This window comes from Callithrix jacchus, chromosome 3 (genome assembly GCF_049354715.1).
Source record: "Callithrix jacchus isolate 240 chromosome 3, calJac240_pri, whole genome shotgun sequence".
NCBI classification, from domain to species: domain Eukaryota; kingdom Metazoa; phylum Chordata; class Mammalia; order Primates; family Cebidae; genus Callithrix; species Callithrix jacchus.
This window is the reverse complement of record NC_133504.1, coordinates 129,302,374-129,403,493: the sequence shown is the minus strand read 5'-3', so window position 1 is coordinate 129,403,493 and position 101,120 is coordinate 129,302,374. Positions and strand designations below refer to the sequence as shown.

The 101,120-nt window shown below is 36.1% G+C and overlaps 1 protein-coding gene and 1 pseudogene across 1 annotated transcript; one reads left to right on the top strand and one right to left on the bottom strand.

Annotated features, from left to right (window-relative positions):
- The first annotated feature begins 23,289 nt into the window (after positions 1–23,289).
- LOC100389392 (major facilitator superfamily domain-containing protein 3 pseudogene) lies at positions 23,290–24,400 on the top strand (annotated as a pseudogene).
- A 4,663-nt stretch (positions 24,401–29,063) lies between these two features.
- Positions 29,064–100,783, bottom strand: LOC100415441 (transmembrane serine protease 11F). The gene is made up of 10 exons (XM_002745787.5): positions 100,724–100,783; positions 72,092–72,243; positions 66,520–66,638; positions 51,009–51,076; positions 48,905–49,068; positions 43,972–44,010; positions 42,632–42,833; positions 39,370–39,629; positions 35,941–36,083; positions 29,064–31,791 (listed from the first exon to the last, which is right to left on the bottom strand). Exons 1-10 carry the CDS (start codon positions 100,732–100,734, stop codon positions 31,633–31,635), a joined length of 1,317 nt encoding a protein of 438 aa, XP_002745833.2. The 5' UTR covers positions 100,735–100,783; the 3' UTR covers positions 29,064–31,632.
- Positions 100,784–101,120: the final 337 nt, after the last annotated feature.

Sequence of the window (101,120 nt, the reverse complement as noted above, 5' to 3'; positions counted from 1 at the left end):
ATAAAATAGAAGAGAACTATAAGGAAAAAAAATAATTAGCCAAACTAGAAGAGATCATTAATATGATGAACAAACAAATCAGTGGTGCTAGCTCAGGACTTTAGACCCAGGAACTCTGTGGTGTGATAAATATTTCATAGGGTTATAAGATTTCAAACCTGTGATTAAGGCCAAATTTATTTGAATAAATTAAAAAGCAATTTTAAGAAAATATCAAGGCAATAATAGTGCCAGTATGCAAATATGGCAAAAGCATAAAAGTGATATGCAAATGAATAACATTTGGGAAAGCCTTGTGCAACCAGGAATGCGTGACAAAGCTCTCTCCTCATCCCAGTGCCAGAGGCCACAGTCAAAAGACAAAATCTGAACAGTTACAGAGTTGAGGCAGGCTAAGATAACACCAACATGAGTTGTTCAAAGAGATTTAATCCATAGGGAAACTGGACAAAAATATGGTTCTGGGAATTAAAGGTGCCAGTTCTTGTCCTGTCTGTTAAAATTACACATGGAAAGGAAAGGGAGGAAATTACCTTTCCTGAGATTGGTACCTGGTAGTAGTAAAGTGGATAGTAGGCCTCGGGTTATAACTGAAGTTAACAGTTGAGTGTTCTCTTGGGCATCACTGAACTAAACTTAGGTTTCCCCTGATATTCTTGGGTCTGGGCAAAGGAGTATGTAGAGGTAATTTCTCCACCCCAGAATCATCAATCTGAGCTCTGTGAAGTATTCAAGTAGCACTAATTCTGAGCTCAGCTGGGATTCTAGAAGGATTTAACATTACTCCGCCCTGTTATTCCTTTGGTGGGTAGTAAAAGAAAAACATTGCAATATGGAAATATCTGAAGTGTCTCTAGAATCACTGAGTTGGAGCTGGAGCACAGGCAAGAGCTGATGAACATATTCATCACCTTTACTAATAGAAAACCATGGAGAATCGTGAGCTCATTGTCGACATTCACTGAGTTTCTTCTGTGTGCCAATGAAACACTTGTAGAGATTCAAAATGATTAAGCCATAGTCTTCTCTCCTAAAAGATGTGTAATCTAGAGACACATAAAGTAACTACTATGATACAAGTCTCAAAATGCTATTAGAGAAGAGTGGATACTAATGGTTTTGCCTCAGAGAAGTTGTTCTTAGAACTAGGTCCTAAAGGCTGAGAAGGAATTGGCAAGGGTTATGTGTGCATCAGGCAGAGAACTCCATAAGCAAAGACAAAAACATGTGAGAACTAAGGACATACTTAAGACAACAGTGTATTAGTAGAGTAGAGATAAACCTAATGCATGCATTTATGCATTAGTTAACTCAGCAGGTATTTTATTCAGGAGTATTATGTACAAAACAGGGGAATGTAAGAACTCTTCAACAGATCTTTCTTTGAGGAACTTATAGTCTGATAAAGGAGGAACACAGTGTACACAAATTGCTGTCAGAGTTGCAGGAAATTTAAAAGAGAATTTCAAAGAAGGACTAATGGTTCCTCTATGGAGGAAATAATGGCTGAAAATAAGGATTTTTTTAAGCTTAAAAGGGGGGAACACATCTCACTATTTTCCTCTCTGAGCCAGGTACAGAAAGCAATTAATAAAAGGGAGTTTCTTTTGCAACAGAATTCTCATCTTTAAAAATTTGTGGTTACCTGTTGAATTATTCTGCTTCTTATACCACAACCATTATTGTGACTGAATTAAAGTCTCATATGTCAAAGTGAGAAGTTGTTTCAGTTTATTTCCTTCCAGACATTCCCTGAAATATGTATTCCTCAATGTTTTTTTATTTTCCTTTTATTTCTTTTAGTACTAACCTAATTTTAGCTAAAACATTGAAGAATTTCCATGGTTATTCTAGACTGGTGGGGAGCTTTCTTCATACAAGAACTTGGTAAACATTTGTCTACTAAATGAAAGAATATATCATATTAACAGCTTAAACCATCTGCAAGGCAAACAACTATTTTTAGCAAAGGGTATTACTATACATGCATTGTTTTTTTCCATGGCAGGAATGGAAATGAGATTAAGCATTTACCTGGAATCAAGAAGCAATTAAATATTTTGTACAAAATTTGTACTTAATAATCTCTAAAGGATAATTCTCTCTTCCTCTTTCTTTCTCGGTTTCTCCCTATCCCTAATCCTTCCAATCAAAGAATTTAGCTTTCGTAAGACTATCCCAGAGAGACTACCAAACAAGTTCACTACAGAGCAGGAAAATCCAGCTTTGAAGAAACCTCTGACCCGCAATCCAAATAAAAACATAAGGGACTTCATGCTTGAGGAATACCTGAGGCAGGGTTATTTTTAAAGGAAAAAGGTTTATTTGGCTCACGGTTCTCCAGGCTATACAAGAGACATGGTGCTGGAATTGGCTGAGCTTCTGATGAGGGCTAAAGGCTGCTTCCACTCAGGAAAGAAGGCAAACTGGGGCCAGAGTGTGCACACAGCACACGACCAGAGAGGCGGAAGATGGGGTGCCAGGTTTAAAAAAAACAAAATTAGCTCTTGTGGGAACTAATAAAGTGAAAACTCACTCATCTTAAGAAGGGCATGGCCAGGTGTAGTGGCTCACACCTGTAATCCCAGCACTGTGGGAGGCTGAGGTGGGCAGATCACGAGGTCAGGAGTTTGAAACTAGCCTGACCAAATATGGTGAAACCCTGTCTCTACTAAAAATACAAAAACTAGCTGGGCATGATGGCAGGCACCTGTAATCCCAGCTACTCAGGAGGCCAAGGCAGGAGAATCACTTGAACCCGGGAGACAGAGGTTGCAGTGATCCGAGCTCACACCACTGCACTCCTGCCTGGGCAAAAGAACAAGAGTGTCTCAAAAAAAAAAGAAAAAGAAGAGAAAAGAAAAGAAGGGCATTAATCTATTCTTGAGGATCTGCCCTAATGACCCAAACACCTCCCATGAGGCCCCACCTCCAACATTGGCGTCAAATTTCAGGATGAGGTTTGGAGGGTCAAATATCCAAACTCTGGCACCCATATTATGTGGGATCATTGCAACGACTGAGTTAATGTGAGTATTTCAAACAGTAGTTGAAACATGGTAAGGACTTAGGAGTTTTGGTTATTTTATTACTATTATTAACCAGGCCATACTAAAAATAACATCTAGTTTTTCAAAAGCAGCTAGGAAAGGATACCGAGGAGTCTGTGAATAGATGGAGTGGGTGAGCCAGTAGATGGTAAATGCGCTCCTCATGAAAGAAACAGAGGTGGTGCCCAGGACTTCAGAATCTGAGTGACGACACTGGACACAACTCCCTGACAGGGGAGCAGCTGAGTAGCCTAACAAATCCTGTCTTATCCCAAGAGTGTTCCAGCAGGGAAGAGATTCTAAGCTTGGGGGAGGGGGAAGCCTGCAGGAGAAACCACAGTTTCAAAAGTAGGCATTATATGGTGAGCACAGTTCGAAGTGTCCACAGGGAAGAATTACTGGACAAAGATAATAAATATGGGAAATTTTAGAACAAGATGGGTGAGCTATCAATTCGAATTTTACTTCATTTCCTAGGTAAAACACAATAACTCTGGAATAAAGTTTTTGTCATGCAAAACCAGGAAGTGGTGGTATTATTATTCATAATCACAATGGCTTAGTAATCATGATGATGATCATTTTAATTGTCTCACCAGATACAACGAGACTGTCATAAAATGGGTAATGTGGACAGAAATACCAAAAGTTGTGTAAAAGATTACATGAGATTTATGCCTTCTTTTAAATTTCACGTTCTGACAAGCTGTGTGTCTTGTTTCCATAATCCCACATTATACAAATAAGAAAGACATAATGTTTTATAACTGGAAAGTTAACTGATATCATAATTAAAATAATTAAAATAACTGATGTTTTAGTAGCTAAGAGTTCCATATCAAGAATGGTACCCTTCAAAGTTCTTCTGTTCAGAAACGCAAATTTACATGGTGACTTTCCATGAGAAATTACTTCTTGAAGAAATTGAGACAAAACCTCACAAGAATCAAAAAGAATGCATAGGTCGTTGACCCGTGCTATTGAAAACAATTTGACTAGCCAGAGCAGTACTTTCCAACCACTTTTGCCAATGTGGATTCAGATTTGGAGCGGGTACATTTTTCTGCTTTCTTACTAATGTCTTCATTTAAGCATCATTCTTCCTTAGTCATCTCTCTTCCTACTGTTACTTGACAACAAATTTTGACCTCCACAAGAAGCAGATTTTGTTTTGAAAGTTGTAATGTGCACAAAGGCATTATTTACAAACCTTTTCTAATGAACAAGTCTTACTGTCACTGTATCTGACCATTCAGAAATAGTTTTTCTTTAAAAAATAAAAGATGAGGCTGGGTGAGGTGGTTTACGCCTGTAATCCCAGTACTTTGGGAGGCTGACGTGGGCAGATACCTGAGGTCAGGAGTTTGAAACCAGCCTGTCCAACATGGTGAAACCCTGTCTCTACTAAAAATATAAAAATTAGCTGGACATGGTTGTACACGCCTATAGTCCCAGCTACTCAGGAGGCTGAGTCAGGAGAATTGCTTGAATCTGGGAGGTGGAGGTTGCAGTGAGCCAAGATCATACCATTGCACTCCAGCCTGGGTGATATAGTGAGACTCCATCTCCAAAAAAAAAAAAAGGAAAAAAAGGTGAAGTTTAAAAAGAAAATCAGCTAAGGTCTTCCTTGAGTCAGAAAGAACTATTTAATGAACTATTTAAGAAGTCATGTAAGTCACTGCTGAAGTCACATAAGTGCTAAAGAGGAGGGATAATAATAGAGTATGACTTTGACACTTCAGTGAATAATAGCTGTGGGAGCTTTTTATATTAAATGAAGACATACTTTTGAGTTTCCAGAGCCTTTTGATTTCTTCTTTCCTGTCTTTACTTTTCTTTCCTTTCCTCCATTTTATTCCTTTTGTTCTCTAACAGCTTTTTGGAGATACAATTCACATATCGTATGGGTCACTGATTTAAAGTGTGCAATTCAATGCTTTTAAGTATATTCATAAATTTGTGCAGTCATCTTATTTTCTAACATTCTGTCATCCATTTTTACTGTTAAAGTAAAACACTGTAAAGAGTGATTGGAGGTTGAGGGACAGTGGTGATGGTTACTTAATTAGGCAGCAGGGATTTATCATTGAAGAAAAGCTATTTGGGCTGAGAGGTGAATCACAAGGAAACAACTTTAAGACCTGGGGAAAGAGCAATGAGGTGGCAGCAAGTTCTAAGAACTGGAACAAGAGTGAACTTGTTGAGTCTCTGGAGGAACTGAGGTCAGGGTGGTTGGATTGTAGTGAGTTCCAGGAAGGGTGAAGAAGATGAGCCAGAGACACAGACAAGGATTACATCATGGGGTCTCTGTAGGCCATGGTGAGGTGTCGTTAAATCTAAGGGTTATAGGAATCCATTGGACAACTTTAAATGTGTGAAAAACATGATATAATTTACTTTCTTTAAAATTGAAACAGTGCCTTGCTCTGTCACCCAGGCTGGAATGCAGTGTTGTAATCTCAGCTCACTGCAGCCTCAACCTCCCATGCCCAAGCCATCCTCTCACCTCAGCCTCTGCAGTAGCTGGGACTACCAGCCTGCACTACCATGCCTGGCTAATTTTTGTAGTTTTTGTAGAAATGGAGTTTTGTCATGTTGCCCATGCTGGTCTGGAACTCCTGAGCTCAAGTGATCCACCTGCCTTAGCCTCCCAAAATGCTGGGATTACAGGCAAGAGCCACTGCACTTGGCTGATATAATTTACATTTTCAAAAGAAAGGCCTTCCATATGCTGAATCAAACTTTTGTACTCTGAAGGTATAGTACTTCTTTTCGCACATGCTATTCTGTTCCTTACATTCACCAACCCCTGAGTTTTGCTCATAACACTTCCTTTACCTAAAATGTCCCCTCTATATCCCTTTTCCTAGCTGCTAGCATTTCCATTTTTGGAAATCTTTAAATGTGCTGCTCTACACATTTTCCCTCCCCGGTTTCTTTCACAGGTACCCTCACCCAGTTAGCAGCTATCTTGAAATTTTCTATCCAGGTTTTTTGTGCTATCTACTTTATTTAACTGGCCATGTTTTATCTTCTGTTCTAGCTCTTTGTACCAATAACCTTGCCCTTCTCCCTACTTTTTGCTGCCCAATCCCATACTCATGCTCTATATCTTGTCATTACCAATAGCTGCAATTTCCTCATAATCTAAATTTTGATGTCCCAACTGTTTAACTACTACCACCCATTTTCCCAGCTCACTTCCTTGGTACCCTGACTCCAGTCCCACTGGGACCTATAATCTGCTGATACTCCTACTTGTTCACTGTCTCCCATCACCCTCAGCTTGGTTTGCTCTCCTTACTTAGCCTATGATCCTTCATTATATTCATTTCATGGCATATACCCTCAGACCTGTAACTTTACCTCACTTGGTCCTAATCATCTAGGAAAACCTAATCTCTGATTAAATGCAACTTTCTGCCTATTTTGTGTTATGCAAATGTGACCAGGGAAAAAATAAAATCATTTTAAATTCAGGACCACTATCCTGAAGTTTGCCCTCAGTGATTCCTGACCATCATACCATTTAGTTACTTTCTTTCTCCTAATGTGAGAAATAGTCAATTATTTTATATCTTCTCTTCTGTAATCATCATACTCAACTGATGACATTGATTTCATTGCATAGAGAAAACAGAAACAACCAGAACAGAACACACACAAGCTCTCACTAACATCTGCTGTGCTGTTCTTACATCTCATTTTGGGTCAATGTTCTCTCCTTTTGCTCTTCTCACTACATTAATGTTTAGCACAGTGCTTGGCTCAAAGTGGGCAATACATTCTGTTTTCTTCAGAGACCATGCAATATCAGTGAAGGGGATATGAGATAGGGAGAGAAAAGACTGGGCTCCAGTCTTCTCCTACCATTGGTCAGAATCACTTTGAATAGGGAAAACAAGAATTGAAGACAATTATATAGATAATTAGTAGGAAAAACTCTCATGTTCTCTTAATATCCAAGATGGTTTTCTTGATATTCCACTGATCCATGCAATCTTGTCTGTACGTAACTTATCACATCTCTAGGTTACTGTTGTCTAGCAAGCAAGAATGAGGCTGAGAGCTGTCTATTTACTAGTCTGCGTCTTTTTCCCCTTGAGCTATATTAAAGTATAATTGACAAATAAAAAATGTATCCTAGGAGTGGTGGTTCATGCCTGTAATCCCAACATTTTAGGAGGCCAAGGCAGGACGATCTCTTGAGTCCAGGGGTTTGAGACCAGCTGGGCAACACAATGAGACCATGACTCTACAAAAACAAAACAAAACAAAACAAAAACCCACTCTACAGGCAAAGTGGTGTGTGCCTGTGGTTCTAGTTACTTGGGAGGCTGAGATGGGTCCCTTGAGCCTAGGAGTTTGAGGCCACAGTGGGCTATGATTACCTCATTGCACTCCAGCCTGGGTGGCAGAACAAGACCCTGACTCATAAAAAACAATACATTTTTAAGGTGTTAAACAGGATAATTGATATATGTATACACTGTGAAAGTGCTACTACAACCAAACTAACATTTCTATCACTTCATATACTTACCATTTTTGTGTGTGTATGGTAAGAATATTTAATATCTACATTCTTAGCAAATTTCAGATATACAATAAAGTATCATTAACTATAGTTAACATGCTGTATATTAGATTTACTGGGTCGTGAGTCAAGTGTTGTGGCTCAAGCCTGTAATCCCAGCACTTTGGGAGGCTGAGGCAGTGGATCACCTAAGGTCAGGAGCTCAAGGCCAGCCTGGCCAACATGGAGAAACTCTGTCTCTACTAAAAATACAAAAATTAGCAGGGTGTGGTTGTGCATGCCTGTAATCCCAGCTACTCAGGAGGCTGGGGTGAGGGAATCACTTGAACTCAGGAGGTGGAGGTTGCAGTGAGCTGAGATCACAGCACTGCACTCCAGCCTGGGCGACAAGAGTAAAAGTCCATCTCAAAAAAATAAAATATGCTTACTGGGTTGCATCTTCATATTTACATTGAACACTATCATGAGTCAGACATATAAGAAAGATGTTTGAAGACAATGCAGTGATATACTATTACATGCATCAATAGGATTTGGGGAAAAGGAATGCATTTTTACACGATATTTCACCTCTTTCAGCCAATCCTGTGTATCTCACATTGTTGAACAGAAAATAAGCAATATTTCTCCCACATTTACCTCTTAAGAGTTTGGTGACAGCAGCCTCACCAGCTCTCTGAATAGAGGTTGCATGTGTGGTAGAAAAAGCCTGGATTGTTTCAGACAGAATTCCTTGCTTAGCATTCACAAGTTATATGGCCTGGCATCACTTACTGAAGCCTGAGTTTATTGATCTGTAAAATAGAGATGATATCTACTGTGGTACTATGAGAAAGAAAAGATTGGAAATACTCATTCAATGTTAGCTTGTATCACACTTGATTAGAGTGGCTGTGACTGATTGACCCAGCTGAACAAAACTAGATGGTTCGGAAAGTGTAAGCAGTTGATAGCTGCTCTGACCAAAGCAGATGAGCCACCACATAGAAGTCGTGCTTATTGTGGAGGTTCAAATCAACACTGTTGTAATGAAGGAATTACATTGTAATGAAGGAATTTCTGTCCAGATAGTTCTCGTCTCCACTTTTATTTTACTCATCCTCAGAAAAGACCTGCCACAGGGTGGCTTCAGTTAAATATATATATATTAGAATTTGCATATGTCTGATAAGCTGTCTTAATTGTTGGAGTTCTTTCTGCCTGTGTCTGATACATTTGCACAGTGTAAGCAGTCTTATGAGGGTGGTGTCAGAAAGATGCAGGGACCCTGAGAAGGTAGAGTGCAGTTCTTTACTTACGGTTGGCCTACCTTATTCCAAACAAGCTTGGGAGAACAAAGGGTGAGGTATAAGGATGAAGTACATGCCACTCTAATTATAACGATGATAATTAACAACTTTTATACATCACTTTACTGTTATAGAGGTCTTTAACATATCCATAACACTTGATCTACCCAACATCTATATAAAGTTCATATGGTAAATATAATTATGCCTATTTTTCAATTGAGGCAGCTGAGGCTAAAAAGATTTGTTCCCAAACATAAAAGTAGTGATTAGTTTTGCCCACCTAAGTTTCCTGTCTTCTACTAATTAACATTTTCCTCTGTACAGTCATTATAGATTCTAACACAGATGTGGCACATGAGAAAAGTAGAAGCTTGAAAACAGAGAGTAAATTTTGCTGAGCAGAAAATACTAAGAGATAATTTTATTATTTTCATCCAAGATCCAAGAACCTGAAAGAGCCCCAAAACTCATAAAAGTAGTGTGTAGCAATGCAATTAGGAACGTCTAGTACTATGGGGAATAGCCATGGAAAAGCTCCCTTTGTAGTGGAGGCACCCAGCAGATCACGAGGGAAAGATGCTGAGTTACATGGTATATGTCTCAAGATAGTGAGACTACCAAGTAACTGGGCTGTGACCCAATAGAACAGAGACCAGGAAATAATTATCCCTCTTGGAGAGACCTAAAACTCTTTGGTGAAAAGAATCATTTGGTTACAAATAGGCCACAATAAATCATTCTATTAGATCTGTTCTCAGGCACCTGAATAGGAATTCAAGGGAAAAAAGGACAGTAAACCCCTAAAAAGTAAGTGGGCCATTTGTTCCATAGGTGCCTCTGGCACAAGGGTTATGATCAAACCCTACATTAATATACTAAACTCTCTTTGCAATGGTGCCTCCACTGGGTCCATTAGCAATGAAAACCTTTTACTGTGTTGTAGTTCTCACGGTATTTATCCTGGGTACTAATTCAGAGACAGAAACAGGTCCACAGAAGTCTTGGGTCTGGCCTAATGACACATTGCTATCAACTAGAGAATTCTTGATTCAAAATCAGGTGCTCTGACCCCACACCAGTGTGTTCTTCCATGTCATCTGCTCAAAACTGCTATTTACTTCCTAATGGGAGCATTTCAGTAATCACGATCATAATTTATTAGTTTACCATCAAATAGTGAACCTGAATTATAAGAATTGTTGTGGATTAACGAATTCAGTCAGCTACTCTCAAAGTAATATTTAATTTTAATAATTATAAAAACAACAAGACTTAAAAATCAAGTCACTCACAGAATTTTTCTGTGCTATATTTTTATGCCTGCTGAAACGTCTATCTATATAGATAGATATACATATATATATGTATCTTCTATAACAAATTTCTAAAATGAGTATTTGTTTTAAGACTAAAACTTTATAATTTGCAAATGCAAATTATAAAGTTTTATATTTTATGTTTTATTTGGTACAAAACAAAATAAACAAAACACCTGTTACATTAATGAAGATGGGCCCCTGCGTTGTTAGGCTGATAACCTACACTAAGGTAAGTGTAGGACTTGGGGTAAAAAAGAAAATAGAGAAGCAAGTGTCAGAGTCTTCAATAAATGGAAAGCATAACTTAAAGACCCATCTAAAATTGCCTCCCTCCACTTCTCTACTTATGAAAAACATAACTTTAAGACTGCACCAAATGCTATATTTGAAGTGCTCATTTTCTGTCTTATTTAGAATTAATTTCTCTTTCCTATTTGTCTGTTTATTTATTTTTAAATTGATAGTAACATTGCATGTTTTTTATTGTTTACAACATGATGCTCTCCCTTGCATATATAGCCAGTAGTGGAATTGATGGATCATATGGTAGTTCTATTTTTTAATTTTTTTTCTTTTTTAGAAATTTTTATACTATTTTCCATAATGGCTGTAGATATTTATGTTCTCACCATGTGTATCAGTTCCCTTTCGGTCAATTCACTTAAAAAAAAAAAAAATCTTTTGACCTATTGGTTTTTTTAGGAATGGCTGAAAAACCAGAGAAAATTAGGAAAGATAAGAAGAAGAAGTGTGATACAATAACAAAGGATAAAGGGTGATACGATAAAAATGTAGAATATCGACTGAATTAAGCAATAGAGAATCATTAGTGATCATGATAGGAAAAGAAACAGAGTAGTGGGGTCATAAAATCGCATGTATGTGGGTTGGAGAAAATACTGGAAGTGAGTGAATGAAAAAAGTGAGTATTAACAATTTTTTCATGAGTTTATGGATGGGAAGAGAGAGACAAGTCATCAAGGTACATGGAGTTGATGGAGAATTTTTGTTTTCTGGTGGATGGGACAGTTTTAAGTACACTTAAAATGGTATAAACTAACCATTTTATTATTGCCTGAAGTTGGAAGAGGGACTGGACTCATGTAATATTTGAATAATCGTGAATTCTAAAATATTAGGTTCACCCAAATGAAATTACCTTTGGCACAGGCCCAACTTTTGCTTACCAGATAGCAAAAGTTGTCATATCCTGACATTTTCACATGGTTCAATATAACAGACTGGAAACTTGGACACAGTGTAGGCTTCCTCTTGACGACATGAATGGATGCAGGTAGGTCTGTTAGCTCAGTATCAGGAAGTTGAAGGAAATGTCATCTAATTCATAAATCACATTATCTCTTTGAAGTAGTAGAAATATGAGATGTCAGGTGATGAGAACTAGAAATTTGAGGAAACTGAATAAACTAGAATAGTCATTATGGAAAACGGATTAAAAGAATGTAGCAGGAATGGTGGGCAGAATTGAGGACTTAGATGAAGAGGTACGTCCTCAACATTTGTATAGTATTCCTCAGTGGTCTGGGCGGAGGTTAGCCTTTTTTTCAGATAGTTATATCTTCCCTATATTTCAGCCAGTATGAACAATAAAAAAGATACAGGGAAAGAGAATTTAGTGGAGTTCAAGATATAGTTAAATTTTTTGTTTAAATCATTAAACTAAGGATCACAAGAAAAGCAAAGGGGTGTGTGTGTGTATGCATGTATGTGTCCACTCATGCATGTGCAGTGAGAGTGGCCACTGATGAAGAGGAAGAATTCAAAGATTAGAAGAGTAAATTATTAAAATAAATAAATAAATAAAAAATATTGATGAATTGTAAGTAACTAAGATTGCTACAAAGGAAGGTTAGGATCCAAAATTGACACCCTATTGTCAAAATTGAAAGAGCTAGAGGAGCAAGATCAAAACAACTCAAAACCCAGCAGAAGACAAGAAATAACTAAGATCAGAGCTGAACTGAAGGAGATTGAGACACGAAAAACCCTTCAAAAAATCAATAAATCCAAGAGCTGGTTTTTTGAAAAGATCAACAAAATAGACAGACCACTAGCCAGATTGATTAAAAAGAAAAGAGAGAACAACCAAATAGATGCAATAAAAAATGATAAAGGGGAAATCACCACAGATTCCACAGAAATTCAAACCATCATCAGAGAATATTACAAACAACTCTATGCACATAAACTAGTAAACCTGGAAGAAATGGATAAATTCCTGGACTCCTGTGTCCTCCCAAGCCTAAACCAGGAGGAAGCTGAAACTATGAATAGACCAATAACAAGGTCAGAAGTCGAGGCAGCAATTAAGAGCCTACCACACAAAAAAAGCCCAGGTCCAGACGGGTTCACAGCCGAATTCTACCAGACACACAAAGAGGAGCTGGTACCATTCCTTCTAAAACTATTCCAAATAATCCAAAAAGAGGGAATCCTTCCCAAATCATTTTATGAGACCAACATCATCCTGATACCAAAACCCGGCAGAGACCCAACAAGAAAAGAAAACTTCAGGCCAATATCCATGATGAACATAGATGCAAATATCTTCAATAAAATATTGGCAAGCCGATTGCAACAGCAAATCAAAAAACTTATTCATCATGATCAAGTAGGATTTATCCCAGGGATGCAAGGCTGGTTCAACATATGCAAGTCTATAAATGTAATTCACCACATAAACAGACCCAAAAACAAAAACCACATGATTATCTCAATTGACGCAGAGAAGGCATTTGACAAAATTCAACAGCCCTTTATGCTAAAAACCCTCAATAAACTTGATATCGATGGAACGTATCTCAAAGTAATAAAAGCTATTTATGACAAACCAACAGCCAATATCATACTGAATGGGCAAAAACTGGAAGCATTCCCTTTGAAATCTGACACTAGACAAGGATGCCCTCTTTCACCACTCCTATTCAATATAGTTCTGGAAGTTCTAGCCAGAGCAATCAGGCAAGAAAAAGAAATAAAGGGTATTCAAATAGGAAAGGTGGAAGCCAAATTGTCTTTATTTGCAGACGACATGATAGTATACCTAGAAGACCCCATTGCCTCAGCCCAAAAACTCCTGAAACTGATAAGCAACTTCAGCAAAGTCTCAGGATATAAAATCAATGTGCAAAACTCACAAGCCTTCCTCTACACCAATAACAGACTTAAAGAAAGCCAAATCAAGAACGAATTGCCACTCACAATTGCTACAAAAAGAATAAAATACCTTGGAATACAACTCACAAGGAACGTAAGGGACCTCTTCAAGGAGAACTACAAACCACTGCTCAACGAAATCAGAGGACACAAACGGAGAAACATTCCATGTTAATGGTTAGGAAGAATTAATATCGTGAAAATGGCTATACTGCCCAAAGTAATTTACAGAATCAACGCTATCCCCATCAAGCTACCATTGACTTTCTACACAGAACTGGAAAAAACCACCGTGAACTTCATATGGAACCAAAAGAGAGCCAACATAGCCAAGTCAGTTCTAAGCAAAAAGAACACAGCGGGGGACATCACACTACCGGATTTCAAACTATACTACAAGGCTACAGTAATCAAAACAGCATGGTACTGGTACCAAAACAGAGATATAGACCAATGAACAAAACAGAGGCACCGGAGGCAACACAACATATCTACAACTATACAATCTTTGATAAACATGACAAAAACAAGCAATGGGGAAAGGATTCCCTGTTTAACAAATGGTGTTGGGAAAACTGGCTGGCCATGTGCAGAAAGCAGAAACTGGACCCCTTCCTGACACCTTACACTAAAATTAACTCCAGATGGATTAAAGACTTAAACATAAGACCTGGCACCATAAAAACCCTAGAAGGAAATCTAGGAAAAACTATCCAGGACATAGGAGTAGGCAAGGACTTCATGAACAAAACACCAAAAGCATTGGCAACAAAAGCCAAAATAGACAAATGGGACCTAATGAAACTCCACAGCTTCTGCATGGCAAAAAAAAAAACAGTCACTAGAGTGAATCGGCAACCAACAGAATGGGAAAAAATTTTTGCAGTTTACCCATCTAACAAAGGGCTGATATCCAGAATTCACAAAGAACTCAAACAGATTTACAGGAAAAAAACAAGCCCATTCAAAAGTGGGCAAAGGATATGAACAGACACTTTACGAAAGAAGACATATATGAGGCCAACAATCATATGAAAAAATGCTCATCATCACTGGTCATCAGAGAGATGCAAATCAAAACCACATTGAGATACCATCTCACGCCAGTTAGAATGGCGATCATTAAAAAATCTGGAGACAACAGATGCTGGAGAGGATGTGGAGAAAAAGGAACACTTTCACACTGTTGGTGGGAGTGTAAATTAGTTCAACCATTGTGGAAGACAGTGTGGCGATTCCTCAAGGCCTTAGAAATAGAAATTCCATTTGACCCAGCAATCCCATTACTGGGTATATATCCAAAGGACTATAAATCGTTCTACTATAAGGACACATGTACACGAATGTTCATTGCAACACTGTTTACAATAGCAAAGACCTGGAATCAACCCAAATGCCCATTGATGATAGACTGGATTGGAAAAATGTGGCACATATACACCATGGAATATTATGCAGCAATCAGAAATGATGAGTTCGTGTCGTTTGTAGGGACATGGATGAATCTGGAGAACATCATCCTCAGCAAACTGACACAAGAACAGAAAATGAAACACCGCGTATTCTCACTCATAGGCGGGTGATGAAAAATGAGAGCACATGGACACAGAGAGGGGATTACTAAACACTGGGGTCTATTGGGGGGAAAAGGGGAGGGCCAGTGGGAGGGGGTGGTGGGAAGGGATAGCCTGGGGAGAAATGCCAAATGTGGGTGAAGGGGAGAAGAAAAGCAAAGCACACTGCCATGTGTGTACCTAAGCAACTGTCTTGCATGTTCTGCTCATGTACCCCAAAACCTAAAATTCATTAAAAAAATTTAAAAAAAAAGAATAGTGATAAATTTCAAAGTTATGATTCAGATAGAGTAATTCCAAATCATTACCAAGTCCAGGGTGTGCACAGAAGAGTATTATTGGAAGAGAAAATTATAGAGGTATGAAGCTCAAGGAAATGAATGACTAGGATGTTGAAGGTCAACCACAAAAGCACTGATGCTACCTAGGGTAAGCGGAAAAGGAAATAGAGAAGCAAATGTCAGAGTCTTCAATAAATGGAAAGCATAACTTTGGGTCCATAGGAAAGTAATGAGGAAAGAAAGAGGGTGGCTAGGAGAATTGCATAAACCTCAACAAAACAAGGCAGTTTTACAAGGGTGTGAAGAGTAATGATTCAAGATGATATGGAGGAGAAAGACTAAGTCTTCAATTCTAGGAACCCTGAAGTATGGGAGAATGAGAAACCTTATTCTAATTATCCAGGAATATAGAGAATAGTCAGTGAAAAAAGAAATTTAGGATATATTTTGTTAGCTAGGGAATGGCATTTCAAGAATGGTCTTTGTGCCAAAAAATTGATCTTAAGGGATCAGTTTTGAATGTGCACACAAGGTAGCCAGAAGTTAGGCATGATAGTGGCCGTTATTACATGCATAAGTAAAATATGAACTTCTATGTGCGTCAGTTTTACCAGGATGCAAAAATTTAAGAATAATATGTTTAAATATCATAAGATTTTCCTGTAAAAATACTTAACATTAGATTAATACAGATAGATTTCTGTTTTGTTAGGCCTTATTTAAAAGTATGTATGAAGAAAAAAAAAATCTAAATGTATATGTGTGTGTATGTGTGTGTGTGTGTGTGTGTGTATGTATATATTCTGATAAAACTTCCATTGAGTTTTTAAACTTGAAATTGTGCTGCTTCAGAGTTATGAATTATTCTTATTCCGTTTTGGAACAATCTGTCTCCCTCCCTCTCTCTCTCTCTCTGGCATATAGTCCTAGTTCTACACTAACAGTGCTAAACTTCCAGAGCTCAAAACACTGTCACAGAAGATGAAGGTAGTCTCTTATTTAAATGACAAATTTGGTTATTAAATTACAATCAACAGACTCTGTTTTCCACATTTATATGTTTTCTTTTTTTTAAATTGCATTTTAGGTTTTGGAGTACATGTGAAGAACATGCAAGATAGTTGCATAGGTACACACATGGCAGTGTGATTTGCTGCCTTCCTCCCTTTCACCTATATCTGGCATTTCTCCCCATGCTATCTCTCCCTAACTCCCTACCTTCTGCTGTCCCTCCCCTATTCCCCCCTGCAGACGCCAGTGTGTAGTGCTCCCCTCCCTGTGTTCATGTATTCTCATTGTTCAACACCCACCTATGAGTGAGAACATGCGGTATTTCATTTTCTGTTCTTGTGTCAGTTTGCTAAGAATGATGGTCTCCAGTTTCATCCATGTCCCTACAAAGGACACAAACTCATCGTTTTTGATTGCTGCATACTATTCCATGGTGCATATGTGCCACATTTTCCCTGTCCAGTCTATCATCGATGGGCATTTGCGTTGGTTCCAGGTCTTTGCTATTGTAAACAGTGTTGCAATGAACATTCACGTGCATGTGTCCTTATAGCAGAATGGTTTATAATCCTTTGGATATATACCCAGTAATGGGATTGCTGGGTCAAATGGAATTTCTATTTCTAGATCCGTAAGGAATCGCCACACTGTCTTCCATAATGGTTGAACTAATTTACACTCCCACCAACAGTGTAAAAGTGTTCCTATTTCTCCACATCCTCTTCAGCATCTGTTGTCTCCAGATTTTCTAATGATCACCATTCTAACTGGTGTGAGATGGTATCTCAATGTGGTTTTGATTTGCATTTCTCTAATGACCAGTGATGATGAGCATTTTTTCATATGTTTGTTGGCTTCATGTATGTCTTCTTTCGTAAAGTGTCTGTTCATATCCTTTGCCCACTTTTGAATGGGCTTGTTCATTTTGTAAATCTGTTTGAGTTCTTTGTAAATCTGTTTGAGTTCTTTGTAAATTCTGGATATCAGCCCTTTGTTAGATGGGTAAACTGCAAAAATTTTTTCCCATTCTGTTGGTTGCTGATTCACTCTAGTGACTATTTCTTTTGCTGTGCAGAAGCTGTGTAGTTTGATTAGGTCCCATTTGTCTATTTTGGCTTTTGTTGCCAATGCTTTTGGTGTTTTGGTCATGAAGTCCTTGCCTACTCCTATGTCCTGAATGGTTTTGCCTAGATATTCTTCTGGAGTTTTTATGGTGTTAGGTCTTATGTTTAAGTCTTTAATCCATCTGGAATTAATTTTAGTGTAAGGTGTCAGGAAGGGGTCCAGTTTCGGCTTTCTGCACATAGCTAGCCAGTTTTCCCAGCAGCATGGTACTGGTACCAAAACAGAGATATAAACACATATATATGTTTTCAATTGGCAAAGTTCTTTTATTCTCACTATCATAAAATAAAAACTTGACTTTAGTAGTCGATGTGGAAAATGACCTAAAATTCACTGATAGATGTTACTGCATGAAAAGAGACTCTAATATATTTCTGTGTAAGGCAAAGGGAAATGCAAAATTACTAGGAGCTTATTGTAGGACCTAATATGAGGAATCTATTCCATAATTACTCATTTGTAGAAAAATATAATGACTAAATACTGTGTATTAAGTGTAATGTAAATAAGGACTAAAGATTAAGTACTATAAATGTACTGATACTTATATACGTCACTATATTTAAATACAGAGTGGCTTACTAGAAAAGTAAAATATTTATGTGTAAAAAAGAGTCTTTCAAGATGGTATTGAAAACTATTTGAGTCAAGTGGAGAAGACCCAAACAACCAGGATCAGGTAAGTTGTTGGCTGGAAATAAGATGGTGCCAAATAAATTTGAAGAACAATTAAATGCTTCAACTAACATATATGAGCCAAGCCTTCTACTAAGTACTGAAATGTATAACAAAGAATAAAATATTCTTTTTCACATTACTCAGATATAACAAAAACTAATAAATAAAGATGTTTGTGTATTCCAAATGGAGAAAACCCTCTGAGAGCAATTTACACTGAGGCATTGATTATCAATGGTAAAAGTAGAGATGGCTTTTCAACAATGTTTCCTCTACCCATCATAATCCATCATATGTTTCCTCTACCCATCTTACCCATCATAATCCTCTGAGCCATAAAACCAAAGAAAACCAAACCAAGCATTTTTTAAAAAGATACAAAGTAGTCATACTGATGTATCTGAATAGAGAATGAGAGTGCAGAGTCTTTAAAAAGACTTAGGATCAAAAGATGATAACTTTAAAAATCTTGAAAGGTAACAGAAATGAAGAAGCTTAAATGGATTTTTGAACTATTAACTAGTTGTAGATCTTTTGCTTTTCCCAGATTTTTATTTCACTCTACTTTTCCTGTCTTTTCTATTTATGTAACTTTCATTTGTTTCTTTACCCTTCTGGTGTGTCCTTTTCTCCTTTAACTCCCTATACTACAGAACTGACATTCACATAACCCTCAGAGAACTGTATGTTTTTCACTCCTATGCCTGCCTGTCCCCCCACCTATCACCACAGTGTCAAGAATAGTGCCTGGCACATAATAGAACTTGAATCAAAGCATGACTATTCATGCTATTAAAGAGATAAGAAAGATTAAATTATTTTATTAGTATGACATCATCAACTTTTCCCCTACATATTAGAGATCATGTTAAGTAAAAATAAAAATAATAAATAATAATAATTGTTTTTATTACTGTCCATTTTAAAAGTAAATCCTAATGTGTTAAGCGTGGAAAGTGTGTTTTTTGGTTATTTGTTTTTAATAACTAAATCTTAACTTGTGGCTTTAAGATGAACCGGTGGAAAGGGGAACATTTTTAATGATTGTACAGAGTTAAAACTGTTAGGAGGAATGTATCTAGAGATCCATACATTTAATTGAATTTTATGTATACAAATATCTTATTCTTAATGGAAAAAAAAGTGCTAACCTGGTTAAGCACCACTAGAAAATATATTGATAATTCCCACATTATCTTGAGTAATTTGTATTAATTTACCTCATATTTGTAGATGAAAAATTAATGTTCAATGAAGTGTAATCGCAAACTTTGGAAGGCCGAGGCAGTAGGAACACTTAAGCCTGGGAGTTCGAGACCAGACTGGGCAAAATAGGGAGACCCCCATCTCTACAAAAAATTTAAAAATTAGCCTGGTGTGGTGGCGCACACGTATCATCCCAATTACTCAAAGGCTGAGATGGTACCATTGCTTGAGTCTGGGGGACAAGGTTTCAGTGAGCCATGATCATGCCACTGCACTCCAGCATGGGCAAGAGAGCAAGACCTTGTCTTAAATAAATAAATAATAAAAGTTTATTTTCTATAAACTTCCTTTCAAATCTAAAATACAAAAAAATATTAAGATCCTTTATTTGGTTTTCACTCTTTATATTTTTATGTATAAGTTATTCTTATATTGTTCTTTAAATTTTTTATTTCAAAAGGCAAATAATTTCTCAGAGTATTAAAACTTGTATGTTTTGAAGTTTTAGTTATATTTGTCAATTGCAGAATGAGGATTAAAACACAATACTTTCTATTCCTTGCTCCATTCTATTCCTCCTAATTTATACCAGTCACCTCAGGCTATTTTTCCTCCCTCTTTCTGTGATCATTTCATCCTTACACTAAACTTTTCAATTAAAATCCAATGTGTTACTTTTCAAATCCTAAGTATAAAATTATTAGCCTGGTTTCCCAAAATAAAGAGTAACATTACTTTATGTTTTCCAACAAAAGTAAAGGGGAAAGAATTACTAGATTCCCAATTGGAATAATTTCCAATTTGCATTGGGGAAACCACAAATATGAAACAAAGCTTTCAAACATGAAATACAACTAAACTTAGCAATTCATCATACACTTTTGAGAATGCAAACTCTTCTACGTCTGTGCTGCTTTGTGATTTCTGGTCAAATGAATAGTATCTTCGGCATTCTTTCTGACTTGTAAACTGACTAAAGTAAGAATACTTAAGGATTTAAAAGAAACTAGTTTAACAAGTTGGGATGAGTAAACTTTAACCAGTATTGAGGTGAAGAATCACTTGGTTAAATCTTCGCTGCAGGAAGTAAGAATTTCCTCGTTCTGGCTAATTTAAATTAAGTGGGAAACAGTATCGAAGTTTCAAACCTAAGCAACACCCTCTCGTACTTGGAGAAGTTTTGTCTTTCAAGAGGTGACGCTCTTAATTCTGAGTCAGTACGAGTCTGGTCTCAGCCGCTGCCATTCATCTCTTTCAGAGGCAAGCCTGAAATGCACCAGAGGTTTTCATGAAACATTCTATGGCCCTTGATATGCTTTTCTTTGGCCAGTTATACTTGTCCTTATCATATATGGCCCAGTAATTCATTTGTGTCTATTCTTAAGGAGAAGTTGGCTTCAAGGTAGAAAAACTAAAATATATTTTGTACCAATTACCTCTTCAAAGGGCTTCACCAGCTGATCATTCCTCTGTGTGCTTACAGTTTATTAGGTTGGTGCACAAGTAATTGTGAAATATATTTTTAATGGTGAAAACAGCAATTACTTTTGCACCAACCTATTAGCTACACCGTCATTGCCTTCTTTGACTTACCTGAGTTTTTTATTGTTCTTGTTCTCAATCTAGGCTTTTTCACCCACATGAAGACTTTAACCCATGTTCCTAAAATGTTTTTTCCCTCCTTTCTATTACAGTTCTCAATTCAAAATCCCCCTCACTATAGGTTCTAACATTTAGTTAGAACCTGTCTACACAGGGTCCATGGACTCTGAAAGCCTACACTCAAAGGTTAATTCCTGCAGGATTATTCCTAATTTCCCCAGCTCCCACACTGTCTGAACAACCCTATACCCACACTTTCCCCTCAGGTAGGCTTCTAGTTTTAGTTTTGCTTATTTTCAGATTTATAGACCCATTTCTACTGTTAGATATGAATGATTTGAGGTGCAAAACTGTGATGTCCTTATATGCACTTACCAGCACCTCAGTAAACACTGTGGCATTCAATCCTTAATGAGTCTTTTTGTCAATGTGACAATTGACATTCTCTTTTATTTTTCAGCCTCTCCTTCATTTTGAAAAAAAGTTTTTGGTAAATTAGAAACATACCTTAATTACAATTAATAAATGAACTATAGAAAAATGTTCCAATGACTAATAAGTACATAATTATAAACCTTTATCAATTTTCTTTACTATGTAACAAATTACCATAAGCTTAACCACTTAAAATGCATCTTAATATCCATTTCTATCCTGTAGATAAGAAGTCTAGGCAAACTCAACTTTGTTCTCTGTTCAGAGTCACAAATGGCAAAAGCAAGCTATGTGTCCAGCTAGGCTTTAATCTGGAGTCTGTGATGAAGAATTGTACTTCCAAGCTCATTCAGGCTGTTGATAGAATTCAGTTTCTTGCAGAAAGTATGAAGGTCCCTTTTTTCTTGGTCACTGTGAATCAGGACTGCTCTCAACTTCTAGAGGAGTCTGGACACCGAATCTCTGACTTTTCTGCTACTAGGAAGAGAAAATTACCTACTTCTAAATGGTTTTCATGTTAATGTATTGGATTAGGCTCACCTGGGTAACATTCCTTTTGATTAACTCAAGGTCAAATGATTAAGAACTGCTATAGTTTGATTGTTCATCTTCCCCCACTCCCAAACTCATATGTTGAAAATCAAATTACAAAAGTGATGTTACTGGGAGGTGGGCTTTGGGAGGTGAATAGATCATGAGGGTGGAGCTCTTTATAAAAGAGGCTCTCTAACTCTGTCCTACCCCATCCATCATGTGAGGATGCAATAAGAGGTATTGACAATCCCATTACTGGGTTTACACCCAGAGGAATAGAAAGCATTCTACCATAAAGACACAGCACACAAACGTTCACTGCAGAACTATTCCCAAGAGCAAAGGCATAGAATCAACCTAAATTCCCATCAATGACAGACTGCATAAAGAAAATGTGGTATATATACACCAAGGAATATTACACAGCCATAAAAAATGAGATCATGTCTTTTGTGGGAACATGGATGAAGCTGGAGGCCATTATCCTTAGCAAACTAATGCAGGAACAGATAATACAAACAGTAGTGTGAAAGTTGAGTTGTTGAGTTGGGGGATTTCAAATAATCTCTTCTGTTCTTAGTAAGGTTAGCACCAAGGTGAGTGGAGAGAGTGTGGGCTAAGAATTAGTGCTGGGGTGAGTGTTGCCCTGTTGGAACAACATGGAAGAAAAGTGTTTTTAAAAGAAAAATAATTATCTGGTGTTATCAACAGTACAACTGAAATGAGGTAGTTCAAATTACTAACGGTGTTAATACGTATGGTTGAATGAATTTTCTCTAACTTTGCTCACTTCATCTAGGCGCAGAAGAAGACCTAGTAGGGCTGAAAGTTTGTTGGTTTGGTAGCCTGAATTTGAGACTTAGGGCTGAGAGTTTATTGGATTGGTAGCCTTCAAACTAAGGACTAGGAAGTTGACCATTATAGTGATAGAAAACCAGTTTATGACATGTAAAATGAAGTTCCACAGGTTTGTATGAAAGTATGGTTTTTAAGAGTTAGATATACTATGAGACTATGGAGATTGAGACATTTAATAAGTCAGAACATCAGAAATATAGAGTGAAACAGAAGTTAAAGTCATTTGAATTTATGAGCTCAAAGAATTAAGGATAGGTGTGACATCCACTTTGATTTTGAAATTGACCACAATGAAAAGATGAGTTGGGTGGAGAGGTCTGTGTTGACTCAGGCGCCTAGTCCCTCAACAAATGTGGGGAGTGAGCAACAGGCTGACCGTAACTAGGAGTGGCAATGTGTGGTATAGCTAGAGGCATGAATTTCAAGGAAATACATTTTTATAGTAGTGTGCAGCAAAAATTGTTGGAAGAATACACAAGTATTTGAAAACTTGTAGTTGGGAGTTGAAAGAATTCTGACTTAATATTAAAGCCAGGGAGAAGAAGAATCACTTGAGATGGCTGAAACAAAGTGATGTTTTAGATAGTGACATCCAGACTTCAGTAAGGTGATGCAGAAGCATTCCGTGAAGAGGACGAAGGTACAGGAGCATTTTAATGAAAAGGAGCAAGGAGGACTCACTGAAACCAGCTGGGAAAGAGGGTGCTAAAGAGATATTAAACCAGTGGAGGAGAGTGTGGTATGGGGTAAAGGGGGAGAAATCACACACATTATTGGCAAGGAGTAAAATAGGGGAAAGGACACGTGGTCACAGGGTGTTTATTGGTGCATGGAGTGGGGAAGAGCAGGATGCCATACTTACGGTTCCTGATCCTGTAATAAAATTTAATTGACAACGGACTAGCCTAATGTTCTGGGTTAGGTACACTTGGCGCTCCTGCCCAGCTTCTCGTGGACGCGGCTCTTTCTGCTCCTGGCTGCCACCCACTGGCTGGCCGCGGCCCTGGCCTGGGCTGCACCAGCCCTGGGCTGCACCAGCCTTGCGGCGGCTCCCAAGGCCGCCCCGCCCCGAGCAGCGTCCCCACACCATGCACCTTCTGCGGGACCTGCTGGCAGTGCCGGGGACTCTGTGGACTGCAGGCTTTGTGCTCACCTACAAGCTGGGTGAGCAGGGTGCCAGCAGCCTGTTTCCTCTTCTCCTGCTGGACCGCGGCGTTTCTGCCCCCGAGCTGGGACTGTGGAATGGTGTGGGTGTCATGGTGTGCTCCATCGCTGGCTCCTTCCTGGATGGGACATTGCTGGCCAAGCACCGGGAGCCGCTGCCTCTGCTGAAGTCAGTGTTGCGGCTCCGCCTTGGGGGCTTGGCCTGCCAGACTGACTTGCTCTTCCGCCTGGATACCCTGGGTGCCAGGTTGGGCCCTGGCACAATCTTGAGAGGGGCAGCCTTGCTGAGCCTTTGTCTGCAGCACTTCTTGGGAGGCCTGGTCCCCACAGCCACCTTCACTGGGATGATGCGCTGCAGCCAGCTGGCCCCCAGGGCCCTGCAGGCCACACATTACAACCTTCTGACCATTCTGCAGCTGCTGGGGAAGCTGCTGCTGGGTGCTCTGGCTGGAGCCCTGGCCGACGGGTTAGGGCCACATACCTGCTTCTCCCTCCTGCTCATCCTCTCTGCCCTGCCCCTTCTGTACCTGGGCCTAGCATCCAGCACCTTGCTCTGAGCTGGGCAGCTGGACAGCTCAATAAAGCCACATGTGCTTGTGACCCCCCCAAAAAAGTCTATGTATTGTAGACATCAAACTGATGATTATATCAAAAACATGGTCATAAAATATATAATTTAAATTGGAGAAATACATAATTTTATAATGCTATTATGTCAATTTGTGAAATATATGCATTTATACATACAAAAGTTAGAAAATAAAAAGTAAAAATAGTTAAATTGGTACAATTGTGTACTCTCCCCCTTCAGTAAGTATGTATCATAATGTCCTTTAATTTTTTTCAAAGGTAGTAAATAATCCGTTTTCTTTACTTCTTAAAAAGTAACCTTTGTTCTGAATTCCAGCTATTTTTTCTTCTATGAATCTTTTCATTAAGTAGCCGTGGTTTAGTATTTGTCTTCCCAATAGCTTCTTTATTCTTAGATTCTGTTTATTTCTTCTCTCCACTTTCAAATTCCCCTTTTTCTCACAGTGAATTCTAGCCTGTTTGTTTAACCTTCACATCCACTTTTCCTAAAGATTATCAATATCAGACAAACATAATGGGTTTAAAAATTATCCCAAGAATTTAGGAGTCACCACATGGATCTAAACAGAAAGATACATTTCTAAGGTTCGGCAGAAGGTACTTGCTTTGAATACAGACAAAGGTAGTTATTAAAACCACTAGGATGGCAATCTTATGTGTTTATAAAGTTTCTCCTGGAAATAATTAAAAGAGGGGCATATGAGCATCTTTTATGGAGAGTACCAAGGTGTGGGAGTCAAAAGAGATGGCAGATCAAGTAGGATAATCTCCATATCTCCAAGGCTACATTTTTTTAACAGTTGGGGACACGGGTTCTGACGATGGAAGAAAATATATAAAAATGTAACTTCACGGAAAACCTATCACAGTGGGTTAGCATACTATTGCTTAATTATGTGACTTAAAGAAACCTTAATAATTCAGGAATATAGACTACTAGGGTTCAGATATTTTATCCCCACCAAAACACATGTTGAAATCTGATCTCCAATGTAGCAATGTTGGGAAATTGGTCCTAGTGGGAGACATTTGGGTCATGGAGGCTGATTCCTCAGGAATGGCTTAGTGGTGTTCTCTCAGTAATAAAGGAGTTCTCACTCTTGAGAAACTAGATTAGTTCTTGCAGGAATGGAATAGTTCCCATAAAAGCAGGTTGTTAGAATGTGAGTTTCCTCCTCCTGTCTGGTCCTTCTTCGTGCTTGTCATCTTCCCCTTTGACTATCTACCAAGTTTTGACTGAGCACAAAAGCCCTCATCAGAAGTGAAGCAGATGCTGAAGTCATGCCCCTTGAATGTTCTAGCATGCAGAACTGTGAGCTAAATAACCTATCTTCTTTGTAAATTACTCACTCTCAAGTATTCTGTTAAAGCAACATAAAATGTACTAGGTCATAAAACATTACTTTGTTAAATGCTGACCCTAAGTAGCATTTTTTTTTGTATTTTCCATTATGAGCTACATAATAGCATTAAAAATGTTCCAAGTAGATTGATTATAGCATTCTTGGACATGCTATACTATTCATTAAATAAAATGAAGTAGGATTATATTTGTTCTTAAAGCTGTCAAGTGAACAAGAATTAACTTGATTCGGCTGGTATTTTTCTTTTTTCAATAAATTAATTTTAACTGCACAAGCTGTATGGTATGTTTCTCATCAGAAAATGCTAAACATGATGTGAAGGAACAGCAGTATTTGCAAAATAACAAAATAACACGATTGATGATAAAAATGCTACCACTATATAAAAGCTTCTTTACAATCTTCACAAATGTGTGGCATTGTCAGTGCTGAAATCAGTTTACCATAATATGCTTTACACTTTTAAAGAAGGTTTTAAACATTCTCTGAGTTTTAGACTTTATTATTGAACACAAAAGCCTCACAAGAACATCATAAAGCAGATAAGTTAATGCTCTGTTTGACAGCTTGAAGACAGTGGAAACAAAGGCATATATTTCTCTTTTTTATTGTGTGACATGATTTCATTTTCCTCATATCTTTTCATTTTGGTGGGGGCGGGAGCAGATGAAATCTCACTGTGCCGCCCAGGCTGGAGTACAATGGTGTGATCTCATTTCCCTGCAAGCTTCACCTCCTGGGTTCAAGTGATCCTCCTGCCTCAGCCTCCCAAGTGTCTGGGACGATAGGCGCACACCACCATGCCCTGCTAATTTTTTTATTTTTATAAAGACAAGGTTTTGCTCTGTTGGTTAGGCTGGTCTCAAACTCCTAGCCTCAAGTGATCTGCCAACCTCAGCCTCCCAAAGTACTAAGATTACTGGCCATTTTCCTCATTTCTTATTAGTCATAGTTAAAATTTTAAAGCAAGGAATAATTGAAACCTGTAAAAGAATGTTAACTGTTAAGCATTTACAAAAGTGGTTTAATAAAAACTTGTTTATTTTTTGCATTTTAGTGGGCTTCTATGGCTTTTTAAAATAAAACAGATATTCTAATGAGGAATTTATAAAGTAAAGAGTAAAACAAGTATTTGGTGTTTAAATAAGGCTTGAAATCTTTTGATGCCTTATTTTAAAATCTGGTGTGGATATTTTATTTCTGTCATATTAAGGCTTTAAATTACTTCATAATTATATGTAGAGAGAGAAAAAGATGGACTAAGGTATGAATCTGGGGGGGCAAACTTCTCATGGAGTATTATGATCTGCCTATTTAACTGACTTAGTAGCTCTGACTACACTCAATTCATCTTGTTTCCTTAGGTATAGTTTAATACAGTTTTAAGTGGGTTGTTGTCTTAATCATAACACTGGTTTGATCCAACAATATACTTTGCAGAATACCATGTAGGTTTAGCTTACTTCACTTTTTTTTTTTTTTTGCATCCAATTGACATGAGATAAGATCTTGGAATTCTCATTATTGAATTACAGAAATTAAGTATAATTTACTTACTTAGGGCTTTGAGAATTCTTGGTCTGACTTAACCTAAATTTCTAGTTTAATATTAAAACTATTGGTGAGATTGGCAGGAATAGGGCTGAGATAATAATGAATGGTGGTAGGAGGAGGGTTTGTTTTATGCTTTAAAATTGCAATTTTATTTTTATGTTATTAGCTGTTGGGAACATCATTAGTGATGTGGAATAAATTAGATATATATCAAAATACAGGTTGAGAAGAGCTATGATAGCCATGAATGTAGGTATAATGAGGCTATTATTTTTTTATATTTCTGGAATGATAGCTCATTTGGGTAAAAATCCTGTTACCAGGGCATTTCTCCTAGAGATAGTAGAGTAACAAGAATTATAGATATTAGTAATGGTAATTTATTTCTCATATAGGATAGTGATAATGTTGTGTTACTTATATTTGCACTGAACAGTATAAATATGGTTATTGTTAATATTAGGTAAATTATTAGATTTCATAACGATGGTGGGCTATAAATTAAAATTGCGATTATTCAACCTACGTGGGCAATTAATGAATAGGCTAGAATTTTTTGTTGCGTTTGATTGTATCCTCCTCAACCTCCTACTAGAAGGAATAGAACTGCAATTGCTAACATTATATTTAGGTCTATTGAGAAAAAGATTTAGAATATAATAGAAATTGGGGTTAGTTTTTATCATGTAGAAAGGATCACAGCTGATGCTGGAAAAAATCCCTTGTGTTACTTCTGGAACTCAGAAGTGAAAGGGGGAATTCCCAGTTTCACTGCTAAAGCTACAATAATTATTGGAAATGTTGTTTGGTTTACATATTTATAAATACTAGGATAAACTAGTTTGGTAGTAGTCATTTAACTTTAGTGACTTATAGGTCTGCAATGTTCCTGGTTACTGAACCTGCATAACTCAGGTTAGAATACTGAAGAAAACACTGGACTGGATATTAGGGCTCCTAGATTCCGTTCCTCCATTGTCTAAAACCCACTGTATAACCTTGCAGAAATTATCTTGGCCTTGATTTCACATCAGTCAAAAGAGGAGGTTGATGTAGATAATCTCTTAGGTCTGTCCCAGCTCTAATAGCTATGATTTTAGCTTTCCAATTTATTTTCCATTTTCATGATTGCATGAAAACAATGCCTTGTGTTCTTCCCTTCTCTGTCAAATAAATACATTAACACAGAAATAAGTTTATTCAGTGGAAAGAGTAGATCAAAATATTTAATTAAAATATTTTTGTGCTTCATATTGTTGTTGAATCACATGGATTTCACTGAGAGATGGTTAACTACTGGCAACAATTTTGGTCTAATATTGTTCTAGCATTACAAACTAACTGTAGTTCTAAAACTCCATCAGGACTGCACAGAGATTATAAGCTGCCTTATTTGTCAGCTTCATGGATTTGACCTGTATTTTAAAATGAGTCAGACAAATTATAAGTTTTTTCTATGAAAAGATATGGATATTACTATAGTATCACCACGAAGGAGGCAAAGCCTGTTTTTTTTTTATGTTTTAAAGTGTTTTTGTTTGTTTGTTTTTGACCATAAATGTATTTTCAAAATTCAAAAAGCATAAAAATGCCAATATTGTAGATTATTTATAATAATCCATAATATATAATTTATTATATTTATAATAATCCAAACTTCTGTATAATCAATGCATTTTCAGCACCATCTGAAATGATATCAGTTTATAATAATATACTTTGCATTTTTGAGCAAGTTTTGAACATTCATTGAATTTTCAACTTTATTAGTAATCTCAAAAGTCTCACAACAATACCATAAAGTAGACAGCTTTATGTCCCATTTGGAAGATGGAAAACATCAGGCAAAAAAAATTACATGATTTCTACAAAATCATTCAATAAGTTAGACACCTAATTAGAAATAAGACATAGAAATTTATTTTTTAAAAATCCACTTTTCCTTTTCTTAGATTTTCTTTTCACCTTTTTTATTTATTTCTCTCATTTGTGCTTAAATATCACTGAGCTCAATTGAATTAAGCACAGAAATATTTAAATTAGTACACACAGTTTCACAGATACTCATACACGAAAAGGTATCACAGTCTTATCAAATATAAATAAAATTACACAAAACACATATCCACTGTTATAGAAATTACATAGAGGAAAGTGATTTTTTGGTAGATAGATTTGCTTTCCCATTTCTTCTAAAGGAATTGTTTAGCTTTAATATGAAATATGCTCATCATCAATCAAGCCCATCTTTAATATGCTGAACATTCTTGAAAACTTTAAATGTTTATGTACTATATGCAAACTGTAGGAGTTTAAGGGAAGGAAATGTAAGAATTTAAGTTTTTTATTCCACTTTCTCCAGTGGTATTTAGTTATTACTAGCCATTGACTCAGAAATTTGATGACATTTTGTTTTTAAAGAAGAAATGTGGATGATAAGCTTTTTGTGTTTATATCTTACTGAGGTATAAATAATAATTGGGAGATATTTTTAGTTGTATTTCTCTCATTTATATATATTACATATAAACACATGTACATGTAAACTAACAAAATGTTCCAACACTAGGGAAATGAATAGTCTAGATTTTTCTCTAATAAATCAGAGCAGCAAATCTAATCTCATATTTAAGGTCTATAGATAAATATGGATGCATCTGTGTAGTCACAACCATGCTGACAGATGATTGTCACCTCCTTACTTGTCTATAAGCAGACATAGTTCAAAATATATTGAGACCTAAAAGTGATTTTGAAAAAATTCTAGTAGTTCACCAAATTTGTTTTACCATGTAATTAAAAGTACTTTGAAATCAATTACATGGCTTTAAAGAAGCAAGGACCAATTTTTTAACAGTATAGTAAGTTTTATTGATTGTAAAACACATTATTAATGATAAATAGTAGCTAATCCATATTGAGACCCTACTGTGTGCAGACACTGTTGCAAGTGTTTTATTTGTTTTAATTCATTTAATTCTCAGAACAACTATATGAGGTAGTGCCACTTTTATTCCCAATGTAGAGGTGAAAGAGTTAATGAAGAGAGATGTTAAGTAACTTGAGCAAGGACACAAGGCTCGTATGAGGCAGAGACAATGTTCCAGCTTGAGCAGACTGGTTCAAAGCCCGTGCTTTCTACCACTACTACCATCATTAGGATTTGAGCTGTATGTAATACTTATTTGAAAAAATTGAGTTCATTTATCTCAAAGCTTGCCAAGGCATTCATTTCCATGTAACAATGATTTATTTAGTGCATAGTATGTCAAGCACTGTCCTAAGTGCTTTTCACAAAGCTTTGCACAAATGAGTTCTGATATTCTGATAGACAGCTGACCTGATACTCTGACGAATGTCTGACTTGTCAGAGAGCTGAAGACTTTCAAAAGTACCAGTTGCCATATACTGATATAAATATTTCTAAGTAAATAATTGGGTGGCTCATTTCATAAAAAATTAGAGTGCTTGTCCTGTTACTAATTATTTGAAACAAGCTCTCCTAGCCTTCATCTGCTTCTGTTATCCTTCTTGTACTCATGGAAAAATGCTCCCAGGTTTTTTTCCCCCACTTTCTGGGCTGACTGCAACTAACATATGGATGGCAAGATGCCGTTAAAGAATAAATCAGAAATGCTTCTTAACAACACAATATACTTCCGGAAGCTAGTGCTTGAGTATATAACACTGTGTTAACAGCAAGTTCAGATACATGTAAATACTTTTAAAATGTCAACTCGAGGTTAATGATAGTCCTCTGTATTATTAGATATAAGCCCAGGTTAGAGTTCAAGTCATACTGCAAATCCCATGCTTCTCCATTCTTGCACACTGAATGTCCACTCATTAGTTCTAGAATGTTGAAGTTCTGCATCTTCAAGGAAGACTGCTTTTTTCACAAGGAAGAATCTCAGGTGCTCCAGGTATTATATGAGGTATAATTTTGGCAGCACTGGCAGCTCTTCATATCCTGTAGAAAATGTTCCTGTCTTCGATTGAGGGAAACGACTTATTTATCTTATTAGGAAGTATCACAAGTAGTTTCCCTTGTGAGTAAGGAATAGGTGCTATCTGTCGTTTCCTGTCTTCTTCCCTCATGGTAGACAGAGTTTGGTCTTAGGTATGTAAAGGCCGCATCAGGATATTAGATTTGTCTGGGTCTGAGGGGTTTCTTGACAGCAACTGAAAGCACTAATCCAAACTACATAAATATAAATAATACAAAATATGCAGGAGTTTCAGCTCCATGTGCCATGTGTATAACTCATGGACAATCCACACTACATACCAGTCTTTGAGGCAATCCAGTCTCGATACTTGGTCACTCTGGTGTAGACCCCAGGTTTTTTGGGAAGAGCACACGATTGTCCCCAACTTACTATACCTACAATGTACCAGATGTCATGATTATCATAAACCAGAGGTCCACCAGAATCACCCTGAAATAAAAACATTTTAAGTTGTTAACTCTACTTTAATTCAATGGGAAGTATTGTAATCTGACGTACACAGAAAAAAACAGAAATTGGTACAGACACAGCCAGATTTCAGACTATTTAATGGGTCTCTCAACTGAATTAAAATTTCTGTTAAACTTTAAAGGACATTTTTTTTGGAAGGCTAACACGCATTCACAGGAAATGGTTGCATTATTTCTGTTTCAGTATCCTTAGTTTTTCTTTTTTTTCCCTAGTTTGACCAGATCCATTTAGCATGGTATGGTAACTATGTACATAAAATGTTAAATGTGAGATTAGCATTTGTAAGCCTAGGTAGAAAATTTCAAGGATCTCTTCCAAATGCTGTCACCTTGATTGTATTTTATGGACCTATTCCTGGTTTCCTTTTTTTTTTTTTTTTTTTGAGATAGAATCTCACTCTGTCACCAAGCTGGAGTGCAGTGGCATGATTTCGGCTCACTGCAACCTCTGCCTCCTGGGTTCAAGTGATTCTCGTGCCTCAGCATCCCAAGTAGCTGGGACTACAGGTGCGCCACCATGCCCAGCTAATTTTTGTATTTTTAGTAGAGATAGGGTTTCACCATATTGGCCAGACTGGTCTTGAACTCCTAATATAAGGCAATCCACCAATCTCAGCCTCCGAAAGTGCTGGGATTACAGGCATGAGCCACCATGTCCGGCTTGTCTCCTTTTCTTTTACTAACCTATTTCTAATTAGTTTTCTTGCTGAATTTTTATAAGCTCCTTTAAATCTCTTTTGGAAAACAAAAAGAAGAACAAAGAATATTAAGTAAATAAACAAATAAACATGTGGTCATTAAAAGTGTGGTCTCAGCAGCTGAACTACCTGTTTCAGGCCCAGCTCTATTAATTACTGGCTGTGTGACTCTGGGTAAGATACTTAAGCTTTCTGTGCCTCTTCTTCACTTATTTATTTATGTATTTATTTAATTATTTACTGAGTTCTTATTCTATGTCTGAGGCAATTTGGTGTCTATTAGGGACAAAATGATGACCAAAAATGACAGAACCCTATGCTCTTAGAGTTTGAAGTTAAGGTTAAAAAAAAAAACAACATTATTAAGTAAACCTACAAACAAATGCAAAATTTGACTGTCAAAGAAAAACAGGAAAGTTCCCCTGATGAGTATAACTGAGCTGATATCTGAAGGAAGAAGAGCTGACCACAAGGGACGTTGGGGTTAGGTGTGTTCTGCGCAGAGGGAACAATATTGCAGATGCTCTGTGGCATGAAGGAGCCTGGCAAATTCAAAGCCCTAAAAACAGAGATGGGTGGAGAGAGGAGTGTAAGGGGGGCAAATAGTGTGTGAGGAGCCTGGAAGATAAGGAAAGACAAGTCCATGTGGAGCCTTGTAGGTCTTCTTTAGAAGTTTCAGTTTCTTATCTTAAGACTAAGGGTAAGCCACTGAAGTATTTCAGAGAGGGATTTGACATGATTAGCATTTTATTAGAAATGATTCTGGGTCTTATTTGACTAACACACAAGAGGAGCATAAGAGTAAAACTGAGGAAATTTCTCAGGAAGCTGAGACAGGAGAATAGCTTGAACCTGGAAGGCAGAGGTTGCAGTGATCCAATATTGTACCACTGCCCTCCAGCCTGGGTGACAAAGCAAGACTCTGTCTAACACACACACAGAAAAAAAGAAGAATGAAATTAGACCTACATGGTGAAACCCCATCTCTACTAAAAATACAAAAAATTAGCCGGGCACGGTGGTGCGTGCCTGTAATCCCAGCTACTCAGGAAGCTGACGCAGGAGAATTGCCTGAACCCAGGAGGCAGAGGTTGCGGTGAGCCGAGATCGCGCCATTGCACTCCAGCCTGGGTAACAAGAGCGAAACTCCGTCTCAAAAAAAAAAAAAAAAAGAAAGAAAAAGAAATTAGACCTTTACCCTTACACCATGTACAAAAATAAACTCAAAGTGGATTAAAAACCTAAACCTAAAACCTGAAATTGTAAAACTACTACTAAATAAAAAAAAAAATAAAAAAAAAAAAAAAAAAAAAAAAAAAAAAAAACAGAGAAAAAGCTCCATGACATTGGTTTGGGCAAGGATTTTTAGAATATTACCTCAAAAATTCAGGCAACAAAAGCAAAAATAGGCAAATGAGATTGCATCAAACTGAAAAGCTTTTGCACAACGAGCAAAACAAAACAACAATTAATAAAGTGAAGAGACAACCTACAGAATGGGAAAACATGTTTGCAAACCAAACATTTGATAAGTTGTTATATCTACAATATGACCATCAGGTTCATGAAAAAGAAATGCTCAGTATTAAAAATCATCAGGGAAATGAATTAAAACCACAATAAGATATCTCTTTACTCCTAGTAGAATAGTTTTTATCGAAAAGATAAAAGATAAGTATTGATGAGGATGCAGAGAAAAGGGAACTCTTATACACTCTTGGTGGGAATGTAAATTAGTATAAATATTATGGAAAACGCTAGGGAGGCTCCTTATAAAGTTAAAAACAGAACTACCATATGATCTAGCAACCCCACTTCTGGGAATATATCCAAAAAAATTAAAATCAATATGTCAAAGAAATATCTGTACTCCTGTGTTCAGTGTAGCATTATTCACAATAGCCAAGATACAGAATCAACCTAAGTGTTCATCAAATGTGTGAAAAGATAAAGAAAATATGGTATATATACAAATGAACTACTATTTAGCCATAAAAAGAATAAATTCTGTCCACTTGTGACAACATAAAGAATCCAGAGGACTTTATGCTAAGTGAAATAAGCCAGGCACAGAAAGACATATATTACATAATTTCACCTATATGTGGAATCTAAAAAAGTTGATTTCATAGAAGTAGAGAGTAGAATGATGATTACCAGAATCTGGGTGGGACTAGAGAGGCAGAGAGTGAGGGAAGGGGGACTTGCTAGTTAGAGGGTGCAAAGTTTCAGTGAATAGGAATATGTTTTGAGATCTATTGCACAGCAGGATGACAATAATAAAAAATATTGTATTATAGATTTCAAAAGAACGAAGAGAGTAAATTTTAGATGTCTATCACAAAAAAATGTTAAGTGAGATGACAGATACGTTAATTAGCTTTACTTAACCATTCCATATTGTATACATGTATCAAAATGTCACATTGTACTCCATAGATGTAATACAATTATGATTTATCAATAAAAAATAATGGACAGTGAAATCTGAGCTGGAAAAGTAGATGGAAGAAAGGAAAAGATTAATGAACTGTGAGAAAACAGAGAAATCAATGGGCAATAGGTGTCTATGAAGTTGATAAAAGACTGTTTTTCATTCAATCAGTCATCAAATATTTTCACCATACATTTTTAGGTGCTGAGAACATAGCTATAAATAAAATAGTCTTCTTTCATGAAACTTACATTTTAGTTAGTGGAGAAATAGACAATAAGCTAGATAAATAAAAATCCTGCATACTGGATGGTGGCAAAGACTAAGGAGAAAAATAGAACAGAGAAAGGACACAAGGAATGTATGCGTAGGTTGTGCGTGTCAGGAGTGGGAGTTGGTAGACTAGGGTATAACATAGGGAGCAGTAGTTAAAACGTACGGGGGAAACACTGGGTGGTAGCAGTCCAACAGGAAGATGCAAATTAGCATTTTTGGAGATGGAGCAGTTTTTGAGGACAAGGGCCATAGTGTGACTTTAAAGAGGAAGGTCTGAGGTAGCTGAAGAGTGTAGAGGATCAGTGGAGAAGAGGAGGTCTAGCAACTCAGTCCAGCATTTAAACAGGTCGGTGTTGATAACACAGGGCTTAGAATGGAGAGAAAACCTGTTTCAGGTGTTGCTTTCATTAAAGAATGAGAGGGGCGAAGGGAAATGACTAGGAGGCTGGGGGATGAATACAGATAATTACAATATTGTTTTTATCTCATATTAAATAAAATAATGTAAAAATGTGCTTAATTTTTGGCTTAGCATATATTAAACTCTATACAATTATTTTTTATTGTTATGATTATTAAATAAACGTCATTCTTATTGAGAGATGCCTTTTTTTTTTCTCCTAGGTAAAATATATGCCAAACTCAGAAATAGGTAATGGAAACTTTCCTTGTAAACTTTCAGCCTTGACTTTAAACTTACCTTACATGCATCTACTTTTCCTTCCATGAATCCAGCACATAACATTCCTGGAGTTATCAGGCCATCATATACATCCTTTCTGTTACACACATCAGTGCTTATGGTTTCCACTCTAGCTTGCCGAAGTTTATTTTGTGTAGGTCCTATTGCACAAATGGACAAACAAATAAATAGTATTCCTCAAATGCAACCATATCTAAGACACAAAAGACACATACATTTTAAATTTTATATTTCTTATAAAATTGTTCTTATTTTCTGTACCATAAATGTCTACATGCAAGAAGCCATACATATACATGTCCCAGTATTATATAATATTTGTGGATCTTTCAAGGATATTAGAAGTCTTAAAACTACATGCAAAATATTACATATACACAGGAATGGGTAGGTAGTCCTCAGATACTCATAGAGTATGACATTGATCTGGTCCAACTGCCACATTTTCCATATAAGGAAACCGTGGCCCATGGAAGTTCACTGACATTCCAAGAGCTATTCAAGTAGAAAGAAACCAAGACACAGCTGCACTATTCACCCTACTCCACTCTGTTATGTGTTATTTAGGAGTATCTCACAGTATGGGAAACCAAATGAATGCCCAATATGTGCTAGTGATCTGATGACAACATAGAACAGGGCCGAGTTTTAGGAGGAGAGGATACTGCACAGTTGAATACAGAAAAGAAGTAGTATAGGGCTCTGGGTTGAAGCCATTGGGAGTACCCCGAGCTAGCTTTTAAGAGACTTTAAAGAACCTCCCACAAAGGGAAACCTATTAGACTTACAGCAGATCTCTCAGTGGAAACCCTACAAGCCAGAAGAGAGAGGGGGCCAATATTCAACATCCTTAAAGAACAGAACTTTCAGCCCAGAATTTCATATCCTGCCAAACTAAGCTGCACAATTGAAGGAAAAATAAAATCTTTTACGAACAAGCAAGTACTCAGAGATTTTATTACCACCAGGCCTGCTTTACAAGAGCTTCTGAAAGAAGCATTATACATAGAAAGGAACAACCAGTCTGAGCCTTTCTAAAAATATACCAAAAAGTAAAGATCATCAACATAAAGAAGAATTTACATCAACGAATGGATAAAATAGCCAGTTAACATCAAATGACAGTAACCCTAAATTTAAATCGACTAAATCCCCCAATCAAAAGATACAGCCAAAATCTAACAGTATATCCAAAGATACACAAAGACTCAAAACAAAGGATTGGAGAAAAATTTACCAACCAAATGGAGAGCAAAAATAAATAAATAAACAAAAAGCAGGAGTTACAATTCTCACATTGGATAAAATAGATTTCAAAGCAACAAAGATACAGTGGTAAAAGGATCAATGCAACAATAAGAGATCTTAACACCCAGATACATAAGACCCATATTGAGATTTAGGGTATCCAGGACTTGAATTCAGATCCAGAACAAGTAAACTCAATAAATATTTATAGAGTTCTCCATTTTAAAAACACAAAATATACATTTTCCACTTTAAATACACAAAATATTGATCAGCCATTATTAATACCCATTTTTAGAATGAAGCCATATTCCTGTTCTCTCTCCCTCTTTTTCTTCCTCTCCTTCTCTCCTTAAAAAAAAAAAAAAAAAGGAAGAAATACCATTGTGGGTACCATCCCTGTTTACCAAGATTCCAGTGAGAGTCTTGTGGCGGCCAGTCAGAACTTCCCTGACTGCTCCTTACAATGAGATGTTTTCTTTAAAAAAAATAAAAAATAAAAAACCTAATGGATTCAGCTATGTTTCTGAGCTACGGTTTAAACATCAGGGACTCCTAGAACCTCCCTCAAGTTCAATGATTTGATAGAGCCACTAACAGAACAAGCAAAGTACCACAGTTATGTTGACCAGTTAATTATAAAAGATACAACCCAGAAAAAGCCAATGGAATAAATGTACAGGACAAAATAAATAAATCAATCTTTTTTTTACTGATCATACAGCCAGATACAGACTCTGCACATTTTCTTTTTTCTCTCATATAAAAATGAGCTGAATTTGGCCGGGTGATGTGGCTCATGCCTATAATCCCAGAACTTTGGGAGGCAGAGGTGGGCAGATCACCTGAGGTCAGTAGTTCAAGACCAGCCTGCCTAACCTGGTGAAAACTAAAAAAAGAAAAAAAAAAAAAAAAAAAGAACCTCTCACAAAGCCAAGATGGACATGCATGGAGAATTTGGAAAACTTTTCATAGAATAAACTTCTGTCAAAAAAGAGATAGATTAAGATATATTAGCACTAGTTTTTTTCAGGCTACCCTTGATAGAAATTTAAGTATTCTTATTTCTAAGTAAAACATTTTGTTAATCTTTCTCTTTAAAGTAGAGTGAACTAGTACCTAGAAATTTTAAGTTCTGGTTTTTAATTTATACAATTACTAGACTTGATGTCTTTTAACATCCCTAGCAGGTGGGACAGAGGAAAAAGATAACTAACCAAAATAAAAATGCTCAAAATATTTGCAACCCATTTTAATGTTTATGACCATCATAAATTCTCATAAAATGAGAAAGATTCAAATAAACAAAAAAAAACTATCATTATATTTGTGATTTTAGGCATATGCTGATTGAAATAAAGTATATGTGATTTAAAGTATATGTAACGCATTTACATCCAGGAAAGACAAAATCTGTGATTACTTACTGCCTTGCACTCCTATAGTGTTCTGTCCCTTCTTATATCACCTGATGGATGCAGTTGTTTTTTCCCTTCTATATTAATCTCTCCCTCTGACTTTTTTTTTTAAACCACAGCTCCAATTGCGGAGATTCCTTCCCTCCCTTCCTTCCTTCCTTCCTTCCTTCCTTCCTTCCTTCCTTCCTTCCTTCCTTCCTTCCTTCCTTCCTTCCTTCTTTTCTCTTTCTTTCTTTCTCTTTCTTTCTTTCTTTTTCTTTCTTATTTTCTTTCTTCTTTTCTTTCTTTTTTTGAGATGGAGTCGAGCTGGAGTGCAGTAGCAAGATCTCAGCTCACTGCAACCTCCACCTCCTAGGCTCAAGCAATTCTCCTGCCTCAGCCTCTTAAGTAGCTGGGATTACAAGCACACACCACCACACTCAGCTATTTTTTGGTGTATTTTAGTAGAGATGGGGGTTTCGCAATGTTGGCCAGGCTGGTCTTGAACTCCTGACCTCATGTGATCTGCCTACCTTGGCCTCCCAAAATGCTGGGATTACAGGAGTGAGTCACCGTACCTGGCCACCACTACTCCAATTGTGAACTCAAAGATAGGACTTGATTTTTACTTTTTAACCCACAGTCTCTTGTTCTGCCCAAGGCCACATGCATTGGAAAGACCATTACTTTTATAAAAAGCTTAAGAGGGATTCCTTCAGATAGATAGCTTGTTTATCTCAAGACATTTTTGTGCTAAGAAAATTAGGTTGAAACTACTCACCATCATCTACAATGGATCCAAATCCTGTGACAAACACACTTGTTTTAGGTGGCAACTTTATAGATGAATCTGGGAGGCAAACTCTCTGGACGATATTTGAAAACTCAACTCCAGGACTCAGTTGTGCCAAAGCAATGTCATTTTCATTTGTTTCTCTATGGTAATTCTCATGAACAATAATTTTCTTCACATTTCGTTTCACTGCAGGTGGTGTTATAGTTGTACCAAAAGTGACAATCCATTGAGTTGGGTCTTTATTTCTGCAAAAAATTAAAAAGTAGTACTTGGGATGCTTGAATTAATTCTGTGAATGAGACTGAGACTGTATTTCTTCCCAACTATCAGTATTATGCTCCTGAAACATCCTTTTGGTAACAAAGTTTGTAGTTGATAACAAAATAGGTAAAAAATAGTTCTTAAAATTATTACAATTATTTACAAATAATAAATATGATCAGTTTCCAATTTTTAAACTTTTTGCTTGCTAGGAGCTTTTTAGGTTCTCTTTCTTCCTGAATTTCAACAAACTATGTAGAAATTAATTTTGATTTGTTTTGGATAATATACTTACTAAGAGGGACTTTTCTCTCCATGTCATATCATCAACCCATTCTTATTTTATGACTCACTTGTTGGCCCTTATTTTACTGGGTTTTACTGTGATCTTTGAAGTGAAGTGTAATGTGTTGCTTTGCAAACCATTTTTTCTCCACCCTACTCCCATATCCCTTCCATACCCCTCCCTTAGATACAAGGACTAAGTAATCCTAACTCAAAGTCATGTTCCTACCACCCGTGGATCTGGCCTGGTCAGTCCTCTTACTAGACTTTCAGTTCTCCTTTCACACAGATGCTTTTCTCTTCCACAAAGTTTATATCACCAGCAAATTCTATCTAGTCCTATCATCTTTTTACTTCCTTATGGTCCTCCAAAGCCCAGTACCTTTTTTCTAAAGTTATTCTCATCCTGAGTGACTGGAAATATACAGTAGCTTAAAATTCTCTGGGTGAAGAAAGGATTACTATGTTGGTGAATCAACAACCTTTAAGTGTAATTAAAAAAAACCCTGAAAGATCAGTGGTTTCCCAAGTGCTGCACTGCCCTAAAAATGAGCAGACAGAGCCCGGGATATAGGAGGTGTTCTTCTCTCACCTATTTTACGTCTTTACACATTAAGATAAGATTTTATTCAAACCAGAAATCTTAGGACTGACAGAAGCATCCATTTGAAAACTAGATACTAGATACTAGAATTCTCAGAGATATAAAGCCATATATGACTTCAGGCCTTAAGGAGTTCACAAATGAATCAATTAGATAATACAAATTATCCCATCCCTTTATGGATTGCCAATGAGAGAGGAAGCCTCACATGATAGGCCAATTCAACGTGTTTTATGAATAAGAAAATTAAGACCCAGAAGTTCAGTGACTTGTGCAGGTGAGTGACATGCCGCTGGTTAGTGCCAAAAGGAGATGGTCCAATCAGGAATGTTTTCCCCACCCATACTGTCTTACAAAGACTGGAATCATTTTTCATAGACATAAAGGTGCTGAGGTTTGTCTTAAACATGATTTTGAAAATACATTATTTCTGCAGGAAAAATAAATTTATAGAAATTTAAAGATGTGAATAATGCAATATTATCTTCAAAGTACCATGTAGTTTTCCTTCATAAAAGTATTCCACATTGTGCGATTACATGAAATTATTAATATATCACTCCCAAATTGCACTCATTTTTCTCTATGATCATCACTTTGCTCAACTCTTTTGGATTATTATCAGCATAAAATATGCTATAATCTTTCTCCTATATTTTAAAAAATCCTTCCTTTAACTTCACAACTGCCCTCAACTGTCAAATTTCTCTGATTCTCTTTCATTTAGAAACTTCTTAAAAGTGATTTTAAAACTTACAGCATCTAATCTTCTCTCCATTCTCTATTGAATCCGTTCCCACCCCTATCACACCAGAAAAACTTCTTTGATCAAGGTCACCAGTACTCTCTACTTCATCAAGCTCAATGGCCAGTCCCCACGTAGATCTGTCTGTACCCAGAACTTGCACTGGACCTGCTGAAGTAAGTATTCCAATGGCCACAGCTTACATTCTTCACTAAATATTAAGTTGGCATTCTGGATTTATTTATTATTTATTTACATAAAGAGAGATCAGTTGTAAACTAAAATGGAAGACACTCTCACAAAAACAGAAGTGCAAAGGTTGGAGGACTGTATGAACGTGAGAAAATTAGAAAACCTTCACAAGTGAGTGGGATTCAAATTCGCCCCTAAGGCATAATCACAGTTATTTTGAGAGTTGTACATATGCACATCTAAGTGAGTTGCTTTTCTCTTCTCTTCTATGAGAAAGCAACAGATAATCACTTTAGTATCTTGGAACCACCTGGGATGTTACCCTTAGAAGGATGACAAAGAGCCTCTGAGAATCACCAAGGATAGGCTCCTTTAATAAGATGCAGGATGAGGAAGTAAGTAGTGCCACAGGCCAGGCAGTCTTTATTTAGAGTTTCGTCTTTGAGAGTTTAAAGGAAAAGCCCTCTGTACCATGATGGTAAAACCGCAGGGAAGAAAGATGGTGTGCTCCTGACCTCCTGGGGCTGTAGTGTGCCTGTGTATGTCTGTGTACATGAACTGACACATCTGAGATTTAAGAGGTACAAATTTTGCTCAGTTGTACATAACCAGTCTTGAATACAGTGAGGGCAGTGAGACAAGGCAGGAGGTCTCTCCTACCTTCCACACACCGTTCTGGACCATACAAGCCTGCAGGGTTCCTAGTGAATGCAATGAAAAGACAGAACTTCAAGAGAAATACCTACGATTCTTTTCTTATTTGTAAAGTGATGGCAATGCTGACAGTGGGAAGTTAGAGGGATTAATTGGGGAAAAAAACAGGTGACTTTCTTTTTGAGTATGTAAAAGAGATTAAACTTGTTACATGTATAATAGTCTTCACACTAAAATAATCCACATATTATTTTATGTAGTATATAGTAGGAAAGATAGTATTGGGGTCATGATGATAGAAGAAAATATATAATAAGAACTTTAAATAACAAAAACCAAGCATCATAGATAGGGCACAGGGCAAACATAATCTATTTAGGGGACATCTGGGTCTATCCTGAACAGAGCAAAGGATAAACTGGTGAGACTGGACTCTTCTGACGCACTAAATCAATGGCAGATGAGGTCTGAGAAAAGAAGGCTCACAGCAGCCTTGTTTGACTTACTTCCGGAAGCAGTGAGCTGCTGTGAGCAGCCATGTGTTACTGATGAGGCTGGCTCCGCACTGATGGCCTGCCCCTATGAGCTGGAGGCTGGCCTGCCATGGCCACTCCCCTTCCATAGCTGTTTCCCTTCCTTGGACAATTCTTTGAGTAGAAGAAGATGCTGGTAATGGCATGTTTGAAGATGTCATCCTTATTCCACAGCCTGCCACAGAAATACATGTTCATTCGTATTCATCACAAGAAGGAAAAAAGTATATTCTGATTTGCTTTGGTTGCAGACAATCCCTTGTCCCTGCTACCTTTTGAACCACTCATAGCATTCAGCCTTTGAGCTTATTTGATACAGGTCTTGCTGATCCTATTGAGGTTCAGAAGAAATGTTTACTAACATTTCAAGGCATTCAGTACAGAAATTAACTGCTGTCTATCTTTATAAAGTATATATAGATAGATAATTCATTGAGCACCAAAAATGTATGGATCTTCTGCTATGTGAATTAGATGTATTTATAGCAACAGATCTTTTAGATGAGAAAATTAAGGCTTGAAGAGGGAACACTGCTGGTGATCATCCAGTTGGTAAGTGACAGCGTGGGATACGAAATTAGGAGGATCCACACCAAAACTAGTAGTATCCTTATTACTGAGAAACAGCCCAGTACTAAATGTGGGTCATCATTTTCCCTTAACTAATAACTAAAGAGAATCAATTTATTGTGTTTGTAAAGCCCTGTGTTTTAACAGATATAAAAAATATTGACCTCTTTGTTCTCTTAAAACTTGAAAAACTAGTTTCAAAAAAAGTCGTCTTCACTGATATCAAACCCTCAATTGACTAGATTTCAAGTCAATCTTAAGAGACCTGAAAGTGTAACAACATTTTTAATGGGCATGTTTGCCCACAGTAGACCTTAACTATGTACCAACGCTGGAATGTAGAGTGCAGAGCAGGAAGAGGCAGAGAATGTACATGACAGATACTTCAATTAAAATACAAGCAAGTTAAAAAAATTAAAGCCTAAATGTTACCAGTTTAAAACACTCTCTTGAATTGTCAGAGTATTAAAAGAGTTATTTATAATGAATATTAATATAATATCTGTAATAGTATATAAGATGTTTTAAATCACATCTCATAGGTCTCATAAACTTAAAATTGTATTTGATATAAATTTAAATACTTCAAATACTACAAATAATAAAAAGATTAAATGTTCAGTTTACAAAAATATGAAATGAGTTTTTAAAAGCTTGGTACATTTTACTGCTAACTTTTCTATTACTTCTTTTCATATCTTTTACTGTGAAATAAACAGTTAATTCTGGGTTTTGGAACTTACGACTATTGAGAAGATTCCTCATCTTTTTGCTGTCAATAGCTGGAATAAGCAAAACATGAGTTAGTTGGCAGAAGAATATATTCCCATTTTCATGTTACCTTGTTCATGAAATAATAGAAATGCTAATTATCCAAAGAATAATAAATAGAAATGCTAATTATCCAAAGCATACATATTTCAAGAGAGCATGAGATTTTTCATAACCAAATAATGTATAAATAGCCCTTTACTCTGATTTTATTTTTGGGTCAAATTGTATAATTTACTTTAAAATTAAATCAAAGAGCATTTTACTTTCTGATTTTGCTCAGGAAAAAGAAACAGAAAGTAGGAAATCATAAATAAGGATAAATGTCCCTGACTGCTTTCCTTGGGGGCTTCAATATAACTTGGGAGAAAAATCTCCAATTCCCATCACGGCTGGTGTTTACCTGCCTATGTGCTTTAGGCATACTCCTAATGGCCAGTTTGAAATGATAGCTCTATGGAGCTACATGCATCCCAGACCCCTGAGGGCCCAATTTCAAGGCCCTGGTCTAAAAAAGCAGGAATTTAGTCACTGCAGGTTGATAACCTTGTCTCCCTGAGGATTCCTGAGGATCTCAGGAATGGATCTGATGGTTGTGGCTCAGGCAGCAGACATTACAGACATGAAGTTCTTTCACATACGACCAGTCCAGAGACCCCAGCCATATACAACCTTTCACTTCATTTTATGTTTCATTTCTGTGACATCTTTTTTCCCTTCAAATTTATTCGTTCATGTTCATTATAACTCAGCTACATTCAATGTTTGTTGGGTTAGTGATTGGTTTTTTGTTTGCCAGTGAGAAAATGGAGAATTATACAGCAATTTTATCAGGAACATTGACTTTCCCCCAAAAAGGGATGGTGAGCCCCAATTCCTGCTAGAGGTTTCATAGATATTTATCTTTTTTTAACAAATGACATGTATGTGGCAGAAGAAAACACACAGTTAAATCTTCATTATTGAGCATGGTCAGAGAATATAGATATTTTGGTATTAAAACAACTTGTATCATAAAAAAATCATTGTATGTAACCAACAATGCCAAAATGTTTTTAATAAACTGTACAAGAAACTCTACAACTGTAACAACTCAGTAAATATAATATAATGTCACTTTTATAATAGATATTTTACTTTAGGATATGTGATTGTGGCTTAGGGACAGTTATATCATCAGGAATTGAGATTTCTGTTCACAGAATGCTGGAAAACACTTTGTTTTACTTTGGGATATAACTGGTTAACAATCAAGTTGGATACCATACTCTCTATTATTTCTGATTACTTCATGAAAACATAATTAATATTTATGGGGATTCTATCTTGAAATACATTTAAAGAACTTTCCTGATTTCTAAGAACAAAAAATTAACTTTAGATAACTTGTTTCCTAAATAAATACATGGCTGTTGGGAAGGGGGAAGTCTTTTGGGTCCAAAATACAAGTTCCCCTCCCTTTTTTTTGTATCGAATTAGACATAACTAAACTTGGAAATACATAACAAGAAGCAATAAATGGAGCTGGAACACCTACCACATGTGAGATACATGCTAGTGTTTGAGGAAGGGGTTAAGAAAATAAAAAGATACTGTTCCTGACCTTGACATTTAAAATCTTATTTGAAACACATTATTTTCCTACTTTTAATTGCACATTGGCATAGAAAAATAAAAATGTCTCTCAGCTTGGATTCCAACTAGCTGTAAGGTAGTTTGAATTTCAGTTTCCTAAACTTTTTGAACTTCCTTTTCTTCCACTTTGGGAAGAAAACAAAACAAGAACTTTCCTGATTTGATTTTGTGAGGAATAAATAAGGAAATTAATGAAAAATAGTTTTAAGTTGGAAACAAACTCGTGAACCTCTTTAGAGTTCATGTCACTGGTTCTTCCTATAGGGGCAAATCTTCATAAAGATGTCTTTCTTTGATACTATAAAAAGAACCCCCAGAACTAGTCTGTAAAAACCTCTGTGAGTCACAATACCTGTATCTAATTCTAATCCCACGTCTCACATCTTACTTGAGTCTCAGCTTCTTTATCTGTAGAACAGTGAAAGTAATACCTACCCTTTGGAACTTTTGTAAGGATCCGATAATATATGATATGGAAGAAATTTAGAAACCTTATTAAAAGTCCTAGTAAAATATGAAAAAAAAACATGTTGTAGCTTCATCCATGTCCCTGCAAAGGCCACGAACTCATCCTCTTCTATGGCTGCATAGTATTCCATGGTGTATATGTGCCACATTTTCTTTACCCAGTCTATCACTGACAGACATTTGGGTTGGTTCCGAGTTTTTGTTATTGGGAACAGTGCCGCAATAAATCTACCTGTGCATATGCCTTTATAGTACAATGACTTATAATCCTTTGGGTATATACCCAGTAATGGGATTGCTGGGTAAAATGTTATTTCTAGTTCTAGATCCTTAAGGAATCACCACACTGTCTTCCACAATGGTGGAACTAATTTACACTCCCACCAACAGTGTAAAAGCATTCCTATTTCTCCACATTGTCTCCAGCATCTGTTGTTTCCTGACTTTTTAACAATCTCCATTCTAACAGGCTTGAAATGGTATCTCAAATGTGGTTTTGATTTGCATTTCTCTAATGGCAAGTGATGATGAGAATTTTTCATATATTTGTTGGCTACACAGATATCTTCTTTTGAGAAGTGTCTGTTCATATCCTTCACCTGCTTTTTGATGAGGTTTTTTGTTTTTTCTTGTAAATTTGTTTAAGTTCTTTGTGGATTCTGGATATTAGCCCTTTGTCAGATAGATTGCAAAACTTTTTTCCCATTCTGTAGGTTGCCTGTTTACTCTGATGATAGTTTCTTTTGCTGTGCAGAAGCTCTTTAGTTTAATTAGATTCCATTTGTTAATTTTGGCTTTTGTTGCCATTGCTTTTGCTGTTTTAGTCGTTAAGTCTTTGCTTATGCCTATGTCCTGAATGGTACTGCCTAGGTTTTCTTCTAGGGTTTTTATGGTTTTAGGTTGTACATTTATGTCTTTAATTCATTTTGAGTTAATTTTTATATAAGGTGTAAGGAAGGGATCCAGTTTCAGCTTTCTGTATATGGCTAGCCAATTTTCCCAACATCATTTATTAAATAGGGAGTCCTTTCCTCATTGCTTGTTTTTGTCAGGTTTGTCAGAGATAAAATGATTGTAGATGTGTGGTGTTATTTCTGAGGCCTCTGTTCTATTCCATTGGTCTATATCTCTGTTTTGGTACCAGTACCATCCTGGTTTTTTACTGTAGCCTTGTACTATAATTTGAAGTCAGGTAGCATGATGCCTCCAGCTTTGTTCTTTTTGCTTAGGATTGTCTTGGCTATGCAGGCTCTTTTTTGGTTCCATATGAAATTTAAAGTCATTTTTTCCAATTCTGTTAAGAAAGTCAATGGTAGCTTGATGGGGATAGCACTGAATCTGTAAATTATTTTGGGCAGTATGGCCATTTTCACAATATTGATTCTTCCTATGCATGAGCATGGAATGTTTCTCCATTTGTTTGTGTCCTCTCTTTTATTTCCTTGAGCAGTGGTTGTAGTTCTCCTTGAAGAAGTCTTTCACTTCTCTTGTAAGTTGTATTCCTAGGTATTTTACTCTCTTTGCAGTAATTGTGAATGGGAGTTCACTCATGATTTGGTTCTCTCTGTTATTGGTGTATAGGAATGCTTGCGATTTTTGCACATTGATTTGGTATCCTGAGACTTTGCTGAAGTTACTTATTGCTTAAGGAGATTATGGCCTGAGATGATGAGGTTTTCTAAATTTACAATCATCATTCTCAACAAACTAACACAAAAGCAGAAAATCGAACACCACATATTCTTGAGGGAATGTGTTCTCTTTCTGGGTCCATAAGGGGGCATAGTTTTAAGGGCAAGAATTTCCCAGCACCATGCGTCGCTCCCCTCTCTCTGCATCTGGGAGATTTAATGGTTTATGTTTAAATTTCATGGGCACAGGAAGAAACTAAAAGTCAATCACTCCAGTGGAAGTTCTAAGGAACTCCTTTCATTGGCCCAGGGTCTTAGAGAAGGTGGGGGTTCCTCCCAGGTTAAAAACCCCCTTCTTCCACACCCCTTTGTATGCCATGTTTGGGTCCCCTTTCATGAACACTCCCTTCGTGGAAGCCATCTTTCTCTCTCCTGGATTTCCCCTCTGGAGTCCCTGTCCACACTCTCTCCTGGAAGCCTGTCTTCTCCTCCTAAACTCCATCTCTGTCTATTCCCTTCCACTCAGAGTGGAAGCTGCTTTCCTCTCCTGGATTCCATCTTTCTGGATTCTCTCACTCAGTGTGAGAGTTAGCTCTTTTTCTCTCCTTCTCCTGTTTCTCTCTCTCTTTAAATAAATGAATTTCTACAAACGCTTTTGAGTCTGGCATTTACTGTGCACTGCGCTGTGGTCCTCTCTCTCATTCTTGAGAGGGCAGGAGACCAAGAACCTGGAGAAACATCCTCTCAGGGGAGCTGAGGGCACCCTGAACCCCTGAACCCCAATATTACATTCTCACTCATTAGTGGGAGTTGAACAATGAGAACACGTGGACCCAGGGAGGGAAACATCACACACTGGGGCCTGTCAGTGGGGAGGGCCTAGGAGAGGGATAGAATTAGCATTAGGAGAAATGCCTAATATAGATGATGAATTTATGGGTGCAGGAAACCACCACGGCATGTTTATACCTATGTAACAAACCTGCACTTTCTGCACTTGTACCCCAGAACTTAAAATACAATAAAACAAGCAAAAAACATGTAATAGTAAATAATACTGAATTTTATTTTACTTTTATTTCATGTTGATATATATATGTGCTTACAAAAAACAAAAATAATTATAAGAGGAGGGAACCACAAAAGTGTCAAGTAAAAATAAAAGACTTACGTGTGAGTCTAAATGACGGTTTGTTTATGGTGAAAGGCAACTGTTTGGTCTTCAAACTTTGATATAAAGCCTTTTCAATTTTTTTCTTGATTTGTTCAGCACTATCAGTAGATGGGTATCGAAACATGAGCACTATAAGAATGTCCATACCCTGTTCATCTGGACTGAAGAGCAAAAAAGCAGTAAAAAATATCATTTATCTAATCATTAATGACTTTAACCTATTAGGACTCATATTAAACTTAAACAGAATAATGGATGATATATGTGAATACCAGATTTTTTAATTTCTCTAAATACAGAGATTAAAAGTGAGTGTATAATAACCAGGAAGTGGTGGAAGCACTGTAGAAGAAATAAAGACAACTGTTCACTGCCCTTACTTAGCTCATAGTTTAAAGGGGTTTGCAGGAGGAGATGCTCATGAAATCATGCTTTATATGTACTTACAAGGCTTGCTTTTTAGGCAATTTGAGCAAAACTGTAGCTAACACCACTATTCTTTAGAAGTGGTGTGGCAGGGAGGAGGCTTTTGTTTACCAAACCCAGTTTCTTTTGTCTCCTGAGCACAGAGGTAGATTCCATTTTCTGGGCTTTCTTGAAATTTATTGAAACTTTCTAATGAATCTGGCCAGTGAAATATGGGAAGAAATAATGTCCCCCCCTTCCAGGTCTGGCTTCTAATAAAACCTCCCCTAGCATTTTCCTTGCTCTCACTCTTCCCTTGTCTGCCAACCAGACACAGAATATGCAGTTGGCAACTTCATTTCATAATCCCGTTTGGCACCCACACCCTGGCCCCAACTTCTGACTCTTTGGACTGTATCATGGAAATGAAATAAACCTTTACTATATTAAAGCACTGACATTTTTGGTGTTTAGTGGTCTGTTAATAAATAAATGATTAAAGAAAGCGCTTATAAAAGAGAATCATTTGATAAACACTTCAAACATATGAATTTATATTGTGATGTGTAGGGTTTAAAACCCTCAAGTAATCTTTTGAGAATGAATTTAATTTGAGACAAGAGAAAAGAATAAAGGAATAAAGGGAGAAAGGGAAAGAAGGAGGAGGGAGGAGAGAAAAATGAAAAGGAGAAAGGAAAAAAGAAGAAAGTCAAGAAGATATGAAAGAAAGAAGTGAAAGAAAAAGAAAAGACATGGGGTCCTTAATCATTAGCTATATTTATATTTACTCTATCACTAAGAAGTGAAGGAAACAAGTAAATATATAATTATAAATATACGTATAAATAGACATATTTCATTATGGAATCTAAGCTTTATAGACAACATATAAAAACATTCAGGATGGGGCTGGGTGCGGTGGCTCACGCCTATAATCCCAGCACTTTGGGAGGCCAAGGCGGGTGGATCCCGAGGTCAAGAGATCGAGACCATCCTGGTCAACATAGTGAAACCCCGTCTCTACTAAAATAAAAATATTAGCTGGGCATTGTGGCACGTGCCTGTAATCCCAGCTACTCAGGAGGCTGAGGCAGGAGAATTGCCTGAACCCAAAAGGCGGAGGTTGCGGTGAGCCGAGATTGCGCCATTGCACTCCAGCCTGGGTAACAAGAGCGAAACTCTATCTCAAAAAAAAAAAAAAAAAAAATTCAGGATGGATTCTAGTAATTTTAGTCTCTGAAAATAACGATTCATTTTTGTATATTATTTTTCACCAAAGCATCAAAATGAAAAGCCATTTTAAAATAACAATAAACATGCACTGTCATGAAAGAAAAGCTTTACTGCAGAGAATGTCATTGTCTGATGGTGGGGTAGGCTTAAGATAAGGAAAACGAAAAAGACGTTCAGTTCTACTTAGCCCCTAACTTACGAGGTGGGGGAGGAGGAAATGTTAGCTGTGTCATCCCCCTGTTCCTTATATTATTTTCTATCCAATAGCTGAGATTTCCTTGTCACAAAGCACCTTACCTCTTTCTATTGTGATTGGGAAATAGGTAGGAAAACTTGGGCTGCTCAAGATTTATGAAATCTGTGTGTTGTTGTAAAGACTTGCTCAAGGCAGCTAAGCAATTAGGTACATCAAATACCTCATCTTAACAATATTGACTTGAAATTACAAACCAAGTTTACTTACCTTAATTTGATAACATGAGATTTGATAAATCGATTGCCTACAGAAGAACGTCGAAATATCCTAGACATCTGATTTTTGAAACAGAAGTTAGTTTTCAGAACTTAAAAGTAAAACGAAAAATAGTAATAATTTAAAAAAAGAAGTATTAGTCTTAAGAAAAGTGTTATTCTTTGTTTTATCTAGAGACTTGAGGCAAAAAATAAAGGTGTTCAGCTCATTCACAGTCATGTTAATGGGTAATTGACAATGGAACCAAATAACCACAATAAAATTATTCAACATTGCTAAGCCTCTGTAAAATGGGATAAGAACAATATCTGCCTTATACAGTTGATTTGAAAATTAAGTGAAATTATATTACACATTTTCTACCTTGTCTGGCATCTATTGTTATTGATGATAGTTTTAAATACTGTCAAGTGAATTAAAAGTACATGCTACTTTTTAAGACAGCATCTTTATTTCTTTTTTTTCTTTCCTTTTTTTTTTTTGAGACAGAGTTTCACTCTGTCACCAGGCGCCAGGCTGGAGTATGATGGTGCCATCTTGGCTCACTGTAACCTCTGCCTCCCATGTTCAAGCAATTCTCCTGGCTCAGCCTCCCGAGTAGCTGGGACCACAGGGAAGTGTCACCACTCCCAGCTAATTTTTATATTTTTTAGTAGAGAAGGGGTTTCACTATGTTGGCCAGGATGGTCTCGATCTCCTGACCTTGTGATCTGCCCGCCTCAGCCTCCCAAAGTGCTGGGATTACAGGAGTGAGCTACCATGACTGGCCAACAGCATCCTTATTTCTAAAAAAGGCTACCTTGTTTGCTGCACTCATCCCAAATATGGTATCTCATCCAGTATTGATAGAATTTGTTGATTTCTTAAATGATTATGTCATCACTAGACCATTTGACATGACTTGAAATGACTTCTGCCATGTGACTCTGACACCCTCACTTGTTAGTCATCTCTATGAGAGACAGGATTTCATGACTGGTGCTATGCTTCGGAATAAGTTTCACCACACTGATATACCATCAGAACTTCATTACTTAGCTTTTCCAGTCTGAGCCATTGGAAAATTTTCAGTGTTCAGGAAACTAATTTCCTAAAGGGTCCTGATTTCAGCTGGCTATTGAGGCACTGCCTTTTTGTCAAAAAAGCACTGGGCTAGCTGGGCATAGTGGCTCATGCCTATAATACTAGTACTTTGGAAGGTCAAGGTAGATAGATCCCTTTAGCCCAGGAGTTCCCGACCAGCCTGGGCAACATGGTGAAACTCCATCTCTACCAAAAAATACAAAAATCAGCCAGAGTCATAATCTGGTTTCAAAATTAATAAATAGATAAAAAAATTTACAAAGCACTGAGCTGAGAGTTAAGTCAGAATAACAGATCTGTATAAGTTTACGTAAGACCTATTTCCATGGTAAATTTTGCCAATTTCTACATCCTGTTGGTAGAGGGAAAGTCTCCCTCCCCACAAGATTCCTTCCTCTCCCTGACCTTGTAATGTAGTAACAATGCCCAGTAGACTTTACCTCCTAAATGTTAAATCTACTTCCCTTGATTCAATCCCACTGCTATGATCTCAAATCAGCTCCTTAGAAACTTGTATCTGGGACTTTGCAGCAGCCTCCTCATGGTATGTTGATGTGGTTCTATCCTATATTCTGTCCCCTCAGTTGTTCCCTCTGAATGCTGTAACCAGGATGATATCTTTAAAATGCAAACCTGAGTATATTAGACTCCTTCCTGCCTCAAGCTCAATATTGCCCTCAATACAATCTTACCCATGTATTGGTCCCTACTTTGCTCCATCCCTGCATTCAAAGTCTCTCTTCTCTCTCTCTCTCTCTCTCTCTCTCTCTCTCTCTCCCGTTTTAAGGTGTTTATTTTGTAAAAGCTTATATGGCAATATCCTTGATAGGATTTGAACAGGCACTTAACATATACTCAGTGACCAGATTAAGCACATTAACAGAGAAGTTTTAAAAAAGGAGGTCAGCAAAAATATTTTACAGGACAATGAACCACTTCCCTGGAAGAAGAAAGAGACTCACCTGAGAAAGAATAGGAACATTTACAGCAGGAAAAATACAATTTACATACTTAGAAATCATCATACAGTTAACAGAGAAAAGTTTGCTTAAAGTTATACCTGCTTTCTTGATTTCCATTAGAATAAGTTATTATTAATATTAAATTAATAACTATTATTATTTAGTAGAAACCCTATTTTTGGACTCCACTAAAAATACAAATTAGCTGGGTGTGGTGGCGTATGCCTGTAATCCCAACTACTTGGGAGGCTGAGGCGGGAGAATTGCTTGAACCAGGGAGGCGGAGGTTGTGGTGAGTCGAGATCATGCCAGTGCACTCCAGCCTGGGCAACAAGAGTGAAACTCCATCTCAGAAAACACACACACACACACACACACACACACACACACACACACACACACACGGTATATAATTATCATTTGTAGTTGAAGGCTGGTGACAACTATAGTCACTGAAAACTATTATTAAAATTCCTGCTAAAAGGATAGCAACAGCAACAGCTAAAGCCATTCCACAATAGAAAATCTACTGCCTCACTTTCAAAACATCCCCAACAAAGGGCACTGCATATTGGGTGTTTTCTTCCATCAGCTGTATGGTCTGGCACTCTGTTCTGATGATATCAGGCAAAATCACTCAATCAGTTACTTCTCTTTCTGGGACAGGTAGCTCTGTTGGGGTAGCTATGGTCTCTTTATGCCCTTTTAGACTAGATCAAACTTGTGCCTGGTCTGCAACTCTATTTTAGTTTGTTCTCAAGATGTACACTAAATAGAAAAGGCTTTGAAAGACACACTTGATCCAGAGCATCAGAGGAGATACATCAATGGGGAAACCAAAAAGGTTTTCCCATAACCAATGGCATTCAAGATAGCACCAATCTTCTTTTTTCCTGTGCCTCTCAGGATTCCACCACAAGTACTTGCAGGTGTGTCCAATAGATGAAGAGGAGCAAAAACAGGCATTACTTTGCTCACAAAGAAAAATAATATTCCAATGGTAAATACATAGGCAACCAGACTTTTCAAAACTACAAGCAAAACATTAGCTACAAGTGTACACACACTGGCACACAAAACAGTGTAGTGGGAGCACCATGCCTGCTCATGATTCCCTGAACCCACAGCATTGCCCATTCATACACTGGCTGCCACACCAAAGCTGGGGGCAAACATGTAGACTACAAAGGCCAGTTCACAGATGATGCCCCGAGTTTCCAGCTCTGCCACATTAATTAGTCCTGCAAGATGGGTTCCAATCTCAACGGTTCGTCACTCGATATATACCTATTCCAGTCTGAGCCATTGGAAAATGGTGCAGAATCACAGGGAATGCAGTCTATGTGGGACTTAATACACTCTTGTTTGTAGACTGTCAATCTTGGAGTGTTAGAATCTGCCTCTCCCAACACCACTTCCCAGTTCTTCCTGTCTGCTTTTCTGTCTCCCAGTTCTTCTTTTCTTCTACACGTGGTGGAAAAAAACTCACATCAATATCTGGGAAGGTTGGACTAGGGACTGTTCCCAGGAGTGGGACTCCTACATCCACTCACTATACTCAATATACACCTATACATCTATTTTATAATAAATAAAAATTTTAAAAAGCACTAGGCTGAGACTGAAGTCAGAATGACAGGTCCATGTAAGTTTACATAAGGTGCAGCCTAGTATCTTAGGTAGCAGGCGGCGTACCAGCAGGCTCTACATGTCTCAGATGGTAGCCAGGGCTCCATGCCATTGATGGGAGAGGGTTCTGTGGCAGCTGGGAGAAGTGCATGGGGAGATGGAAGATGGAAGACGGGAGCAGAGAGGAGACAGAAGAGTCAGGGACAGGAAGGAATCTTGTGGGGAGGGAGACTATTCCTCTCTTCCAATAGGATGTAGATATTGGGGGCAAAATTTACCATGGAAATAGGTCTTAAACGTAAACTTACATGGACCTGTCATTGTGACTTAACTCTCAGTACAGTGCTTTTTAAAAATTTAAATCCATTTATTATAAAGTAGATGTATAGGGATATATTGAGTATACTGAGTGGATGTAGGAACCCCACTCCTGGGAACAGTCCCTAGTCCAACCTTCCCAGGTATTGATCTGAGATTTTTTCCACCACGTGTAAAGAAAAGGAGTGCAGACAGGAAGAACTGAGAAATGGTGTTGGCCCAGGCAGATTCTAACACTCCAAGGTCCACAGTCTCCAAACAAGAGTGCATTAAATCCCACATAGACTGCATTCCCTGTGATTACAATGATATCTTAAGGCAAGATGATGCCCCTGCTTTTGTAAATATCTCCTCTGCAGCCAGAACAGGAATGCTGCTGGAAGAGCAAGAATGAAAATCATCATGTAAATTTGGGCCATCCTGGTGATATCAGGATCTGCTTAAGAGCAGGACGATGCTCTGTTTGATGAAGATGGCCCAACAAGGAAAACAGCACAGCATCAAAATAAGGATTCCTCTTTGAAGTATGGTCCCCACACATTCTAGGTTCTTGCCTACAAAGAATTGAGATATTAGCTTGTCACAAGGGGGGAACGAATCCAGTTTTAACTGAAATCCCAGTAACATTCACAAGTATAACACTATCCAGCTTGACTGTTCAGACATCCACAGAATATGGGATGGTTGATGCTAATAAGAATTATCATCAACTGTGCAAGGAAGACCGGGGTTTGAGCAAGCCCCGCCAGCTCCTGCAGCCTAAAACCTTAGGTAGTGGGCAGTGTGCCAGCAAGCTCCACACTGTCCCAGATGGTAGCCAGGACTCCATGCCATTGAGGGAAGAGGGTTCAGTGGCAGCCGGGAGGATCACATGAGGAGACGGAAGATGGAAGCGGAGACAGGAGGTTGGGCTGCCCTGCCCTGCCATGTCCACTAACAAACCCATTGCAGGCACAGCCCTCCCGGGAAGTGGTGGATGGCCCCCTGGCCTCTGGCCACCCCCATCCTATTCTTACTTTCATCTGCTTTTGTCCTCCGCTCGCCTGACCCCAGTCCAGCTGGAGAGGGGTGAAAACCTCTTAACTACTGATTTAATTGCTCTTTCCTAATCACAGTAGGCTGGTTCACACCTCTGTGACTGGGGACATTCATTTTCCTCTTCCTACAACTTTTTTGTTCCCCTGGCAAATTTCTTCCTTACAACTTTACCTTACTTGAGAAACTCCAACGACAACTAAGTTAGCCCTAACTTGCCCACCTCGAAGTTGAACACTTCTTTATTTGGGCCACTTTGTCATCTTGAATATAATTCTATTATATTACTAGCAATTACCATACTGGTTTACAGTATTGTCTCTTCCACTCTAGACTATGAACTGTGTGAAGGCAGGGAGTGTGTCTGATTTACGTTTGTATCTCCAATGCTCCACACATTATCTGGCCCATGGGAAACACACAGGTGTGTCTGATAGATAAATGAGTGAATTAATAAATGAATTAAGAATTAACAATATGGTAAAGGGAAGAAGATGGCAACACATTGTTTTAATCTGCAAATCATGTTGCCAAATGTAAGTAGAAATCTGTGGTTATCTCCAGCAAGGTGGGAGCCAGGAGACCCCAGTGATGAACTCAGATGTAAGGGTCATTCCACAGGTTTGGGTCAGTTCTGAGTCATGACCCTTATGATTTCACTAAGCTTCTCTGAGCTCATTTTATTTCCATCTCTCAAGGAACAGGGAGAAAAGGTAATTTTTGTGTCTCTAGCACTTTAGATAAATGTCCAGTGAAATTCTGAACTGTGTACATATGACACTTTGGGGAAGGATTAGGAGTCTTATTGTATTAGAGTATAAGAAAATATCAAGATTTAATTCAAACTCAAATGTGATATTAACAAACCGTGGCCCCCAATGTGTCAACCTCTATTTAAAAAATGGCATGTACTGGAATAGCACAATACTGGTATGACCATTACTAAAAGCTTGCAAGTATTAATAGCATACCATACAGCAGGCATTGGATTAATTCTTTTGTTTAAACCTCACACGACCTTGGGAGGAAACTTACCAGTCTCATCAGCTCCATTTAATGGATGAGGAAACTGAGGCTCAGGATATATAATCTTATCTAAGGTGGTAGAGGAAGTGGTGGTTCTGTAATATGAGCCCAGGAAAGCAGTCTTTAGATCTTGTGTTAAGTTCATTAATGGACTTTGACAACCTTGAATTAATTACGTATTTGAAGACAGATGTTAAATGTGGTGAAGGATAGACAGGTAGGAAGATCCTGGTGAAAGAAGCCCTTAAAGAAGGCTTCAAAGGCATCTTTTATTCCCTGAATATATATCTCCTAAGAGATCTTCTCTTCAGATGTGGTTTCTTGCTTCTAAGTTTAATAGGGGTAGGAAAAATTTTCTTCCTCAGATACCTACTTGTTGTTATAACTATTTTAAGGGAAGTTTAACTCATATTTACATTTTTCTGTTGGGAACTCAGAAATATGGTGCTCAATCCAAACTACAAAAACTAATTGTATCCTTAGCCTTTTCACAGTCCAAACCTAAGAAATAGATCATTTTACTAGAGATTATTCTATTTGAAACAAGATAGTCTCTAAGCTCATGGTAAAATAAGGGAAAAATCTTCACCTTAAAATCAGATACCAATTGTAGTCTTTGGTTTGAACTCTAGCATTTAAAAACAAAATAACATATTTGAAACAATACATATAGCTCTGACTAATTAGCTTCATATCCATCCAGGTACTGTTTTTGGCCAGTTTGAGCATGCATCTTTTCTTTGTTTGTGAACTAAATGCAGATTAAGTCAAGGAGGATTAGTACTTACTGCATGCCAGGTAGTGAATCCCTTTTGAGGTCCACCCATGAAAATAATCAGGTAGGTTATGCAAATTTCCTGCTAAAGTCAAGGGAACATGTGCCAGCAGAGAGCAAAAACACAAAGAAAACTGATTCTTTTTTCTCTTTCCTCTCCAGGGAAGCTTCCTGATAACTCAAAGGGATTTTTTTTTCTTCTGAACTCCTATTATGGGAATGGATGAAATCACAGAGCCACAGAAAGAAAAGAAAAAAAGCCAGGATCATGAGTTGTATTATCTGGAGGCATAGGCCAGTGGGGAGTCATTGTTGGCAGTCACTTGCCAAGCAAGTAAAGTTTTCCTTCTTTCTTCTGAGATTGATTTAAGGAGCTGAATTTATTTAAATGATAATGAGTTGTGAGAAAAGAATTGTAGCAGATATTTGTTCTTTACCCAAATTGTACTTAGTGGGGAGGTGTACCCATTCCCCAGCATTGAGAGTTGACTGATAACACTTCATGCCTGTACTTCTCCAGAGGATTGCCCTTGTCTGACCTGAGCACCTTGTTTAGTAATGTCTGTCAGGCTATGCTCTGGGCAGATCTACTGGTATAAGACAAACAACCCAACCCTCTAACTTCTGGGAAGAATTACCTCCGTGATTAATCCAGGCTCCAGATCTCCCAGAGAAATCATGCTCAGGATACAATTTTGAAACGACATTTTTATCTAGCTTCTTCTTTTGCCCTTTCCCACTGTCTTCATTTCCTTAAGAATTTTTCCTGAAAGATCTTGATTAATAAATTACTTATTCAAGATCCCCCAGTCACAGGTTGTGTGTTTTGTAATGTAAACTATATAAAAATAATTGTTACTAGAAAATGCTCAGCTATGCAACTATTTCAATGTCTCCATTTTTTGGAAGTTCTGTTATCAGACATCTCCAATTTTTAGATAAGATTTTTAGCTTAGAGCCAAGAAAAGATTCAATAAACTTAAATGAAAAGATGTTTTTAAAGGTAAGATTTTGTGTCTCTAAAGAAGTTTTTGTATTGCAAACGTTAATCTATTGAAATAGAGGGAAACAAAGAATGGATCTTAAAGAGATTCATTCTAAAATTTCTAAGATTTCTGAAAGAAATCCTAGAGATGAAGATTAGAGATTAGAAAGTTATGGAGTCAACATCTGTAGCCTTTGATGCTGAAAATTCTGCATAGTGGATGGGAATCAAGAGAATTTTCCAGTCTTTATTTTGGAAATCTCTTACCTATCCAACTAGAATAATCGTCATGTCACTTATAGTATTATCTTTTTGTATTGTCCTGAGCAATTAGTTCCAAAGTGAAGTCAATGTATCATAGAGTATATGGAAAAATTCCAGAACTTGTATTTATATTTATTTTTATCTAAACAAATACTTTTTACAGCATTGGCTTTGAGGTATGGAATCCTAGCAGTAGTACATTAATTACTGAATGCCCCCAAGGGGAAATGGAGACCAGGCTGTTAGAATGATAGCTTGTCCTAGGATATGTACTCGGTAAATCATTCCTGCATTCCATTTAGTTAAGTAGTGATACTTGGCTCACTAATTTTAAGTAATTAAGATTAATTTAATCACGCTAACAATTCTCAGTATGTAAACAATTAGTATCTTGTTTTAATTATAAGACTAGCCATTTTTTTTAACTTTGGAAACAAGGATAGAGAACTGACAAAATATAAATCCAGTGTTTAAACAAAACAGTTTCATGCAAACTCTACCACATGTATGGCTGTCATATGGCTTTGGGGCATAGAAAGATGGTAGAGATAGACAGTGTTTAAAGATTTTTGCTGAAGAGCCATGATTTAAAGTGTTAATAAACCATTAAAAGTGGATATAATGTTTCACTTACCTCTTCTCTTTGCCATCAATAAAAAATAACTGAGAACTGTTGGGGGAGCGGCAAGAGGGCTGCCTAGTTACAGCCAGGAAGGAACTCTCCCGCTGAGAAAGACCAAAATAGTGGGTAAGCCAACATACATCAGACAGACCTCTGGTAGAGAAAGCATTCAGAGTTGATAGAGAAGCAATGCAGACACAGAGGCTGAAGAGGAGAAGGCGGCAACCCTATGTGGTCTTGCTGGATGTTAGGAATAGCTCCTTGCCCTGAATAGCTCCTGGGAAAGGGGTGAATGAAGGGACTGTGGGGCAGTGTACTCTTGCTGGGGATCTCTGAGATCATACATACAAGAGATCCCATGACCATCATAGGTACTTGAATTGGCAGGGGGATCTGCCTAGAGTAGGCAGAGACAGCGCTTGCCTGCATGGAGCCCAGAGGGTTCTGCATGTGGGGCAGCTACAGTAAAACATGGCCAGAGGCTCTCCATCTCCCTAATCTCTGCTGACTGCAGGGCCAGGAGAGAGAAGGGCTGCCTTTCTCATGGGACAAGGGTGTGTCTCTTTTGCACAGTCTGGTGTCCACCAGCCCCTCCCAAGGACCCTGCCTGGCTGCTTCTACAAGAGCGTGCACACAGCATAGCCTCCACTGACCAGTACGAGTGCTTTACTGGTGGCCTGGGAGCATAACCACTCGCCCAGCAGAGTTAGTCTCCAACCCCAAGGGGCCAGAAGACAAAGCTGCAGGCTCAATCTCAACCCCCTCCTGCTAGAACACATAGTTCAGGAGTGCCACACGGAGATCTGTGACTGGTGCTTGAGCAGGGGAAGAGCCCCCACGCTCAGAACACTGAGACGAGTGAGACACAGATTACTGGGCTGGTACAGATGCTGGTGTGCCTCCCTCTACAGGGATAATCCAGAAAGAGTGTGTCCTGTCTGACAGCCACAGCCTTTGCCCAAAGAAGCGCCACAGCCCTGGACATCTAACAACCCAGTGATCTGGGTCTGGAGGCTTGGGACAAAACCAGCTGGTTGGGCTAGATACTCTGGCAGCCAAAGGAAGGAGACTTGGTTGAAGGAGAACAAGCTGGGCAGGACTTACAGCTGTCTGCTGGGCAAAAAAATCCCTCAGCCACAAATACCACATCAGCTGCATACCCATGACAACACCAGCCTGCCCAGAGATCCCTCACCCTTGACCAGTAGGTCAAGGCATCAACAGACCACCTTTAAACATACCCCTCAACCTGCTCTGACTCCACCAAGCAGAGAGGACCAGCGAGCTTCCACCATGTTGCAGGTCTCTTGGCAACCTAATCTTCAGCTTGGACTGCCACTAGTGGAGGCAGAAACACAGCCTGCCAGGGCACCCTTTAAGGCTAGAGAAATGTAGGCATGATGCCAGTGATTGGAGGGGTCCCCCTAAGGAAAAGGCATGGACCTGGTGATAGGGTCATCTCTCTTCAACCCCACAACCGCAGAGCACCGTTGCAAACTCACTGAAATACACAAGAGCAGGGCAGCTAAGAGCCTATCTGCCAGCCATTACTCTTAAGCATCATCTACTGGATCACAGTCTGAATTATAATACCAACAAAGTTATTCCAGAACACATGCCTATGAAACCCATGAAAGAATCTAGTCACGAATAAAGACTCAGTACAGAATCTTGTCCTTCTGAAAGCACCCAGAAATGAAGACAACAGACAATACTCAACTTAGACAGCAGCCAGAATCTCAAGAAAAATAAAGGCACATTAAAATGACACCAAATTCAAAAAGATAAAGGAACATGAGACCTCTCAGATAAAAAAGAATAGGTGCAAAAACTCTGGCAATTCAAAAAGTCAGACTGTCTTCTTGCCTGCATGCAGACAATCACCCTATCTCCCCAGCAATGTTTCTTAACCAGATTGAAGTGACTAAAACCACAGATACAGAATTTAGAATCTGGATAGCAAGGATGCTTATTGAGATTCAGGAGGAAGTTGAAACCCAATTCGAGAAGTCCAGTAATATGATCCAAGAGGTGAAAGATGACATAGCCACTTTAAGAAATGACCAAACTAAATTTCTAGAATTAAAAAATTTACTACAGGAATTTTATAATACTGTCAGAAGGATTAACAACATAATAGACCAAGCTGAGGAAAGAATCTCAGCGCTCAAAGGCCAGTTTTTTGAATCAACTTTAGACAAAAATAAAGAAAGAATAGTTTTTAAAACAGAATAAAACCTCCAAGAAACATGAGATTATGTAAAGAGACCAAACCTACAACCCACTGGCATTCCAGATAGACAAGAAGAGAGAGAAAACAACTTGAAAAACATATTTAAGCATAGAATCCACAAAAATCTCCCCCATCTCACTAAAGAAGTTCACATACAAATTCAAAAAATTCAAAGAACCGATACAAGAGACACTATAAGACAACTATCCTTAAGACACATAGTCATCAGACTCACCAAGTTCACTGCAAAAGAAAAAAATATTAAAGGCAGCTACAGAGACAGGTCAGGTCACTTACAAATGGAACCCCATCAGGCCATCTCATCAGAAACCTTATAAGCTAGAAGAGACTGGTGGCCTATTTTCAGCATCCTTAAGGAAAAGAAATTCCAAGCAAGAACTTCATTCCCCATCAAACTAAGCTTCATAAGTAAAGGAGAAATAAAATCATTTCATATAAGAAAAAGCTAAGGTAATTCATAACCACTATCAATAGCCTTTCAAGAGGTCCTTAAGAGAATACTAAACATCAAAATGAAGGAACAATACCAACTACCACAAAAACACATTTAAGTACATAGCCCACAGACACCATAAAGCAACTATTCAATCATCTAAAAACATGACAGAAACAAAATCTCACATATCAATAGTAAGTTAAATGTCAATAGTCTAAACATTCCTCTTAAAAGGCATATAGTGGTAAGTTGGATAAAAAGACAAGATTAAACAACCTGCTACCTTCAAAAGACCCATTTCATATGTGATGACACCCATAGGCTCAAAGAAAAGGGATGGAGAAAGATGTCATGCAAACAGAAAACAAAAGGGAGACAGGGTCACTATTTGTTTATCAGATAAAAGAGACTTTAAACCAACAATGGTTAAGAAGGGAAAACAAGTCCATTACATAATGATAAAAGGATCAATTCAACAAGAAGACTTGGCCATCCAAAACATATATACACCAACATTGAAGCACCCAGACTTGTAAAAAAAAAAAGTTCTTCTAGACCTACAAAGACTTGGACAGCTACACAATAATGGTGGAAGACATCACCAGTCCTACCGACAGGATTACAAAGATCATTGAGACAGAAAACTAACAAAGAAATTGTGGAAATAAATTTGACACTTGAGCAATTGGATCTAGCAGACATCTACAGAATACTATACCCAGCAACCACAGAATATACTCTTCTGCTTGTGGAACATACTCTAAGATAAATCAAGTATTGGCCATTAAGCAAGCCTCAATACATTTTTTAAAAATCATAGCAAGCACACTTTAAGCCACAGTTCAATAAGAATAGAAATCATTACCAAGGAGATATCTCAAAACCACACAACTACATAGAAATTAAACAACTTAGTCCTGAATGACCTTTAGGTAAACAACAAATTTAAGGCAAAAATCAAACATTTCTTTGAAATTAGGGAAAGTAAAGGCACAAGACACCAACATCTTTGGGATGCAGCTAAAGCAGCATTAAGAGGAATGTCTATAGCACTAAACACATATATCAATAAGTTAGAAAGATCTAAAATTAACAGTCTAACAATGCACATAGAGAAACTAGAAAAACAACTAACCCTGAAGCTAGCAAAACAAAAGACAATTAAAATCAGAGCAGAACGAAACTAAATTGAAGCACAAAAGTCCATACAAAAGATCAACAAAACCAAATTTTTCATTTATTGACAGAATAAACAAAGCTGATAGACAGCTATCTAAATTATAAAAAAAGAGAGACAATCCATATGAGTACAATCAGAAATGACAAAGTTGACATTACAACCTTAATCCTATCGAAACAGAAAAGACACTCAGACTATTATGAACACCCTTATTCATGTAAATTAGAAAGTCTAGAGAAAATAGATAAATTATCGGTAACATATAACCTCCATAATTGAACCAAGTAGAAATTGAAAACCTGAACACAAAAATAACAAGTTCCAAAATTTAATCAGTAATAAAAAATCTACATACCAACAAAATCCCTGGACTAGATGAATTCACAGCCAACTTCTACCAGACACAGAATAATGGGTACCAATCCTACTAAAACTATTTCCAAAAAAAAATCAGGAAGATTCCATTCTTTGTAGAATGGAAATAACTCATTCTACAAAGCTAGCATCCTCCTGATACCAAAATTTGACAAAGACATGAAACAAGAAAAACTCAAGCCAATACTCTTGATAGACTTGGATGCAAAAGTCCTCCACAAAATACCAGCAAACCAAATCCAGCTGCAACAAAAGTTAATTTGCCACAATCAAGTAGGCTTTATTCCTGGGACACAAGTGGTTCAATATACACAAATCAATAAATGTGATTCACCATATGAACAGAATTAAAAACAAAATGATCATCCAAATAGATACAGAAAAAGCTTTTGATAAAATCCAACATCCCTTCATGATAAAAACCATCAACAAACTAGGCATCGAAGGAACATATGTCAAAATAATAAGAGCCATCTATGACAAACCCACAGCCTATCATACCGCATGAGCGAAAGCTGGAACCATTCCCCTTAAGAACTGTAACCAAACAAGGATGCCCACTCTCTTTACCCCTATTCAACATAGTAATAGAAGTCCTATGAAGAGTAATCAGGCAAGAGAAAAAAGTAAAAGGCATCCAAATAGAAAAGAAGTAGTCCAACAATCTCTCTTCACAAACTATATAATTATATATCTAGTAAACAAAGACTTCACAAAAATAGTTCCCACAATTGATAAACTTCATTAAAGCTTCAGGATACAAAAAATCAGCATAAAACAATTAGTAGCCTTTCGAAACACTAATAATGTTCAAGCTGACAGAAAAATCAAGAATGCAATCCCAACTACAACAGTCACACACACACAAAATATCTAGGAATATATCTAATCGAAGAGGTAAATGATATTCACAAGGAGAACTACCAAACACTCCTGAAAGGAATTAGAGACAAAACAAATGTTGTCTCATAGACATAATTATGGATTGGAAGAATCAATACCATTAAAATGGCCATACTGCCCAAAGTAATTTACAGATTTAACACTATTCCTATCAAAGTACCAAGATCATCTTTTACAGAATTAGAAAAAAAAAGTATTCTGAAATTTATACAGAACCAAAAAGAGCCCAAATCATCAAAGCAATCCTAAGCAAAAAAGAAAAAAAGGCAAAGGCATCACATTACATGAACTTTAAGGGAAATAATTTTCAATTTAAAGTTCCACCTCCAAGCTTTCAACTGAATGGAATATAGAATAGAGGATTTTCTTCAGGATGAAATAATTCAAAAGTTTTACATCCTATGAACTTTTTCTTAGGGAAGGTACTTGAGGACGTATCTCACTATATCAGGGAAAACATGGGATGCAAGAAACAATGGAACTCAAAAAAGTGTGCAGTCCTGTCCTGACTAAGTTTACCTTTGTAAAGTGGACCTACAGAGCAACTAGTTGAAATTGAACAGGAAACATATGGTTTTAGAAAAGGATATTCAAAGAAATATCAAGATCTTGGAAATGTCTGATAATACAGTAAAATGGTAGAGGGCTTACACAAAAGAGAGAGAAAATATATTTTAATGCCAGAAGCATTATTTGAATGGCATAAGAACAGTGGTAATAACTGTAAAAAACAAAAACACGATTTAAATAGCTATGGGAATGGAAAAGCTCTTATTGCTCTTCAACATTTGGAATCAACTTATATAAATAACAGAATAAAATGTAAATATTTTGTCACATTGCGAATAACACAGAGAAAAGATAGTATAGTGAGAGAATGGGAATGCTAAAGTTCTCATCTTTTATTAAAGGATATTACTGTCTAAAGCTAATCATAAAGAATCATATTAACATAGTGCCTTTCCTATTTAGCCATTAATTCTTGCTTCTAGAATAACTCTTATAAGATTAAAAAACTACAATCTAAGGTAATATACTGAATTTTGCTAAACATATCTGTGATCTCCATAACCATGCCTTTCATGGGACAAAAAAAGGAAGACTATTCTCTTCAACTTTCTGCTATGACCATTAATGAGAATGTCACACCCAATATCCTTAAAAATTAGAAAGAACTTGATAAATACATAAGCTATCAAAAAACCAAAATATATGAGGCATAACTAAATTTAAGATTAACACCAAGAATTATAGACATACCATGTCCTTTTATGTAATCTTTTAAGTGCTTTCAAAATAAACAAATTGGTAAGTTGATTGCAGCAACTCTATATGTTTACGTTAAAAAAGATTAAAGAAAATGAATTGAGAAAGATAAAATCAAGAGTTAAAAACAGAGAAACATCTGTTTCAACCAACAATTCCTCAGGAGCTAGTTACATACTCTAACCTACTATATACATTTGATGGTGCACACAATATTCTGAGTATTTTATACATATTAAGTAATTTAATCCTCACAACTATATGACTTACATACTATGTCATTTCCATTCTACAAAACAAGAAATTGGGACTAAGTTCCTATATAACACCCACATTCAAAATGATGTGAAAGACACATTAATAAACATTTAACATTTCTATGAGTTTACCATTCTTTCAATCTGATGACTCCTTTCTATAAACTGTCTTGAAGATCTCAGGCCATAATTTTCTTGGTATTTGATATTTGTGATTTTAAAAGAGGCAAGGTAATAAAAAGATTTATCATCTGAAAGGCAAAAGAAGCAAAAGTCTCATAGTTAAAGGTATTAAGTTCCTTTGTCCCCTACATCTTGCCCATATCTGCTAAATAAGCTACTACAATGCCGTTTATTTCTATTTAGTATAAAAATTACTGCAGAAACTTTTCAAATATTTTGTAATTTCATCACTGCCGCCAGTCAAAATAAAAAATTCTGATCCCAAAGTACTCATACAGAATACTCCATTTATAGATATTTATACATATCAAAATGTTCATAAAATTGGACATGCAACATATAGTAGTAGAAAGATAATATTGAAAGCAATTGCTGAAAGTCATGTAAATGTCATCAGTTTCCTCAAAGAATTGCTAACAGGTATATCAGACATAACCTATATCATGAAGATACACTGAACAAACTGTCAATTTTTTTTTTATGCTACTGCTAAGCTAACTTTAGTTAAAGTCTGTATTTATTGCTTTCACCTTCTTTTTTTCCCATTCACTCCCTAATTTTCTGTAATCTTCCTAACACACCACTAAAACTGTCTTTGTCAAGGACAACAGTTGCATTACTTTTTGGGTTTTTTTTGTTTTAACCCTTGAATTCCCTGTAGTCTTCATCGCGTTCCCTGAAAATCTATCCTTAGTTTTATGAAGTCATCTTCTAGTTTTCTTCCTTCCTCCCTGGCCACACTTCTCAGTTATCTTGGTGAGCTCTTTATTTCCAACCTTCTCTTTGGCATCCAAAATTTCTACCTTTGACCTGGTCATACTACTTTCTCTTATTCTTAACTGGGCTGGCCTTAGACACTAACTATTTATTGATAACTCCTAAATTCTTTATCTTCAGACCAAATCTTTGTCATGAGTTTCAATTTATATTAACTGACATCAGAAGACTATTTATTGCATATTAAATAAGTACCTCTAATATATTTCCAAAGTGAAATAATCATTTACTCCTTTTTTTACTTAAACCTGCCCCACTTCCTATATTTTCTATGTTTGTGAACAGCTCTGTCATCCACATGGTCACCCAAGGCTTGGTTTCATCCTCGTTTCCAATATCCAATTAATTTTTCAGTCTTTAAATCCTGTAACTATAACTAATTTTATATCTCTAATCTTTTTTCTTTCTTTTTTTTGAGATGGTGTCTCACTCTGTTGCCCAGGCTGGAGTACAGGGGCATGATTCCAGCTCACTGAAACCTCTACCTCCTGGGTTCAAGTGATTCTCTTGCCTCAGCTTCCTGAGTAGCTGGGATTACAGGGGCAAGCCACCATGGCCCCGCTAATTTTTGTATTTTTAGTAGAGACAAGGGTTTCACCATGTTGGTCAGGTTGGTGTTGAATTCCTGACCTCAGGTGATCCACTGGCCTCGGCCTCCCAAAGTGCTGGGATTAAAGGTGTGAGCCACCACACCCGGCCAAATCTCCAATCTCTTACCCCATTTTAAACATTCATTTTAAGATACTTTTCAAATGCTTAAAACATTTAAATTTTCATTTAAATTTTTCTCAAAACATTTGAAAACCTTAAACATTCACTTAAAAACATTTTTTAAGCCATAAATGCTATATCAGAAAATCTGGAATGACCAGAAAAATATATACAAGAGGATAAAAATCTATAACTTTAGTATCTAGAAGTAATTGATATTATAATTTTTGTTTTTATTTACTCTGCTAAAATAACTGTTTTACTTGGCTGAGACAGCTTATCACCATAATTTTGTATGTTTTTTGTTCCACTTACTAAATTGATTCTAAACATTATCTTACTTTTTTTTTTTTTTTTTTTGCCAATCAGTTTGAGCTTATGAGGTTGCTCAGGTTAGCCTTGAACTGATGACCTCGCCTTCACGAGCGCCATGACCTCCGGCGGGAGCCACTTTGGACCCCGACATTGTCTTACTTCTTTAAAAAAAATACAATTGATCATTCAAAATGAGATGTTGAAAAATATGAATCAGGGTGACATTTTACCACAACAGTTTGCAATCTATTTTGCCATTTTGCTGACAACTTTTATTTCTTTATTCTTAGGATGAGTGAATGAATTAATCAACATTTACCAAGTTCCTAACATACACTAAACTCTGTCTAATCAGCTCTCACTTATATTATCTTATTAAATTTAATGAATTCAAGCTACTTCTAAAGGCACATCTTGATGAGATTTCATAATTAAAGTTCTATTACAAAAAAAAAGATTAAAATTAATCCCAGCATAACAGAGCTATTTTATTCATTATCATATACATAACCCTATATTGCCCTTAAGACTTTCCCTGTTGGAAAAAATCATATTCTGGAATCATATAGAAGTAAAAGTGATGCTAATATATACTTTAAATGCTTTTAAAAGCTCTAAAAATATAAGTTATAATGAAGCATAAGTATATTAGTCACTATACTATAGCAATTATGTTAATGTTGAACCTTTGTATTAATAAATAATACCTATCCTTTCTTGAATTGTCATTAAATGCAGAGAACATGATATTTGCCATTTATTGAATCTTTATTATATGCTCAGCTCATTTCACCAGTGAAGAAATAAGTTTTTATAAAAGATCAATTAGGAAGCCATTGTAGAAATCCAATTCAATAATGGCAAATATTCATGAGAAATTGCTATACACCATGCACTGTGTAAAAACACAAATACAATTTAATCATCACAACAATTTTCTTTAGTAAAAATAAGAGTATACCCTTTACATAAGGGTACTGAAGCTTAGTGAGGTACAAAAGTAGTTTGCTAAAGATCACCTAACTAATTTATGAGATTAAAATCAAGGTATGCTTGGCTCTTGGAATTTCATGGGAGAATAACATTTCATGAGAAAATAAAATCCCTGTATTCCTGGAAGTGGATCCAGTCCTACAGAACAGGAAGACAAGTGATTCGATCTTAATGCATATTTTACTCTTTAGGTTTTCAAGAAACCAAACTTAAAAAACAGTTTTAGATAACTGGGTTTCTAGGTTTTGTTAAAACATAGCATTATTTCAGGTTTCTGACAGCAATCAGAAAAAAAGTCCAGTCCAGAGAAAAGATCCTGTTCCTTCAACGCTCTGCCGAATCACCTAAGACAAGCCAAAAATCTTACAGTGAATTCTTTTGAACAATGTTTTACTAGCTGGCCTGTGGTTCTCCATGGCATATATTCTTTCTCCCTTCCATCATCTGAAGATGTATTCCTGTGATCTCTGGCTGAAGGGCACTGATAAATCAATCATATTCAAAAGTCACGGCTTTAATTAATTCTTATTTAAAAAATGCCAAGTTTTAAAGACAGTGGATGATTGTCATATTTATAATATACTGAAAGTTGATCATTCATAATTACTGAGATCTTTAGGATAAAAATAATTCCATCAAATACAAGTCCATCCTGGTGATGTGACTTTTACCATTATGTCTGCTAAAATCCTTATTTCTATTGTGATTATTTCACAATTATTGGTAATTTTTACTCCACTGTATTTCAGATTTATTCATTTATATCCATAAAAGCAATATTTTAGAAACAATTTGTCTTCTGTTGATACCCTGGTTACTAGCATGTAATTTCCCTCAATGACTTCCTTCTGCTATAAAAATAGGTATGTTCCTTTTAAAAACTGCTTCATCTTATATATCTCTATTTTATCCCATTCTACTTGTTTAACTTTTGTCATAGGCTACCTTCTCCCCTCTTTTCCTAAATGTCCATCAGCCGTCAGGCAACTTTTCAATTATCTGCAGTCAACACTCAAATCCTTGGCTGTTAACCTCTGTATTACTTGTCTACTGCTGCTATAACAAATTACTGTACGTTTGGTGACTTAAAACAACATAGATTTATTCTCTTACAGTTCTGGAGGTCATACATCATATATGAGTTTTGCAAAGCTAAAATAAAAAAGGTGGCAGAGCTGGTTCCTTCTAGAAGCTGTAAGGGGAGCATCTATTTCTTGCCTTTTTCTAGAGACTATCCTCATTCCTGCTGATGGTCCCATTTTACATCATCCCACCTTCTCCTCTTGCTTTTGCTGTTACATTGCCTTCTTCCTCCTTTGACTCTCTTTCCTCCCCCTTAAGAGGACCCTTGCAGTTATATTTAGGACCTATCCAAATAATCCAGGATAATGTCCCATCTCAAAATTGTTAATTTAATGACATCTGGAAAGGCCTTTTTGCTACATTAGGTAACATTCACAGATTCTGACAATTAGGACATGGACATCTTTGGGTGGGAATGGAGCATGATTCAGCCTATGATGACCTCTAAGATGTTTTTTAATGGCTAAAATGCTTTTTTGTCATTATTTTTACTATCTCTTAATTTTCTTTTTTCTTTTTTAAGCATTGGAAGTGAAGGGCACCTTAAAAACAAAACTATTTCATTACTTTCTAACCCAAAGAAAATACTAACAAAAAGATAACATTGTATAGAGTAGCTTGACTTATGCTTTCATTTTATGAGTCTAAGGAATGAATATTATCAATCCCCCAATAACGAGGGTAGGAAGGTAAACTGGGGCATGTTGGACGGTATTTCATTTCTTCTTTGGAACTTTCAAGTGTGGTTTTACTGTTGTGACTGATATGAGTGCCTAAAATTTTAAGTCTCAATCACCTGTGATTAAAAATGCAGAAATTTGCCAGATGCAGTGGCTCACGCCTGTAATCCCACCCTGCACTTTGGGAGGCTGAGTCTAGCAGATCACCCGAGGACATAAGCTCGAGACCAGCCTGGCCAACATGTTGAAACCCCATCCCTACTAAAAATACAAAAATTAACTGAGCTTGGTGGTAGGTGCCAGCTACTCAGGAGGCTGAGGCACAAGAATTTCTTGAACCTGGGAAGTGGAGGAGGTTGCAGTGAGCCCAGATCGTGCCACTGCACTCCAGCCTGGGTGATAGCACAAGACTGTCTTAATTGAAAAAAAAAAACAATAAAGAAACCAAAGATGAAGGTAAATGAATCTTTGTTGATTGTCATTTGGCTCAACTATGATACTGACTCTCCATTTTTGCATATATAATAAAGAATTAATTCTTAGCTTTTCCTTCTTCCCACAGTCATAAAAAATGTTTTTTTTTTTCCTTCAAAAATATGCTTGATGTTTAGCCCTTTAAAGGTATTTTTCAGGTAACTTTTCTTATATCATGAACTTTTCTTGAGGCAACTCATTAATATACTGTTTCTGAGAAAAGGATACTAAACTTAGCACATGCTAAAGGTGATCTTTACATTCTTCTTTCTCTTTTTTATGTTTCTTTTAGATGTGTCTATCAAGGCAATGCTTATTACAAACTTAACTAAGTGAAAATATGTAACACAGAGCTCAATGCAGAGGTAAACTATAATTTAACATTAGTAAAAGACTGGTAATTAAAATGATAGTATCATGCAAATGTCACTTTCAAGGTACGAAGTCATGAAGTTCTTAGGCAATAGAACTGTGACCTGGATACTTACCCTCAATAACAAAATGAGTAACAATACCAATTGCAATTCCTATGATTGCTACAATTGCCAATGTGAAAAGAGCTAGCCGCACTGAGTCCCAAAATTGCTGTTTTCGATGATATTCAACTTGTGAGAATTCAGCTTCTGAAAATTCAACAGGTCTGTGATAATAGAAAAAAAATAGAGACAATAAAAATCCATTATACTTCAACTTTATGTTTACTTACTATGTTCCTCTATGAAAATAGTTTATACTCCTAAATTGCAGTAAGCAACTTAGATCTTGAAAAGAACAGTAGGTTTTAATTTGCATATCTCCCCCAAAACCCCAGTCACAGTATGAGTTTTAGATAAAGTACTGCTGATGTTGACATTCAAGTGAGGATATCTTCCCACTGTATTTTATCTGGCTTACTAGCCAGATAAAATAAAACTTGCATAGGAAACACAAAGAGTGTCTTTTAGATTTTAATAAAACTACTTTTTAAATAACCTAAGCAATTTCTTAATGACACACTGTAAAAGAGCAACATTACTTTTGAAGATCTGATCATGGCTCTTTTCATTTACTAGCACCTCCCAGAGAAATCACAAATTGTGAATCGTACTTAGTAAGATTTCACTACCTATGAGCATCCTTCACTTACATTTGACTCACATGACCCCATTGGTGCATTATCTCCATTACCCAAAAATATCTTACACCACTTATCTTTCTCCAACTTGAAAGTTGCTATTTATTGATTGTATTGTCTGAATTCTCAAATGGGATTCAATATTGTGATATCTTGCAAGTGAAATTTTTCTGTAAATGTCTTTTTGCTTTTAACTTTACTTAATATTAATTGTAAACTTGTTTCATTAAATGAGATCATGGAAAAGTTCTTAGAATAGTACCTACCACATTAAAATAATGTTCTCAAAACTGTTCCGGATCCCTAAATGTATACAAATTTTAACACACACTTTAAAAGGGAAGACAGACATGGAAACAAGTAGTTTAATTAGATTGTGTGAACCATGGCAAAATAAGTTTGTACAAGACAAGGGAGCACTAACTTTTTGCAGGCTTGTGTCAGGAGATTTTATTAAGAAAGTGACATGATTACATGTTTGAGGAATAAAAGTTCACCAGGTTGAAAAAAAAAAGAGAGAGAGAAAAGAACAGAGAAAATAGCATGTTGGGGGAAAAGGTAGGATTGTGAAACAGCATTCATTTGTAATAGAGGATAAAAATACAAATAAAACATGACTTTTGCCCTCTAAGAATTTATGGTCTCAATATCGCTTCAAGATTGCAAGTCTTCCACAAGACTGCAATTCTGGGAAGAGGATGTGGTAGGGCTGGTGGGCTAGGAGTCTTGTAACCCAAAGTAAACACCTGGAAATTTACTCTGGAGGAGGTGGAAAGCCAATACAAAATTTTAATTAGATAGAAGATTTCTGAAGATTTAGACAAGTCACACAGATGTGAATGAGGATGGGGATTAGGGCAAGAGTGCAGGCAGACCAGTTTAGAGGGCATATTGAAGGTCCAGGAAGGAGATTGTGAAGACATGAACTGAGGCTGTGTAATAGGGTGGAGAGGAGGAGACGGATTTAGCTGTAGTTTTTGAACTTTATTGAATGATTGATCAACTGTAGAACAAGAAAAGGATTAAGGGTCCACTTGTTTGGATGTCCAGGTAAATGACTCTGACTCCAGGCCCGTATATGTGTTTTGAAGTGTAGCTGGCAGGTACAGTATGCAGACACCAGCCAATTGCAAAGGAAGTGATGTTTACCCTAATTGCGGAAAATAAAGTCATAATAAAACAACTAAGTGTTCAGAAAATTGTTAAGAAATGTGTTAGGCTATTGTGAGAAGCTTGTAATAAGCATAATAAATAAAATATATTCAGAACAGCCAATAATGCAAGAAACTTTGAGATTTTGACTATAATTTGGATACATTTGTTAGATGTATAAATGGTTTAAGCTTTGAAAAAGATTATTTAGATGACATTTAAATTCCCTAATACCTTTAAAATTCCTATACGTTTCTCCTGATTTGTATATAACATTTTTTTGTTCATTTAAACCTGAATGAGTTAGATGCTAAATGGAACTTTTCAACAGCATGTTTTTAAGAAAATTAAATTTATTGTGTCTGTTTAAAATATATAACATAATGTTAAGAAATACATGTAGATAGTAAAAAGATTACTATAGTGAAACAAATTCATTTATCCTTTATCTCACCTAGTAATACTTTTTTGTTTCTGTGATAACAGAGTCTAAAATCTACTCATTTAACATGAATCCTACATAGAATAAAATTTTCTTACCTATCGTCCTCATGTTGTACATTAGATCTCTAGATGTTTCATTCTACATATCTGCTACTTCATCTCCTCTGACTGACATTGCCCCATTTAATTGACCCTGTAACCACAAATTTGTTGGCTGGCTTCTCTGTATTTTTGATTTTTAAAAAATATTCCACATCTAAGGGAGATAATGCAATATTTTTCCTCCCTGTTTCTGGCTTATTTCACTTAGCTAACATCCTCCAGAGTCATCCATACACGGCAAATGGCAGGATCTTGTTCTTTTTTGGGCTCAGGAAAATTCCATTGTAGGTATTTCCGCAACTTCCTTATCCATTCACCTGTCAATGGACAGTTAGGTTGTTTCCATATCTCAGCTATTATGAATAATGCAGCAATGAACATGGGAGTGCAGATATCATTACCAGATAAGATTTCATTTCCTTTCGGTATAAGCCCAGAACAGAGATTGCTGGGTCCTATGGTAGTTTTATTTTTAATTTCTTTAGAAACCTCCATACTGTTTTTAATAATGTCTGTACCAATCTACATTCTCAGCAACACTGTCCCAGGTTCCCTTTTCTCCATACCCCTGTCAACATTTGTTACCTTTTGACTTTTTGGTAATGGCCATCCTAAGGAGCGTGAGGTGGTACTCACAGTTCTCCCCAGCCCTGCAGAACTGTAAGTCCATTACATCTCTTTCCTTTATAAATGACCCAGTTACAGGTATTTTTTTCATAGCAGTGTGAAAATGGTCTAATACACCTTCTATTCCAAAACTGTTGAGAATTTTTATCAAGAAATAATGTTAGTTTTGATGTACATTTCCTTGAAGATTAATGATGCTGAGAACCTTTATATTTACTGTTGGCCATTTTTGTGTTTTCTTTAGATAAATGTCTATTCAGGTCTTTTGCACATTTTTTAATCAGCTTATTTTTTTTCCTCACTATTGAGTTGTATGTATATCTTTATAAATTGCAGATATTAACCCTTTATCAGATATATGGTTGCAAATATTTTCCACAATCTGTAGGCTGCCTTTTCATTTTATCAATTGTTTCCTTTGCTGTATAGAAGCTTTTAAGTTTGATGTTGTTCTGTTTATTTATTTTTGCTTTTGCAGCCTTAACTTTTGGTGTGATCTCCAAAAAGTTATTGCCAAGGCCAGTTGTCCAGGAGCTTGTACCCTATGTTCTTTTCTAAAACTTTTGTAGTTTCTGGTCCTCTATTTAGGTCTTTTATCCAATTTTGAGTTGATTTTTTTTTTGTAAGGTGTAACATAAAGTTTCAATTTCATACTTTTGCATGTGGAAATCTGGTTTTATTTACCGTACCGGTACCATTTTTTGGTACCAATACCATTTATTCAGAAACTGTCCTTTCCTTATTGTGCCCTTTTCATGCCCTTGTCAAAAATTATTGACCATGGCCAGGCACAGTGGCTCATGCCTACAATCCCAACATTTTGAAAGGCCAAGGTAGGTGGATCACTTGAGCCCACGAGCTTCAGATCAGTCTGGACATGACAAAACCCTGTCTCTACCAAAAAATACATTTTAAATAAATAGCAGGTGTGGTGGCACATGCCTGTAGCCCCAGCTATTTGAGAGGCTGAGGTGGGAGGATCACCTGAGCTGAGGAGGTCAAATGAGCAGTGAGCTGTAATCACACCACTACACTTCAGCTTGGGTGCCAGAGTGAGACCCTGTTTCACAAAAAAATGAGTTAACCATGTGAGTTTGGATTTATTTCTAAGCTCTCTACTATGTTTCACTGGCATTAAGAATTTGTCTTTCTGCCAGTACCACACTGTTTTAATTAACATAGCTTTGTAATATAATTTTAAATCAGGAAGTGTGATGTCTCAAACTTCTTCTTTCTCAGATTTATTTTGGCTACTCAAGGTCTTTTATGGCTCCATACAAACTCTGGAATATTTTTTTCCTATTCCTATGAAGAATGCCATTGAGATTTTTTATAGGGATTGTGTTAGATCTATGCATTTTTTGGTCTAGTATGGACATTTTAACAATTGTAATTATTCTGATTGAGAACATAAGATATCTTCCCATTTGTTGGTATTGTCTTTTATTTATTTTCATTCATATTTTATAGTTCTGGCATGTGGCCCTTTCACTTCCTTAGTTAAATTTATCCTAGGTATTTTATTTTTTAAATTTTTGATACTATTGGAAATGAAATTGTTTTCTTCATTGATTTTTCAATTAGGTTTTCATATGTGTATTGAAATAATACTGATTTTTGTATCTTGATTTTGTACCCTGCAATTTCATAAAATTCACCTATTAGTTCTAATAGTGTTTTGTGGCATCTTCAGGATTTTATACATTTAAGATCATGTCAAAAAAATTTATTTCTTCCTTTCTGATTTGGATACCATTTATTTCTTTCTTATCTGACTGTTCTTGCCTGTAGTTCCAGTACTATGTTGAACAGAAGTGGTAAAAGTGGGCATTCCTGCAATCTTGCTTTTTACAGCTCTTGGTGGAAATGCATTCAGTTTTCCCCAAATGATTACAATATTAATTATAGGTTTTTCATAAATGACATTTATCAGGTTGAGGAATTTTCCTTCTGTTATGGTTGGGCTGTGTCCCCATCCAAATCTCATCTTGAATTGCAGTTCCCATTATCCCTATGTGTCATGGGAGGGACAGGTGAAGTAACTGAATCATGGGGGTGGTTACCTCCATGCTGTTCTCATGATACTGAGTTCTTACAATGTCTAATGGTTTTATAAGGGGATTTTTCCCTCCCTTCACTCTACACTTCTTGCCACTGCCATGTGAAGAAAGATGCGTTTGCTTCCCCTTCCACCATGATTGTAAGTTTTCTGAGGGTTACCCAGCCCCGCAGAACTGTGAATCCATTATATCTCTTTCCTTTATAAATGACCCAGTCTCAGGTATTTTTTTCATAGTAGTGTGAGAATGGACTAATACACCTTGTATTCCAAAACTGTTGAGAATTATTATCAAGAAATAATGTTGAACTTTGTCAGAGATGTTTTCAATTAAGATAGTCATGAGGCTTTTATCTATCATACTACTAATGCGATGCATCATATTGATTGATGTATGTTAAACCAGCCTTGCATGCCAGAGATAAATCTCACTTGTTCATGATGCATAATTTTTTTAAGTGTTGCTGGATTCAGTTTCTAATATTTTATTGACTATGTTTTCTTCAATGTTTATCTAAGAAATTTGCCTGTAGTTTTCTTTTGTTTTTTGTTTTTTTCATATGATCTTTGCTATCAAGGTGATGCTGCCTTATAAAATGTGTTGGAAATCATTTCCTCTAGGTCTGTTTTTTGCAAGAGTTTGGGAAGCAAAAGTATCAGTTCTTTAAATGTTTGGCAGAATTCAGCTGTGAAGTCATCTGATCCTGGGCTTTTCTTTGTTGGAAATTAACCATCTTTTATCATACTTGGATTGTATCTATTTAATAAGATAAAATTATTTTTGTTCTTTAGTTCTCTTGAAGGTGGAAATATTTGCTGTATTTCCTTTCTTCATGTTAAAGTAAAATGGAAGTAAAAAATGAGAAACATACAACTCGTACTTACTCTTCCATGTAAGTAAACTTTTTAAAGGTTAAACAGAAAATGTCTGTATATCCTCTAAACTAGTGATGGGTTTTTATGATTGAAAAAAATACAACGTGACTGAATTTAATTCTGGCTTTGTTACTATCAGCAAGCTAGTTAAATCTGTATGTCAATCTCCTCACCTGTAAAATGAAGAATAAAAGCCTTTCATGGCTTTGTCAGAATCCAGAACAATACAACTAATAAATACCGATAACAATCGGAAGATAGTCCTGTTTCTTTCAATCCCTGAAGCAAAGGGCTTTGCTCTGTTCTGTTTTTGGTCTTTTCTTTAAATATAATTCTTCAGATGACCTGACAGTTTATAGTTAAGATTATTTCTGTATTTTCTCCAGAGTAATCTCTACAATTTCTGTTAAAGTAATTCATGAATATTGTTTTTCTCTATAATTTATAAAAATGAGTGTTCCTGAATTTCTTTCAAAATGAACAAACTGATATCGAGAAGCATAAACATAAAGAATAGAAACCAATCAGTATTTACTGCCAAAATTCTCCATTTTAGCTGCTTTAAGATATTAACTATTCAGCAGAATGGTTAAAATCTTAATCTATAGGCTGAAGGTAACAAACACAGAATACTTAAAATAAAATCCATAAATTCATTACAAACTTGTGGGATAATGCTTTATCCATTAATAATTCAATGTGGACACCAAGTAAAATGACATTGTTGCTACATCACTTTAGTGTTGTAATGACGCATATAATAACCAGCATCTTTGTCCATATCATTAAAAAAATCCAGTCAAATAAACAGGACAAAGGAACTAAAGTCTTTTAGTAATTTGAATGAAAATAAAACTTGAACAGTCACAGTAATGGAATACACATTAAAACAGTATTAGAAAAAGCATCAGAAATTCTAACTTTAAAGTCTTTCATGATTTCTAAAGAACTATATGAATAGGACTTGTAAGAATCCATAAGCTTCTTTAAGGAATAGAATCAATTATTATACTACTTTGAATATTTAGCAGAATTTCTCATACTAATGTTGCTGTTCTTTGAATGAATGCATAAAAAGAACGAATGAAAGAAATTAATTCTAGATCTTAGCCCCACAAAAATAATTTGAATACAAAGGCTAAAGAGTTCTAGAATGTAAGAGTTATTAATGAATACTTAACAAAGAATTATTTCATAAATGCCTAACATGTATTACATGTTAATAGGTAGGTACTAAATATACCATGATTAAAATATATATATACATGGTCCCTGATGTCATGGTGCTTATAGTCTTGAAACAGAAACTGTAAACATAAGAGATCCTTATAATCCTGACAGAGCTAGAAAGAAGAGTAAAATGTCTGTGATCAAAAATAAGAGGGAGACCAGGGATAGTGACTCATGTCTACAATCCCAATACTTTGGGAGGTTAAATTAGGGGGACTGCTTGAGGCCAGAAATTTAAGACGAGCTTGGGTGACAGAGTGAGACCCCCATCTCTACAATAAATAAGAAAAAGGAAGGAAGGAAGGAAGGCAGGAAGGAAGGAAGGAAGGCAGGAAGGAAGGAAGGAAGGAAGGAAGGAAGGAAGGAAGGAAGGAAGGAAGGAAGGAAGAAGAGAGGGAGGGAGGGAGGGAGAAAAGGAAGGAAGGAAGGAAGGAAGGAAGGAAGGAAGGAAGGTAGGAAGAGACGGAGGGAAAAGAAAGAGAGAAGGCCGGGTGCGGTGACTCACGCCTACAATCCCAGCACTTTGGGAGGCCAAGGCAGGTGGATAACAAGGTCAAGAGATTGAGACCATCCTGGTCAACAAGGTGAAACCCCATCTTTACTAAAAATACAAAAATTAGCTGGGCACGGTGGTACATGCCTGTAGTCCCAGCTATTCGGGAGGCTGAGGCAGGAGAGTTGCTTGAACCCAGGAGGTGGTGGTTGCAGTGAGCCGAGATTGTGCCATTGCACTCCAGTCTGGGTAACAACAGTGAAACTCTGTCTAAAAAGAAAAAAAAAGAAAAAGAAAAAGAGAAACAGAGAAAAGAGAAAGAGAGAAAGAAGAGTTAAAGGAAAATAAAAGAAAGAAAAAGAATGAAAGAAAGGAGGAAAGGAAGAAGGAATGAAGAAAGGCAGGCAGGCAGTCTGGATGAAGGGAGACGACTACTTCAAAGAGTAAGGAAACTGTCTTTGTGAGGTAGCATTTATGCTGAGACATGAAGGATGAGAAGACACCTGCCATGTGTAGAACAGTTGCAAGTCTGCCTCTACAAGATGGAAAATAATTTGGCCTGCTGGCTGAATTAGCCATTTAAAAATTTATCATAAATATCAGCTATAAACCAGTAAACATTTCCTTACTTACAATTTATATAGTAAGAGGACCATTTTAGTTGCTTTAGCAGAAAGAATTCCTTCTATATTTCCAGAGACAGCTCCTACTTACAATTTTCCTAAGTCTAAGCCTATGCTGCTGTTTCATTCTTATCACCTAACTCAGCTAGATAAAGCAGACTACATTGTCACAGTGAGACCAAAAAGATGTATTTTAAAAAAATGTGTCTCATACTGTTCTCTGTAGACAGTCTCCCTTTATAACTGACTTTCAAAATCATTATTATCATCTTGAAAGCACTCCTCTCATGCTACAGTATCAGCAAGATCAGCTATACCTCTGATAGCAGCTACACAAGTAACAATACTTAGTCACCTAATTTCATTCATACAAATATGAGGGGCATTTACACAGTTTTGTATTAGAATGGTCACATTTTCCACCTCAAGAAGACTTTGTAGTTACTATGACTGCCAAGTACAGTATTAATACAAATAAATACTATAATAATAAAAATAAATATAGCAATAATACTATATATTGCATAAATTACATTACATAAATACTATAGTAATATAAATAGATACATTGTAACTATAGTTATATGAATGCCAAGTATAGTATTAATAAAAATAAATTTCATTCATTCATTTAGCACATGTTCAGTCAGCTCCATGACGGAGCCCTGGGCAGTATGATCTGTCATAAAGGCTCTACTGATGTCTCTTCCATTCCATTCTCCAGCCTTTACCTACCATGCCTCCAAGGAGCACACCTTCATTTTTCTGGCACCTCTATAAAGTCTTTCCAACATATAAAACTCCTGGGTAGGCTTTGACTTGTACATAAGGAACCAGCATGCCATTTATTTCCTCTATCCTCAGAAGAGATTACTGCCTCAGAAGAGACAGGAAAAGCTGTGGTCTAGAGGTTAGTCTTTGATAAAGGGACTTGCTTCCTCTGAGACTAGCTGTGGTACAAATGTCTTTGTAAGTATAGGGGTAGGGGTTTAAAGGATTCCTGTTTTTATTTTACCCAGGACCTGACAGAATCACAGAATTTACAGTTAACTTACAATTATTCCACTTCAATCACCAACATTCACTTTATTAGAACACTACTGATATGTACATTCACTTTATCAGAACACTACTGTAATGCTGCCTAGCCTATTCTTAAAACCTTTCCTTCCTGACTTTCTGAGTGAGCTCCCCTCACCTTTGCTTAGTCTGATGATGCTTTTTAGTCATGCATTCCCAAAGTTTGTATCTATTACACTAACTGTATTTTCTTAGGAACATTTAAAATGAATGTAATCTTTATGTCACATCTAATTCAGTCAACAAGTTCTAACAGTACCTACCCCATAATCTAACACTATTCTAGGCACTGGGTATTCACTAGTGAACCACTGAAGGTCCAATAGTGAAGTAGCATAAATAAAATAACTTATACATTTACAGTTCCTCCCATGGATTGGCCAAACCAGAGGGTTAAATCCCCTTATTGCCTAAGTGAAAAATTAGGATCATATTGAGGAAGCATTTGCCCCATGTATCTTTTATAAATTAAGAAATATGAATAGGAATTATATAACAAGTAGATAAAATGATGAAAGCACACCTTTCTAAAAATTTTATGTCTGCTTTTTTTCATTCAGAATTTAATGCTTGGCTTTGTTTTAAATCAAGCAAGTAATGCCTCTCAAATTTTGAAACAAAAAGCCAATAGTTTATGTTAAATTCTGTATCTATTAGTTTAACTCAGTAACATAAAGGAAAAAAGGACGAGTTGGCCAAGGGGTCAGGTACAAAAAAGAAGTTATTTGCAAGGACTATATAAACATCCTTCAATAACATATGACCAGTATTATTCAAATCTTAATGATAATTCTACATGGCTTGCCATTAGGCTTATTTCCATGTTTGTTTTTAACATAATTAAAACAAGAAAACGTTGTGCAAGTAATTTGAAGTTGAATTGAATCCATGAGATAATTGATGACATCAAGATGAAGATTTAAATATCTGATTATACCTGGTACTAAAGAAATGTAAACAACAAAACATTAAATTAAATGCAGTACACTCTTCTATGTGCAGGATAAATATTTATGTGCTAATCAAGTATTCATTCTCACAGCAGTAGCCTTGAGGGGAAATTGTTTTTATGTCTTACACATGTCTTAAGATATTTGTATTCAACCTGAAGCATAGATACACATTAGATACTCTGTCTGGGCACAGTTCTCTCTACCTATTGCCAAAAAGCCTTCATTTCTGGGAATACTTGTGGAAAATAACATCTTCTTAATGACATGGGTTAACTAAGGTTAATGACTTTCCTTACTACACACATATACACACAGATACACAGAATGAGACTCACATGTTAATGGTGAGAAGCAGCAATAGAGAACAAATACAATATTTATTTTAAATGCTAATTTAGATGCGCAAAGGAAATTGTGAATCTCAGCAAAATCCACCGACTCAGACACTTCCTCCCCAGGATTTAGCCATAAGCTAAATCTCAGTACTATTCCCCTAAAAATAGGTATATTGCCTTTTTTACCCAGCTAGACAGTAAATACCCCATAGAGTATGAATAGTACCTATATTGCTCATTGCTATAACTCCAGTGTGTAGCACAGTACATGAGCCATAGTAGTGCTTAATAAACATTATTGAGTTAGTATATAGACTATAATCTACCTCATTTAATATCCTTTTATGCTAATAATTATACCCTCTCTTAGTTCCTAATTTCCTAAAGGACAGAATCTACAGCATTCTTCTCTATATCTCTTCTAGAGTTCCTAAATATGTGATTAAACATCCTAATAAATCTTCCCTCTGCAAAATTTGCTCTATAGAAAGTAAACTTCTAAAATATTTATTTTTCTAATACTATACAATTATTGACCTAGTTGACATTTATAGAATGCTCTACCCAACAACAGCATAGTACACATTTTCTCACATTGCATGGGCAAAATTCATCAAAAAAGGGTACAGTATGGTTCATAAACACACCTCAACAAATTAAAACAAATTAAATCTTATAAAGCATGTTCTTTGATTATAGAAAAATTAAATCATCCCATAAAGGGTGATTCTGGTGATGTCTCAGATAGAAATGCAAAACATGTTATTGGACAATGGTGGAAAGGCTATTCTTGTAATAAAGTGGCAACGAATTTGGCTGAATTGTTTTTGTGTCCTAGTGTTTTGTGGAATGTAGAAACTGAGTGACAAAATTGGATATAGGCTAAGGAAATATCTGTGCGAATCGGTGATGATATGGCTTGACTTTTCTTGATTATCTATTGTAAAATGAAAACTGTTAAAAAAAAAGCAATATCCATGAAGTGCAGTAAAGTGAATCACAACAAAAAGAGGTATATTTGTATTAATATCACATAAAACCAACTTTAAATCAAGGGTTTGCCAAGAACTAAAGAAAGATGATTATAAAGGAGTCAATTCATCAACATAACAATGTGAAAACATCCATAAACGTGTATGCAACTAACCACAGAGCTGCAAAGTACTTGAAGCAAATACGGTTATAATGAAGAGGAGAAGTATACAAAAACACATTATAGTTTAAGACATCAACACTCTTCTCTCAGTAACTGACGAAGTCGACAAAAATCAATAAAGAAATAGTATCAATTATAAACATTATCAACCATCTTGACCTAGTTGACACTTATAGAACACTCCATCCAACAACAGCATAATACGCATAATCTTCCACTGCATATACAAAACTAATAAAAAAAAAAAGAGCACAATTTGGTTCATAAACACACCTCAACAAATTTTAAAAAATAAATCTTATGAAATATGTTGATTATAACAGAGTAGAACCACAAGTTGATAACAGAAAGATATCTGAAAAATCCCCAAATACTGTGAAATTAGACAAGCTTCTAAATGATTTAGGAATTAAAAAGAGGTACAAAAAACTTTAAAAATATTTTGTATTAGAAAAGAACAAACAACCCCATTCAAAAGTGGGCAAAGGATATGAACAGACACTTTTCAAAAGAAGACATATATGAGGCCAACAAACATGAAAAAATGCTCATGATCACTGGTCATTAGAGAGATGCAAATTAAAACCACATTGAGATACCATCTCATGCCAGTTAGAATGGCGATCATTAAAAAATCTGGAGACAACAGATGCTGGAGAGGATGCAGAGAAATAGGAACACTCCTACATAGTTAGTGGGAGTGTAAATTAGTTCAACCATTGTGGAAGACAGTGTGGCTATTTCTTAAGGATCTAGAAATAGAAATTCCATTTGACCCAGCAATCCCATTACTGGGTATATACCCAATGAACTATAAATCATTCTACTATAAAGACATATGCACACATATGTTCATTGCAGCCCTGTGTACAATAGCGAAGACTGGAATCAACCCAAATGCCCATCAATGACAGACTGGACAAAGAAAATATGGTACATATATACCATGAAATACTACACAGCCATAAAAAATGATGATTTTGTGTACTTTGTAGGGACTTGGATGAATATGGAAGCCATCATTCTCAGCAAACTGACACAAGAACAGAAAACCAAACACCGTATGTTCTCACTCATAGGTGGGTGTTGAACAATGAGAACATGTGGACTCAAGGAGAGGAACATCACACACTGGGGGCAGTTGTGGGGGTAGAGGAGGGACAGCAGGGGGTGGGGAGGGTGGGGGAGGGATAACATGGGGAGAAATGCTGGATATAGTATACACCTAAAGTAAAATAAAAATTAAAAAAAATGAAATGCAAAGAAAACATATTTTGTATTGAATGAAAACATAGAAAATTTGTGAGATGCACATAAGGCAATAATTGGGGAAATTTTACAGATTTAAATTCTTTTGTAAGAAAATAAGAAAGCAATAATCAGCCCCACCTTGAGACACTGGGGAAAAGCAGAGCAAAGTAAACCAAATGAAAGCAGAAAAAATGAAATAATAAAGAAACTAATGAAACTGAAAACAGTAGAGAAATCAATAAAAATAAGTCAGTTCATGATAAAGATACATAAATATTGGTAAGCCTCCATATAGAATTATTCAGAAAAAAGAAGGCACAAATTTGCAACACTAGGAATGAAGAGGAAGATATTACCACAGACCTACAAAAATTAAAAGAATGATAAATAAATGCTATGAATGACATTATGCCAATAAATTTGCTCATATAGATAAAATGGATACATCTTTTTGAAACACAAAAGCTTCCAAAGTTCATTCAGAAAGATACAGATGCCTGAATAGTACATACCTAAGAATAACAACATCATTTTAAAGACTCTGCCAAATAATAGAAAACGAAATACTTCCAATTTTTTTTTTAATGAATCCAGCATGTTCTCATAACAAAACCAAAAAGCATATTTTTTAAAATTGGACAAGTTAGAGCTTTCTAAAGGGAGCTGGAAAAAAATAACAAATGCAAGTCCCTCTCAATAAGAAGTAAGTATCTTTAAAAAATGGAATTCAAGAGTACCTAAAATAGATATTATATAAAAACAAGTGAGGTTTATCTTAGAACTACAAAGGTAGTTCAAAATTTGAAAACCAATCAGTATAACTCACAGTATTTATAGATCAAAAAGCAAAACAGAAACAAAAACACTCCTATATGATCACTTCAATATATTCAGAGAAAGCATCTCAGAAAAACTTAACCTGCTTTCAGCAAGCTAGGGATAGAAGTTTCCCAACTTTATAAAGTTAGGAAATCCTATAGCTAATATATGCAATGGTACGACTGAATGCTTTCTTTTGAAGCTGGGAACAAAGCAAGGATGTCTGTTCTTATGTGTACTTGTATTGGAAGTCCTAGCTAGTGCAGTAAAGCAAGAAAAAAGAAATATAAAAGATACAAAATGGCAATGAATAAATTGCTTTTATTAACATATTATAGAGAAAATCTTTGAGAACCCACCATAAAGAGACTAATATTGTAAGTTTAAAAAAATCACAGACTAAAAGGTCATACATAAAAATCACTTTTATCATATATAAGCATTGAACAAATAGGTACTAAAATTGTAAAAGCAGGAACATATACAATGTCACCAAAAACTATAAATTAATTATCTGTGAATCTAACAAATTTTGTAAAATATTTACATGCAAAAAAATTTAAAGCATTTATGAGAGAAATCAAATAAAACCTTTAAAATGGAGAAATATATATTATGCTTCATCAGAAAACTTAATCTTGTTAATTTGACAATTATTTCCATGTTGAACTATAGATTGTCAGCAAGAATCAACTAACAATCACAAAATGTGAGTCCTGCAGTTTTGTTATTCTTTTTCAAAATTATTTCAGCTTTTCTTAGTCTTTTGCTTTTAAATATAAATTTTAGAATTGTTTCTTTTTCAAAAAAATGCCCAAAATTATAAAATTTATAAAAGAAAATACAGTAGAAAATATTTTTTACTTGGAAGTAGAAAATACTTTGTAGATAAGAAATACACATCAATTAGAATGGCTAAAACTTTGTTTTCTTCTCCAAGGGAAAATAACTGGAGTACTCATACATTGGTGTTGGGAATGCAAAATGGTATGCTGAGAATGCAAAATGGTGCCTCCACTTTAGAAACCCATTTGGCAGTTTGTAATGAAGTTAAACATTAAAAAATGCACAGTTAAATGGAAGACATTCCATGTTCATGCATTGAAAGAGCTAATATTGTTAAAATGCCCATACTACCCAAAGCAATCTACAGACTCAATGTAATCCTGTCAAAATCCCAATGGCATTTTTCACAGAAATGAAAATAAAAAATCCTAAAATTCATCTGAACTAACAAAAGACCCCAAATAGGCAAAGAAATTTTGAATAAGAACAACAATGCTAAAGGTACCACACTCCCTGATTTCAAAGTATACTACAAGGTTATAGTAATCAAAACAACATGGTATTGGCATAAAATCAGACCTATATACAAATGCAATGGAAGAGAGAGGCCAGAAATAAACCCATGTATCTGTGGCAACTGATATTCGACAAGGAAAAGAGAAAGTGTCCTCAATAAAGAGTGTTAGTTCCCTAATACTAAACGTCCACATGCAGAAGAATAAAATTGGACACTATTTCACAACATTCACAAAAATCAGTTTGAAATAAATTGAAAACTTAAATATAAACCTGAAACATTAAAGCTCTTAGAAGAAAACATAGGGAACAAGTTTCTAGATATTAGAGTTGGCAATGATTTATTGAGTATGGCATGACATCAAAAGCAAAGGCAACAAAAGCAAAAACAGACAAGGGAGGGGATTACATCAAACTAAAAAGCTTCTGCACAGTCAAGGAATCAATTAACCAATGAAAAGGCAGTCTACTAAATGGGAGAAAATATTTGCAAACCATGTATCTGATAAAAAGTTAATGTTCAAAGTTTATAAGAAACTCCTACAACTCAATAGCAAAAGATCAAATAATCTGGTTTAAAAATGGACAAAGGACCTAAATAGACATTTCATCAAAGAAGACATACAAATGAACAACAGGTTTATGACAAGGTGAACAACATTCCTAATTATCAGGAAAATGCAGGTCAAAACAACAGTGAGATATCACCTCACATCTGTTAGAAAGGTTGTTAGGTTGAATATAAAGTTGGGTGTCTCCAACGAGAAATGCTTCAGGCTAGTGTTGGTTCCAAGTTCCCAACTGTCAATTCAGTGAATTATAAAAATAACTTAATTACCATTGATTCTTTGGCAAAAAACCCTTAAAACACCTTCATACATATATTTCACCCCCAGGTAGTTAATCTCAATCATGATAATTCAATCTCTGTGGCTAAGGGCTGTTCAAAAATGGACATGCAATTCAACTCTGGCCAGTGATATATGAGGGGTAGTTGGGAAATTGTTGAGAAATATTTCTTTTCTTCTAAAATAAGTCAGACTGAGATATAGCTCCTTATTGTTTTCTCTGAATATTGTTGTGTCCCAGTGTGACACCTGAGACTGCTACAACTCTAACAGAAGCAAGCTATAAGAGAAACAAACCGAGGACAACGTGGACTCACAAAGAATACCAAAGTGGAAAGACAGAAATAATCAGGGTCTCATATCACACTTTTGAGGGGCCGTATCAAAGGCCACTGACAACAGCCCAGCTTTTGGTATTACTATTATATTAAATAATATTTTTGTATTGTTAACACCAACCAGTGTGAGGCTCAGGTTTTAATTATTGCAATTGAAAACACTCAAATGAATACACATACATAAACATTAATTCACATAGCCTCAAGAATCTTCCAAAAATATGGAAGGCTTTTTATCCGAAACTTCAAGAATGATTTTAATTCAAACAATATTTTAAACATTTTCATTATTATATATTTTATGGTGATTTGTGTTCAGTAATCTTTGATGCTACCATTGTAATTATTTTGAGGTACATGAACTGTGCTCACATACGATGATAAACTTAATTGATAAATGTGTGTCTTCTGACTACTTCCCTGACCCTCTCTTCCTCTTCTTAGGCCTCCCTATTCCCTGAGAAAAATAATATTAAAATTAGGGCAATTAATAACTCTACAAAGTCCTCTAAGTGCTCAAGTGAAGGGATGTTGCATGTCTCACACTTTAAATCAAAAGCTAGAAATAATTAAGCTTAAAGAAAAAGTCATGTTGAAAGCCAAAACAGGCTGAAGGCTACACCTCTAGTGCCAAACAGCCAAGTGGTGTATTATGCAAAGAAAAATTCTTTGAGTAAATTAAGTATTATTCCAGTGAATTAAAAATGATAAGAAAGTAAAACAGACTTATTGCTGATACAAAGAAAGTTTCGTGGGCTAGATAGAAGATCAAACCAGCCACATACACAACATGTATTAAGGCCAAAGCCTAAATCCAAAGCAATGCCCTAACTCTCTTTAATTCTATGAAGGCTGAGAGAGTTGTGGAACCTGTAGACAAAAATTTTGAAGCAAGCAGAAGTTGGTTCATGCGATTTAAGGAAAGAAGCCATTTTCATAACATAAGAGTGCAAGGTGAAGCAGCAAGTGTCGATGTAGAAGTTTCAGCAAGTTATCCAGAAGATTACCCAAAATCCCTGATAAATGTGGGTACACTAAATAATAGATTTTCAATGTAGGCAACTTTTGTAGCTAGAGAGAAGTCAATGCCTACCTTCCAAAGACGGGCTGACTCTCTTGTTAGGAGCTAATGCAGTTGGTGACAATGGACTGAGGCTGATGCTGATTTTCATTCCAAAATGTCTAGGTCCCTTAAGAATTATGCTAAATCCACTCTGCCTGTGCTCTATAGATGGGAGAACAAAGCCTGATGACAACCCATCTGTTTACAGCATGGTTTACCAAATATTTCAAGCCCACTGTTGAGACCTATTGCTCCAAAAAATAGAGACTCCTTTCAAAATGTTACTGCTCATAGACAATGTATACCTGGCCACCCAGTAGCTCTGAAGGACATCAATGTTGTTTTTGTGCCTGCTAACAGGAGTCTATTTTACGGCCCATGGATCAAGGAGGAATTCTGACTCTCAAGTATTGTTATTTAAGAAATACATTCATAAGGCTATAGCTCCCATAGGTAGTAGTTGAAAGTCTTCGGGAAAGGATTTACCATTCTGGATGCCACTAAGAACATCTGTGATTCATGGAGGGAAGGTCAAAATATCAAAATTAACAGGTATTTGAAAGAAGTTGATTCCAACCCTCATGGATAATTTTGAGAGGTTTGAAACTTTAGTGGAGGAAGTAACTGCAGATGTAATGGAAACAGCAAGATAACTAGATTTAGAAGTGGAACCTGAAGACATGACTCAAATGCTGCAATCTCATAATAAAACTTGAACAAATGAAGAGTTGCTTCTTATGGATGAACAAAGAAAGTGATTTCTTCAGACAGAAACTATTCCTGGTGAAATGTTGTGAACACTGTTGAAATGAAAAGAAAGGATTTAGAATAATACATATGCTTAGTTGATAAAGCAGTGGCAGGGTTTGAGAGGACTGATTCCAACTTTAAAAAAAGTTCTACTCTGAGGAAAATGCTATCAAACAACATCATACGCTACAGAGGAATCTTTATTGAAAGAAAGAGTCAATTGATGAGGCAAATTTCATGTCTTATTTTGAGAAATTGTCACAGCACATCAACTTTCAGCAACCACCACCATGATCAGTTAGCAGCCCTGAATATTAAGGCAAGACCCTCACCAGCATAAAGATTATGACTCACTGAAGGCTCCAATGATAATTAACATTTTTTATCAATAAAGTATTTTTCATTATGGTATGTGCCTTTTTTAGATATAATGTTGCACAGTATAGTATAAACATAACTTCTACATGCACTGGGAAATTTAAAAAACTTGTGGCACTCACTATTGTGATATTCACTTTATTGCAGTGGTCTGGAATAGAACCTGCAATATCTTCAGGGTGTGCATGTATTAAGTCTTGCCTCCCCCTCTAAATGACCCACCAGTTGGCTGGATCCATACTTCTTAGGTCCATGCTTTTTTAGTTCTTTGAGATATCTCAATGGTCTCTCAATTAATTCTTTTTTTAAAAACTCAAGTCCAATTATTTCAACCAAAATAATTTTAACCACCCTCATCTAACAGCCCATAAAATGTTTCCTGAGAAATCAAATTCTGTTAGTTGTGACTGTGTGTGGGAAAACATCCAAGGAGACAAAAGCAGAATTAAAATAGTGACTGAAAAAGAATTCATAAACTGTTAAGTACAGTCGCTTCTGAAAAATACATTACTTGTTGATGTTGAATATTTTTGGTATGCTACTCCTAAAAATAATTCAGTTTTGTCTCCTATTCAAAGTTATAGTAATAATAATACATTTGAACTTACAATAAACACCAGTTCTATTTTATTTTATATATATAACTTGAATGCCAAATAGAATGTGCTATGGCCATGCAGTTTCTGGCAGAATAAGTAACTAAATACACACAAATAAATTTTAAAACAGTTGTTTTCAATAGGCAGCCAATGTTCTTCACTTAGCTTCCTGTATGATTGGTTTAAATATTTGTATTTCAGTGGTATTTTGCAATCCAGTTCAGCGGAGGAGCTATGATTAAGATATAATTGTCCCAGAGAGATGTGATCAACAATGTTTACAGCTAATATAATCTGCATATTAAATCAACAAAATTAACATGTCCTAGAATCTGTCAGTCACATTTCTAAAGGGCCATGTGTGAAAGAGGTAATGAGTATATTACAGTGCTGCATACAAAGACGTTTAAGGGTTTCTTACTCGTGAAATGCTCCCCTCTAATGCCAAGTGGCCTTATCATTGCCCAATTAACTAAAAAGAAAACCCAAATGCTATTTTCTAAAATTTATAATTTTTAAATAACCACTCTTTTTTATTTTTGAAGGTTTGAGTATATATTAAATGATTCATTAATACCTAATTAATTGTCATAATAAAATCACCTAATTCTCAAGATGTTTAAAAATATATACCATGTAGTATAGGATAACACAGAAAAAATAAATTTTAACTTTTGAGCTTTAAAAGAAAATACTTTACAAACTGTGTATAGTTTAAACAATGTAAGTATTAAACTTTGTCTATGTAAGAATACCTAGAATTCTATTGAATTTCATAATCTGATAGACCCTAATTTTATTTCCATAAGTAGATCAATAGAAATTTATTTCTCGGTTGAGCCCGGTGGCTCACACCTCTAATCCCAGCACTTTGGAAGGCCGAGGCGGGTGGATCACGAGGTCAAGAGATCAAGACCATCCTGGTCAACAAGGTGAAACCCCATCTCTACTAAAAATACAAAAATTAGCTGGGTATGGTGGCGCGCGCCTGTAGTCCCAGCTACTAGGGAGGCTGAGGCAGGAGAATTGCTTGAAACTCAGGCGGCAGAGGTTGCGGTGAGCTGAGATCACGCCATAGCACTCCAGCCTGGGTAACAAGAGTGAAATTTTGTCTCAAAAACAAAATAAAAGAAAAAGAAATTTATTTCTCTATTTGCATGAAAATTCATTAATTTATTATAGTACTGCATCTGGCTACAGATAAAACTCTGAAAAATAATCACAGCCAGAATAAAAAGCTTATTATTTCATAGCTGTATGAATGATAATACCAATATTTCATTAAGTATACTGAGGGATTTGGAATGTAGCTTTCATGTATTTTATTGTATGCAGTTAAACAGTTAAATATTATAAATGGAACAATAGTTTTCTCAACTTAGCATATGAATCAAAGAAAATGCAATTCTAATAGGTAGATTCCATTCTAAATAATGTTTATGTTATTTATTCTAATGCATAGATAACACATAATTCAAGCAGATAAACCACTACCAGGCATCTAGAACAACTCCTAATACATGCCTGTTGAATGAAAAACTTCATCTATTTAACATTTATTAAATTACTTCCAGAAAGGCAATCATCAATATAGGATACTTTATTTTTATTAGTTTAGACATATGCACATTAATGCTGCCTGAGTTCCTAATCCACTTAAAAAAATTTTTTTTGAGGGAATGTTAGAATGATGCTTTAGTCTCAACTCTGACTTACCAGTATCAGAAATAATACCTAAGAATACCTACTTCAGTTTGTTCAAGTTGGGTAGTAAGGTGAGAACATAATCACAGTTCGCTTTGCTATGTTCCTTGATAATGAACTGCAAGTCTATCTTAGCCATCCAAATTTCCAAATAAGAGAGTCAGAGCAAATAAATCCCTGTAATACAATATATTCACAACTCTACTAAAAAATTGCCTCAGTCTGCTAGTTTGTGAATGGAGAGCAGTTAATAATCCATTATCTTCCACAGTTTCATTATAAGTAATGTTTAGTGTTCTTCTAAAAGCTGCTGTCAGTAGGAGAAATATGGTAGCTAAGCAGCTAAATGAATTAAAGTGAGAAGAAATTAATGATTTTGCCAGTTTTGATGAAGTAGTAAACACTGACTAAATTTTTGCTGCTCTTAGATCAAGACGTAAAGAACACAGAATTAGTCCTAAGCAAGAAAATCATGAAAAACAAGAAATCTAAGTCTATGTCATCTAAAGAGGACACATTTCTTGAGTTAACTTTACTGAAAATGATTCTGCTCATTTTTTGAAAAAGGGAAGGTACTTGTCTCAATCATTTTTACCTATAATATCCCAAGATCCCAACCACAATATCCCATAAGTTAATATTTTTAAAGTGATATGATATATAAGCTACCAAAAAAAATGAATTGATCTTTCCTTTACCTAGCAGAAATCATGGTCAGTACCATCCAAAGCAACTGAAGTTTGAGATGGAAATTAAAGTATAATCTGGCCGTACTAACCACCACAAAGCAAGATAATTATAGAAGAATGAATGATAAAGGGAGGGGAAGGTAGGCAGTAGGGCCACAATGGGACAGGAAATGTGTCACTGATTTGCTAGAGAGGAGAGATAGACGATACTGCTGACTTAGTTTCAAGGTGGCGTATATGCTAATATGGCAAACCCAATCCTTAACAGGCCTCTACAACCTATTCAAGTCTATATGTGTGACTGAAATAATGAATTCAGTGTTAAAGATGGGAGTATCACAAATAACTTATATTCGATCTCTTTTTAATAACCTTTATCAAGGTTGGGTACAATGGCTCATGCCTGTAATTCTAGCACTTTGAGAGGCTGAGGCAGGTGGATCACCTGAGATCAGAGGCAGGGGGATTACCTGAGGTCAGGAGTTCAACCATCCTGGCCAATATGGTGAAACTCTGTCTCTACTAAAAATACAAAAATTAGCCCGCGTGGTGGCACATGCCTGTAATCCCAGCTACTCAGGAGTCGAAAGCAGAAGAGTCACTTGAACCTGGGTGGTGGAGGTTGCGATGAGCTGAAGTTGCACCACTGCACTCCAGCCTGGATGACAGAGTGAGACTCTGTCTCCAAAAACAAAACAAAAAAAAAAAAGAAAGAAAAATCTTTATCAAGATAAATCTGTAGGAACCAGGCATGGTGGCTCGCACCTATAATTCCAGCACTTTTGAACTCGGGAGTTCGAGAAAACCCCATCTCTACCAATAATACAAAAAAAATTAGCTAGGTGTGGTGCACACCTGTAGTCCTAGCTACTCTGGAGGCTGAGATAGGAGAATAATCATTTGAGCCTGGGAGGCAGATGAGCAGCGATGACAGCAGAGCAAAACCTGGGTAACAGAGCAGAATCCCCATCTTAAAAAATATAATAATAAAATAAAAGATGAAACTGTAGGTTCTTTTACTTTGTATTGATTCATTGCCTTCTCTTGTTATTTGACATCAATGTATTGCATTACAGGCCTCATTCATTTGGGGTCCTTCTGCCTGTTCAGGTTTATTTGCCTAATTATAAAAAGAAGCAGTGCAAAGCAAATACAAGAATCTGTCAGTGGGCATAAGAGTAGTAGATATAAGAGTTAAGGCAGTTGTTCGGCACCTTGTAGATCAAATTATTAACAAGATTTTATTTTTTTCTTTTTGCTTGCAATAGTATCTAGACACAGCCTACTCTCTATTTCGCACTGAGTTTGTTTTGTTTTTCTATTTTCAGAAGTTAATGCTTGCCAACTTGCTTTTATTTTACCTGTGGGAATGTGTCTTTGAAGTTGTTTGACATTCTAAGTATCTATGCCAGCATTTTTTTTAAGAGTACAAAAGATTTTTCAATTCTTGATACTTAGTTTTGAAAATTATGCATTCTGAATGCTGCATTAGTCATTCTGTATACTATAGTCTACAAAAAATAAAACAAGACTAGGAAAAGACTTCATAAGCTTGAACCACATGAAATTGCCAGTATTTAATGATATTTTTTAACCTACAAATGGGGAAATGTCATATTGTTCCCACTTGTACATCATACTCTGTGTGTGTGTGTGTGTATACACACATATATTTTTTAGATGGAGTCTCACTCTGTTGCCCATGCTGGAGTGCAATGGTGCTATCTCAGCTCACTGCAACCTCTGCCTCCCAGGTACAAGCAATTCTCTACCTCAGCCTCCCGAGTAGCTGGGATTACAGTCGCCCATCATGAAGCCCGGCTAATTTTTGTATTTTTAGTACAGACGGAGTTTCACTATCTTTGCCAGGCTGGTCTTGAACTCCTGACCTCGTGATCTACCTGCCCTGGCCTCCCAAAGTGCTGGGATTACAGGCATAAGCCACTGCATCCAGCCAGATCATACCATACATTTTTATAGTTATATTTTAAATTAGTTCTTTTTTATTTTATATAAAATACTGAATATGTGGGCTGCTCCCATCACCTGATAATAATGCTATGTAAATTGTTTAATTCTTCAGAATAGACTACATTTAAATTTTAAGCAGTAACAAATTAATTATATAATTTTCTAAACTTTGCAAATAATTAAAGACAAGTTAATAAATTGTAAATACAACAACTACAGAAAATTAGTTAAGAGTCCAAGTTTAGTCATACACAACACTGGAAGAAAATATAACACACAGAATCTGAAATAGCAAACGCAAAGAGCTCTGATTTGTCTTTGAATTGGGTTTTGAACCTGGATTTTGAATATGAATGTTCTTGAAATGCTAAGTTGACAGTGCTTCATAATAAATAATGAACTCTTATAATGTTTGTATGATCTAAGGGTATAAAAACTTTCTTGATATTTGTCCCTAAATGTTCATTCACCACCTTAACACACCTAATCTCACACTCCAAAGACACAATATCTTTTTTAAAGACTACTGCAAATAACTGCTTAAAGCAACACAGACTTATCTCCTTGATCAAGATACTGGTTTTGTAAGGTCTTTTAGGCTGATGGCACTGTGGATGTCATGGCACCCCCCCATGACCTGCGCATAAATATCTGGATGGCCTCCCAGAATAAGAAAACTTAAAGTAACTGGAAGACCATGAAAAGCGGAAGAATGATCAACCCCTGCGGCACCTAACTAACTTGAGACATTCTTCTATTGTTTCTTATTTCGGCCTCAACTGACAAGGCCATTGGACTTATAACCAACCCCCGTCAACCTTGTGACTCCATACCATAGGATCCGCTCCCATGGCTTGCAACCTACCATCCCATCCCAGCTTGCAGAAAAAAAAAAAAAATACTCTAAACCATAACTTCTATAACTTTCCACTGCTTACCCCAAAACTACAAAACCAACTCCTACCCCATCACCCTCCACTGACTCTCTTTTTGGACCCAGCCCGCCTGCACTTGGGTGAATAAACAGCCACGTTGCTCACACAAAGCCTGTTTGGGGGATCTCTTCATTCAGAGCATGGTTTTAACATTTGGTACTGCAAATGCGGTATAGGGGAACTCCTACGGCAGACCAAAGACCCCTTCCTACATTTGTGTAAGTTATAGTGTTAAGAGGTCCTACTTAGATCTTCACAGGACTTCTTTAAGCGTGATGGGAAATTACATAAGTATTTAATGTTTTTAAAATGTATTTCAGAAATTTAGCTTTCATTTTCCCACAGATAAAAATAGGCCATAAAATGTTATATAAACTGGAGATCTGCGTTTTAAAAAGCTAGCCATTAAAGAAATAAATTAGCAACTTTTTTTTGGAAAAGTACAAAATGTTTACCTTATACTTATCCAAGTCACAATTCACATACATTTGTTTAATTATCATGCTCCCTTCTCATCCTCCTATGGTGTTATAAACACCATAAAATTAGAGATTCTATTTGTTTTATTCATGTACGTGTGTGTGTTTCTATGTATCTGATATGTGTTTATACACACAGGATATATACACACAACACATGTGTCTACATATATGTAGATATATACATTTGTGTATGTGCTAGTATACAGTAAGCTAGAATAAGTATTTGTTGTTTTAATGAATACATGAAACTTTACAATCTAGTCTATGAGCATCTATCTGATGTCTTTATCTCTTCAACAATAAATCTCCATCAGCACCACAACTTAAGTTTACTTAAAATACACTCTCTCTAGTTTTCAGCTTTTTACTTACTTTCTGAATTACTAAATCTCAGATATCTCACATGCCTTCTTTGAGAAGATATGTAAGATATGTATATGCATAGATATATAACAAACAGGAAAAGCTGAAATTTTCATTTACTCCTAACCTTTCTTATTTTTCTCAGTATCTGTTCTTTGGTTTTAGCCATATGTAATCATAAGTCAATGTACAAATGTTGAGAGTTTACGATGTGACTGACAATGTGTTTGGCACTAGCAATAAAGGGAGGGAGCTCTCTGTTTCAGCAGATAAATAAAAATGAAACGAGTAAGCATATGAAGAGAAAAGTTCCAATAGAACTATACATAATGTGCTATATATGTTTGAAGAGAGGACGGCTGTACTTTAGGAACAAGTAAGATGTGAAGGTAGGAGAAAAATTTCACAGTAACTTGGATTATATCTTGAAAGAAACACCATGGGGTCTCACTAAATGTCAGGAGGAACATTCATTGTAGAAAGCTGAAGCAGCAAACACAGAGGCAGTCTCTCTGCCACGCCCTTCATTTAGTTCTACAAAAAGTGACAATAGCACCACCAAGCTGCACTGGTCCCACGCCAATGGTTCTAAATTGCATTACCATTTTTTTCCTCTTGCTTAAATTTTTACTCAACTTTTATTATATAGCACGGAAACTTAACCTGTTGCAAAAGGCCCTTCATAGTCAGAATGACTACTTCAGCTTCATCTGACAACTTCCAACATCAATTTGTCAGTGTATCTCAAGTCTCATGACCCTTGCAAGGGCTATGTTCTCTCAGCCCAGGATACCTTCTTTCTCATATTACTAATTCTACTTGCTTTTAAAAACTAAACACAGCTATTAGGTATACAAAGAAGTTTTTATGAGATTGAATGTGCGCCCCCATAGCAGGGTATCAGTATTTGTTTTTTTTTTACGTTGATCACAGTGTACCATCAGAATGTGGCTTATTGATTTGCCTCACCACAAAGGTCTCAACTTGATGATAACCATCTCTTTTATCTCTGTCTCACTTGGAGAAGGCACCAGATACAGGGACTCACGAAAGAAAACTTAAATAATCTACAATGTTGGATAATTTAAATAGTTTTCTAGTGCCTGAAGAAAGTTAATATCTTTCTTAACTGGTGATTAACTCTTCGAAATCATTCAAAGGGACTTCATGGTTATCTAACTCAGTGTTTTAAAAAATATTTTTGACCATAACCCGCAGTTAGAAATGTTCACCATCGTGGCATGGTACACATACTCATATATCTGAATCACATATCTGAAACTGAATCATATATCCATAACAGAAAATTTATACTAATACTTAAGATATAGGAAAAATATAACAAAATTAATACAGATCTTATTTTATTACTATTTAAATACAATAGCAACAAATGAATAATACCAAAATAAACCAAGGAATAAAGCAATAAACCAAAAAATAGCTTTTTCTCTATTCACAAAAATTACTTCAAGTCCCATAATGGTGGCAACCCTTCCCCTCATTCGTCTACTTATAAACCTTCTCCACATTTCACAGATAAAAGTGAAGTCTTGAGAAGTACCAGACAAATGAGTCCAAAGTTGGATCTTGAACACACGAAATGCTGGTACTCCTTCTACTTCACCAAAATTTTTAAAAACAAAACAAGAAAGACAGGGCTTTTGCTAAGAAGCTATAGTCTATCTGACTCATTCATTCTTTGAGACTAGATCCCTTGGGCAAAATACCTTTACTAATGAATTCAAGAAACCCATTGTCTAAGCCTCTTATCTTTATACATAATCTATATTTTTTGACAGAATATTTGTCATAAAAGCAGATCTGATTTGAAATACAATTAACAAGAATATTTTAAATCCTCAGAAATAATAATAAATGTTGGAGATGATGGATATGTTAATTACTATAATCTGATCACTATGTATTATATGCTTTGAAATATCACTATGTACTCCATAAATATGTCAATTATTATATGTCAAATTTAAAAATAAAACAAAAAAATTTCTCAGAACTATAATAAACTCTGGATCAAAGCTGATGAGGCTTTAATATAGAAATTTCATGTTGTAATGATAATTTTTTAGAGTAGAAAAGTGAGTGTTTAGAAATAATGCCATAAAGAGGAGACCCAGGCTGATAGAAAACACATACTGAAATATTCTAAAATAAATTAGAATAAGAGAAGTTCAAGTTTTTTGCTAAATTTTTAAACAGATTTTTAGCATATCATATTTATATAAATGTTAGTTAAACATAAAAGTTTTTTCTACTGTACATGTTGTCTTGTTCTGTCTTTATCTTGGTAAATAAGAAATGTACTTTCCTGTAGGTAGTAAGAAGTACAGATAATATGTTATATCCTGCTATCATGACAGGGTCTATAGGGGAGATTTATGCATGAAATGAATAGTCTTCCTCAGGCTTATGTTGTAATTTGAAAGTAAATTAGGGAGGGCAGGAACACTTATCCTTTAAGAGTGCCAGAGCCTACAGGCTACAGGCTTTAAGTATTTAAGTTAATTGAAGACAAAATCAAATAACTGAACAATTAAAATTGTCACAAAATCATGATTAAGTTGGAAACATCAGTCAGTGCAGAATATGTGGGAAATTTCTGTCTGTAGAAAGATCAAAAATCATTTTAAGAAACAAGGCTAGACTAAGCACAAGTTTGAATGAAATCATCCATCAAATACCAGTTATTCCTTTTGAAGTCTGTAAAACAATAGCCTGAATATTACCTAAACATAAATATATAATGCAAATTTATTTACCTTAAATTCAATAGTTAATCAATTATTTTGGAGTTCAATTAGGACAAATGTCACAGAGTCTAGATTTTGTTAATTTTATAATTTTTTACATATGAATATTTTAATTTTAATCATTTCTTTCATGATATATACAATAACCCCATTGCTATCATACTTTCTATTAGAGTTAAACAAATAAAAATTCTAATAGACTCTTCTCTTAAATTTGTATTTTCATTTTCCCAGAATATACTTCAATAAGCAATATATGATAAAAATGTATACCATACTATGGAACATGGAAAAGTAAATGGGCCATAGTAAACACTTTATTCTTTGAAGTATAGGTTTTTCTAAATGTTTTAAATATTAATGTAGTTAACTTATTACCTCATATCATTTCTATTTCTTTTATTCAGAAACAAAAAACCACATTGGCCTCTGTTGTTCAAAAAAATTTTGACATTTAAAAACAATAACAATAAAACTTTAATATACAATAGCACACATTAAAACTCTAATATTTAAATTAATGTCCACCAGCCAACATCTGTACTGCCTGTCTCAGGAGCTGCAAACCTCTGTCCCCATTGATAACCTTAACTGAGAAAAGCTGAATACTTACGCGTACATCATGAACCCAGGACTGGGGCAGCTTCTATTCAGTCACCATCTGATCAGTATCAGCTGGTTAGGACTGGGAGGCTGGAAAATGACAGTCAACAAGAAAGGAAACAAGTTTGACAGGATTAGTGAGTGAGGTGTGCAGTCTTCTAGCCTGATAAGAACAAGAACATGATCAATTTTGTGCCAGCTGGCTCCACACAGTGAAGTAATTGTCAATATCTGGGTAGAGAAGCTCCAAGTAGTAGAGGGCTCAGAATGTGCAACTGGTGATGATTCAGAAGACCAAACTTTTCCAGTTCGGGAGGTATGATAAGCATGGAGGTGTGGCCCCAGTTTGTTTTCAGAAAGAAAACACACACACACACACACACACACACACACACACACACTACAGC

Bases quoted from the DNA above. Each gene is read 5' to 3' on its own strand.
- LOC100415441 (XM_002745787.5), bottom strand. The intron at 44,011-48,904 runs GTAAGTCTTTTA...TGCTTATTCCAG, and splicing joins ACCGTCATTTAGACTCACAC to CTATTGACAGCAAAAAGATG. The intron at 36,084-39,369 runs GTGAGTAGTTTC...TTTGTGCAATAG, and splicing joins TGGATCCATTGTAGATGATG to GACCTACACAAAATAAACTT.